At 35.6% G+C, this 144,179-nt stretch overlaps 3 protein-coding genes, 1 long non-coding RNA gene and 2 other non-coding genes across 9 annotated transcripts; 1 reads left to right on the top strand and 5 right to left on the bottom strand.

Moving 5' to 3' along the window:
* Positions 1-5,139: 5,139 nt before the first annotated feature.
* LOC141668951 (F-box protein SKIP19-like) lies at positions 5,140-7,312 on the bottom strand. Its single transcript, XM_074476019.1, has 2 exons — positions 6,883-7,312; positions 5,140-5,895 (listed from the first exon to the last, which is right to left on the bottom strand). The coding sequence occupies exons 1-2, from the start codon at positions 7,275-7,277 to the stop codon at positions 5,301-5,303; spliced, it is 990 nt and encodes a 329-aa protein (XP_074332120.1). The 5' UTR covers positions 7,278-7,312; the 3' UTR covers positions 5,140-5,300.
* Positions 7,313-29,357: 22,045 nt separating this feature from the next.
* Positions 29,358-33,770, bottom strand: LOC141667469 (BTB/POZ domain-containing protein At1g30440-like). Its single transcript, XM_074473976.1, has 4 exons — positions 33,108-33,770; positions 32,782-32,851; positions 30,940-32,166; positions 29,358-30,056 (listed from the first exon to the last, which is right to left on the bottom strand). The coding sequence occupies exons 1-4, from the start codon at positions 33,164-33,166 to the stop codon at positions 29,514-29,516; spliced, it is 1,899 nt and encodes a 632-aa protein (XP_074330077.1). The 5' UTR covers positions 33,167-33,770; the 3' UTR covers positions 29,358-29,513.
* A 7,117-nt stretch (positions 33,771-40,887) lies between these two features.
* Positions 40,888-46,084, bottom strand: LOC141667634 (uncharacterized). 2 transcript variants are annotated; one of them, XR_012552705.1, is made up of 7 exons: positions 45,925-46,084; positions 43,766-45,332; positions 43,401-43,667; positions 43,135-43,243; positions 42,218-43,028; positions 41,223-41,297; positions 40,888-41,104 (listed from the first exon to the last, which is right to left on the bottom strand). It is a non-coding gene; the product is annotated as an uncharacterized LOC141667634 (long non-coding RNA). The 2 variants fall into 2 exon arrangements; XR_012552704.1 differs by having other exon boundaries at positions 42,218-43,243.
* A 17,550-nt stretch (positions 46,085-63,634) lies between these two features.
* Positions 63,635-63,741, bottom strand: LOC141669686 (small nucleolar RNA R71). The gene has a single exon (XR_012553954.1). It is a non-coding gene; the product is annotated as a small nucleolar RNA R71 (small nucleolar RNA).
* A 15,069-nt stretch (positions 63,742-78,810) lies between these two features.
* On the bottom strand, positions 78,811-102,604 carry LOC141666587 (ABC transporter C family member 2-like). 3 transcript variants are annotated; one of them, XM_074472661.1, is made up of 28 exons: positions 102,403-102,604; positions 101,523-101,931; positions 98,246-98,424; positions 97,599-97,638; positions 95,937-96,093; positions 95,444-95,558; positions 95,286-95,366; positions 95,149-95,173; positions 94,540-94,596; positions 93,280-93,345; positions 92,551-92,625; positions 90,697-90,804; positions 89,585-89,719; positions 88,963-89,069; positions 88,770-88,863; positions 87,745-87,912; positions 86,976-87,116; positions 85,955-86,155; positions 85,589-85,687; positions 85,326-85,478; positions 84,692-85,077; positions 83,895-84,075; positions 83,397-83,720; positions 82,490-83,246; positions 82,245-82,366; positions 80,435-80,680; positions 79,766-80,195; positions 78,811-79,232 (listed from the first exon to the last, which is right to left on the bottom strand). In XM_074472661.1, the coding sequence occupies exons 2-28, from the start codon at positions 101,850-101,852 to the stop codon at positions 79,138-79,140; spliced, it is 4,872 nt and encodes a 1,623-aa protein (XP_074328762.1). In that variant the 5' UTR covers positions 101,853-101,931; positions 102,403-102,604; the 3' UTR covers positions 78,811-79,137. The 3 variants fall into 3 exon arrangements, with proteins under 3 accessions (XP_074328762.1, XP_074328761.1, XP_074328763.1); XM_074472660.1 differs by having other exon boundaries at positions 102,442-102,604; XM_074472662.1 differs by having other exon boundaries at positions 101,523-101,928; positions 102,442-102,604.
* A 7,949-nt stretch (positions 102,605-110,553) lies between these two features.
* LOC141670115 (small nucleolar RNA R71) lies at positions 110,554-110,660 on the top strand. The gene has a single exon (XR_012554361.1). It is a non-coding gene; the product is annotated as a small nucleolar RNA R71 (small nucleolar RNA).
* The last annotated feature ends 33,519 nt before the right edge of the window (positions 110,661-144,179 follow it).

Below are 144,179 nucleotides of genomic sequence, written 5' to 3'. Positions count from 1 at the left end.
GCTACTGGCAAAGTGTGGCCGTAGATCAAGACTGTGGTATTTATAAGAATTATCGTTTCGTTCTGTTTTATTCTGTTCAGATCTGTTATAAAATCTGTACTGTTATAAATTCTGCTCTGTTCTGTTTTAAATTCTGACTTATAAAATATAAAACTTTGGGTTGGATTTATTTTAGAAAATGTTTTACAAAATTATTATTGTTTTAAGAAAAATCGTTTTATCAAAACACCCATTGTTTTTCTGTTTAAAAGTTAGTCAATTTGTACTTGCTGAGCTGTGTAGCTCACCCCTTTTAACATTTCAGGTTCGGAATTTGGAGCATATTAAAATTAAGGAATGAGAACTATGAGGAGATCTGTGCTGCTTCGTTTTGTGCTATTTGAATTAGAATAAAGATTTTGTTTTTAGAGAATAAATTTAATTATCTGTTAGACAATTATTATCGGATTTGTGGAGCTGCGTCTCTATTTTTATGATTTTGATTATTGAGTTTGACCGCTGCTTTGAATTTCGTGATCTATTAGAATTATCGAGTAATAATATATTTTATTTTTAGTTTTCGATTTAGAACTAATAGTCCGGAAGTGCGGGCTGTTACATCGACTTTCTGCTTTAATTCAGGAACCAGTGGATCAGGAGCACTGTCTTCTTTAACGGTTTCTGGATCAACAGATATTGACTCTTTCTTCAAGACTTCAAGGCATACATCCTTCATCTCAATCTCATTTTTGAGATATTGATTTTCTTCAGTGAGTTTTGAAACCCTTTCAAGTAAGGATTTATTTTCAGCAACCAAGGCTTCTTCCTTCATGGAGTCATCCATTTCACTAAGAACTTCACTTAAAGCTTGCTTTAAATAAGCATTCTTTTCTTTCAACTTTTTAACCTGGACTCGCAAATTTAAAATAGATGAAGATATATTTGAATTATATTTAATATTCCGTACCTCATCATTATCACTGGAGTTGTCCTCTAGTCCTGCAAAACAAAGTTGAGCAACTTCATCGTCTGAATCGATCTCCACGTCAGATTCATCATCACTCCAAGTAATTAATGCCTTCTTTTTGTTCTTCAGCTTGTAGCAGTCCTTTTTGAAGTCCCCTTTCTTTCCACACTCAAAACAGGTATTCTTGCTTTGATTTGTTTTACTCTCCTTGCTCGGATTAGATTTAAAGTTCTTCTTTGGAAACTGTGACTTCATAGGTCGTTTGGAAGCATTCCGTTTGGCAAGAAATTTATGAAACTTCTTTGTTAGAAGAGCAATCTCTTCATCAGAATAATCAGGAGACTCGTCTGCATCTGCATTAAGTGCAAGAGTTTTCTTACGAGGAGCTTCATCTTCTTCATCATATCTGCGTAGCTGATTTTCAAATTCTTCCAATTCATTGAACAGTGTTAGAGTATCCATAGTCGAAAGCAGTGTTGAATCCTGCAGAATGGTAATCTTTGGAGCAAACTTCTTTGGCATTGCTCTGAGGATTTTCCTATTAATCTCAAATTGAGGAATGATCCTTTCCAGAAGTGAGATAGAGTTCATCAATGTCAGAAACCTCCCTTGAGCATCTCGCACGCTTTCATCCCTTTCCAACCTGAAACCTTCACAGTCACTCATTAGCATACTTAATTTTACTTCACGTACCTTAGACGTGCCTTCGTGGCTGACTTTGATCGTATCCCAGATCTGTTTGGCAGTAGTACATGCTGATACTTTTTTTAATTCTGTAGCTACCATGCCATTGAGAAGTGAGTTCATCGCTTTAGCATTGGAGTTCATTGCATTCACTTCTTCAGGAGAAAGATCCTTGAGAGATTTTGGCTTCCCTTCTTTCATAGGAATTGTGAAACCATTTTCTACAGCATCCCATTCGAATGCATCACGCTGGAGAAAGATCTTCATCCGAAACTTCCAATCATTGTAGTTTTCAGCACCATGAAGCAGTGGTGGATAATTGTTTGAATACCTATCTGGTTGAGCCATGGATCGCTAGCAAAATAAACACTAAAAAAAGGATTAAATGCACCTACTCTGATACCAAATGAAAATTTAAAGGCCCAAACGATATAAATAATTATCTAACTAATATGGCAAATGGGACAGTCTCTTATGTAAATGGGACAGACCCTTTACGAATGAGACAGGCAATGAGACAGTCTCAATTACACTGCAGAAAATAAATCACTGAAATAAAAATGCAATAATAAAGAAATTAATCAATGCAGAACACCAAGAGTTTTCACTTGGTTCGGCCCCTACACCTAGTCTATGGCCTACAACCAAATCCCCATGCCAACTAGCATAAAGAACGTATTATATCAACTTTAATAAAAGAACTTACAGTCTTTTCCTTGATTACAAATATAGCACCTGAAAGAAACCTTTTCCCAAGCTACCTTGCTACCTAGCCCACTGCTATTCCTTAGCCTTCTAGATACCTTGCTATACTTTGAAATCAAGCTTGCCACAACCCGGCACAAAGTTGGTATGAATACACGCAATAGATAACAATGAAATATTACAACTCAAACTAGGCTTCTTGTTTGACTGGATATTCAAGAGATATAAAACAAGAATGGTGTTTCAGATTATAAAGATAGAACATGGAATCATTAGGTGTAATCTGAAAATATGAGATGTGTCTTCTTCTTAAATAGGATATTCAAGAGAATGGAATAAGAAGAGTTTTTCAGAGAATAAAGATAGAACCTGGAATAAAACACTCTTTTTTTGAATCTGAAAAATAAGATGTGTATTTGTACACACAAATCTAACGGGTTTAATTTTCAAAACAAAGAAGAGATAAAATTGTATAATCTATTTGTTTGAAAATATTTGAATGAAAAACTAATCTGTTAGTGTTTGAAAAAGATAAACCAAGTAAAAGATAAGTTTTGAAAGATTCAAACTTGGTTTATAGGATAGGGTTGTTGAGATAAGATTTATCCAGTCAAATAGAATTACAAAAACTCTATCACTTACAAAAACTAAGTCCCATAATCTGCATTCTCTACGTACATCTTGAATTAGGTCATCATCAGAAATCTGCAAATCAACATATTTCTCCACATAGCAGGGTCTTTGCAGATTTTACGCCATGCGGTACACACTTTTTGTGCGTTCTCAAGTATATCAATCACGCTTAACCTCTTGAGGATGTTTGTTCTTACATCATCAGGTAGATTCAACCAGTTTGTTTGCTTGTTTCGTGTTTAAGGGTTTTGTTTCGGCGAACAGTTGGTGAGCCTTTAGTTTCTTTTATACACGAGTAGAAGATTATTCGGGGGTTTTAGGATAAATAGAGGTAGTTGAGTTAAGTGTGTTATGTACGTTTCTTTAATTGCGGGATTTGATCGTATCCTCGAATTTTTAAAATTTGGATTCCCCCCATATCCAATTTTAATTTTCAGTTTTCAATACTCAATAAAAGTATATAGAAGGGTAATATTTTTAATTGTTCTGTGTAAAGAAAATCGTTATGAATATTATTCTGATTTACTTTTTTTTTTAATTGAAAAACCACTTATATAGTTCTAATACGAATTTAGTTCTAATTAAAAATGAATAAGATGTAAATAAATTTTTTGATCAAAAAAAATGAAAAAAACGCTTATAAAGTTCTTATTGAAAATTATTAAGATCTAAAAAAATCCATGTTATTAGTAATTAGTTGAACTGAATAAGTAAGAGTTCTTTTTGCACGATTTTGTGGGATTCCGATTCAAATTAAATTTTCTAAACTTTTTTTTTTCTTTTTTTTGCCAGAAAGGAATATGATTTTATTACTCTTTCAAATCATCAAGCAAAACATGAAGCAAATCGGGATGGACATTTTCCCTATCCCAACTACGATCAGCTATTGAACTTGAGTATCTCGCTAAATAGTGAGCTACCATGTTCGCGGACCGTTTTACAAATTTTAAAGACACATTTCGTGACTCTAAATCATCAAGTAATTTTCTGCATTCATCAACTACTCGACCCAAGTACGAGAGATTTATTGATGAACACCTAATAGCCTGAATTGCTCCCAGACAATCAGACTCCACAACCGTCGATGACCAGTTTTTATTCTTTATCCAACTCAGAGATTCCCTTATACCAATGATTTCTGCAAGTTCTGGATGTAAGCTTCCTGGTCGACAACTTGAGGCAGCCTCCAGCATTGTTCCTTCATGATCCCTAGCTACCATTGCAAAACTGAAACAGTTGGAATGCTCAAACAAAGCCGCATCAGTGTTCACCTTAACAGTTCCAATCTGTGGTTGTTTCCAATGCACATCACCGTCCGATTGAGTTACAAACCCAATAGTATTGTCGAAGGACTTATCTTGTGCATTCTCCCAGTTGTTAAGGACTTGTAATGCTGATGTTACAATGTCGTCGTATTCCTTACTTTTCTGATTCCATACAATGTCGTTACGATTCTTCCATAAAGCCCATGCCACCATAAACACCTTATTTACCTCACTACGCCTTCTCTGTTGCAAGTTTTTTGCTGTCCAGTCCATCATACAACTGCTAATACCAGAGAAATGACCCAACTTTTGCCAACATAGTTGTGCTACAGGACAAACTACTAGCGTATGATAGGCTGTTTCTTCCTGTAAATTACAAACTGGGCATCTATTGTCCACATTTACCTTTCTGCAAATCAGTCGATCCTTAGTAGGTAAACAATCACGAACTGCTCGCCAGACAAAATGCTTCACTTTTAACGGAATTTTCAAGTTCCATATTTTGTTCCAAAAACCAGAGTTACTACTTGCCTGATTATGCGCTACACTGACTCTTACATTATCATAAGCGTCCAACTTGTCGAATCTCCAAAACCATGAATCATTGTCATTGCGATTTATTGGTATCGAAAGAATTAAACTGATATCTCTCTGAACAAAAATATCTTTCAATAACTCTTCATCCCATCTGTCTTGATCCATCTCCAAATAATTAAATTAAATTAATTATTCAAATTAAATTTTCTAAACTTGATAACCTGCAAATAATTATTTACTTTTTTAGTGAAGAACAACACAGGTTTAACATGTACACATTTTAGAATTTGAGATGGATCACAAAGATTTATGTCCAAATGCCAATAAGAAACACATGCTAGGAAAACAGATTGTGTTGGATAAGATCACTAAGAACAATAATAAAAGGTATTCACAACTTACACAAGAAAACAATGTCACAGTGTCACTCCATGAGTTTTAAAAGTGGTCTAAGCAAAATTACAGGGGTGGTTTATAAACAAAAGAACTGTCAGCACATAGAGCTGCAAATAACATAGATTAAGCATTATTTAGAGAGTATAATAATCTATGTAGAAATCAGTAAAACTGCCAAAACCACCATAATCATCATCATCAGAAAGTTTATCATAAAGCCCAACATAATCATCCCAAACATAGTCTGCATATGGATCTTCGATAGGTGCAACTTTATGGTCTTCCACAGAGTCACTGGGGAGCCTAATGTTCTTGATTCGTTCCTTACATAGCTTTCCACAACTCTCATTAAGATTAATTCTGAAGCATCCACGTAGATCAAGGGACTGAAGATTAGGACAACTATCCAGAATGGCCTGTAAACCCTTATTTGACATTTCATTGCCAGTGAGCTGCAGGTGGAGTAACTGAGACATGCCTTTTGCAACAGTTATAACAAAGTCATCTGCAGAATTCATTGCCATGCTATGCTCCCAACCATAATTGTTATATGTAAATGACTTAAGCATGGGACAATATCGACTAATTTCTGCCACAGTCTCTTCCGAAATAGCAGTGAAAGTAAGAGCAATTTCCTCCAACAAGGGAGTCTTTTTAAAGAAGTCACTCCAAGATTTATGCAATAAACTATTGCAATCTGAAATTTGAAGACGCCTGAGCTGACTTGATCTGTTACCAGCACAACATAAAACACAAGAAGACTAAGAAGGGCAATTATCAAGGTCTGGATGATGCTAGGATACAAAACACACACACAAGTTAAAAAAACTGATAACATCAGAGAAGCCTCAGCCTATATAGCGTAAAGGACTGAACTCAGGACTATAATTACAGTCAGAAACATTTTCATCAAAAACCTCTGGCTATCACTTGGACCACTGATCTTAAATTTGATCCTTCATTATCCCAAGTACAAAATGTCATCACTTTATAGTTCAACTCCCTGAGGATCAATGATATCCTAAGGAGAGTGTTAAATTAGGTAGTCCTCAAATTACTAATATAAACAATCCTTGGGTTATAGGATTAAATTTGGTATATCAAATAGTTTTTTGACTATAAAATTTTAAATATCCAAAGGTTAATGCCTCCAAATCCATCCGTCAACTTTGGACAAACCAGCAAACCAAAGTGCAAACCATAGTCAATAAAATGTCTTCACCACCTAAAGCAACCTGACCGTGTTGAATTCAACAGCAAACGACAAATGACCAATAGTCCAATACAATACGTACTAATGTACTATATCTCCTTGCTCTATTATATCATAAGAAAAATTCATAGCCTTCCGAATCAAAGATATCTCGTTTAAGACAACCCGCTGTGTTAAATTTAGCAGAAAACGAACTGATGTACATCCATATTTTATATCAAATGAAAAGTGTACAAATACATCCATGTACAATTATATCATATGAAAAGTTCCTGTCCTTAAAAATCAAAGATATCTGATTCAAGACAACCCAAAAAAGTAACCCAAAACATTCCACCACTCAATCACAGTACCATATCCGAAATCATCACTTTAATTACTAACAATGACTACTTGGAAAAAACAAACCCAAGCAATCAACAAAACCAAGATTCAATTAAATGTCTACGAAAAAACCTGAGATGCAAAAATACCGATAAAACACACGACACGAGAGCCCATACCTTTCACCTTGAGCAAGAAATTGAATCAAATCATCAGTAGGAAAATGTTCAATGTTAAGATGAACAAGCTGGCCTTGACTCCGATCAATAGCGTTCATACACATCTTCTTAAGTGCAGAATGCGTAGCAGAATCTTGAAGATTTTCCATGTTTATTACTCTCCACATAACAGGGTCTTTGCAGATTTTACGCCACGCAGTGCACACCTTCTGTGCGTTTTCAAGAATCTCAATTACGCCTAATCTGTTGAGTATGTTTGATGTAACATCATCAGGTAGATCCAACCAGTTTCTTTGGCTCACAACCATTGTTTTTGTGTTGGGTTTTGGGGAGGTTTTTCGGCGATGCATTGAGTCGAACACTTGGTGGGCGTTTTGTTTTCTTTCTCTAGGCATTGATGGCGAGGGTTAAAGTGAGAAGGGGTTAAAGATAATTGCTCTGGTATAATAACCTGAATAGTTATAATTTGGTTTAACAGTTAATTCCTAATTTTAATTATTAAAAAAAATAGTTTATATATCCGTTAAATTACTAAATTGTTACATCACTAAACAGAGTTTACTTATTTTACTAAAATTATTCTATTATTTTTATTATAATTTATAATTATTGTATATTTATAAAAATATTTTAAAAATTAAACACGACAAATAAAATTTTAAAATATAAACGGAACCGTGCAAAATTACTTAAGGTTGTACAGTTTATGTGTTACGTAAAATTAATTACGGGATCTCATCCGATTGCAATCCAAGGTTCGATATCTATAATACTAAACTATAATAACCGAATATGGATATAATTTGTAGTTTGGTTAACCTTGTTTTTGGTTATCCCTTTCGATCACGACCGTCAGATCTCTTAACCAAATGATCATAACCGTTAGATCCGAATACTAAAAAAATACACCAACCAAGCTTACAGGTTCGAATCCCGCCAACAACAAACATTTATATTATTATTTATAAAATTATAATAAATTTCTAACATTTATATTATTATTTATAAAATTACAATAAATTTCTAGGCTCGAATTCTGTCAACAAGAAACGTTTATATTAATATTTATAAAAAAATATACTAACCAAGTTCACAGGTTCGAACCCCCAACATCCCCGCCAACATCAAACATTTAATTATTATTTATAAATAAGGTTAATGGTTCAAATCTCATCAACCATATATTATTTTATACTATATAATTTAACTTAAAGTTATACACATTCAAACTATAACTATATTGTTATTAATTTACATATTTAATTATTTAAATTAGAATTTCAATAAAATCATATATAAATATAAATATTAACAGAACCCGTGCATCGCACGGGTTTTAAGCTAGTAAGTTTTAATGCTCCATCTGGGCTTAAAGAAGATTTGGGCTATGGGCCTACAACCATTACTGATGATGGTGAGGATTAGCAAAATATCCAAAAAGCCCATCTACCATTAATTTTCAAGCCTAAGTGCTGGGTTTACTATTAAGGTATTCGTAGGATAATAAAATCCACTAAAGAATTGTTTTCATAAGAAGGTATGTATTACCAAGGAAAATTATTTTCGAATAAAACATAATTATCATTTATGATGTTTTACGTGAGTTATCATACAGTCTTTTTCATACTGTACATTTTTATACTGGGCATTATAGCTCACACTTGTTTTCTTAAATTGACACAACACAACAGTAAATAAAGATGCCTACCATGAGAACCACGGCTAGGAAACAGGTAGGAAATGGCCAGTTGTTCCATAGGTTATTTGGTGATGTACCACAGGTAGTCCGAATAAGCTGGATTGGTTTTCAGTTGTTTTTAGTTCGGCTTATTTATAAGTATGACTTATGTAAGGTAATAAATAAGAAACGTATATTTGACCGATGGATTAGCCTTACTTAAAGGTTATTCCCCGGTAAGACTTAATTACTTTTGGGTTGTAATAATTATCACTTTGTGGTTGATCTACTCTAGTAATGAATAGTTCATTTCCAAGACAATAACATGTAAGTGTGTGTGTGTGTGTGATAAGTGTGGGGTCTTAAAGTGTGAGTATTTATATATTGTGATGCGAGGTATGTGGTTTATAGTGATTGAGATGGCATGGCCTCCGAGATCCCTGACCCCAGATTTTGGGGCGCCATACGTGGTATGGTTATTCACCAAGGGATTCTGATATTTTTCCAAGGGAGTACTACGGGGTCTATACCCTATGCGTCCATTGTGACGACGCTGTGTGGCAGTTGGTGTTCGTTGGGCCACACATGAGCAGCTTCATCTTCCTAGTTCTGCTATCGAAAGCTCGACTATATTGAATATGGTGGAGTGGTACGGTGGTAAGCTCGATCCTAAGGGGCTTGGTTATTCATACGATCTTCTTCCGGGCAAACGGCCAGCTGATCAGACGTTTGCCGGTGGGTCAAAGTATGCCCATGAGGCGGTTGAAAAGCTCAGTTAGGTGAGGAGGCTGGTACATCGCAGCAGGAGCAGGAGGAAGCAGGAGCAGATGTTGGAGTTGGTATGACCTCGGTGCAGTATAGGCATTTAGCGAGGAGGATGGATGCGATGCATGACATCCATAGTCGGTTGGTATATGATCTCACCCAGGCACTAGGGACTGCATTCAGAGCCACATGAGTTGACATCCAGTGGCCAGTATTTGGTGAGGACTCCATATATCCACCTTTAGACATGCCTGACACTCCACTCGTTGAGGGTGAGGATCCTGATTCCGAGTAGGTATGCCTGATTCCTTACTATTACCTTCACTGAGGACAGTGAAAATTTTAAGTTTGGGGTAGTAGTTGAAGAAATATGTTTTATGGGATATGTTTTGTGTGAATCACATATAGTTTGCATATTCATGATAGGTTAGTGTATATAGTTGCATATTTTGCCATGTAGAGTTTTTTTTTATATATTTTTGTAGTTTTTATGATAGTTTGTTCATATAGTTCATGCATTTTCATAATAACATGATCCCTCAGATGATTTTTCAGATTGATTTGTGATATTGATGCTAGTATAGTGATGTCGTATTTAGTGATGTTAAGTCCTGTCGAATTGATTTGCATGTTAGAGACAATTGTATTTCACTAAGTCTTATTGGTTGCTTGAGTGCTAGATCATGATCATGGTTTATTTATTGTCGAGGTTTAATCGCTTGTTTATATTTAAAATTTAGGATATTCTCTTAATGATAAAATAACATGGATTTTTAAAATTGGAGAAAATTGGATTTCATTGCTAGTTGTTGTGGCTAGGTGTCAAATGGCTAGTAGCCAGCTCATTTTATATGAGTAGTCTAAGGTTGAACGAGATGGAGCGAAACGCACTCGTTCAGAAATTTGTGAAAAAGAAAAGAAAAAAAAATAAAAATAAAACAAGAGAAAAGAGAAAAGAGAAAAAAAAGAAAAAAATAAGTGTTATGTATAATTGATCACGAGTGGGCTCTTTAGTAATCGAGTTATTAATTTCTTAGGGGACTTTGTGCCTAGTGACCTAAGGCTTTTACGGTCTGGGATCCGCTAACCCAACGCTCGCTATATGGGTATTATTGTATAAGTCTTTTGTGGACCTCACTCATTACACGGTCAAATAAGCATATTTGTGTTGTTTTTGTGTTGTGAATAAAAGCATGAGTCCATGTAAAGCTCCAATATAAGAATTGAAGTGTTATAAGTTATTTTGAGTCTAATTTTTATTTTATTTATAACCTTGCGATTGCTTTGATGATTAGTGAGTCATGATTATTGATCTAGTTGCGATAGTATATCTGTAAGCATTTGCACACATGCACGTCTCTGGTTTGTAAGTTGATTTGTTGGGTTTGATTGATCTTTATGCGAATAACTGCACTTGTTGAGATGTAGCTTGTTGATTGGTTAGTTATTCTATTGGGGATCGTTGCATTCATTTAGTTGCATTCATGCATTTTAATTTCTTGTTCTTTGAGTCTGTTTATGCTTGAGGACAAGCATCGATTCAAGTTTGGGGGTATGTTGAGTGGCATTTATGACACTTTATAACACTCCATTAAGCTTTGAATTGGTGTATTTATACTCAAGTTGTTGGTGTTTTAATGTGTTTTCTAGTATTTTTGCATTTTCAGGCATTAATCTAAGATTCAAGTGAATTAGCATTGATTTCATGTTAATATGGTGTTAGGATGGTATCCAAGGAATAAAGGCTCGTGAAGACCAACTCATTGCAGCAATAAAAGAAGGCAATTCCAGTTTTTCCAGAAGTTCGGCGCGCCCGCGCCAGAGAAATAGAATGTCAGTGCGCCCGCGCTGGTGAAGCGTGCGGCCGCGCTAGGTCGAGAATCCAGTTTCCTGTTTCAATTAGAAGACTGTTTTTCTAGGCTTTTGGCTTAATTGAGATGCTATTTAAAGACAATAAAAAGACGTTTTTATAACGGAGCTTAAGGAGAAGACGACAAGAAGACCTATAGCACAATTCAACGAAGGCGAAGAAGATCTAGTTTATTATTGTGAATCTTTGTTCTAAGTTGTAATCTTGGATGCTCGTTTCTTGTTTTATTGAATCTAATTACTTTGGATTACGTACTTTGTTTATTATTTGTTTATAAAGACTACGTTTATCATACCATGCTTTCATCGGAACCCACGTTGATGATGAGTCCGATTATGGGCTAATCGTTATCGTGGGGTTCTAGCGGATTTATTTATGGATTTCTTTAGTTGATTTGTTTCGATGCCTTAGTATGTGGTGATTGTATGACAACCTAGTATTGGTTGTGCTTATTCGTCTTATGTGCGTCGCGAACTTATAAGATAGCATGTTAATTCTTAATGAAGCGACAGTGAATTTAAGGATTTAGAACTTGCCATGCTAGCATAGGTTCATGTGTTATTGTTATGCATGATTCATAGGTAATTTTAACCATCTTACTTGCCCTATGTAATTAGGATAGATAACTTGTGCATTAAACCATTATGTTTTCAAATTTTATAGACATATAGGGTCTCAATATAATTGGTGTCTATTCAGCTTCTATCTCTTTTGTGGATGTCTGATAGTATGGTATTCATATAACGAAAGTTGGCATTTATCAGTTTCGTGTTATCCGATTAGTGTCATCACCATTATATGTTAAGGTTAAGAATGAAAAGGTTGTTGAATGAAGTACTTAGTGAAGTTAGAATCCCATGTTCGTGTCATATATTATTCAACTTTCTTTAATCTCTGTAGTTAATGTTCTCGAGTATAATTCTCAATAGTTAATCGTAGTATAATCAAAACTTAAATTGTTATTCGTCTTAGCATTGAATAATAGCCATATCATTGTTGTATAAGTGCATAAATCACATAGTTAATTTAACCAGTCTATGTGGGAACGAACTAGAAATAATTCTATATTACTTGCGATCGCGTATACTTGCGTGAATTATTACCGCGTGCTTAGCGACTAACACGCACCCGGAGCCTTGACACTCCCGGGTTGTGGCCTTCGATTCTCCTTTTTTAAATAGGGCGTGCCTGAAGCTTTCAATGTCGCTTGGGTCACCACCTCCGCAGAGTGCGGGGCGCTCCCGGGGCTTTGCAACTCTCGAGTTGCGGCCCTTCACGTATTGCGGGGGGCGCCCGAGGCTCCTTGGAACCTCTAGATTACGTCTTCCATCCTTTTTGTTGGGACGTGTCTTAGCTCCTCTAAAATATACTTTTATTTTTTTGGTGTTGTGACACGTCCTAACATTTTTCCTTGTTCTTATCGCAGCTAGACGACGATTCACCTACGTATATCTATCCGTTCACGGATTTTAACCGAAAGTTGGGGATTTTCACCACTTTACTTCGGTTACCGACTCCTTTATCAATGTCGTCCTTGTTTCATCTCTCCGAGACTTTGGTAGATGAGATTCGACGAGGAAAGATTTCCATGGTTGTTGAGCATGAGGCGTCTACTTCCGATGTTTTTATGGATCGCATGCTCCGAGTCGTCGCTCCATTTTAGAAGATTAGTCTGAGGATGACATTTCATATTTAGAGGTAAATTGTAGGAGGAAATGCAAGACCGTGGTTTCTGATGAGGAGAGTAAGTCTCATGTGCACGAGCTACTACTCAGGATGTATCTAGAGACGTGGCATAGTTCTTTTTTCCATCGACTACCGAGTACGTCATTACTCTTCCGGAGTCTCCTATACCTTATCTTCACTCGAAGGTTAAGGAGTGTGAGGTGGACTTGGATTGGATGAGTGATCAGGAGGAGATGCTTACTTCGAAGCAGATGAATAGTCTTCAGAAGATTCATGATAAATGGGTTTATGTTGGTATAGCATCGCGTGCGTCGGATGCCCAGATTGGATTTTCCCTAGAGTATTATATGATGGAAGGTATATAGGCTCGTCCGTTATCTTTCATGAGATGCCATCTTTTTAACTATGGGGAGAACTTTAGGATACCTCATATGGTCACTTTCTTGAGTTTGATTGAGCTTGGTATTGGGACATCTCTTCATCCTTTCTTCCGCTCTATCTTGGAATGATATGACATAGCTCCTCCTTAGTTATCTCCCACTAGTTGGAATTTGGTATTGGCTTTATTTGTGTTTTACGCTCTTCATGACTTTGGTGCTTCTACCGTGAGGGAGGTTGCTTACTTCTTTAGTCCCCGCCGAGGTGTTAAGGGTTTTTACTACTTGGTTGTCCGTTCATGCCATGACTTTCCCGGATTCTCTGTAAGAAGGAGGAAGAACAATGACAAAAGGGCTAAGGACACCTTCTTCTACTTGTATGATGTTGAAATAGCTTGCACGAATTTCAATGGAGACGCTTGTGAGTCTTTTTATCTTACATTTTACGCGTTTATTACATTCACGTTCTTGCACCTTTCCTTATTTTGTGACATCATTCCTTGCTCTTTCAACTAGGTGATACAAATGTGATGAGGTCTAAAGGTGCAGCTGCAGAGAGAGCTCGTGTAATACTTCGTCTCCCCAATGCAAATTTTGACGTTGAAGCTCTCGTTATAGAGGATAACTTGAGGATGATCGGAGTGCTCCACCCTGACGTAGGTTCCGAGTATAGGAAGAGAGGTGATGTGAAGACTACGATGAGTGTTCCTCTTCCTCCTGTTAAGTTTCGGGCACCCCCTACCCTAGGTAATATACCTTCAGGGCGCGCCATAATCTGTAGTGGTAGTAGTTCTCAATTTTTACCTTAGCATTTTTTCACATTTTAGATATCACTTCTTGCATACACTCCTTTACTTGCACATGTTTCTCTGTACTTGCTCCTTTTACATTTGTTATACATATGTCCTCATCTTTTTGCATTTTCCTATATGTCATGCTTCATCTATGTGCATTGTTCTGAGCGGTTTTATGTTTAAGTTTCAGGTATGGCTTCTAAGATACCGAGGTGTTTCGAACTTGACTTGACTTCCAAAAGAGCAGTTTTTACAGTTTCTGAGAGGAACGTTATTGAGCTTCCTTCTATGTGCGGGGTGCGCCCTAGTCCACCTCTCACGGAGATCGTTCATGCGCTTCCAGTCCCTTCACCTAAGCATGTGAGAGCTGGTTCGAAAGTTGGTACTTCGAAGAAGGTGAAGGCTTCTTCTTCTCTTTCCCAAGTGGAATCTCACTTGGGTCCTTTAGTCACTTCATTCCTTGAAGATGACGAGCTATCTTCTTGGAGGGACTTAGTACCAGCTGTCAAAAATAATGCCAGAGTTAGAGCCGCCGCACAGCTATTGTTTCTCTCTTTGAATGATGCTTCTGAGGATCCGAGGGGTAGGGCTCGTCTGGAGAGCCTTGAGAGAGAGCGTAGGAGTTTAATTGCTCGTGCCACCACTGCGGAGGACAAGCTGAAGATGGTTTGTGAGGAGAAAGATGTTATAATTTCTGGATAGGCGGAGGAGCTGAGACAGGAGAGAGAGATCATCACCGACTTGCGTAGTACTTTGGATTCGACACTCGCTGAGAAGTGTAGGTTTTAGACTTAGGTGGATAATCTCAGAGAGGATCAGCTTCACGGTTGGCCGGAGGAGAGGAGCAAGATTCGTGATCAGGGGATCGAACAGGGCTTTTTCATGCTTCTTACTAATTTCTTGGCCAATAATCCCGCTTATGACTTTAGCTCCTTTGATGCAGAGACATTGTCTTATGTTGACGACTTCAAGAGGGATAATGCTCAGGCCATTATTGATAGGAGGGTTGTCTTAGGATTCAATCACCTCCATGTTCAGGCTTTGGGTGTGCTCGTCACAGCAGTAGGCATGGTAGGATTCGTGGCTGATGCGACCGATGTTGGTGCTCCTCCAAATAGCGCTGCTCCTACAGATGATATTCTGTTTGCGGGTGATGTTTCTCGCCCTCGTGACTTGTCCTTACGATGACTATCTCCTGTCTACCCCCGAGAGTAGGGGCGTGTCTGTTAGGCCTTCCGTTTCCATGGAAGTGCGCCTTTTGGGCCCTTTACGTCTTGTATTATCTATCGTATGCCTTTTGCTACTTTGTAATTACTTCTATGACTTTATTCGAGGTGCAGGTAATGTACGATCTTTATGATCATACTTTCTCTATATTTTTAGTTTATTTTGTACAAAATTGGATTATTATTTAATTAATTTTTTATGTTTTATTACAGGAAAAAGAGATTTTCTTAGAAGAGAAGGATTGGATTTTAAAGTGCATAATGTAAAGTAAATTCTAGCAAAATTCGGATTTTCGGGACATCTTGTGCGGTGCTCACTGTTTTGGCTATAATCGGAGCTCCTGATGTCAAAATGAGGCAATTCAGGCATCGCTGGAAAGCTTACGAGAAGATCTTTAATTCAAGTATGGTATCAGATTTTATTGACATTCCAAACTTCCCGGAAAGTTGCCATAATCAGACAGCTCGATTTTTCAATGTGGGAATCCTACTCTATGAAGGATACTCTTTTGTTTTAGAACTAAATAAGCCAATTATACTATTTTAAAACATAAGTCAGTTATGTAATCATATATATTCATTAGACATAGAATATATATGTACTCTACTTGTGGGAGAGAACAGTTACACACAAAACAGAGAGGAAAAGCGCGGAGAAAGAACAGAGGGATTCATTCAAGTGAGGAATTTGTGGAGCAAGATCAAAATCTAGAATTTTATCTTCTCTCCCTTAATTTTCTTCATAGTAACCTTGATACTATGTATTCACTGTGTATATCTCTCTTTGTTGTGATGTTGAACTAATTCTTCTTCTAGGCCTATAATGGATTCTTGTGATTTTCCATAAATTACTCTTTCATTCTCTATTATGATGTTCATTACAATTGTTTATAGTGATTTGTATGTAATTATTTTCAAGGAATGATCAACCTTGGACTTGAATTGGTTTAGGTTGACTTGGAAGAGAAAATCTAAATTAAGACCTAATCACTATAACTAAGGATTAACATATGAGTTAATTTGTGTTTAAGATAGGAATATACTTGAACACCATTGGTAGTAAATATAAGGTTGTAGTTAATGTTGTTCAAAAACTTAAATTCTCCGTAGGAATATGGGAATTAGTCAATGAATTAGGATCATTTGAGATACGGAAGGTCTTTGTGATTAGTTAGATGTCTTAGACTAACAACTGGAGCACTAACATAGAGATATATGAGTCGTTTATTGTAGAACTCAAGATGAAGTTATGTGCCTAGATTATTTAATATTGAAACTTATTTGTGTTTGTTTATTAACTAGTGGTAAACATTTTATATTTTGTTTTGACTTGAATTAGAAAAAGAATGGTGTTTGGTAATTAACAGCTTAAAATTAGTCTCTGTGGGAACGAATTATTTATACTACTTGTTACGACATGTGCACTTGCATTTGAGTTATAAAATCATTAACAAGTTTTTAACGCCGCTGGTGGGGACTAATTTTAAGTATTTATTTGATATTATCAATACATTATTTAGTATTTTAAGATCAAGTCAGTTTATGTTCTTTTGTATTGTTTTGTAGGAGTTTAACGTTGTATGTGTAAATTTGGTTCATCTTCGCTTCTTTCACTTGATTTGGAGATTGAGAAAACTACAAGAAGGAATAGAAAGAAAGCTAAGGAATCTAGGAATCAGTCATCCACAATGGCTGAAAATGCGAATAATCCTTTGGATCCTAATGTTGGAAGGCGGCAGGTTAATGAGTACATCATGTCTTCATTCGATGGCATTCACTCTAGTATTGCAAGGCCAAGTATTGCAGCAAATAACTTTCATGTTGATTCAACAACAATGCAGGATATTAAGGATAATAAGTTTAATGGGGTTTTAGCGGAAGATCATAATGCTCACTTGAGGAATTTTTTGAGATTGTTGATAATTTCAAGGTAAATGGTGTTCCTGAAGAAGCCATCAGATTGAGGCTATTTAGTCATTCTTTGGATGGGAGAGCACGAGAGTGGCTTGATTCTTTGCCAAATAATTCTATTACTACAAAAAATCAACTTGTCGAGAAATTTATAAACAAGTACTTTTCTTCAGCAAAGACTGAAAGATTGATCAAGGAAATTCAGAATTTTCAACAGTTTGACATGGACTCTCTTTATGAAGCTTATAAGAAGTTTAAGGACCTTTTGCGAAAGTGACCACATCATGGATTATCTGATCAACAAAAAATTCGTTCATTCTATAATGGTTTGACCATTCAGTGCGCTACTCAAGTTGATGGAGCAGCTAGAGGTTCATTGATCAACCAATATCCTGAGGATGCTTTTGAGATTTTGGAGGACATTACTTCAAATAATTGTAGGGCTTATGATAGAAAAAGTTCAAAAAAAGTAGCAGGTGTGCATGTAGTTGATCCTTTGACTTCTTTCTCGGCTCAGATGGTTTCTCAATTTGAGGCTATGAATAAAAATCTTGAATCTTTATCAGTAGATAGGCACCAAACAGTTCATTCGGCTTACCAAGTTCAGAATAAATCTATTTCTTGTGATATGTGTGGGGAAGGACATCCAACTTAGCAATGTCCATTGATTTATCATAACGCAACACAGTCTAGTTCAGTGAATTTTATGGGAAACTCTAGCAATCAGCAAAATAATCCATATTCCAATACCTACAATCCTGGTTGGATAAATCTTCCAAATTTTACATGGAATAACAATTCTAGACCAAATATTTCATACAAGCCTAATGCACCACCGGGGTTCCAACAGAATCAAAGGTCACATGAGATGGAGAAGAAGCCCACAACTGAAGATCTTTTTCTTCAATACATGTAGAAAACCGATGTCAACCGTGCTTATGTATATGATGGGTTAAGTGATACACTACACCTATTCTTGAGCATAATTTTTTTGTGAGTGAAAGGTGAGGTATTACTTGAATTAGATATAAAGACCCCAAGTTTTCTTGATATTGCACTCTTGTATGCCTAGCATGATTACCAACTTCAATTTGCAATTAACATGGCCTTTTGAGTACATATGCACATTCTTTGGGTTGATCATGTGATTGCTTGCACTTTGGACAACAAGACATGGCATTTACACCTTGATACTTGAGTTGAGAAAGCATTTGTGATCTTGGTTGTGTGAAGTTAAATTGGCGTGCATTAAATACTTGGTAGAACAAACTCATTTATTTTATTATCATCATTGTTAATTTACAAGGCTAGATGGATTTTGTAGGTACATTCTCTATATGCACTCACGAGATAAAACTCGTCCTACTAGGGCTGTCTAGGGGTTTAAAGGCTTGTTGCATAGGCTCAATGCAATCGTGTAGCCTACGAAAGTGGAGATAATAAGTTAGGAATGTAGATTTTATTTTCTTTCTTTCCCGAGGATGTGCAAAAGCTTAAGTGTAGGGATTTAATGTATGATCCTTATGATCATACTTTCTCTATATTTTTAATTTATTTTATACGAAATTGGATTGTTATTTAATTAATTTTTATGTTTTATTTCAGCAAAAAGAGATTTTCTTTGAAGAGAAGGATTCGAGTTTAAAGTGCATAAATTAAAGTAAATTCTAGCAAAATTCAGATTTTCGGTACATCTTGGGCGGTGCTCACTGTTTTGGCTATAATCGGAGCTCCTGATGTCAAAATAAGGCGATTCAGGCGTCGTTTGAAAGCTTACGAGAAGACCTTTAATTCAAGTATGGTCTCAGATTTTATTGACATTCCAAACTTCCCAGAAAGTTACCATAATCAGACAACTCGAATTTTCAATGTGGGAATCCTACTCTATGAAGGATACTCTTTTGTTTTAGAATTAAATAAGCCAATTATACTATTTTAAAATATAAGTCAGTTATGTAATCATATATTCATTAGACAAAGAATAGATATGTACTTGACTTGTGGGATAGAACAATTACACACAAAACAGAGAGGAAAAGCACGAAGAAAGAACAGAGGGAAACATTCAAGTGAGGAATTTGTGGAGCAAGATCAAAATCTAGAGTTTTATCTTCTCTCCCTTACTTTTCTTCATTGTAACCATGATACTATATATTCATTGTGTATATCTCTCTTTGTTGTGATGTTGAACTAATTCTTCTTCTAGGCCTGTAATGGATTCTTGTGATTTTCTATAAATTACTCTTTCATTCTCTATTATAATGTTCATTACAATTATTTATAGTGATTTGTATGTAATGTTTTTCAAGGAATGATCAACCTGAAGGGTTTTTAGCACATAAATGCAACGAAAATGTAAATTTAATTCTTAAAAAATCGAAACCCTCCGCAGGATTCATGCAAAAAATAATATTTAATTCGTAGTTCAGTATGTTTACCTTAAAAAGCTTTACGTTAATGGAAAGATGGAGGTCTTGAATGATCACCACGTAGCCCGTCGCTGGAACGATCTACGCCTTGAAGGTATCCACACGAATGATCGCCTGGAGGATGGGTGTGTACTAGCACGTTCTTGAGGCTGCCTTCTTGCTCTCTCTATCTCTCTCCAAGCTGCTAGGGTTTATGTTTTATCAAATAAAACGTGTAACCCTAATTCTATTAGAAAAAGATATTATATAGGCAAGAGCTAATGAGCCTCCAACCCTAAACTTAATTTTAGAGTTATTATTATTATTAAATTTGAAATTCTAATTATTGTATTATTAAGTCTCGCTTAATCATCCAATAACATAATTTCGGATTTATTATTAAATTCGAATTTCCTATTTATTTAGTTAATTAAGTCACACTTAATTAATAACAAATAATTCGAATTACTTACATTTAATTTAAATCTGAATTTAAATTAAATAATCCTCCAATCATTCTTTGTACGACCCTTTAGGTTATTATTACGTTGGCAACAATTTTAAATCTAATTTAATATCATAAACAATGAGCGGCATCTAGTAATACATCATTGTTACCCAAATAATAATAATTAAATCGGTGATCGATTAAACCTTTTGTGTATAATGTACAATGTACTATAATCCTTTTAACCATGTATTATAGATTAAACTCGAGGTATGTTATGTGTCATCCTCTTCATAATTTAATCCAGGTTTCCTTGATCGATGAGTAGACTATAACATCAAATCAACATTTGAGCATGGCCATGCATTTCATAGTCTAACTCAAACAAGAGGCCAATAATATCACTCCTAAAATATGAGGGTTAAATCTTTTCTAGATCATTCATATTTCTCATATGATTCAGAATATACCCAATATATTAATTCAACCATATAGAAATATAATGATTTCAAGTCTAAGGACCAATACATCATTATCACTGTGAGAATTACTTATGACACAACAGACATGTAGAATCTCATATTGGGTCTTCCAGCACCATGTATATAATACATGTGCCTGTGTTTTGACTTTAGTATCACTATACCTATGATCAATGAGATGTGATCATCAGTCAACATTCACACTAGTCTTAGTGCATCATTATTGTCCCTTAATAATAATACTCGACTAGGGATCTTTAGGAATATCGATACTATTCTCATAATCTCATTTCTAAGTCATGTACTTAGAGATATAAAATTACATATCATATTGCAAGGACATTTATTAATCTAACATCTTATCGCAGAAAATAAAGATATAATAAATTACTAAAGAATAATCCATATAATCAGAATTAATAATCCAAATGTTTCATAATATAAACATAATAGTGTTGTCTCTAGGGCACAAACACTAGCACAACCTTGGACTTGAATTGGTTTAGGTTGACTTGGAAGAGAAAATCTAAATTGAGACCTAATCACTATAACTAAGGATTAGCATATGTGTTTATTTGTGTTTAAGATAGGAATATACTTGAACACCATTGGTAGTCAATATAAGGCTGTAGTTAATGTTGTTCAAAAACTTAAATTCTTCGTAGGAATATGGGAATTAGTCAATGAATTAGGATCATTTGAGATACGGAAGGTCCTTGTGATTAGTTAGATGCCTTAGACTAACAATTGGAGCACTAACATAGAGATATATGGGTAGTTTATTAAAGAACTCAAGATGAAGTTATGTGCCTAGATTATTTAATATTGAAACTTATTTGTGTTTGTTTATTAACTAGTGGTAAACATTTTATATTTTGTTTTGACTTGAATTAGAAAAAGAATGGTGTTTGGTAATTAACAGCTTAAAATTAGTCTCCGTGGGAACGAATTATTTATACTACTTGTTACAACATGTGCACTTGCATTTGAGTTGTATAATCGTTAACAAGTTTTTAACGCCGCTGACGGAGACTAATTTTAAGTATTTATTTGTTAATATCAATACATTATTTAGTATTTTAAGATCAAGTCAGTTTATGTTCTTTTGTGTTGTTTTGTAGGAGTTTAACATTGTATGTGTAAACTTGGTTCATCTTCACTTCTTTCACTTGATTTGGAGATTGAGAAAACTGCAAGAAGGAATAGAAAGAAAGTTAAGGAATCAGTCATCTACAATGGCTGAAAATGCGAATAATCCTCCGGATCCTAATGTTAGAACGCGGCAGGTTAAGGAGTGCATCAAGCCTTCATTCGACGACATTCACTCTAGTATTGCAAGGCCAAATATTGCAGCAAATAACTTTCATGTTGATTCAGCAACAATGCAGGCTATTAGGGATAATAAGTTCAATGGGCTTTCAGAGGAAGATCCTAATGCTCACTTGAGGAATTTTCTTGAGATTGTTGATAATTTCAAGGTTAATGGTGTTTCTGAAGAAGCCATCAGATTGAGGCTATTTAGTCGTTCTTTGGATCGGAGAGCACGAGAGTGTCTTGATTCTTTGTCAAATAATTCTATTACTACATGGAATCAACTAGTGGTAAACATTTTATATTTTGTTTTGACTTGAATTAGAAAAATAATGGTGTCTAGGAATTAACAGCTTAAAATTAGTTTTTGTGGGAATGAATTATTTATACTAATTGTTATGACATGTGCACTTGCATTTGAGTTGTAAAATTATTAACAAGCCTCTATAAAATTCATGCAGTTTGTATGTACTTATTCTTTTATCGCACTTTCATACTCGGACTTCATATTGTGTATCTTGTTACATGTTATCTCTTTGTTCTTGCCTTAGAATATTTCTATATTGCAAAAACAATAACCAAAGGATAAGTAATTATAATGGAGTAACTTTAAAATTCCTTCGCTTGAAGGAATCCTTCTCTGGGCACGCCCTAAGGGGAATACGACTCCTTCTGGGGGTCTTGCTTCTTCTGGCATCTCCGGGAGCTGTTCTTGATGCTCTTGAGAATCATAAAGAAATAATAAATTAACTTGTAGCCCTAACAACTTAATTCAAACAATCGTACCCTCGGAGGAAGTCCTCCTAGGGCGCGCCCTATGAAGCGTAGGACTTCATCGGGGAACTTTGTGTCTTCTTCGTATCTTATTGCTAGCTTGGAAACAATCCTTTTCTTCAACGATTAACATAACTCAAACTTATCGTAATAATAAGAGTTGTTCTCCATATCTTCAAGATAGAAACTTTGAAACAAAAAACTTCAAAATTTTATTAATAATGCGTTCTAGTGACGTGTTGTCGGTTCGTAAATAAGACAAACGATAGTAAACATCCTACGACTAACACTGAGTGAGATAGTAGATGCACTACCCCCGAGGCTAGGAGGAATTTTATTGCTGTTAGTCTACTATTCGGGCTAAGCCCTACTTAAATCAACTTCATATATATAATCAAGTAAGGAGGTTGAAGCCGTGCTTTACATAAGGAATCCCCATTTTTCATTCATAGCTCCAGCATTGTTCAATTCGAATGGCATACACAAGCTGGCATCAAACTCCTCTTCCATCTCCTCATCTTCAACCTTCCTTTGTTCATCTATTTTTGGAATATTTTCCGATGCTTCATCCTTTACGGCCAAAGTCACTTCTTCCTCTTCAGCTTCCATGTCTTCCACTTCCGTTTCCATATTGTCCTCATCTGACTTGTCAAGAGAGTATAACATATTGATCCTCTCACTCTGTTAAAACTCCTCTTGCAGAACTCCCTTATAGACTTTTTATAACATTCTCTCGAATCCGCTTGACATCCTCGGACGCATCCTATGTCGTTAGGTGTTGGAAAATTCATTGATAAGTGGCGAATGGAGGTGACAACTCGCATGTCCTTCAGAAATAGTCGTCTGAGAAGAGCATTGTGAGATAACTCATGATCCACCACCATGACTTGGACGATCTGTGAAAGGCATATGTCATAGCCTATTCGTTTATTCGAGGATTTAACTCAACTCAAATAAGAATGTAATAAGTAAATAGTGGATCTATCTTCAGAGAGATCTCACAAAGTAACATCTGTCAAAGGGTTAAGAAACATTATTCATCTACAGACTTGAAGACTTAATTCACTGGAAGAAGCTCAAGAAATTGATCAAACCTCAGTGATATAAATCAAGATTGTGGATTTAATCAAGTGACAGAGATCTCGTCGGGGTATCAATTAATTACAAGGATTTAATCTGAAGAAAATCAAGAGTATCAAGGTCAAGGCTTGAAGAAATGTCACGCAAGTTAGTCACTCATGAACCAGACAGTACATCGAGTGTCAACATTGAAGTGGTGGAATTGATTCATAATTGACAGTGATTTTCAGAAGATTTTCAGAAGAATGGTTGCTGTTCAAGAGTAGTATTAATTCTCTATTAATTAATTAAGTCATTTAATTTAATTAAGAGAATAAATTAAATCTGCAAAGATTAATTTATTGATTAATTGAATTAGTTGGTTAATTAATTCTGAATTAATATTATGCATTTTTCAGAAATGATTTTGGATTTATATTCAAAAAGAAAATCAGCAAATCAGATTTGAACTGGTATGACAATTGGATTGTCATACCGAAAGTCCTACCAAGTCTTTCTGGATAGTTCTACCAAGTCATTCTATTGTCCTACCGATAGTCTTTCCAAGTCAAGTAATTGTCCTACCGAAAGTTCTATCAGCTCAAATGATTGTCTTGCTAGTTCATTTTGGATTGTCTTGCCGAATGTCATGCTGATTCAATTCGAGTGATCTGTTTACTTAAACCAACAGAAGCAGATCATTTTCATCATAATCAACATACATAACACACAAGTCAAGAGAAAAAGCAGAAAACAAAGGCACAACATTTCATTTTTCATCTGCTTTATTCAAGATCAAAATTCTAGATTGTAAAGTTAAATCCAATCCACTAGAATTATTTATCTTGTTCTTGTGTAACAATCTAGCGGATTAAAATCCCTAGAACTTAATCTCAAATCGCATTTAGCATTTGATCTTTTAATTGCAAAAATAGAAAAAGTTCATGTTGAATTTATTCTAGATTTGTAATAATTGATTTGAGATTAATCCCTTGTAACCGATACCGTAGTTGTAACACCTTTCAAGTTTAATTAAAGTTTTATTTAACTTGAATTTTGTTTCACCTTTTTATTCCGCATTTTATTCGATTAAACGGTATTGTTTGCATTCAACCCCCCCTTCTACAAACAATTGGGACCTAACAATCTGTGTTATCGAGAGAGGACTTTTCTCAATAATGACAGGGAGTCTCACTGTTTCCTTTACTTTTACAACTTCTCCACCAAAGCCATAGATGTATAAGTTTTCGCATTCCATATCCTTGTCGATAAATCCCGTCTTTTTATAAGCATCATAGTAAAGGATATTGACTGATCTTCCGTTATCGATAAATACAAGATAAACGTTCATGGCTCCAATGCAAACCTTCTCCACTAAAGCGTTATTATAAGGATGGTTAACCCGCTTGGCGTCTTTCTCCGTGAAAGTAATGTCCCTTGTCTCTCCCCGGAACATTTTGGGAGGTCTTTCCTTGAGACGGTTAACGTCAGTGAATATAGGTCATCTTGCTTCCCTAGCATACTGGTTCATCGCTCCATTCGTGTCTCCTGCACAATGAGGTCCTCCAAAGATAGCGTGAATACTTCATGACTTGACGAACTTGACGTCGTCGGATTTTTCCTTCTCTTCCCTTTCCCGGGTGCGCCCTAAACCTTCTCGGTTGATCGGGTGGTCGCCTCGATATTTCCTTACTTTTTTGACAATCCACTCTCCAAGTTGTCCTTTCTTAATGAGTTCTTCTATCTCATCCTTCAAGTGTCGACACTCATGAGTGTTATTTCCGAAAGATTCATGGTATTCACAGTACCTCTTCGTGTCCTTAGTTTGCCATACGGTTAAGGGAGCCGATCTCTGAAAGATGTCTTTTCCCTTATTAACCTCATAGATGTGTTCTATGGATGCCACCAAAAGAGTATAAGCAGTAGAGTCTTTTTTATAATTACTCAAGGGACTTAACTCCCTTCCTTCGACTTGATGTACTTTTCACTCTCTTCAATAATTTGGGCTAGGAGATATATCTTTTATTTTCCCATTCTTAACTTTCGCGGCTCCTCGAGATTCCGCTTTCTTGTTGTCGATTAGTTATTCTTCAATGAACTTGAAAGACTCCGCTTGTTCATAGAATTCTTTGAGGGTGTTAGGACTCCTTCCTTGAATGTTTTTTTCAGAAATCCGTTCATATGCGTAGACCAGCAATCAAGAAATTTTTCAATATTTCGTCTGTGGCGCCTCTTACTCCTGATGTCTCAGTGTTGAATCGTTTGAAATAAGCTTACAAGGTCTCCCATTCCCTTTGTTTTACATTTTCTAGGACCGTCACCGGTGGTGTATACTTCACCACGGATTGAAACTGAGTGAGAAACATCACCTTCATTTGTTCCCATGATGAAATTACTTCCGGTCCCAACTTTTGGAACCAATGTTGAGCACTATCCCTGAATGTTGTCATCAAGAGCCTATATCTCGCCAAATCTTGTACTTGATACACATCCATCTCAATATTGAACCTTCCCAAAAACTCCACCGGATCAGAATTTTCGTAAAAGCGTAAGTTATGGGTAGTACTCTTATACCCTGTAGGTAAGGGTGCTTTCCTAAACACTGAAGTAAATAGATATGTATTTTACGTGGATGTCATGACTTTTCCGCCTTCCATGTGTGATATCAGCTTCCTTAAATCATCCATATTGACGTTTCTGACTCTGGGTATGTTCTGGATATTGGCCTGCGGTAAGATCACGGTTGTTGCCGCTTGAGCTTGGGCATGCACCACACCTTGCGGTTGTGGTGGCGCATAACTTGTGGTTGAAGTGTGATTCCTTGTGCTTGCATTGGCACAATAACTTGGGGAGGAGGCATGACTCCTTGTGGTTGCGTTGGCGCAACAGCTGGTGGAGGCACGACTCCTTGCGGTTGTGTTGGCACAACAACTTGCGATTACGGCTGTGCGTTATTATGAGTATGGATATTTTATCAATTTACCGACCATTGATATCCTCCTCGTTGCCTCCTTTCATCATCTGGGATGCGTAGATCTCTACTCTTCCATTGCTTTCGATATGAGAGTCCTTGAATATTATTTCCACTTCTCCAGTTGTTGCTCCTGCGATCATCATCTTCAGGTTATTTTCCCTTCCTCCTTATTCAAAGCTTCCTTTGGTTTTTCCCGAGGAAGGTTATCTGTTGCTCTGAGGCATTTCTTCCCTTGTAAGGGGTATATTGGTTCGTCCATTAGTCCTTATCTCATTCTGATCATTATTTTATGTTTTCGCAATCAACTCATTTAGATCCTCATCACTTAATTGGATGCCAAGACTTTTCTTCAAACGAGATAGTCTCATTCATTGCTTTTCAATCTCCAAGTCGCCGCGATGGATTTCGCTATGAGTACGTCCTGAGCGATGTACATGGGGGATTATCCTCCGTTCTTGATTTATCTTTGGATGGAGCCGTTGTTCACCATCTGGGATTTCCACAATCGGAACGTCCTCAGTGTATTGCAAGCGACAGGGAGTTACCCCTAAAAGCGTATGTCGTGGTATACACGACCTTCCTTGTTTTGCTCCTCATAATTCTCCTTGGAATTTTTCGAGCAGAGGCTATCTTGGAGCGATGCTTATGAGAATATCGTTCATCCTTCTTCTTCTCGCTTTTTTCAATGAAGCTTAGTTTTTCTCAAAATCGATTTAGCATATCGCCCATGCGATTTAGCATTTCGTGTCAGGACAAGGAGGAGATCAAATCGAAATGCTCAGAAGTTTACTCTCGGAAAGTGAATTTGTAATTGTTTATGTTAACGGAGGAATTTGGTTGATAAATATTTGAGGTTCGCTGCCGAAATCAAGATCTGCTGCGGTGGTAGGTGATCGGAGAAATCACCGGAGTGCGTTGATTTGCGCTTAAGAAACGGCTGAGATTGCTAGGGTTTATGTTTTCCTTCTCAGAGCTCTCAAACATGTGCCCTCATAATATGCCTACGTACCTCCTTTTATAAAGGATCAAGACAGACGTAGTTCTTGGGGAACAAGAAACCTAGATGGACTTGGCATCTCATTCTGTGGCCCAATAGGAGTTGTCGAACCAACTTCCTATTATAACTCGAACATTGATTGGCTTTAGGAGTGCCCAACGATGAGGCCTAGTCACAAAGGCTCAAGGTTCGTTTACGACTTCGGGACATCACGGACAAGGAAACTCCTCAGATGAAAGATATCCCCATCCGCTACCGCTACTTTTGTCGATCGTAAACGCAGGTATAGTCATGACTTACCGCAAATGCCAAAGCGCATCATTGATCCCCGATGAGGATAACCCACCAGACTGCAGGACAAGTGATCCCAAGCGTAAAAATGCAAAGTGCGAGATAACCCTTGAGTCTACCGTCGAGGACAACCCGCCAAATACGAAGACAGGGCTCTCAAAGCACACATTAGATGTTTACGACCGTTCCCCTACGAGGATAACCCACAAGACTACAGAACAACGTATTCGACATGTTTTCTGGGACGAAGGGCTCCCGGAGGGCCCTTTTGCTTCACGGGGTGCGCCCTGTGAAGGGTTGGAGCCTTCCGGAGTGCTCCTGAGAGGCCCTCTGAGGACTCTCTTCCTTCTTTGTACGATTCTAATGCTTTGTTCACTTCCCAGTTTAGTTGTGGGAGCAACCTCCTCGCTAAGTCTTTCTTGTCATCTCACTAATATTGCAGAGCGGCCACTCCATGCGGCTATATAGCACGGGGCGAGCTCTATAAGGGTCTGGGGACATTATCCCGAGGCCGAGTCGTCCTTCATTTATTGATTGTTGATCATCTTCCGTAAGTTCCTTATTTATACTTGTTCTTTGTCGTCGTCTTCTACTATAGCGATCGTTGTGGTACCGTCATCGTTGCGGTCGTCGCAAACTTGCTCCACCCTGGTCGTCGGAATCCTCCGTCGTAATGGTAATCGTAAACCTCCGCATATAACTTCACCAATCGTCATAGTAACTTCTCGTCGTCAATAGTCGTCGTAATCGACTCACATATAGGGAGCGCCTTAGTCGTCAGCGTCCTTCGTAAAGGGAGCGCCCTAGTCGTAAGTGTCCTCCGTAAAGAGAGCGCCCTAGTCATAAGCGTCCTCCTTATAGGGAGCGCACTAGTCGTAAGCGTCCTCCGTATAGGGAGCGCCCTACTCGTAAGCGTCCTCCGTAAAGGGAGCGCCCTATAGGGTGCGACCTAGGCTCGTCTCCGGAGCTCGTCCTCTTCCGCGAGCGATCTCCGGAGCTTGTCTGTCCTCTTCCGCGGAAGCGATCCGACCCATTTCCTTAAAAATCCGATAAAATACTCATAGCGATTTTGTGGTATAACCATTATTCTAAAAATCCCCGATTTTTTTAAAAAAAATCCCCGATTAATCCTTAAAAAATATTTGTCCGATCTATTTTTTGAAATCTGATTAATATTTATAAATTATTTTTGAATTATATATTTCATAATAAATAAGGTAAATATATTAAATATTATTAAAATATTTAAATATATCCGATTTTTGTTCCGATTAATCCCCGATTTTCCGATTAGGGTAATCGATAACTAAATCGATCGGTACCGATTACCGATTTTTACAACCATGGATGTAACAGTTTATATTAATTTTTTCTTTTTAATAACATATATTATAAGTTTTCAAACTTACAAAAACACAATAGAGTGCGAGGATAAATTTAAACAGTACGTGAATCATAAAAAGTTTTAAATTGCAAATATCAGGAACTATATGGCCATCATTTGTTGTCAAATATGATTGGCATGCAACTTTCATCATACAAGATTAAAAACAAAATGTGAATAATGAATATTTATCCATCTAATAATGATTGGTTTTGTTGTACTTCCCAAACTTGTCTTCGGTCTTGTCAAACTTCCCCCCTTCATGCTTCTGTTTGCTAATAGCACCCTCCTTAGCACTGCACATCTGAGACTTCATCGTGAAGCCCAACTTCTTTGATATGCTTCCCCAGGTGCTAGTTCCCTTACCCATGCCTAATTTCGCAATCTCGTGCCTCATATTCGAACACTCTTTCTCAAGCTCGGAAACATGCATCCTCATACTGTCCATTCCCAGTTTTAGCACTTGATTCTCTCTCACAGCTGTGTCCCAACCTCCGTCACTAGATGCAAGCAGATCACTTACTATCTGTGGGGACCCATCAATATTGTTTGAGACGAGAAAGCTACCGGCTACCGAAGTCCTAAGTTGGAGTTGCTCAAAGAAGAGGACTTGGACTATGATTCTTAGTGGCAACCTCTCATTCAGGGCAGCATGAGTGCAAGCTTCCAAGGAAAGTTTCTGGCAGTCAATAAGCATGCACAAGTTTTCTTTATCGGCATCTGCCAACCATGAGTGTGACTGCAGTTTGAAAACAATGACAAACTGGGTGAGTCGAGAACAAACAAGACAGTAGCCGCTGCATGCACAATATGCACCTCATTCGTGATTAAATTTCATTTGTTGGAGAATTTTATTAGTTATCTGTTAATCCACAGAGTAACTATTTGACACTACCATGTAGAGTTCCAGACTTGTCCAATGTAAGCAGATAGAACATATTATTACCTAATTACTTGTCAATTTTTAAAGCTATTAAACTTTAGTCCACTTCTTTGTTCTTAATGAGTAGTACTCAGAATGAAAAGGCCGACATTTGTTCCAAATGAGTGATTTTCCAAATGAAAAGGTAGACTGTAGTTACTTGGTGAAAATAAAAATGAGTGTCATGAAATTGGCCACTAAAAATATTTTGCAAGACATACCCCCATCAAACCAGATGATCTAAGTTGAAGCTACTATTGTCAATGAATGCCATGGTTCTGAAACATTGAAAAACACTTGATGAATTTGTGCACACATACTTGGGATTAAATGTCTCACACGACTCAGGCCCCGAGTATTGACATTGTCAGAAACAAACCCGAAAATAACAAAAAAAATGATTAATCTGAATATCACTCGTTATACTCATTCATTAAAAATAAATCCCCTAAGCTTTTGTATTCATTTCTTGTACCACATTTCAGTAAGTTTTGTAACAGCATGATATGAACAAGTTTAGAAACACAGAATGAAAACCGAAATTTCCACCCCTTCTATATCTGTCTACTATTTTGGTCAAGTAGCTGCTGGTTTCTAGTCTTCTGATATACGGTAGGTTCCAGGTCCAGGGTAGCATGAAAGCCCAAGACATATATATTTATGACCTAAAGCCTAAAAGTAGAGCCATTAGAAACTTTACCTTCAGATAAATGTCAATTGCCCGATAAAGACCATCATCCAAAGGTCTGGCATAATCAGGAACTGCAGCAGCAAGAGACTTAAATTTTGCAAGCTTCAAATTATTATCAGGGGCAACCTCAGCCAGGTATCCATCAATGAGCTTCGCTGCCGTTGTGATCGACATCAATGATGGACTACCGATCAAGTGAACATCATCAACTGAACCTGGGGACGCTCCACCAGTGACTTGATTCTCCGCTAAGAAGTGCTCAAGAATTCTGTGCACACATTCAACATTATACAACGTCTCCATGGTATAAGAAAAGTTGGGCATCAAAAGATCTTCCAGTGTCGCCTGATCAAGCTGCATCCCTATTCTTCGTTCCAAGTTTGATATGCAAGTGGGGCTGGCCCGAAGAATCATGGCTGTTCGAAGTAAGCCAAAGAGGATTTTGGTTGAGATCAATCCCTTCTGCGTGGGTAATAAATGATCAAGTTCCTCAAGTAAAAGCTTTTGATCTTCATCAGATAGTATAGATCCTGAACTTACTGATCCAATATGGCTGTTAGAATCATCAGTGCTCTGACGCCGATTAAGGCCAGGCAGGTACTTCTTTGCATAAGAAGTGAGTGAGCCCACTATTATCTCCTGCTTGATGCCACGAGACTCCATTGCAGAAATCAACCTCTTGTACAGAGGTAAACGTAAATTTGATATTTCTTCATACCACCAATCTGAACTTGCTGTTTTCAACCTTGCCCCTGTTTTTATCCCATTCCACAGGACACTTCCACCAGGACTTTGCAAAGGCCTACTATCTTCCGCAGCGGGCCAACCAAACAGATTCGGGTCAGTACTTGCTTTATTTGCCAACGATTCAATTAAACGTGTGGTAGTAGAAAACACTTCTTCAGCATGGGAGAGAACACCATCACACTCTTGGAGTGCTCTTAACGAGTCTTGCCAATTTTGCAAGACTACCTTGTCTAAAAAAATTTCAGTTTGCGAAACTAGATTTCCTTCCCCATAATCTTCAGTCATTTCGAGTTGCTCAGCAGCGATTTGAAGGTAGACTACACTTGCTGCATTAAGTTCAAATTTCACTCTGTAACAGAACTTAGCAACAAGTTCAAAAGTTTTTGCTCCACCAAGGATGTCAGGAAGGTTAATGACACATCCATCTTCTTCTCCAGACGCTTCAGCAATTAACTTTTCCATCACCCCACTTCTGGAAAGCAGTGGAAACTGCATTAAAAAAGAAAAGAAAACTTTTAAGGATCATATTTTATGCATTCATTCTATTTAAAACTCCTCATTCTCTAAACCTTCGATTACTCTTTCATTCATGAATATGGTTATGTTTAGTGCATCCTTGAAATATAAAACACATATCATTTTACATAGAAATTTTTCTATTGAATGCAGATCAGTGTTCTAAAAATCTTCGAAATGGTTATTAATCGTATTACTAAATACTAGAAGGGGTACTATATTAATTTAAATTTAACATAGACCAGTCTTTTCCTAAAAGCCTGTGATAAATTTAAATAGTATGTAAAAAATAAATTAAATCTGAAAAAGATAACAACTAAAGTAGTATTTCTTTTATGACATTAAATATAAAAGACTTAAAACTTATTGACCAACCAAATATAGGACTACATTAAAATGTATAATTAACATTAAACAAAATCCAATTATTCTAATTAATCTCTGAGAAGGAGCATCAGTTAAAAGGTCATTCCACCAATCGGACTCGCTTAGCGATTTTTTGAACATTTGCAAGGTAAAAACTACAAGCAATAAGGTAAGGATAAACCACTAATCTGAAACATTTTAAAATGAAATAATATATTTTACCTTGTGGAGATGAAATGACATGCCATCAACTTGTACAATGATATCACTTGGAAGGCCAGTTGTGCAGAACCTGTGGTTATTTTCACAAACCAAAAAATTAAAACAAGTTAATTAACCAGTGTTCAACATTTTCAGGTGGAAGTGAAGATGTCAAATATAAAATTGATATTAATTACTCAGTCTCCTGCTTCACCTCTAACATTGCACAGAGAAGCAGATATGAAATGAGGATCACAGAGTACATATAAAATTTTTAAGTGTAACAGGCAGCAAAAGTATGAATAGTGTAATCAATAAGAACAAGTTCAAAAGATGAGAAAACATACCAAGCCTGGCCTTTTCTTTGAAATGCATTTGCTTTAGACCCCAACTTGATAGAAGACATTGTATTATCACTCAATTCAACAAAAATGCCAAGAGAAAACCCAAAACTAATCCTAATTTTAGAGTAAACCACCAGTTAGTTGCTATCAAACTAGCCCAGTACAAAACTCAAACTAGTTCCTACACAAAAAATGTGAATCTACAGTTTGATACCCTGAAAAACCTTATCCTTTTCTTGCTTTAAAACTCTAAAAATCAACAAAACCCCACTTCATAAAACCTCAATTCTTGAGCAAAAAAGTAACATATCCACCAAGATTCAAGTAAAAACACATAAAGATGCAATCTTTAGTCCCTAAAACACACTCCAAGAACTTACCCATTTCAAATATTCCACATTTACTAAGAAAAAACAAGCACATTACAAAAACTAACTAGAATTTAGGTCTATAAACCACTCTCCAGGACCACCCAAAAAGTTTCAAAATTTAACACACTTTAAATGTAAAGCGAGATAAACACATTGTGTAATAATTCATCATCATAAGGATGCAATGTCAAGATAAGAAGCTAGGGGAAACAAAAGAGCATGTGTAATTAATGGACACACGCTTGTACAGTGGTGGGAGTTATTATCTATCTAGGGCTTCAGAGGATGTGCAATGTTAGTCCCATTTTAAACTATCCCACCTGCAATTTCTTGCCATGTCAGCACTCAAACGGGTCTGTGAAAAAAATGGCCAATCTGATGCAGTGGAAGCCCACTTCCCACTATGTTTTCTATTCTTATTATAATGTATAGCAAACATAAACATTCTAGAGTTTATTTATTTAAATTAAAAATCTAATATTAATCAATTATAATGAATAAAAATATTAAAAATTTATTAAAATAAAAACATGTCCCTTAATTAAAATGCATCATATTATTAGAAAAACATGAAATAGAAATTAGCACACGAGAAAATATTAAAATTTAAACATTACAATATTGAAAAACTTAACGGTTATTGTGAAACTGCGAGATATGCTCAACCAAGTCATTTTGTAGCTGACGATGTGCCCGTTTATCACGCATCTGTATGCTGTTTTGAATATACGTTTCATACGGAACAAAAGGTTCTTCTCCTAAGTTTGGTTGCGACAAGCCATTTGTTGCATCATCATAAATTGGTAAGGGACCAAATTGAGTAGCGTATGTGTCCCTCTCGTCTTCAACAATCATATTATGTATTATGATGCATGCTCTCATAATTCTTCCGAGATCTGCTTTGTCCCAAAATCGTGCTGGACCACGTACAATTGCGAAACGGGCTTGTAACACACCAAATGCTCGTTCGACGTCTTTTCTCTGACTTTCTTGATATTTTGAAAATAATTTTCTCTTTTCATTTTGTGGACGTGGTATCGTTTTAACGAATGTTGTCCATTCGGGATAGATTCCATCCGTTAAATAATATCCCGTATTATAATTATTTCCATTGATTGTATAGTTTACCTCAGGAGCACGACCTTGCAGCACCTCATCAAAGACTGGTGATCGATCTAAAACATTTATGTCATTATTTGATCCAGTAACTCCGAAAAATGCATGCCATATCCATAGATCAGATGAAGCAACCGCTTCCAGTACAATTGTTGCAACCCCTTTGTGACCATTCATGAACATGCCCTTCCATGCTTTAGGACAATTCTTCCATTGCCAGTGCATGCAATCAATACTACCCATCATACCAGGAAAGCCACGAGCCTCACCCATCTGTAATAGACGTTGTACGTCATTAGAGTTTGGTGTTCGTAGATACTCACCTTCAAATATCGTAATTACACCAGAAACAAATCTTTTCAAGCATTCGATTGCAGTAGTCTCTCCAATACGAACATAATCATCAACAGCGTCAGCAGATATTCCGTATGCCAACATACGAATTGCTGCAGTACATTTTTGTAAAGGTGATAGACCTTTTCTTCCCACTGCATCGATTCTTTGTTGAAAGTATGGATCAAAATTTGAAAGAGCATCCACAATACGAAGAAAGACATGTCTTCCCATACGAAATCGTCGTCGAAATATCTGTTCAGGATAAACAGGATTTGGTGAAAAATAATCTTTCTCTAGACGTTGATGGCCTGCTTCACGATCTCTGTATATATTTCTTCGAGGCATGGATGTTGAGCTCTGTCCATATAATTGATGAAAGAGTTCGAGACGACGATTGTCTTCAGTATCATCGAAGCAGAACTCTTCAATGAATTCATCAGTTAGACTTTTAAGAGTGGGTGTTTGATCCATATGAAAGTGAATTGGAAGAGCAAGTATTGCTAGTTTATATAGAAGATTAAAACGAATATATTCCAACGGCTAGTTCACAAATGAAACAAGACAAACACTAGCTTCCAACGGCTAGTTTACAAATGAAACAAGACAAACACTAGCTTCCAACGGCTAGTTTACAAATGAAAGAAGACAAACACTAGCTTCCAACGGCTAGTTTACAAATGAAAGAAGACAAACACTAGTTTCTTGCCATAATCTTCTCAAGCATTTTTGAGTGAATGGATCAATAAATACATTCAACCATGCACTTATTAAGAGTTTATCTTCAACCCACTTCCACTGACCAAGTGTTTCTCGTACATCTTCAGTTTCCTCGCAATCATCATTTAAATCAATAATATTTGTGTTACCAAAGGCTGGCACTTGCGAATGTGGTGAATTTTGGATATTGGTAGGTGCTTGTTGGGTTTCAAATTGTGGATTTAAAAATGGTGGAAATGGATATTGATATGGAGAATTTTGAGGATATGGAAACGGAAATTGAGAATTTTGAGAATTTGAAAATTGGTATTGAGAATTTGGAGGTTGAGAATTAAAATTAATATTTTGTGTGTTGGGAAAATAAGGATTTGGATATGTATATGGAAATTGAGGGTTTGAATTTTGAGAATTTGAAGATGGGGGATTATTTGGATTCATTTTTTTGGCTAAAAAAATTGAATATTTTTTGAAGCTAGAAGTAAAGATTATGAAAAATAGGGTGTGAGAATTATGTATTTATAGTAGAAAAATATTACCGTTAATCAGTTTACGTTACAAATATTAACGTTGATAGCAACGGCCATAAAATAAAATAAGTGAATCTTACATTTCAATCACTTTTGTCATAAAACTGCTGTTGAGTCAGATTAAAAAACAAAAAAGAAAGTAATCGGGACGAGCCCACCGCCGTGGGACTCTCCCATTTCATATGCAGCCATACAGTGGTACTGGAGTCCCACTTGAGGGAAGAGACCCACTTCGCGTGTCCCAATACATCAACCGGGACCGCGTTGTGGATGGTCTCAAAAATAGACACACTCATTACTTTTCAGAAAGACCCAGTTCGTGCAGATATTCGAGTACACTGTTTTTACTTTTTACTCGAGAAATCTGTACTATATATACTAGTACTAGTACAATGAATTTGGTATGTATTTTTTTGGTTGGTTTGGTTATCCCGTTTATAATTGTCGGATCTTTTTAATCAAGTGTTTACGACCGTTGGACTCAAATATTAAAAGAATATACAATACTCAAGCTCCAGGTTCGAATCCCGCCAAAAACAAATATTTATATTATTATTTATACACTACCAAAACTCCTAAATTCGAACCTCACCAACCACAATATTTATATTATTATTTATACAGTACTAAAACTCACATGTTCGAATCCCACCAATAGCAAATATTTATATTATTATTTATAAATAATCCAAGTTCGAATCCCACCAATAGCAAATATTTATATTATTATTTATAAACAACATTCATGTTCGAATTCTACCAACAACAAATATTTATATTATTATTTATTAATATACAAATAAGATAATGATCAAAAAAAATTATTATAATTTTAAATATTATAAAAATATTAATAAAGACCCGTGCGATTGTAAAACTAGTTACTATAAAACTAGTAATATAGCCCGTGCTTCGCACACGGTAATTTTTAGTAAAAATTCTGCATTCAAATTAATTAAGTATTTTCATTTTGAAAATTTTGTGTATAAAATAAATATAAAAATTAATATAGAAACAGTACTAACGCTGTAATAACTACATGTGCAACTGTATATTCTATAATTCTGAAAAATATTATGTAAAATCCAAAATACAACAAAAAACAAATCTTAAATATAAAATATTATATTATTTTATTACTATTTAAATGATTAGATATGATATAATGGTATAACAGTAGATAAAACCGGATTAGATATTCTACCTATATATATAGCTGTAATTCAATTTCACATCACTATATTTTTCAATATTTATATATTTGTTGCAACCATATTACATCTAACTATCCATCATAAAAGTTAATATTGCAAAAATCTCGGAAGTAACAATATATATGTATTAGTGGGTGAATATAATTAGGTTCAATCCAAACACTCCTTTATCAAACCATTACCATATTAGGTTTCTAATGATATAACTAAATCCGGAGGCAGAGAAAACGTCATTCACGAATTAATGAATTTGTACCTATCTATCAATGGAGGTTAGTTTTTGAACCACAAACTCTGTAAAAGATTATATATATATATATATATTGTGAATTAACTAAAATGTGTCTCTTTTAATTTTTTTATTGATGTGGCATGCAAATATGAATGTATAGTTGATTTACTGTGGTTCTTTAACATATAATGGTACATTTAGTTTATGTATGTAAGAAACTAATTGGGTTTACCGTACATAATGCACTTAGCAATATGTATTGAGCTAACCTTTTTTATGTTAGGACTTGATGCAGTTTTTTTTAAATTCTAAACTAAATATAAAATTATTTTAAGACTTAAAATATACTTGAATTTGAAGGACTTGTCAAGGAAAATGTAGTAATTATTGTGCAAAATTCTATCACCGTGTCATCATATATACGATTCGTGTCTAAATAATATGTGTTGAGTAACCAGCTCATCTAAAACCTTAAGCTATGAGAGGAAGGCCCCAATAGGATCATATATTTAACACTCCCCCTCACTCGAAAGCCCATTTATGGGTCGAAGAGTGGAACACCGGCGTCCATCTTTGGAGCATAATTGCCTTTAGTGTCCATAATAAATTGTGAGAATATTGGGGATGGCTAGAAATCGAACCTTAGTCCTCCCGCTAGCCTAAGCTCTGATACCATGTTGAGTAATCAGCTCATCTAAAACCTTAAGGTGTTAGAGGAAGGCCCCAATAGGATCATATATTTAACAATATGAAGCATGAAGTTCAAAATACATGACTTACAAAGATATTTCGTGTCTTCTTTCATTGTAGCAATGAGTGAAAGATGCAAGTTAGAGAACAGAGGTTAAAGATGAATATGAATTTTCTGTTTTTTCTATGGTTAGTAAAGCTACGGGTCAAGCATTGAAGCATTCGGATGGAGCCCACAAAACCTGTATGTTTATTAATTCTTTGTGTTTCTTCATATCATTTGTTATAATGAGGTGAATATGATATAATATAGTGATGGCCTTATTTGTAGTATAATTGATTTGCTTTTTATATTTCTAAAGATACTTGTCTACGAAAATGAATTCTTGAGTTTTGCTATAATATGAAAAGAAAGTTAAAATGCCACAGTGATCGTTTGTAGTTATAGATTGTGGCATGAAATATCAGTAGTTTGATAAAATGAGAAGGAAACTCATTTTATATTTGTATAAAGTTATAAGTTTTTATTTGATTTTTAAATATTATGGAGGATTAACAGAAAAAATGAAAGCTTAAATAAACATTTGGTTTTTAAATTGGTTCGGTCACTTTCTCGTAGTTTCATCAAGATATCTAGGTTACTCTTCTCGAGTTCTTAATCCATAAGGGAGACTACTGCTAACTCTTTAAACTAACTGATATATTAGGCATATACTGGGGACTTGTTAGGTCATTAAGTGCTCTTTTATTTTGAAGCTTCTTTCACGAATATCAGTTCTGCAATTATATTGGTAATTTTTATCTTTTCTTTTTTCTTTTTCGGGATACGGAAATGGGGGGTTTGGGTGTTGGGGGTGGTATAACAATAATGTGTTACCCGTTGACTGATTAAAAACTCTTATGATGATTAATAACTAATTTTAAACATAATCTTCAGTTTTGATATTCATTTATTTTTTATTATAATTTTTTCCATTGTTCCTCTTGTAATACATTGAGAATTGAAGTTTAAGATAGCTAATCTTGAAGTATAAGAGTCACTGTGAATGATATGTGATTGTAGTGTTAATGACCAGGAAATGTAATATCATTCGCTTATTCTTAATAAATTATCAAAAAATAAATAGTTCTTTGATAACTAACCAGAAACTATATTGTAGGCACGAAATATGTTCAACAGAAAATGGTAAGTTATCAAAAGAGGTCGTATGAGAAAAATGGGAAGCTTTCTGCTATTCAATGCATCTCATATGTTTGGACATTTGTAAGATTATTTATTTTTTACCTGCAATAAAAAAAATTGGTAGTTTGTGCACATCAATGTTTTAATTGACAACATTCTGTATACATGTTACAGATAGTTCCTCCCTCGTTCACTTGGGATTTTGAAAGCCAAATTCCATCAGAAATATTTATAATGTGTGACCGTGCGATTTGGAAGGCTAATATAATCCTAAAATGAGCCTAATTAATGCATTGGGTTTGTTCATGAGGTACTATTGCGTTAAAATGTACAGCACATTTCAAAATTTCTACTATAGGGATGACTGGTTTGAAGTAAGAATCTTTATAAGGGGTGTTTATTATGACTAAAGAAACTGAAGAATGGAAGTCAGAAGAGTTTATAGTTGGATGGTCAACTATGTATTTTGAGAATTCTAGAATGCCAATCTAAAAATTTATGCGAAAATAAGACATTTTATTTCATATTAATTAAGAAGCAGGATGATGTAATCTCTTTTGTTATGACTTATGACAGTTTGTACGCCACTTGACTAAAATTATGAAGACTATTCGTATTAATGACTTTTGAATTGTGTTTACGTATTGATGAAATCAGTTTTGAATTATATTTATACTGCTCCTTCCATAGTGTGATATTTGGAATGTACTGCTTTATCAATCATTCGATTTGGTCATCTTAGGAACACTGCACCGAGTATAAAGTATAATACAAAGGACATATTTAGAATCAGTACTATACCTGATTTAATGTTATGTATTCATCATCTATGTATTCATCATCAACAGTTGAAATTTTTTAAAAACAGCGCTCACATATACGGTGCAGATTGATTTGAGATCATTGTAATATATGAATTGTTCACCAAAAAAAACTTATCATCTAAGCAAATTATTTGCCATTTCTTAACAGTCATCAAAGATACCCTTACTACATATGGTGCTTGTATAGTAATTTTGTTTTTTTTACTTCACTATCCATCACTAACTATATTTTAATCTCTATCTATTTTGTACCATGGAATCTCATTTTTAAACCCCACTATATATATTTATATATGAACTTTTTAACGGTTAAAAGTAAAATTAATTGGCTATTATATATGTCATCACTTTACATATACAACTCAAGAAAAAAGGGATACAATTTAGTTTTTATTTTTGTGCTTGTATTCTACATACTCCAAATTTGATGTAAACATGATAATCAAATTACTTGTTTAAAAAAGTAAAAGAATAACATCAAGTATTTCTTCCAAAATCCATGAACGAACACACTTTAACAAAATTCTAAAGTATAGTATTACAAACAATCAGAAATTTAATAATGCAATGCCATTATACTTGATAAAATATAATTAAAGCATCTGAAAGTCAAAAGTATCAATGCAACAACGTAAATTGGGAAATTATGAATCTAAAAAAGCTGGAAACATAATATTTCAAATCATGTGATATGACTAAAAGAACGAAATAATGCATATGTCGTTCTTGGTCTCTGCTTCCCCAGCTATGCAAATCCCAAAACCAAGGGGACAGGTGCCATCTACTTTTCCTGCATGACAAAAACATATATGAAAATAGTTACAACAACATCAAAAGAGAGATGTATAACAACAATCTGGAAATTTATTATACACTCATAAACGTTTATAAGAAGGCCAAAAACTTACCACTTTTATCTTCTTACTGGTTGACTTAGCAGAGCTTTGAGTAAATCCAGAGTCGGGTATTTCGACCAAATCAGTCTGAGAAAATAAGAATATAGAAATACAATCATAAATGTTGAATACTAAAAAAGACTTTACAAAGTATATGGTACACAATAAATCACTAATTGCGATAAAAAAGGTAAGTCATACATCTCCAAATTAGAGATTTCATTAGTCCCGAGTTTGTAGATATAGAAGAAGTTGCAACATCAGAGTCATATGCATCAACAGCATAAAAACGATACTGTTAAGTAGGATGCAAAATTTATTGCTAAAATCTGCTCAAAAAATGCAGCATAATTCTGCAGAAAAATGCAACATAAATCTGCAGAAAAAATGCAGCGAAAACTGCAAAAACTGGTGCAATAAAATGCAAAATTTGATGCTGAAATATGGAGGTATAGGCTGCAGAAATCTGTTCTTAAAAGTGCTTCAAAATTTTGTATTAAATTAGCAAATTGTCCTTAGTTTCCATGTAAAATATCATAGATAATGCATAAATACAATTATATGTGTAGATACTTTTAGTGACACGTAAAAACTCTAATGGAGAAGGCGATTTACTCCATGAATATCATGGAAATGTGCATTTAGCCCATTATTAGACATAAAGGTGTATCTAATCCTAAGCCTAAATCAAAGAGGTGTAACGGCTGTGATGCTATCATATTTTGATAGAATTGACGTTGTATAATATATATTAAAAATAGAGAAAAAAAAATCTATCTTGTATTAACAAATTCGAATTTTTTAAGAGGGAATTAGTGAAACAACTATGCAAATAAAATATTGAAGATGTGGACATGTGTGAATAAGAATATTAGTATAGTGTAAGTAGTTATTGAGTTTTTTAGCAGTTTAATAAATGAAATCAAGGACATCTCAGACTGAAAAAGCAAACACATGTGTAAGTGTATAAAACTTGCCAACATATCACTATTAATAAGAACACTAACCTGCTAATGTTATGTTCTGGATATCTGACTCACTGAGTTGCAGATTCATATTACCAGTTGATTTACGCATAGAGTACATCACATCATCTGCCATTGATTGCCAATGTTGTTGCCATAGCTTTAGAGGATCAGCAACTTGATTGTTGGACAGTATGAAAACAAACAATTGCCTCAACTGAAGTGGCATAGCATTGATGGCATTTTCAGACATGACAATGTGCCATTGTCTATCGTCCTTGAGAAGACCAAGAGGATCACATGCCTCTTATATGTATTATACATAATACCATTTACAGTTTTCAGGTTTCTAAACGAAGTGGCTCCTTTTTTATGCATCAATATCATTCACAATAAAAAAGTTTCACCGGAAGATGCATGAACATCAGATAAACGACCAAATACAGTGCCACGCTCGCGAATCTTCCACCTACACTCATTTCCCTTTCATGTGAAATTTTGCGGAAACTGATGGTACGTGAACTCCCTTGCATGTGGTATATTTTTATTTGCTTCAAACCATCCTTCAAGTTTACTAAATCTCTTCATAGCTTTATCAGCTACTGCTTTCAAATTATCATGTTATTAAAATGACACATTTTTCTCACCTTCTAAATAAACTGGCATGCGCACTACAGCCGGAAAATGATTATGGATGTCAAACCCAAGTAGACGCCAAGCAGCCTCAGAAGCACAAATGTAACGTCCATCTAATTTTTTTTAATTTCATCAGTTTGCTTAGGTACGGAAGATGAAGAACTTGTTTCGCTGCCTTGCTATTTTTTCCTCAAAATCATAGTAGTTATGTCATGACCTTTCAAGCAATATTTGAAAAGGTACTTCAAAGATCTGGAGCTATTACAAACTTCTAAGTTTATATGACAGTGAAAACTGACTAATAAATCCTTGTTGTAAAGTACCACATATTGGTTATCCAGAAGCACACTTTTCTTCTTTACACACAATTCAAAACGCCGTATCCGATATACAGGAAACTCACAGTCGTCAAAATATGTGTGTGCGTTATACCTATAAAATAATTTAAAACACGTTATTTATAATCGAAATAAGATAAACACCATTAAATTACATTAAGTTACATTATAGAATACTGGAAAAGAATTAAATATATTCAGTTACATTAATTAAACGAATTAAAAATAATAAGATTTATAAAGGTTCTTACTTTTTAGGAAAATGGCGACCATATTTTCCTTTAATCATACATGGTGAGTATGAATAATCTTTGCCGCAAGGACCATGGATCATAGGAGTATGAACCAGATTGTAAGCAACAGATTGTAATCAACAGGATCAAAGTTAAAATCAGGAATTTCTGCGGAAATTAACTTATCAATGTGTTCTACATTTTGTAGACGCTCTCTCGGGTGCAACCATATGAGCATGTGACAATGGGGAAGATCGCGTTTCTGAATTTCAATCACATGCATAACTGCATAAAAATAAAGTAAAATGGTTTAAACTTGCATTTCAATATCCATCAAAATATTTAAAGTAAATAAACACTACAATTAAAAATTCATAGGATACCTCCAATGCATTTGCCAAAGTAATTCTTTTTCTTTATTAGCTCCAATAGTTGGTCAAGTTTTAACTTGAACATTCTTGCGATAACATCGGGTTTGTCTGACACATCCACACCAGGAAAGTACTCCATCTCAGGCCACTGAGTATTGCATGTCATTGTTAAAAAAAGAAAGGCTAAAGGCCAAAAATAACAAAAATAACAACTCTGCTGACAGGATTAACGAAATCTTAAAGAGGCGGTCAAAAATACCGACTGACTACGCTTTCCAAGAATGGGTAATAGAAAATAACGACCAACTACGCTTTCTGAGAAGGGGTAGTAGGAAATACGCTCATTCAGTATGGGTATTTGGGCTGAATTTTTTTTATTTAATTTATGTAAAGAAAAAATACGCTAGTTGTGTCTGGGTAATCAGGAGTACGCTATCTCAGTTAGGGTATCTACTTTGATTTTTTAATTTGTAGTTTCTAAATGCTAGATACGCTCATTCAGTATGGGTATTTGGGCTAACAATTTTTTATTTAATTTCCGTAAAGGTAAAATACGCTATCTGAATATGGGTAATATGGAGTACGCTTTCTCAGTCAGGGTATCTAGTTCACTATTTTTTATTTTAATTTTCTAAAGAATAGTTACGCTTTCTTGGTTGGGGTAATCTAAAATATGCTTACTCAGTCAGGGTATCTACTTGTTTGCTGAAGGATAGATACACTTTTTAAAAAAGAGTAACTTGACTGATTAAATTTTTAATGTATTTTAAAAAAGAGTAACTTGACCACTCGGAATAGGGGCAAAAGTAGGAAGCCGCGTCCATGCCCACAATTGAAGTAACAACAGGCATCCAGTAATTTCCTCTTTGCCTATCTTGCTAGACTTGCATAACTCCCTGTATAAGAATGCAAGGACACCCGCACCCCATGCTAATTTTTGGCACGAGCTAAGATCCTCAAGTAGTGGAAGAAACATACAATGAACTTGACATCCCTGATGGTCAGTGAAGAGTATACCACCAAGCAACTGCAATATATATGCTCTAGTGTATCTAAGGAGTTCATTCTCATCAGCATCATTCGTAAGAACTTTAGTCAGAGAATGAAGCCATGTCAACTTTAACCTAGCACCTTTTAAATTCTGTTCTCCAGGTGTTGCTCCAAACATATTTTTGACAAGGTCACTCCAACCACCTTCAGAATGTGTGTGACCAGTAACTGCGTTTCCATCAATCCGCAAGCCAAGAAGAATGCTAACATCTTGTAGGGTAATCGTGCACTCTCCAGTAGGTAGATGAAATGTATGTGTTTCAGGCCTCCAACGTTCAACCAAAGCAGTAATTAGACCCCGATCAATGATAATACCCGCAAGTCTTGCAACCCCATCAAACCTTAAATCTCTAAGAATCGGAACCATTCTCGGATGTAAAGCAGCCAATTTGGTACGAACTCGAGATCTCTGGGTATCCCCACCAGCATTCCAAACATGAGTGGATCTATGTTCAGCTTATAAATACAATACGGATTGATCTCTTGGTCCTGGTTTTAACTCGAAGTCAGAGTTTGTGTCATCCGAAACCTATTAAAAATACCCAATCCATCAAATGGCACAAAAAAAGAACTATTTAAAAGTCTTCATATATTTATAACAAATAGGTGAAATGTTCAATGTATTAGGGTGTATCTGAAATAATAAGCATTTTCTAAGTTGACCATATAACAATAGTGTTCTAAGAAAGGCCTAAATATTCACTATATGTTGTCAATAACTTTGTAACTAAATGAAAACCTTAACAACAACCTTTTATAGAAATCTGACTAAATTATCTAGGCCAGAGCTAAACGGTCCTCTATGCCATAACTAAGCACAATTCTGTTATATCATGTGAAGAGAGTATACATGATAACCAAATTGTCAAAACACAATATAAATGTGCAGAAATGATTAACTAATCAAAAAACATTGAGTGAATTAAAGAGTTAAAGCAATTTAACCAAAGAAGCTGAGAAAACACACAAGTTTTTAAGCATAAATTAAATATCAAAAGTAACGAACATCACTCCAAATTAGTCAATTAAACATAAATTAACATATAAAGAGTTTTATAGGCATGTATATATAACTATTCTAGAAAATTACTCTAAAACCCTAAAAAAGTAAGAATACATACATCATAATCAACTCGGATATGCATGATGTTGGAGAATATCAATCGTGGATAGATTCACTTGTCAAAATTAGCTAGTTGCAGGTTGAAATTGTAATATTTTCACTATAATATGGAAGAAGGAGGAGGATTATAATTAGGGAAAGTGACAGAGAAAGAGAAATCAAAGAGTGTTGTTGTCATCAATTTATATTTTAGAATTGGGTTATAAGGGGTTCGGGTCAAATAACAACTACGTGTTTCAAGTCAGCGTGGTTAGTTGGTATAAATGGCCAAGAGTACTGAAATTGTTATTTTAGTAAAATATGTGAAAAATGTTGTTATAATTGTCATTATTTCAAAAAGAAATGGATGCCCAATGGTGCGACAAATAGCTAGTGAATCTTTAAAATATTGATTCATGTATCTTTGCGAACCAGTGTGAGTTGCTGGAAGAATTACATTCTTGCCTTTTGTGGCAAGATTTGTATCACCTTTTGTAATGGAGTCACGAATAGATCTATACAAATCGGATCGTATAATATTCTGATGGCCTCAAATCCAGTCCAACCTATATTGTTCAACTACAGCAAAAGCATCCACTACAAACTGCTGCCATAGTTGTCCGCCAAGATGAAGATTCATTCATGTGATAATCAATACCGGTTAGTTAATAAATTGCTGATATATGTGATTATCACATGAATTAATAAAAGTACGTTATAATTGTTGGTAAATATGGTTAATATTGAAATAGATTGGTAACAGCTAACTAAAATATTTAGTTTTATTTTGGCAGTGGTTCCCAGAATAGTGTAGATTAAATATTAAAATAATAAGGAGTTTTTACGATATCCTTGGAAGAAATGCAGGAATTAATATGATTACCTTCGCCTGAAGTATCATTAACTTATATGCGTAGAACTCGCGCATCGTCACAATAGTTCTACGATGAGTCTCGTCTGGATGCTGATCATTAGTTGGCTCTTCATGCACTTTGTGCTTCTGATTTTGCAAAGATATATTAAGATGGAAACCATCATCTCCATATGGAAAAAGCAAAGGATACTGAAGTTGCATAAAATGTTTACATATTTCAAAAACTCTTTTCAGAAATCTTTGTTTGGTCTCTACTACGATGTCTCGAAAAGGACATGTATCATCACTATCTCCAACAATCAATGCAGCTATCTCATTTGAAGGTCCAACCTGGTTTTTTCTACCCGATGTTGATTTAGATGATACCAACAACAAACTAAATTCATCTATTACGAGAAGATTCAAGCGATCACATACATACCGAAAACCTTCATCTAGCTTATTATTTTCATCCAACATTGTCAAAAGTCCCTCCACTATTTCCTGGTCAAGAACATCAGAACCTGGAACTGCATTCATTCGATTCAGAATCTCGTTTTCTGTGTCATACACATAAAGTTGACAGAATTTGGCAGGCTGACCATCCTTAGGCCTTAGACTGCCTATTAAATGATAATTTTGACCATTAAGTTTAAAACAATAAGGTCCTCCCCCATAATTTATTCTACGATCTATTTTACCACCAATAGATGTAAACTGAAACAGAGAATTATATGTTCGAATGTGCTGCATAAAGTGCGAAGACTTTAACAAAGAAGCAAGATAAGGAGGATGAATTTTTTTAGGCGAAAGCTTGACCTGTCCATTTTTGCAGCATAAAGAGAAAGTTGTTGTGCTGTTTGGAAATGATTTATTGTTTCTTTCTTCATTCCACATTAATGCTTTACACTTCTGACCAATCTTGGATGGCAGACCAAGATCCATATAACCGGCCCAGAAATCTAAAAGATGGAAACAACTTGTTAGTAGAAATGTATAATTGTTAAACAAATATTTTATATACATAATGAGATAATTAAGTTAGTTTGTGACCAGTAGAATCATCTTCTTGATCACCATCACTGTCTATTAAGTACTCGCCTCGATGATGAGCATCGGTTACATCACAATCATCATCTAGAAGTAGAATAAAAATATTTGTTAGCTAGTGTGTATATTCATTGAAATATATAATTTTAAGGGAATAATTGATGACACTCATACCGAAAACGTATTGCTCATACTCTGGCATGTGTTCAGTTGGTTCATCCTCTGCATCGTTGAACGCTTGTAGCAGATTGTTAACAGCCGAGGAGGATGATCCTTCTGTATTTTTTTTAGGCCATCGTCATTTATTCCTGCTTACATTTAAATGATATTTTTTTAGGTATTCCAATATTTGACACAAATTAGAAACTAAATGACAATGATATATACATATCCTAATAACTTACTTGTAGAAGCTGGAAACCAAACTGAACAAATGATAAGAGAAAATTATCAGTATCCAAGCATATCTAGTACTTATGTACATCATAGAAATAATTTGTATAGAATGGGACTGGCCAATAGTACTAGGCCTTTTGACACCACATTTATCAGGTTCTGGGAAAGTAACTGATAAGGTTGACTGAATTTCCTTCTTTTTGGCCACATTAGAACTTTCCAAGATGCGGGAATCAATTTGTGTTTGATTATTACTAAAGTTTTACTTTGGCATATATTGCAATCCTCTGTCTAAGCATAAAAAATCCATAAAAGACATTATATTTGGGATACTCTAAAAACACGGATACTAATTACCTCTGTTAAAAGTATCATATTTTATTTGTTGTTCTTTGTCTTTGTTACGCTTTTGTGAAGTTATAGTGGATGCAGGAAGTTGATACAGATTACTTCTGGTTTTCAAATTTGAACTATTTTGTATGATTCGGGAAAATGGACTTTGAACACCTACACCTAAAAAATATGTGTGTTAATTAGCTAAAACATACAAACACATATATGGCTACAAATATTGCCAGATGAAGACCATAGTTAAAAAAAACCTGTTAAGTATGTCCTTCTTGTCTGCATTAAGTCAACTTCTTTCAGTCTTCTTGTTAGATATATTTGATAATGTCATGGCTAATATAATTTATGTTTAGATTTCAGATCTTACTTAACAGGACAAATCAGTACTTAACCGTTGATCAGTACTTATACTGGAAGTCAGGACTTAAGGATATCAGTACTTATATTATCAGGAGATAATCATCAGAAGTTAGATATCAGAACTTAAGTGCTGAAGGACGATCAGATAAGGACAGTAGCTGATTAAAGGAAAGAAGATCAAGATAAACATAAGAAGAGATATGCATGAAGAAGGAGTTCCGTGAAAAATGGAATACTTGGAAGAAAAGATATCTGATTGATATATTTTAGGAAGCAAAATTATATTCCATATCAATTAGTGATTATCTTGTAATTGTGTAGTATATAAACACAGACATAGGGTTTACACTATAAGTGTTATCATATTCGAGAAGATTATTTATTGTAACCCTAGCAGCTCTCGTGATATTTGTTCATCACTGAGAGGTAACAGTTTCATATTGTAACAGAGTTTATTATTTCAATAAAGTTTGTTTTCTGTTACTTAAGATATTAAAGTTCGATTTGATTGTATTATACACTGTATTCACCCCCTCTACAGTGTGTGTGTGACCTAACAAGTGGTATCATAGCCTATCTGTTAACACACATACATTTAAAGATCCAAACACAATCATGTCTGACACAGAAACTCTAACTAAGCCTACCAAAACTGAGGAACCACCAAAGACACAAATTCAGAGTCGGTATGAGACCATCAGAGTTCCCATACTGAGACCATCTGAATATCCCATATGGAAGGTAAGGATGACCATGTTCCTGGAAGCAACAGATCCAGAATACCTTGATAGAATCAAGGAAGGGCCTCACAAACCAACCAAGCTTGCTGTTGCAGTTGCAGGTGAAGCAGCAAAGACTGTACCAAAGGAAAAGAGTGATTATGCTGCTGAAGATATAGCATCAATTGCTAAGGATGCTAAGGTACGACACTTACTGCATAGTGCCATTGATAATGTAATGTCAAACAGGGTAATCAACTGCAAGACTGCTAAGGAGATATGGGATGCTCTGGAAACAAGATGTCAGGGAACTGACACAATTAAGAAGAACAGGAAGACAATACTCACTCAAGAGTATGAACACTTTGACTCAAAGACTAATGAGTCATTGAAAGATCTATATGATAGATTTGTCAAACTTTTGAATGATTTGTCATTGGTTGATAAAGAGTATGATCTTGAAGATTCAAACCTTAAATTCCTGTTAGCTTTTCCTGAATGTTGGGATTTGAAGGCAACAACAATAAGAGACAACTACAATCTTGATGAAATAACTCTTGATGAAATCTATGGAATGCTCAAGACTCATGAACTTGAGATGGAACAAAGAAGCAAGAGGAAAGGAGGAAAGTCAAGGACAGTTGCTCTTAAGGCTGAAGAAGAATCCCCCAAAGCAGCTTTCTCAAGGAAAGACAAGGGTAAAGCTCTTTTCATAAAGTCTGATACTGAGTCATCAAGTTCTGAAAGTGATGATGACTCAAATTCTGAAAGCTTGCCTGAGACTGATGCTGATGAGGAGATGATGAAGCTGTGTGCTCTTATGGTGAAAGGAATCACAAAGATTGCATACAGGAAGTTCAGGAAGGGAAAGAAGTTTTCCAGGAAAGGCATAAGTTCTGATAAGAAGAATTTCAGAAGATCTGAAGGCAGAGGAGGAAAGTCTGACAGAGGAGATTATACCAATGTTAAATGCTATAACTGTGGTGAGAAAGGCCACATATCTCCTGATTGCAAGAAGGTAAAGGGTGACAAAGGCAAGGCTCTTGTCACAAAGCAGAAAAGCTGTACAGACACCTCAGACTCTGAAAGTGAGGAGAACTATGCATTGATGGCAAATGCTGATAAAGAAAGTGCTGAGAGCAGTTCTAAAGCTGCTGAAATAAAGGTACCTCGGACTACTTATGCTTTTCATACTGATGATATTAATGAGTTGAGAAGATATCTTAAAACCATGTTTGTTAGTTATAGAGATCAAACTTTAACATGTGAAAGATTAACTTCTGAAAATCTTGCTTTTAAGAAAAGAAACGATTTCTTAGAAAAAGAGTTAGTCATGTTTCATCAAACTCAGAAGGATAGAGATGATGCTTTCTATGTTAGGGATGAAGTGCTAAAAATGAATGAATCTCTAAAAACTGAGTTAGAAAAGGAAAGAGAGATTATCAGGACTTGGACTAATTCTGGTAAAACAACTCAAAATTTGCTAAGTAGTGGAAACTGGAAAGAGGGCTTAGGTTATGGAGAGATTAAGAATGATAAAGGAACTGAAGAAATTAAGCCTGTTGTTAAGCAAAAGCCAAAGTTAAAACCTGTTAAGTTTGTAACTGTAAAGTCTGAAAATGAGAAATCAGAAGTTAAAGAGGAATTAACTTCTGACAAACTAAAACAGGAAAAGACAGCTGAAGTAAACATAGGCTTAATGACAAAGAAGCAGCTTAAGCATAAGCTGAAAGATGTTAAGAATGCAAATAAGGTAAAATCACCTAGGAAAAATAGGAATGGAAAGGAAGGTGTGAATAAAAGCAATGATTATAAACTTGTTCCTGATGCTCCTAGGAAAACATGTCATAACTGTGGAAGTTCTAATCATCTGGCTTCTTTTTGCAGGTTGAATAAGAATATTAACTCCTTACCTTCAAAATCAGGAGTTAAGAGTCAATCTGTTAGATACAAACCACAAAATCCTTGTTTTCATTGTGGTAGTTTATGGTATTCCATTTATACTTGTAAGGAATATCATAGTTTGTATTATGATTATTATCAAATAAAACCTTCTTTGAAGAAAGTTTCCATTGTTCCTTCTAGTGTAAATTCTGATTCAAAGTCGGATAATGTAAGTTATGACAAGAAAAATGTTAACATAAACTCTGATGCTAAATCCGCTGTAAATGTTAACAAACTTAATAAGACCAAAGGATCCAAGCAAGTCCGGGTCCTTAAAACTAATAATTAGTGGTCTTTGTGATTGCAGGGCAACAGGAAAAATATTCTAGTCCTGGACAGTGGATGTTCAGGACATATGACTGGAAATAAGGCCCTGCTATCAGACTTTGTGGAGAAAGCTGGTCCAAGTGTTTCCTATGGAGATGGCAATATTGGAAAAACATTGGGATATGGCAATATCAATCTTGGGAATGTCATAATTAAACATGTAGCTCTGGTCTCAGGACTTAAACGCAATCTGCTGAGTATAAGTCAAATCTATGACAGAGGTTATCATGTTGATTTCATTGAAGAACACTGTGAAATTGTGAGTAAATCTAAAGGCAAAGTTGTTCTGAAAGGATACAGGCGTGGTAACATTTATGAAGCTAAGCTTTCAACAAGTACTGATGGTTCTGTAATATGTCTGATGAGTAGAGCATCAATTGAAGAAAGCTGGAATTGGCACAAGAAACTCTCTCATTTAAATTTCAACAATATAAATGAACTGGTCAAGAAAGATCTTGTGAGAGGATTGCCAAAGTCAGTATTTGCTCCTGATGGTCTTTGTGATTTATGTCAGAAGGCCAAACAAAGAAAATCTTCATTCAAGAGCAAGACTGAATCATCAATTTTTGAGCCTTATCATCTACTACATGTTGATCTATTTGGTCCAGTGAATGTCATGTCTATTGCAAAGAAGAAGTATGTGTTGGTCATAGTGGATGAGTTCACCAGATACACATGGGTGTATTTCTTGCACACAAAGAGTGAAACTGCATCTATCTTGATTGATCATGTCAAACATCTGGATAAATTGCTCAAAGATTCTGTGAAAATCCTAAGGAGTGATAATGGCACTGAGTTCAAGAATTTGATGATGGAAGAGTTCTGCAAAAACCATGGAATAAAGCAGGAATTTTCTGCTCCTGGAACTCCACAGCAAAATGGAGTTGTTGAAAGAAAGAATAGAACTCTCATTGAAGCTGCACGAACTATGCTTGAAGAAGCAAAGCTTCCAACTTATTTCTGGGCTGAAGCTGTGCAGACTGCTTGTTTTACTCAAAATGCAACACTTATTAACAAGCATGGAAAAACACCATATGAGATGGTGAAGAAAAAGAAGCCAAATCTGAAGTACTTATTTGGATGCAAGTGTTTTGTTCTCAAGACTCATCCTAAACAGCTATCCAAGTTTGATCTAAAAGCTGATGAGGGAATCTTTGTTGGATATCCACTTTCCATAAAAGCCTTCAGAGTCTATAATTTGAGAACAAAAGTGGTCATGGAATCTATCAATGTCTCTTTTGATGACAAGAAGATTACTGGTCTTGAAGATTTCATTGATCATGATCAGCTGAGATTTGAAAATGAAGACTCAAATTCTGATACTGAAAATCCTGAGAGTCTAAGTCCTGATACTGTAAACTCTGATGGATTAAACTCTGATGTTATTGAAACTGTGGTGACTACGTCAAAGGAAGATGCACCAATGCAGGGGGAGCATACTCAAGATCCTACCACATCTCAAGAAACATCAGAACATACATCTGGCTCTTCAAGTTCTGATTCGTCAAGTTCTGATTCGTCAAGTTCTGATAAGCCAAGTTCTGATAGTGCTGCAAATCTAAATTCTGAAGAATCCAACTCAGAGAGCATAGTTTCAGGGGGAGCATCAGAAAATGAAAATGAAGACAGCATGGATCATGGGGGAGCATCCAGTTCTAGAGAAAACCTTCCATCTGCAAGGAAGTGGACAAAGTCACATACACCTGATTTGATAATTGGAAATCCTGATGCAGGTGTCAGAACTAGAACAGGTACTTCAAATGAATGTCTTTACAATTCTTTTCTCTCTCAGACTGAGCCAAAGAAAATGGAAGAAGCTCTTCAAGATGTTGATTGGGTGCAAGCAATGCAGGAAGAGTTAAATGAATTTGAAAGAACAAAGTCTGGACCCTAGTGCCAAGACCAAAGAATAGATCTGTTGTTGGTACAAAGTGGGTATTCAGAAACAAAACTGACAGTGATGGCATAATTACAAGGAATAAGGCAAGGCTGGTTGTAAAAGGATATTCTCAACAGGAGGGAATTGACTATGATGAAACATTTGCACCAGTTGCTAGATTAGAAGCCATAAGGATATTTTTGGCTTATGCTGCTCACAAAAAGTTTACTGTCTTTCAAATGGATGTGAAAAGTGCTTTTCTCAATGGAGAATTGGAGGAGGAAGTATATGTTGAACAACCTCCAGGCTTTGTAGATTCCAAACATCCAGATTATGTCTACAGGCTTGATAAAGCACTTTATGGACTTAAGCAAGCTCCTAGAGCATGGTATGAGACTTTAGCTCAGTTTCTTCTGGAAAGTGGATTCAACAGAGGAACAATAGACAAAACACTGTTCTACCTCAACCATGGAAAGGACTTACTTCTCGTCCAGATTTATGTTGATGATATCATTTTTGGGTCTACAAATAACAGACTTTGCAAGAAGTTTGCCAAACTGATGCAGTCAAGATATCAGATGAGTATGATGGGGGAACTTAGCTATTTTCTGGGCCTTCAAGTCAAGCAGAATGAAGAAGGCACTTTTATTTGTCAAACTAAGTACACCAGAAACTTGCTAAAGAAATTCGGAATGCAAGATTGTTCAAGTGCATCCACTCCCATGGCCACTGTAACAAAACTGGATAAGGATACTGGTAAATCAGTAGATATTACTGATTACAGAGGTATGATTGGCTCTCTACTCTATCTAACTGCTAGTAGACCTGATATCATGTATGCTACCTGTCTTTGTGCAAGATTTCAAGCAGATCCAAGAGAACCTCACTTAGGAGCTGTGAAAAGAATTTTTAAGTATCTTAAAGGAACAGCTGATCTGGGATTGTGGTATCCTAGAGAATCGTATTTTAAACTAATAGGTTACTCAGATGCAGATTTTGCAGGTTGCAAAATTGACAGGAAAAGCACAAGTGGAAGCTGCCAATTTCTTGGAGGCAGATTGGTTTCTTGGTTCAGCAAGAAACAAAAGTCAATTTCCACATCAACTGCAGAAGCAGAGTATATTGCTGCAGGAAGCTGTTGTGCACAGATTCTTTGGATGAAGAATCAGTTACTAGATTATGGGTTAACATATTTCAAAATCCCTATTTACTGTGATAATCAATGTGCTATTGCTATGATAGGTAATCCAGTTCAACACTCTATGACAAAGCACATCAGCATCAGGTACCACTTCATAAGGGAACATGTGGATGAAGGTACAGTGGAATTGCACTTTGTTCCAACAGATCAACAACTAGCAGATATCTTCACAAAACCACTATATGAAGCCACTTTTACAAGATTGGTAAATGAACTTGGAATGGTTTAAGGTTCTTTTTCTAAATCTGTCTAGTTTTGTTCTGTTTTATTAGACTTTATGATCAGTATTTACAGAATGTAATCTCTTTGTGTATTCTGTGATTAATTGAAATATGCGTTCAAGTACTGATTGTTGTCTGATATATGTTTCTAAACTCTGATAAGTGATATGTCTGTTTAAGTAACTATTCAATCCTATGAGGATAAATGTGCTAGATACTGACCTAGTAGTCTTCAATAAACAAATGATCCCATGTAAGAAGTAATTATTTCTGTGGAAATCTTATGAAACAAGCAAATTCTGATAATTGAGCTTAGTTGAGTTTACTTTGTTTATCTTATTACTAAGTCACAAATTAAAATAATGCTACTCATCTGTTAAGTTCTGATACTAGTAAATCTGCTGAATGTACTAAGTGCTGATAAACCTCAATTATCAAAAGAAAAAGCAAAAAGATCAAAGAATAAAATCAGGTACTCCTTTGAGATCTAGAGTAAACATGTGGAAGGGACGACCCAAGTGCATTGCTGGTATTAAGTAAATATGCATTAGAAAAGCAAAATATTTTCTTGGTGACTTTTCACACTCTATGAATACTGGAGAAATACTCTGATAATAGCATAAATTCTGATAAGCAGTCGTGACTCACTTACACTGAGAAGCCACTGTAAAATAGAATTTAAAAAGATGCATAAAATTAGCACAAAACAGTTGAGGTGGACTCAAGCATGAACTCATTCATCAGTAGGTTTCAGGATAATGACAGCTCTTTAGCAAAATTTTAGTTATGCCTTATTTCTTAGATGTACTGAAGTGAATCAGACTTTACTCCTTGTCTGCAATTTAGCTTAATGCACACACTAATCACTCCATCTGAATGATGAAAATTACTGTGGTGGTCTATGTTGTTTTAGATAAACAGTCATTGTGTCATTTTGCACTAACTCTGAGGACAAGTTCTGGTTGCATATTCTGACGATTAAGTTCTGAAGAGTATAACTCAGAACTTGTATGTGGATTTACTCAGATAGGCATTCCTTTTTCGAGTTAAGAAATTATGTTCTGATGATTGTTAAGTTCTGATATAAGTCTAAGTTCTGATATTACAGTCTAATTCTTTACTTGACTTATCTGTGGATAAAATTTGATAACAGTCTCGGTTCAAACTAGAATATGTTGAAGTGAAAGATTAATAGTCACTATGGTTAGGGTTAATGGTATTCGTACTTGAACAGTCCACTTTTACTTGTTTCTTGTGCGCATTCAACCATGTTTTCTCCTTCCAATGAATGTTATTCTTTTTCCAAGTCTGGGGAGACGAGGTAGAATTAATTCTACCTGTCAGCATTAAATACTTTTACGTCTCCTGGCATTCTCTTGCCTATATAAGCAGCCACTTCACATCAGCCTTCCCATCAAATTCTTTCTCACAAACTTACCTTCATACTTTTTCTTTCAAAAACACAATGGTCAGATACAATATATTTTTGAACTACCAAAACTTCAATATGGAGCTAAGCTGTGCCGACTGGCAGCAGGAATGGCACGTCACGGCCATTCCTGAGGAGATATGGGACTCTGTCCCACAGGAGGTACTGACCCACCTCCTTTTCTTCTATATGGACTACCATCGCCATCTGGAGCGATTGGAGGAGGAAAGGCTGGAAGCTCTCCGCCAGCAAGAGCGAATCATCTGACTCGCCATTCTGTTTGTCGAGAGTAGGAAGAAGATATGATTTAATCTCGTCTTCTTCCTGTTTTTCTTCATCATCAGCTTTGTCAGGCTTCTTAGCTAGGACTAAAGCTGTTGATGTTAGGTTTAGCAGTTTAGGGAAATCTTGTATAAATTCTGATGTAATCTCAATTTCATGAATGTATTCACTTGATATATTAATGAAATTTGTTTTTGTTTCAAGATTTTGTCTCTAAGATATTTTGTAATGTATTGATAAATCCTGATTGATATTTTGATGACCATATAAATTCTGTTTTAATTTAAGTTCTGACTTTCCTTTATCAGTACTTACTCATATGATTTATCTTGGTCATTTTCACTTGGTTTATTTTCAGAATATTAATGTTGCAGTGAAAAATAATTCAATAAGTGGGAACGGCTTCACTTTTGAATTAAAACTATTTCACCTTAATTAATGGAATATATGGGTAAGTGGAACGGTTTTTTTCCTTGAAAACAGGCGAGTGGGTAAGCAATAATTACTGTTTTCTCGAGCCCAGTAACTATCCGTTATTACTGCATGTCTGACAGATGTCCAACGGTAACATTTTTTTTCAGAGTATAAGTACGACAGAGAGAGGATTTCTTTAATATTTTTTTCCTTCATATTTTTTTTCTCTCTACTTGCTTTTACTCTCACTTTCTCTCTTCTTCTCACGTTAGTTTTTTTTTCATACAAATATTTTATCAAACACCTAACATGCACTTTTTCATCTCAATTTTTCACATGGCACCTAAGGATTTAATCATTGATGGAGCTAAGTTTGTTCCAAACAACTATGCTGCAATTCTTGATCATGCTGAAGCTCCATCTGAATTGCATTTTGTGCAAGATCTTCTTGCACACAGTGAGATTGGGTATGCATTAACCCAGCCTTCAGTCTTTTCGAGCCAACAAGTTCTGACATTTTGGCGGACTGGGCACTTTGATGATGGTGGTAAATATGGCACTCCCAGTATTGTTTTCGAAGTGGGTTATTCATCTTATGCAGTTACTCCTGGTACAATACGCAGGGCTCTACATATCCCAGAAGAGTGTACTTTTTCAATTCCAGAGGAATCAGCTCTTCAGAAGTTAATGGCTAATTTGGGATATGAAAAGAGTTTGGCAAAACTTGGGCAGTTGAAATGGGCTCATATCAGAAGAGAATGGAGCTTCTTCTTCGACTGCATCACCAAAGCTTTTGGGAACAAATGTTCGAATTTTGATGTTATCCCAATTCCGAGTCAGCACATCGGGTATGCTATTATCAATCAAACTCATTTTGATTTTGCAACTGGTATAATTGGTTTTATTGGGGATAGGATGACAGAGGATAGGAATGTTGTCTATTTTGCTAGATTCTGTCAACTTATTTATACTTTTTGTACTAATGAACCTCAATTAGTCAGTTCCTCAACCCCACCTTTTAAAGTTGCAAAACGCTACTTTAATGACCTGGTAAATGCTGACACTAAGAAAACAGTGGTTAGACCATTACAGATTCCTCAGTCTGTAAAACAGATCCTAGTAAATGCTGATCCTGATACTTATAGATCTGTTTACTCTGATGTCCAACCAACAACAAACACCCAAAAACCATCATCCTCAGCACCTACCACTCATTCTACTCAACCTACCCTCAGAACATATCTCAAATCCTATCTCTCTACTTCACAGACTGTTCAACCCTCATCCTCAGCACCTACTGTGAAGCCTTCATCCTCCAAGCCAAAGAGGACAAAGACTGTTCCTCAAACACCTCAAAAGAGAAGGAGGATTGCCTTGAGAGATGAATCTGATACTGAGGACCAGGTTCCTTCTTCAGAACCTGTTGTAGGTGAAGCTGAGAAAGAGACTTCTCAGAAGGATTCTGGAATTGGGGGAGCTAGGCTTCTCAAGAGGCTTAGAAGAATGACAGTTCCTGAAACTCCCAAGGAATCCAAATCAACAAAGAGGTACAAGAAATAGAGGGCACACAGGCCAGTTTCAGATGATGAAGAGGAAGCAGCTAAGGAAGGGTATCAGGAATCTCTGATCTCACAAGATAAGGAATTTTCTCCAGTCACTTATTCTCCATCAACTCCATCTAAGGAAGCTGTTTCTGAAAAGGCTACCACCCCATCTGTGTCTCCTGTTGATCCAGGCACAAGTGCTGATATTGATGTTCAAAACTTGGTTGTGCCTGAAGTAATTTTCTTAGAAGCTCCAACAGCCACTAATCCTTCAACAACACCTGTTACTGATGTTGTTCACACTCCAGAGTTATCAACAACACCTTCTCTGCATCATGATGCTGATGATCAGACTTTAGGTGAGCATCAAGATTTGGCTGTTGATCAGAACTTAGAACCAGATTAGCAATTAGAGGATGCTGAAGCCTCCATTGCTACTCACACTATTGTCTTATCAGAAGATACTGATTCTTTAAGTTCTGATGCTGCAAATGCTGGAGATACTGGTGATGCTGCTCCAACTGCAGATGCTGATGCAGCAGGTCCTTCAGGACATGCTCCTCAACAGACTATTCTAAAGTCTGAACTGGTTAAGAAGTTTGTTACTAGAGAAGCACCAGTACCTTGGAGTGAAACTCCTGCAGGACAGGAGTGGACTAAGGAATGGAACTCAGTTTCATGTATTCCAAATGAAAAGCATCTTGCTGAGCACTTGACTAAAGCTGATGAAATGTTAAATTCTGATGATTTCAAAACCCAGCTTAGAGTCACTGCATTGAGTACTAAACATCTACAAGGTCTTCACTCAACTACTCATGCAGAGCTACACAAGATTCAGGAAGAATTTATCAAACAGGAACAAGTTTAGAAAATTGATAAGAAAAAGTTCTTCCAACCTACCTTTGACAGGATTGCTTATATTGAGAAGACTCAAGGTCATCAACAAGCTCAGATTGATGATATTCTGAAAAATCAAGCTTCTCAGCAATCACAACTGACTGAAATCCAATCCTCAGTGGAATTGCTTATCTCTCTTCTACTACCTGCTGATGCCAAAAAGGGGGAGAAAGTAATTAAGTCCAAATGCAAGACTGACAAGACACTAACAGGAAAGGATGATGAAAAAGATGATCAAGGAAACCCTGGAATGGGTAGAGGTCATAGTCAAGGTAGAAGATTCATATCAAGAAAAGCTGAAATCACAAGTCACAGGACAAGTTCTGATACTGGGAAAAGAATAAGTTCTGCTACTGGTAAAAGGATAAGTTCTGATAAACTTTTAGATCTTGATGAGGAAATGTCAAGACAGTTATTTCTTCAGGAAAATCCAGGAATGGACTTGGAAAGTTTAATGGAAGAAGAAGCCAGGCTTAAATCAGAGAAAGTCACATCTAAATCTGAAGCTTCTGGTAAAAAGCCACTTCCAAAACTCAAAGGCATTGTGATCAAAGAAAGGACACATACTGAAGCAACATTGGCTAGATCACAACCGCAGATAGATCCAAGATCCAAGGGTAAAGAAAAGGTTGGTGAACCTATCAAGGTTTATGTGCCTCCTGAGGATGAAGAAATTACTGATGAAAAGGATAATCTTGCTCTGACTTCAAGAAAAGTTCTTAAAACAACCTCTGACATGGCTCAAGTTGTTCAGAGTCAAGAAATTATAAGTTCTGATATTCAGAAGAAGCAAGTAACCTCTGACATAGCTCAAGTTAACTTGATATCAGAAGATAGACCAAAGACACTCCTACCAGGATTCACTAAAGCAAAACAGACTCAACCTTTGAAGACTACTGCAAGTGGTTTTGAAGCAAGAGTAGTTACTGGAAAGGAAGCAAGAGATAAAACTGGATTGGGAAGTGCTGATGAAAGAAGAATACATAACACTACCAATGATCCAACTTCCTTGAGTGAACCAGGTATTGGAGCAACTCCTGAGAGATTGAATCAACTGGAATCTGTACAGATGGTTTACCATACCTACTTGAAGGAATACATCTTGTTGTATTTCATGACAGATGGTAGGGTTTATCATATAAGATAAAATGTCATTCCATTGAAGTATTTTGAAGAATTGGAGCATGTACTATTTTTACTTCAAGTAAATGACAGAATAACAGGAACTGCTGCAAACTATTTGAAAGAACAGATTCAGAGACAGAAAAGGCTTTATTCTGTTAAGTCTGACAGCACATACGTTCCAAAGTACAGAGATCGCAATGGTGATATAGTTGAAATGAAGCCCAACACTGCTAAGATTATAACTACCTTTCTGGGGTACAGGGCTGTTGAATTCAATCTTGAGTCTGATAAAGCTTATTTGATCAGACTGGATCAGGATATAAGAAAAGCAAAGATCAATGATCTCAGAGCTGTAATCTTTCAAATTGGTGAAGATACTGCAGAGCTTAAAGATGCCAAAAGGAGAATAATTGATGAACTCAGATATGCTGAGAAATGTTTGTTGAAGAACTATCTCAGAACAACTCCTGACATCAGAGAGATCAGATAATGAAGCCAAGTCAAAGATCTACAACTGCTTAAATTCTGATATTTGTACAGACTGAAGTTGTTATCAGAAGTTGAATATTGGTAAAGCTTTAAGGACTGTAAGTTGTAGTTATCTAGTCTAATTGATAAGTGGCATTTTATACCACTTAGAACGTCTTAAAATGGCTTAAATTGGTGTCTTGAAATCAAGTATTTTGTGTATTTGATGCGTTTTTCTAGTGTTTATGCATTTCAGGGTATTAGTTGCATTTCGGAGGAGGAATCATCAAGAATAAGCCTTGGCATGTGTTCACTATTGCGAGAGGAAAAGAACGGGCAGATTACGGCGAAGAAACGGAGCAAATATGGAATTTTTCCAGAAGGGTCCTGCGCGCCCGCGCAGCAATGCTGAGCGGCCGCGCAGCAGCCTTGCGCGCCCGCGCAGAAATGCTGAGCGGCCACGCAGGGTCGGGGAAAAAGCTGAATTATTTTAGACTTCTACTTCTGTTTGGCTTCCAACTTCTATGTAATCTGAGTTTTATGGGACTATTATATAAGTAGATTTGAGACGTTTTTCACAGAGTATTAAGAGGAGATTATGTTTTAGATTGTGTTTTGTAAGAAGTGAAGGAGATAAGGAAGAAGACCGATTTAGCACACCGCAACGAAGAGGAAGCATATATTCTTGTGATTCTTGTTTCGTTGTAACGTTGGATGCTAGTTTTCTTGCTTTGACTTATTTACTCTTGTGACGTACTCTGTTTTAATATAATCAGTTTAGTTATTAGTTTCTTGTGTTTGTTATCATGATTTCATATGAACCCATGATGGCGATAAGTTCTATTATGGGCTAATCGTGATCATGGGGTTGCAACGGATTTATTATGAAATTCTTTAGTTAATTGTTTAATACTTTAGTGTGTGATGATTGCATGATATCTAGTATTGGTTGTGCGTATTCGTCTTATGTGCGTCGCGAACATATAAGATAGGGTGTTAATCTCTTGTGAAGCGACGGTGGATCTTGAGATTTAGAACTTGCCATGCTAGCATAGGTTCATGTACGTTGTGCATGATTAGTGGGTAACTCTAACAGTTTTATTTGCCCTATGTAATCAAAAGGAATAACTTGTGCTTAAATCGTTGTGTTGTCAATTTCTGTAGACATATAGGAACTCAACATAATTGATGACTATTCAACTTCTATCTTAATTGTGGATGCTTGGTAGAATGGTATTAGTACAATGAAAGTTGGCTTTTATCAGTTTCGTGTTATTCGATTAATATCATCACTGTCACATGCTAAAGGTAATAACAATGGCTATAGAAGGAAGTAATAATGAAGTTGTGATCTCATGAGTGTTTTATTATTGATAAATTGAAGTGTTAGTTAAGTGGTTAATTAAGTAGTTAATTATAGTTAATATTTAATCAACAATTGTAAGTGTTATTATCTTAACATTGAGAAGTAATCATACATTGGTGAGTGAGTTAAATTAGACAATAAATTAGTCTGAGTCTCTGAGGGAACGAACTAGAAAGTATTCTATATTACTTGCGAACGCGTATACTTGCGTGAATATTAGTGCATGATTTCGCCCTAACAAGTTTTTGGCGCCGCTGCCGGGGACTCGGCGTATTTGTTTAGTTTATGTACTTACCATCATTGGTCATTAGGACTCAGTGATTAGGACGTAGTAGTTAATTACTCTTTTCGGTTGTGTTTCAGGTACTTTAGCAAGCGTTTATGCAAACTCGTTCTCGTGCTCGCAAGAGGACCTTAGATACAGCTGAGGAGAAAGACGAAGTTCTTGATACTCCGGAGAAGTTAGATTTTGAGGATTCGGATTCAGGAACTGAGCAGAAAGAACCAGTAAACATGGGAGATCGTATTGTTCAAGCTGATCCAGCTCTTATGGATTTTTCTCGGCCTAAAATTGATGACATTCAGTCAAGCATCCTTCATCCGGCTATTCAAGCTAACACCTTTGAAATCAAGCCGGGCACTATTCAGATGGTGCAGAATTCTATTTCTTTTGGAGGAGCGGCAACTGAAGACCCCAACATGCACATAAGGAATTTTGTCGAGATCTGCAGCACTTTTAAGTATAATGGCGTGACTGATGAGGCTATCAAGTTGAGGCTTTTCCCATTCTCACTGAGGGATAAAGCTAAAGACTGGTTACATTCTGAACCAGCTGGGTCCATCACTACGTGGCAAGATCTTGCGCAAAAGTTTCTGGTGAAGTTTTATCCAATGGCAAAGACTGCTGCTATGAGGAGTGCTCTTACTCAGTTTGCGCAGCAACCTACAGAATCTATGTGCGAGGCTTGGGAACGCTACAAGGAAATGTTGAGAAAATATCCACATCATGGAATGCCGGATTGGATGGTAATCACTGGTTTTTATAATGGTTTGGGGGGCCAATCTCGGCCCATGCTCGATGCAGCAGCTGGAGGCGCCTTATGGGCTAAAAGCTATACTGAGGCGTACAATCTTATTGAGACGATGGCTGCAAATGAGCATCAAAACCCAACTCAGAGGATGACATCAGGCAAGGTAGCAGGTATTCTGGAAGTTGATGCAGCCACCGCTATTGCAGCCCAGCTCCAAGCGCTATCAATGAAGGTTGATTCTTTGGCTACGTATGGAGTTAATCAAATAGCTATGGTTTGTGAGCTTTGTGCAGGTTCTCATGCTACGGATCAGTGTTCTCTTGTCAACGAATCTGTTCAGTATGTGAATAATTATCAGCGACAACAGCAGCCTGTGCCAGTGACTTATCATCCTAATAACAGAAATCATCCAAATTTCAGCTGGGGAAATAATCAGAATGCTATTCAGCCACCATATCAGCAAGGAGTGAGTAAACAGTTTAACCCACCTGGATTCCAGCAACCACAGCAGTATGCTACAAGACAATCATATCCTCAACAGGGAAGTGCAGCTGCACCTACTAGTGCTGATTTTGAGGAACTTAAGCTGTTGTGCAAGAGTCAGGCGGTTTCTATCAAGACCTTGGAAAATCAAATCGGTCAATTAGCCAATGCAGTGCTCAATCGTCAACCTGGCACTCTTCCCAGTGACACGGAAGTACCAGGCAGGAAGGAAGCTAAAGAGCAAGTCAAGGCTATTACCTTAAGGTCTGGAAAAGTAGCTGATGCTGAAAAGGCAAAAGAAGTCGAAGCTGAAGTTAGAGATGAAGAATCTAAGCAAAGGGAGAAAGCGGCGGAACCAAGGAAGACTACTGTTGAACACACTCTGCCTGAGGCTAATACAGGGGAGAAACAGCTCTATCCTCCACCACATTTTCCTAAGAGATTGCAGCAACAAAAGCTGGATAGACAGTTCGGGAAGTTTCTGGAGGTGTTCAAGAAACTTCACATCAATATACCTTTCGCTGAGGCTCTGGAACAAATGCCTAGTTATGCGAAGTTTATGAAGACTATTCTTTCAAGGAAGGTGAAACTGGATGACCTTGAAACCGTTGCTCTCACGGAAGAATGCAGCGCGGTTCTGCAACAAAAGTTACCACCAAAACTGAAAAATCCAGGAAGCTTCACCATTCCTTGCACCATTGGCAATCTAACTTTTGACAAGTGCCTTTGTGATTTGGGAGCAAGCATTAATCTGATGCCCTTGTCGATCTTTAAAAAGCTGGATCTGCCTGATCCAAAACCCACATACATGTCGCTACAATTGGCGGACCGTTCCATTACTTACCCAAGGGGCATAGTTGAGGATGTGCTCGTCAAGGTGGATAAGCTCTTCTTTCCTGCAGATTTTGTTATTCTGGATTTTGAGGAAGATAAGAAGATTCCCATAATCTTGGGGAGGCCTTTCTTGGCTACTGGTCGTACCTTGATAGATGTGCAAAAAGGGGAACTTACTATGCGGGTCCAAGATCAGGATGTGACCTTCAACGTATTCAAGGCAATGAAATTCCCTACAGAAGATGAGGAGTGTTTAAAAGTGGATGTGATTGATTCTGCAGTTACTTCGGAACTCGATCACATGCTAATGTCTGATGCATTGGAAAAGGCCTTAGTGGGGGATTTTGACAGCGATGATGAAGATAGCAACGAGCAATTACAATATCTGAACGCTTCTCCATGGAAGCGAAAGCTCGACATACCATTTGAATCTCTTGGTACTTCTGACCTTAAGAATGCTGAAGGGAAGCTCAAACCATCAATAGAGGAAGCACCTACCTTGGAGCTCAAACCATTACCTGAACACTTGAGGTATGCTTTTTTAGGTGATTCATCTATGTTACCTGTTATTATTTCAGCTGACCTTTCAGGTAGTGAGGAAGACAAGCTCTTAAGGATTTTGAGAGAATTCAAATCGGCTATAGGATGGACCATAGCAGACATCAAGGGGATATGTCCTTCATATTGTATGCATAAAATTCTGTTAGAGGAAGGTAGTAAGCCAACTGTGGAACAGCAGCGAAGACTGAACCCAAACATGAAGGAGGTGGTGAAGAAAGAAATTCTGAAATGGCTAGATGCAGGCATCATTTATCCTATTTCTGACAGCTCGTGGGTGAGCCCCGTGCAATGTGTACCTAAGAAAGGAGGTATCACTGTTGTCGCAAATGAAAAGAATGAGCTCATCCCTACTCGAACAGTTACAGGATGGAGAGTATGCATGGATTATAGAAAATTGAACAAAGCCACAAGGAAGGATCACTTCCCTCTCCCATTCATTGATCAAATGCTTGACAGATTGGCGGGATATGAGTATTTTTATCTTCTGGATGGTTATTCCGGGTATAATCAGATTTGTATTGCACCAGAGGATCAGGAAAAGACTACCTTCACTTGTCCATTTGGCACATTTGCTTTTCGTAGAGTTTCGTTTGGGTTATGTGGCGCCCCGGCCACCTTTCAGAGATGTATGATGGCTATATTCTCTGACATGATTGGAAATAACGTCGAAGTGTTCATGGATGACTTCTCCGTCTTTGGACACTCATATGATGAATGTTTGAATAATCTGCGCGCCGTACTCAAAAGATGCGTGGAAACTAATTTGGTGCTTAATTGGGAGAAATGTCATTTTATGGTGCGTGAAGGCATTATCCTTGGGCATAAGGTCTCTAGCAAAGGTCTGGAGGTGGACAAGGCCAAGGTGGGAGTCATTGAAAATCTTCCCCCACCTAATTCGGTGAAAGGAATCCGTAGTTTTCTCGGTCATGCGGGTTTTTATCGGCGATTCATCAAGGACTTTTCAAAGATATCTAAGCCGTTGTGCAATTTACTTGAGAAAGATGTGCCTTTCAAATTTGATAATGAATGTTTGGCAGCATTCGAGACTCTCAAGGAGAGTTTGATCACGGCACCAGTTATTACAGCACCAGATTGGACAGAACCGTTTGAGATGATGTGTGATGCGAGTGACTATGTGGTAGGTGCAGTTCTGGGACAGCGTAAGAAAAATCTCTTCCATGTGGTCTACTATGCGAGTAAGACTTTAAATGGGGCCCAATTGAACTACACCACTACTGAGAAGGAGCTTTTGGCTATAGTCTTTGCCTTTGAGAAATTTCGATCTTATCTGCTTGGTACGAAAGTGACAGTATTCACTGATCATGCAGTTATTCGCTATCTGGTTTCTAAGAAGGATTCGAAGCCGAGACTCATTCGTTGGGTGCTTTTACTTCAGGAATTTGAGTTAGAGATCAAAGATAGAAAAGGTACCGAGAATGAAGTAGCTGACCATCTCTCTAGGTTGGAGAATCCCGATTCTACTTCACAAGATAGGACGTTAATCAATGAATCTTTTCCGGATGAGCAGTTGTTTGCAATTCAGGAGGAAGAACCATGGTTTGCAGATATTGTAAACTATCTTATCAGCAATATAATGCCTCCTAATTTGACATCCGCGCAAAAAAAGAAGTTTCTGCATGAGGTGAAGTGGTATATGTGGGATGAACCATATTTGTTTAGACAGGGAGCTGACCAGATCATCAGGAGATGTATCCCGTTCTGTGAGACGGAGGGGATATTACGAGACTGCCATTCCACGGTTTATGGTGGACACTATGGAGGTGAGAAGACGGCAGCTCGTATTCTGCAAGCAGGTTTTTTCTGGCCCACCTTGTTCAAGGATGCTCATCAGTTTGTTTTAAGGTGTGATCATTGCCAAAGAGTGGGAAATTTGTCAAGGAAGGATGAGATGCCATTAAATATGATGCTTGAAGTCGAGGTCTTTGATGTATGGGGAATCGATTTCATGGGGCCTTTTATCTCGTCTTGCAATAATCAGTACATCTTGCTGGCAGTCGATTATGTCTCAAAATGGGTCGAAGTTAAAGCTTTACCGACAAATGATGCAAAGGCAGTGCTAAATTTTCTTCATAAGCAAATTTTCACAAGGTTTGGAACACCTCGGGTAATCATAAGTGATGAAGGATCGCATTTTTGCAACCGTAAGTTCACTTCTATGATGCAGCGTTATAATGTGAATCATCGAGTAGCTACTGCCTATCACCCGCAAACAAATGGTCAAGCGGAAGTGTCTAACAGAGAGATAAAGCGCATTCTAGAGAAGGTTGTTTGTCCGTCAAGGAAGGATTGGTCTTTAAAGCTCGATGAAGCTGTTTGGGCTTACAGAACAGCATACAAAACTCCACTTGGGATGTCACCGTTTCAGTTGGTGTACGGTAAGGGATGTCATCTACCGGCGGAGCTTGAGCATAAGGCCTACTGGGCATTGAAGAAATTGAACCTGGATTTAGATGCAGCTGGTAAGAAAAGAATGCTTCAGCTTAATGAACTTGATGAATTTCGACTTCAAGCGTACGAGAATAACAAAATGTATAAGGAAAAGGTGAAGAGGTGGCACGATAGGAAGCTACATCCTAAGTTATTTGTGCCAGGGCAACAAGTTCTGTTATTCAACTCTCGGCTCCGACTTTTTCCTGGGAAGTTGAAATCAAGGTGGTCTGGACCTTTTATTGTCAAAACTGTGTTTCCACACGGAGCGGTGGAAATTTTTGAGAATGATTCGGACCAAGCATTCAAGGTTAACGGTCAGCGGTTGAAGCACTACTATGGGGACATGGCAAACCGAGAGGTGATTAGTGCCATTTTGTTGACTACGTGAGAAAGGTACGGAACGTCAAGCTAATGACGAAAAAGAAGCGCTGCGTGGGAGGCAACCCATGAATTGTTGTTACAGGAACCCTTAGAAGTTAATAACCTATCCAAAAACACAAAAAAATCAGAAGACAGGGGCTGAAAAAAAAAATTCCAGAGACCCTCTGCGCGCCCGCGCAGCTATGCTGAGCGGCCGCGCAGCTTTCTGCGCGCCCGCGCAGAAATGCTGAGCGGCCGCGCAGGGGTCGAGTTCCAGAAATTTTTTTACAGTTCAGAAAAAAAAAAAAAAAAACACAAAAACCCATCACAGCCCATAAACCCACGAATTCTTTTCCCATTACCCCATGATTTTATCCCTCAACCCCACTCCTAATCTAATTTAACCTACTCCACACACTATATATACATACACCTATCCTACATATCTCCCACAAACTTCCTACACTTAAACCCTCTCATAAACATCAAAAATCAGTTCTTACACACTTTTATTCACAAATCAATGGCACCCAAGAGAGCACGCACTATTGACAGCAGCAGCACAGTTCCTACTGCTGATTCATCAAGGGGTACTGCTGCAAGGCCTCGGTTAACTGACAGAGCTGCGGAGGAGGAGTACACTAGGCTATTGGGGAAGCCGATTCTGAAGGAGAGGGGGTTTTTACCATCAGGGAGGGATGGTGAGTTGTTGCCCATGATTGCAGAGAAGGGGTGGATAGCTTTTTGTGAGTCACCCGAAGCAGTACCGATGAGTGTTGTTCGCGAGTTCTACGCGAACGCGAAGGCTGAAAAGAATGGGTTTTCTGTAGTTCGTGGGCTGACGGTTGATTATCATCCTGCGGCGATTCACCGTGTGATTGGACAGCGAGAGAGGAAGCCCGAGGAGGAGAACTGGAATGAAAAGACTGCTGAGGATTTTGACTTGGATTTGATTTGTGCGACTCTCTGTCGACCGGGCACAGTTTGGAACCGCAGTCCAGCCAATAATGAGTATCGTCACTTTCCGGCGATCGCCATGAACAGGTATGTCCGTGCATGGAATGCATTTATATGTGCTAATATTTTGCCTTCTTCACATGCACACGAGGTCACAGTTGAGAGAGCACAGTTGTTGTGGGGAATTCTGAATGAGGAATACTATGTGGACCTTGGTGAGTTTATCTACCAAGGAATTCTGAAGTTTTTGAGGGGAGCAAAGCATATGAACATCCCTTATGCATCCACGGTTACGAAGCTATGCCGAGCAGTAGGAGTGAACTGGCCGGCTCATGAGCAGTTGCAGTTGCCAGCAGCTCCGATAGATTCTGGCACTCTGAATGGGATGCAGGAGTGGACCGGTGGTGAGCCTGAGGAGCATGGGCTGGGTTATCGTCTTCCAGGAGGGCGTCCAGCACGAGGTGCTACTATGGCTAGGCCAGGGCGTGGTGAGGCTGGTTCTTCGAGAGCTCAGGAGGGTGCTGGGATGGGTGATGCTCAGTATAGGAGGCTTTCACGGCGGATGGATGCCATGTATGAGACGCAGAGCAGGTTTGCTCAGGAGCTCACCCTTGCGTTAGGGACTGCTTTTCGAGGCCTTGGAGCTGATATCCAGTGGCCAGTTTTTGGTGAGGACTCTGCATACCCGCCGCCTGATACTCCACCCACTGAGGGTGATGATGATGACTCCGAGTAGGTATACCCTGTGTTCCTTTCTACTACCTTCACTGGGGACAGTGAAGATTTTAAGTTTGGGGGTGGTAGTTAAGGAATATTTTGTGTGTGTCATATAGCTGCATATTCATGATAGTTAGTTCATATAGTTGCATAATTTTTGCCATATAGTTTTTTTTATATAGCTTTAGTTGTTGGTCAAATCATATAGCTCATGCATATACCATGATCCCTTTTGCAATGATTTATCGACTGAATTGTGATATTGATGCGAGTGTAGTGATAGCATTAAAGTGATATTAAGTTGTGTAGGTTGATATGCATGCTAGAAGCACTTGTATTGTCACTAAGTCTTAGAGAATGCTTAAGGACTAGATTGTTGTTATGATCTGATTATTTTCGAGGATAATCTATTTATTATGCTTAGAATTTGATAATAGGTTCTTAGTGGTAAAGGCATGAAAAAGAAAAAAAAATGGAGTAAAAATGGAATTTGTTGCTAGTTGTGGCTAGGCGTCAAAGGGCTAGTAGCCGGCTCGCATGTTATGCGAGTAGTCTAGGGTTGAGCAAGATGGAGCGAAACGCACTTGCTCAGAGAAAAAAAAAAAAAAATTTGCGTAATTGATCAAGAGTGGGCTCTTTGGTATTCGAGTTATTAAGTTCTTAGGGGACTTTGTGCCTAGTGACTTAAGGCTTTTAGAGTCTGGGATCCGCTAACCTAACGCTCGTTACATGGATACCATTGTATAAGTCTTTTGTGGACCTCACTCATTGCACGGTCAAATAAGCATTTGAGTTGTAAATAAAAAGCACGATTCCGTAGTAAGCTCCAGAGTTCTTGTAGTGTTGTATATCACTTTGTGCCTAGAATTTTTATTCTTTGTATAATCGTAGGATTGCCTTGAGGATAGTCTAGTCATAGTAATTGGTCTAGTTCCAAAGCATATCTGTTAAGCATTTGCACACACCACGTTTCTGGCGGTATGTCCGTTTGCATGAGTTTCTTGATCTTTAGTGTCTAACTGCATTCGTTGAGACGTGATAATTTGGTTGGTTAATTGTAGTAAGGGGGATCGTTGCATTTTCATATAGATTGCATTCATGCATATTTTTATTTGTTTTTGAGTCTGTGACGCTTGAGGACAAGCATCGATTTAAGTTTGGGGGTGTGATAAGTGGCATTTTATACCACTTAGAACGTCTTAAAATGGCTTAAATTGGTGTCTTGAAATCAAGTATTTTGTGTATTTGATGCGTTTTTCTAGTGTTTATGCATTTCAGGGTATTAGTTGCATTTCGGAGGAGGAATCATCAAGAATAAGCCTTGGCATGTGTTCACTATTGCGAGAGGAAAAGAACGGGCAGATTACGGCGAAGAAACGGAGCAAACATGGAATTTTTCCAGAAGGGTCTTGCGCGCCCGCGCAGCAATGCTGAGCGGCCGCGCAGCAGCCTTGCGCGCCCGCGCAGAAATGCTGAGCGGCCGCGCAGGGTCGGGGAAAAAGCTGAATTATTTTAGACTTCTACTTCTGTTTGGCTTCCAACTTCTATGTAATCTGAGTTTTATGGGACTATTATATAAGTAGATTTGAGACGTTTTTCACAGAGTATTAAGAGGAGATTATGTTTTAGATTGTGTTTTGCAAGAAGCGAAGGAGATAAGGAAGAAGACCGATTTAGCACACCGCAACGAAGAGGAAGCATATATTCTTGTGATTCTTGTTTCGTTATAATGTTGGATGCTAGTTTTCTTGCTTTGACTTATTTACTCTTGTGACGTACTCTGTTTTAATATAATCAGTTTAGTTATTAGTTTCTTGTGTTTGTTATCATGATTTCATATGAACCCATGATGGCGATAAGTTCTATTATGGGCTAATCGTGATCATGGGGTTGCAACGGATTTATTATGAAATTCTTTAGTTAATTGTTTAATACTTTAGTGTGTGATGATTGCATGATATCTAGTATTGGTTGTGCGTATTCGTCTTATGTGCGTCGCGAACATATAAGATAGGGTGTTAATCTCTTGTGAAGCGACGGTGGATCTTGAGATTTAGAACTTGCCATGCTAGCATAGGTTCATGTACGTTGTGCATGATTAGTGGGTAACTCTAACAGTTTTATTTGCCCTATGTAATCAAAAGGAATAACTTGTGCTTAAATCGTTGTGTTGTCAATTTCTATAGACATATAGGAACTCAACATAATTGATGACTATTCAACTTCTATCTTAATTATGGATGCTTAGTAGAATGGTATTAGTACAATGAAAGTTGGCTTTATCAGTTTCGTGTTATTCGATTAATATCATCACTGTCACATGCTAAAGGTAATAACAATGGCTATAGAAGGAAGTAATAATGAAGTTGTGATCTCATGAGTGTTTTATTATTGATAAATTGAAGTGTTAGTTAAGTGGTTAATTAAGTAGTTAATTATAGTTAATATTTAATCAACAATTGTAAGTGTTATTATCTTAACATTGAGAAGTAATCATACATTGGTGAGTGAGTTAAATTAGACAATAAATTAGTCTGAGTCTCTGAGGGAACGAACTAGAAAGTATTCTATATTACTTGCGAACGCGTATACTTGCGTGAATATTAGTGCGTGATTTCGCCCTAACACTAATTCTCATGCATTTGTACTTAATGTTTTTGACATCATCAAATATCTATTAAACTTGTATATTATGCTAATTTACAAGTTGGGGGAGATTGTTAGATATATTTGATAATGTCATGGCTAATATAATTTATGTTTAGATTTCAGATCTTACTTAACAGGACAAATCAGTACTTAACCGTTGATCAGTACTTATACTGGAAGTCAGGACTTAAGGATATCAGTACTTATATTATCAGGAGATAATTATCAGAAGTTAGATATTAGAACTTAAGTGCTGAAGGACGATCAGATAAGGACAGTAGCTGATTAAAGGAAAGAAGATCAAGATAAACATAAGAAGAGATATGCATGAAGAAGGAGTTCCGTGAAGAATGGAATACTTGGAAGAAAAGATATTTGATTGATATATTTTAGGAAGCAGAATTATATTCCATATCAATTAGTGATTATCTTGTAACTGTGTAATATATAAACACAGACATAGGGTTTACACTATAAGTGTTATCATATTCGAGAAGATTATTCATTATAACCCTAGCAGCTCTCGTGATATTTGTTCATCACTGAGAGGTAACAGTTTCATATTGTAATAGAGTTTATTATTTCAATAAAGTTTGTTTTCTGTTACTTAAGATGTTAAAGTTCGATTTGATTGTATTATACACTGTATTCACCCCCTCTACAGTGTGTGTGTGACCTAACACTTCTCTCAGATGGAGAAAGAAAATTTTCATTTGGCAAAGGAGGATGACTAAATCCTATGGTAACAAATATAAAAATAAGAATCTCATGAACTGCGTATAATAAATTATCTATTAAAATTTTTGGATTCATAAAATGCTAAATGGTTCTTAAGCCACCGAACCACATAAGTTAACAGGAAAATAAAACCAGTATAAGGCCTGTGGATTTATGAACATGTGTTGTCAATCTTGAGCGAGAAAGTTAGCATCTTGCCCGAACCTATTTGAGTTAGTGTTGTACTTTGCATCAGCAGTAACTGGATAAAATTAAAACAAAATTTAATAATGAGATAAATCTTTTTTTATATGGGAGAATAAAAACACACATAGTCACCCTTAATAAATATATTTTAGAAAATCACAGTGACCTGCAGACAAATCTAAAATTAAATTTAGAATCATTAAAGGAACAGATAAAATACTGACATAAAATTGGAATATTAAGATTGTATCATACACATACTTCAATATAACATATATTTAGAAAAATGGAGATCATGGTCATTTATAATCGAAGCTGACAGCATAGAAAGAGTTTGATTCTTAGAATGGTTAATGTGATATAATCTTTACTCCGACCATGCCAAAATTATAGATATATTGATTTAGGGTGTATACACGATTTCAATGTAGCTGTAATAATTAAAAAACATCTAGTACAATTTCAATGTAGCTGTAATTTTAGGGACTACAAACCAAGCTAAAATGTTCTTAATCCACTATTCCAGAAGCAACGATATTAGTCATTCTATGTTGCTGCTTTGTTACTTACAAGCTCATAACTCAGCGGCACACTTAATGGGTAGTAATACTATGAGTATATACACATACTAACCGCATATGCATGTTTGTATGTGCTAGGTGAGTTTTAAAATTTCCCCACTCCAATTCTGGATGCTCACCCTAAAAGTCGCCACCCTGGTAAAACTTGGCAATAAATCTATGTTCTATATAAGAAGCTAACCACTGTGCATTTTATGTGTTATCATGCACGGACAGGGGATATGGTAGTACCGGTATTATGATAATCCTGATCTGAAAGAGCTCCAATAATAAATTAAATTTAATTAGTCTTGATACACACACATATATGGCTACAAATTCTGTCATTTTAGAAGCATAGTTAAAAGATAACATGTTGAGTCTGTCCTTGTTGTCTGCAATAAGTCCACTCGTTTCACTCTTCTATCAGACGGAGTAAGAATATTTTCATTTGGAAAAGGAGGCTGACAACATCCTATGATAAGAAAATAATAAAAATAAGAAACGCGTGAATTGTGTATAATAAATCATCCTTTAAAATCTCTGGATTCATAAAATGCTAAGTTAACAAAAATATAAGACCAGTGATTTCATGAACATGTGTTGTCACGCTTGGTTGAGAAAATTTAGTATCTCCCCCAAACCTGTTTGAGGTAGTGTTGTAGTTTGCATCATCAGTATCTGTATAAAAATAAAACAAAATTTAATAATAAGATGAATTTATTTGTATATGGGAATATAAAAACACACACATCCATGCACAATTAATAAAAATATATTAGAAAATTAAAGTGACATGCAGACAAATCAAAGTTTAAATTTAGAATAATAAGAGAACATATTAAATACCAACATAAAATTGGAATCTTAAGATTGTATAATATATATACTTCAATGTAATATGTATTTAAAAAATAGAGATCAGGTTCATTTACAGTCTGCTTTTTTCCTTTTTGAATCTTATTTGTACCACTTTTATATAAAATGAATTTTGAAATTTATAATATTCTTCCGTACCTATGTGATTCTGAAGTTGGGTTAATACACTTAGTTGAGAAAACTCTAAGGAACCTTTAGTCCTCGGTAATGGGCTATTTATAATGCCAACATTACGGCCTGAAAATCAAATCGCACATAATTTATAGTGTTAACTATTAGCTCACATTTAACAGAGTACATAAAAAAATGAAATACCAAGATTATAAGTTCGAAGAATATTGGAGTCATTGCGTTCTCGCAAACTTGATGAGGCTCTCGGTTTTCTTCCGTAGTCCTAGAATGATGTTGAATACTGGTCTTTTTTTTGGAACCTAAAGTGTGCCAATTGTGAGTATAAAGGATATAATTTATATTAATATATTTTTTATTAACAAATATTTTTTTTGGGACCTAACACATTTGAATATTAATATCAGTGAATATTAATACGAGTGAGTATATATTATGGATTACATACGGAAAAATGATTGATAAACAAACCTTTCTGGGCTGACGAAGGAGATAACGATCGAAGAGGTTGCCGCTTACGACCTTCAAACACAAAAAACAAATATCAGTTGGATGCAGGTTATCACGAAGAGAATAAACTTATAAACTTACTTCGGTTAACAATGGCCAGCCTGGTCTATCCATCTTCAACGATCACCTAGTAGACTGAATGAATAATAACCTATGTACTCTTTGTTTCATGAAAAGGTTGAAGAAACAATAAATTTAAATTTGAAAATTACGTGGGGAGGGGGTGTGATGTTGGTGGTTATCTCTGAACTAAACGGGTATATACCCATTTGATTGATATAGTCCAGTAAAGATATAAGGCAAGAGTGTGAGAAGTGGATTATGGGTTTTACCCAATTTTAAATATGGATGATCCACTATATTTTTGGTGGACAAAAAAGTCCCTATTTTAAAGTTAGTAAAGAACATAAATGAGGGTAAAAATTGTAATTTTTCAATGATAGTGCTAGTACAAATTAGGAGTAATGGTCTTTTTTTTGTTTGTCATTTTTTAATTATCAAATTTGACTTGTGTGCGGTGAAATTGATCAAAATTTCATCATAATTTATTAATATTTTATAGCTGAATAAAATAAAAAAAATTATATTATTGAATAGTATTCATTTCATCTCATTTTAATAGTCCATTTTGTAAAAAAATATTTTCCAAAATATTTATCTTAGTTCTCTATCTCATGTAAATTTTAAAGTTTCAATATTAACCAAATTAAGTTATAAGACCCTCCTCGTAAATATCATTGCATAAAAATCTTAATTTTTTTTTGGTTCTATATATATGTATACACTTACTTTTTAATTAATATAATGTTTAAAAACCAAGTTACCATTGTTGTGTGGAAATGAGAAAAAATATATTGTATTATATATTTCTTAATATGTGTGAAATTTGCAAAGTGAATTATTAAAATGGGATGGAGGGAGTGCATTTAAGAAAAAATGACCAAAATAACTCTTTTTAGATGTCCTTTTGCCCAAAATACAAATTCTGGAAAAAGTGTCTAAAATACCCACCAGATACTCCATTGATACTGGAGTATTAGGATAATACGCCACTTTCAATGAAGCATCAGGATGATAGTCCTTTGTTAGTAGAGTATTATGGCAGATACTCATCTTTTAGTGGAGTATCAGTCTTGATACTCCTTTCCCTCGAGTATCATTTTTACTTTTTTAAAAAAATAAAAGTAAAATTTTAAAATGTTAGATAATACTTCACTGAGAAAGGAATATCATGGGTCGATGCTCCACTGACATGGCATAGGAGTATCAAAAAAATAAAAGTAAAATTTTAAAATTTTAGATGATACTTCACTTTGATAAAGGAATATCTCACATATTACTCACTGATAAATGAGTATATGGGTCGATACTCCATTGACAAAGGAGTATCATCCTGATACTCGTATATCAGTGGAGCATCAACCGGATACTCCACTGAAAATGAAGTATCTGGTGGTTATTTTGAACAGTTTAAAATTTTGGTGGGTATTTTAGGTGATTGTTATTTAAAAATGGTAATTTTGGTTTTTCACCCTACATTTAATCTACTTTAATATATAATTTTCGGTTTTTTAAAATAATATAAGAGTAATGTTTATTTTTTGTCAAAAAATGATAAATTTAACCGATTAGAAAAGAAATGTGAGAACTAAAAAGGGACAAAAAAGTCGATAAAAAAATATAACTAAAAAGGGAGAGGAGGATGTATTTATCATTTTGTAATGCAACTTGTGTATTTATTAAAAACATATCAAGCATTTGGTATCATGTTATTTATTATATTCTTTATATATAATATGCATAAAGTACTTTTTATCCAAAATTTTGATACTATCTGATATAATTAAAAATAAACGGTTAAGATTACACCTTACTCGAATAAGTATATTATTAATACAATCATAAATAAAAAATAATTATGTTGCTCTAATACTATTCAAACACCAATTGCGAGACAATGTTCTAATACAATCCTAAACAAGATATGATTAAAAAAATTACCATTCATAAATATAAAACAATCACATTATTCTACGACTATTCAAATACAAAAATAAGATACAATGATATAATAGTAGATTAAAATATGATTAGATACTGTACAACATATAGTTGTAATTCAATTCCTCATCTGTATATTTCTCGTGCATATTTGTTGCAACAAACTATCTTAATAAAAATAATATTACAACACTGTCAAAAATAACGATATACATTTACATCAAAAACTTTAAAAATAATTTTTAGAAAATAAAAAAGGTAAATTAAAAAAAATCTTATAAGCTACTCCCTCCGTCCCAGCCATTTGTATTTGTTTGGGCACGGAGGACAAGAAATATAATAAAATAATGTTAGTTTTTTTAAGATAGTGGGATGAGAGATAAAGAAAAAGTGTAATTTAATGGAAAAAAAAGTATAAAGTTGGTTAAAGTGGTGAGACCATTCAATATTTAATGAATAAAGTGAGTGTAGTGGGAGAAAGTAGTGGATGTGGTTGATTTTTATATTATTAAATTTTTACTATTTTTGGTAAGTTTGAAATGTATAAAATTGAATGGGACGTCCAAAAAAGGAAAGTGTATAGAAATGAATGAGACAGAGGGAGTAATAAGTAAATAAATGCACAAATGCCTGTATTTGAGATGTGTTGTGGATGTACCAAAAGGACCCATTGCGTTCGTTATATAGCTTTAAACTCGCCAGTACATTCGAAACTTCAATTCATCTATCAATGATATTAATATATCGTCTCTACTGTTTGGAGTTCCATCGTTTTGCCTTCAAATATGTCAACTACAGTCAACAACCAAAAGCCTGGTGTTCTAAATTAAACAATTTCAGAAATGCATCGACACGTTAATCTGATTCGGAAGCGATTTCGAAAAACTTCGGCTTCCTTATTACATCGGTAGCATTTGAAGATTGAGTGTAACTATCAAGATAAAAAATACCAGTTCACAACTTATACCTATATATTACATTTAGCAAAACTCAGAACTCAAAATTCAAGACTCAAATCATAAAATCTAGCTGTGTGTACTTAACATGATATTTAAAAGAAAAACCGAAACTCAACAAAGAAAAGGCTTCCAAGTCAAAATTGCCACGCGAATTTAGTATCGGCGGAACCTCTTTACAAAATTGTGTGTCAATATTCAGTTCTCAAGTTAAAAGTTCCTAGATGCAGTGCGTTCATGGCTGTCTTCAGCACAATAGTTTCCCGGTTGGGCAGTACTAGCCAAAGTGACAGCACACGGATATTAATGTAATATTAGAGGAGTGGGTTTTACAGCCGCAAAAGTACTGTCATTATCTAGTTTAACGTATAGTTGTGTAGTTTGCAGACCAAATTAGAATTGCTCTCCTACATTTCAATTCCATCCCAATCAATTGCTTTGTCTTCAAAACCGCTATCCAAATTAAGCCTGCTCCGACCCAACCTACTCATCATCGCAAGGCCTACAAAAGAATAAAATCCAAAACAGAGATAAATGATCATGAAAAAGTCACAAACCATCATATTACTACAAACAAACAGAAGAATACAGTTTACGTCTATAATTCTACCACTATAGTTTTCGCAGATTCTTTTTTCCTTTCCCACACCTGTGATGTTTTATTCGATCAAGTTAAACCTCATAATTTGAGAATTTACATGCACCTTATAATTACTTTTGTAAGGCACGTTATTCCTAGATCTGCGGAAAGTTATGTGCGCTATTCATGCCACAAGTGCAACAAATAAACATTTCACTCTTTTCATGTAAGAACATATTCATTTAGATGCTTGACTTGAACAGTTTGATTGATCATAAGAAATCTCATCACATGAACTGGCTAGGCTTTCTATCCCACTTATAAGTCAGGGAATGGCTAACAATTTTCTCTGACTTAAAAGCTTTTAGGCTTTAACGTATTGCTGAAATTTCAATTTGGAAAGTACACTATGGTCCAGGTAGATCAATGTATTGTAACTACAGATCAGTACGCACCTTCAATCATTTTGTAGAGAGAAGACCACCATCTATCTCTGGGAACGTTGTACTGTTCAAGTGTCTCTTCGATAATTTTGTCATGCTTCCCTTCCAAAACCCCCTGAAGAGTTATGACCGCATCCTTCGTTCTGTTGAGGATATTGTTGTCATCATCTTTAAGTTCCAACTGCACTAGGTCATTTGTTGACGAAGTCAAGCTAACACCAAGAGCAAACTGGGCAGCAGCAGCCCACCGTGATGAGGCAAGCCATCTCCTTTGTCCATCCATTTGCTTTGTCTCTTGTCTCTGTGACCTGTTTTCCCCGTCTCCCCCAAGTACTAAACTGCGCAGGTACTCGGCATTTGCAGCCCCAGTACTTTGAACCATCTTAGAGAAAGCACTTCTCTCATTTTGAAGCAGCTCCTCAGGAGTGTCATACTCCAAAACCTGATACCACACAAGAATAACAGAGTAATACAAAAATCTGTTAAACCAATAATATATTTTACGATTGCTTCAGAGAATTTAGGTAAATTCATGAACAGATTCCTTATATTTTTTTGGGGCATACTTTACTTCCTCTTGTTCCATAGTTTAGAAATACTAAAGAAATTATAGGGACATACTTTACTTCCTCTTGTTCCATAGTTTAAAAATACTAAAGAAAATACTAAGATGTTCCCTACCTGACCAGCATCAAGCAAGAGGATACGGTCACAGTCAATAATGGTATTCAGCCGGTGAGCAATAATGAGCATTGTACAGGATTTGAATTCTTCTCTGATTGTCTTCTGAATGAGAGCATCAGTTCTAACATCAACAGCAGCAGTTGCTTCATCGAGAACAAGAATCTTTGATCTACGAAGCAATGCTCGGGCAAGACTTAATAATTGTCTCTGCCCAACACTGAAATTCTCCCCTGCCTCTGAAACCTTGATAATTGAAAAAAGAAATTTTAATAAATTGCATACATATACTTCTGCAATAAACAGCAAGAAAGCACCGCGAAACATATGTTGGTTGGACAAAGGAAATCTATATCGACCTCTTATTCTGAGCTTGTCCTAGAACTTAACAGACTTGGACTAAAGTTAATGGACCCCTGACCTCAGATTTGATTCACTCCTAGTGCTACTATGTCAAGAATATAGATTACCATTATGCCCTGTTCTTGAGTTGACATTCAGAAAGAAGAGAAAAGGAAAGCAGATCAGATAAACTTCCCAGGTAGTGTTTCCCATATTATTTGAAGGAGATAAGTAGAGACAAGAAAAGGAAGACTTGGTCCAACTTCTCACCAAACTTTTCCACCCAAAAAAACAAGTCCATTGAAGTTAATTTATTTTTATTGGAGAAAAAAATCTCATTTATTAGTCCACGACATAAGAATCTCACCCCTCCCCCATTCACTCGCCTTCTCTTCTTATATTTTTATACTTTCTTTTTTATTGTTCTCTAGAAAAATCAGTGGACAGGCTTATAACAGTTTAACTTTTACAGATTCATAATTGATTCCGTCACTCTAAATTCAGCTTTTATAAACAAGGACCAGATAATGCCCGCCCCCCCCCCCCCCCTAAAAAAAACCAAACCATTTCAGTACAAGAGGGAGAAAACAATTTTACATCTTTTGAACAAGTGAAACATCTCATTTAAGTGTTTAACATGGACAGCCTAGCTAATTTGTATTCTCATATACTATTATTCCACATTGAGTTGACTGCAATATTATTATAGTTAGTTACATGTATGTGATGGTTAATTTAATGAGGGTACCCATAATACATTAAAGTAGGGTTGTCAAACGGATAATTCGGATACGGATCTGACTGTATCCGTATCCCGATCCGAATCCGAAAATATGTATCTGTATCCGAATCCGGAAATATTTAAAGAATAGTATCCGAATCCGGATCCGACGGATACTATCCGGATACGGATAATATCCAGATCTGAATCTGATTTTTAATCAGATTTTTTATTTTATATTAAAAATTGAAAAAATATAGTAAAAATTAAAAATTCAATTTTAAAAATTAAAATAAGAGATAAAGTGATATTATAATATTTTAATTTTTTAAAATTCATTTATTTTTCTTTTCAATATAATCGTTATCTTTAAATTGTTGTACTCAAATGATTTTTTTCTTATATGTCTATAAAATTTGTATAAACATAATACTTACTATATATATGCATGTATATACACATAAACACAATATAAATTTAATATAATATATTTTTAAATTATTTAAATATTTAAATATAAAATATATTTATTCGGATTCGGATATTATCGGATACGAATATGCCCATATCCGTATCCGTATCCGCAATTCTCGGATTCGAATACGGATAATATCCGCTTTGTTTCGGATATGGATAATATCCGTTTTATTTCGGATACGAATGCGGATTTTTCAGACGAATATAGGATTTTTCGAAAAATTTTGACAGCCCTACATTAAAGTTAAAAATCTGAATATGTTTACATACCTCAGCATCCAATCCCAAGGAATTCCTCCGGATGACATCTTTTAGATGAGCCCTCTCTAAAGACTCCCACAAGTCAGCATCATTGTGCTCGCTAAAGGGATCAAGATTAAATCTCACACTCCCTTGACAATATAAAAGAATAAGCATCAGAAAGCATATAACAGATCTGAAGGTTTTATAAGAAAAATAAGAAAAGCTAGTCGGAAATCAGAAAAAGCATATCCAAATATTTAGATATTATATACCTGAGAAAAGAACAGGTGCTTGCGGTATAATACCAAGAACCTTGCGAAGATCTGTCAGCCCAAATTTTGAGACATCATAATCATCGATTATGATTCTTCCACTTTCCAGTTCAACAATCCGGAATAAAGCATTAAGCATGCTAGATTTTCCGGCTCCAGTCCTTCCAACTATTCCAACCTTGTCACTTGGTGGAATCTTAAATGATAAACCATGCAGCACTGGAGGTAGTTCAGGTCGATAACGGAGAACAACATCTTCAAATTTTATGGCTCCAGAAGAAGGCCATCCAGGAGGAGGACGGTTACTTTCAATAATAGATGGACCCTCTAAAGGCAATTCTATATACGTGCCAACACGCTCCACAGCATTCAAACTATTCTCAGCTAGACTTGCAAGTCTCAGAACAGCAGTCAGTAAGCTTGTAATATTTAACGCATAACTGAGAAGTAGACCCATTGAAGAGGCAAAGGCTTCCTGATTTACAGCCCTTCCATTTTGCATAACAGCAAAAGTTGCAGTAAGCCAAATCATGACGCCCCCTAGTGTTTCCAATCGGATCGCAAGCCAACGATTTCCACTCATGTTCACAAGAGTAAATCTAACATTGTTGTCCATTGAATTTCCGTTAATCTTGGCCATTCGATCATAAGCTTTATATGCACGAATAGTCGACAGGCCATTCAACGCTTCTCCAAATTGGGCATAAACAGGGGATCTACTAATGGAATCTAAGCGCTTCACTTCACGTGCTGTACTCTGTCAGGGGTAAGATAATTTATCAGTAGCTAGTAACATTTTAAAGAATCATGCTGCATGCTTCAAATGCTACTGGATCTCTTTTAGTCTCTTAAACTAATCTTTCTAAAAGATTGGAACGAATGAGAAACACTTTAAGTATTCACATACCTGGTAATATAGATAAGCTGCATAGAACACAAGCAGAAGTGGCAATATAGCCCATAGTGACATGGTGCTTAGTATTCCAATCAACACAAAAGTTGAAAGCAGCTGCGACACTTGGCCTAAAAACATATTTACAAAAGGAGCAACATTCCGATCTATGTCCCCTAAATCCTTTGCAAACCTATTTATAATACGACCAAGTGGATTGGTATGAAAGAAGACCATTGGAGCCCTTAGAATAGAGTTAAGCATTGCTTGATGCAACCTTCTGGCTGCATACAGGCTCGATAGGATCAACCAAAACGAATTTGCCAAAGTCACCAGAACCTGAAAGATAGTTAACAAGATATGAGATTTATGTTTTGTCCAAGGGATGAAAATGTCAACTGCAATACATAGTGCTTAATAGCAAATGAGTAATATTAAGTATTAACACAGAAATAAGTAGCAACTAATTTCACTTGAGCGAAGGTAAAATATTATTAAACTATTTGTACATACCTGACAAAATGATAGAAGCGAATATATAAGATTGTAGAAACCTGGCCCGTGGTTCTTCGGTGTACTTTCATCTGTCCAAATACTCAACCATGTGCTACTGAGAACTCGTAATACTTCTGTGGAGACATAACACATGAAGAGTATCATAACTACCCACAACCCTCCCAGTGCATTTTTATACCTGTGAAACAAACAGAGCATTATTGCCAATCAAACTGAATAGATACACTTTAAGATGTAGACCTATATGAACAAGTAGCGTTAAGGGTCTCGAATTCCTCTTAATATGTGACTCACAGCATCCTTGCACTTGTATCAAATGGTTGCATCAATCACAAGTTGGACATTGGATTTAAATATTCCTATTATATAGATCTATATTCATTAGATGGGGACAGTTGAATTAATTATTATTTTGACAAAATTTTTAAATATATAAAAAAAATTCAAATAATTATAGGTAGTCAAGCATCTCAATATAAAATCTGTCAACATAGTGTTACTGTGCCTGAAAATATATCATACATGATCGACAAGAATTGCTACAAGTCTGATAAAAGTAGTGCATCAGTTATTAAATGCATAAATTTCATGACATATAACAGCAGAAAATTGCATTATATATGTATGAACAAGAGAAAGTTACTGTAATGTACTTCACCATATGAACAAAAATAGCTTTGAAATGTTGCATGTCATTTTTAATTTTTACGTATATCAACTATGTTCTTTCAATTATCATCTTCACTATCTAACTGATTGTACAAGTAAATCTGATTAGAAAATTGGTTTCTTACCTTTCCAAGACTTTCAAACTTACAACTCCTGTTTCCCTTTCCTCCTGCTTGATAAGTATCGATTTTCCTTCTTTACTTTTCTTTGTCTGGCTTCCATCTTTAGGAACATCATTTGTCACACCATTAGCAACAGGTTTTAAAGTTTTGCTATCCTTGTCTATACCTTCTTCCTCTTCGTCCACGTATTCTTCCATTTTTCCCGCATTTTCCATCAGTTTTTGGAATAATATGCCATTATTTGACAATTCTTCATAGGTTCCTTCCTCTTTTACCATGCCATCATGAACAAGAATTATTCTATCTACTTGAGAAAGAAAATGTAACTGATTTGTTACTAAAACTCTGGTCCTCCCCCTCAATTCTTCCTTAATGCATTTTTCAAAAACCTGAACATAAAATTCTTTTAGATAAAGCTTGTTATAAAATTATTGTCAATTATAAAGTCAAATACACTATATTATGGGAAAGATACAAGAGTTCAGCAAGAATTATGGGTGGAGATGGGAATCACGACATACGAAGTAATGTACATAGCTAAGTAGGTTGGAAAGAACTTTGTTGATTGAGTGGCAGCATCGAAGAGAAAAGATAAAATCAATTATGTAATAACTAAGGGCAAAGCCCGAGTACTTACCTGTCGAGCCACATGAGCATCAAGAGCACTTAAGGGGTCATCAAATACATACACATCCGAATCTGAGTAAACAGCCCTAGCCATGGATACTCTTTGCTTTTGCCCTCCACTAATATTAACTCCTCTTTCCCCAATTTCAGTGAGATCACCGCCCTATTGTGCAATCAATAGTTTAAGATAACTTATGAAAACTGACCAAAAATACGATAATTATACAATTTATAAAAACTAGGAAAACAAGGACATATTTCTTAATAACTCACAGGAAGCAAATCAAGATCATGCCCCAATGCAGTTACATCTATTGCCTTGGAATACCTCGAAGGTTCAAAGACAGATCCAAACAGTATATTCTGACGTACCTGTAAAAAGTACGTAATGCATAATGATTTGTCACCCAAGAGAGTTATACATAGTATATATATACATTTGCGCCACCTATAGATTTTCTGGATACAAAAGAAGAAATGCATTTTCTGACTATATCAGGTTCAGTGATATTTGCACATAGTTACATAGCATAGAAAGTCCGCATGTTCGATAAAATTTTTTTATTTTAAATCTCAAGTTTAACCTGGTACATCACATGGTAAGACATGAAGTTGATACTAAATCTTTTTGTTACTTACTGTTGCATTGAAGATCCATGACACTTGTGGAACATACGCAACTGTACCCCTGATAACAACACTAGTATCTGCAACAGCAGGAAGCTCACCAAGCATAGCAGATATAAGCGAAGTCTTTCCTTCTCCAGTACTACCAACTATTGCTACTAAGCTACCACAGGGTATATCCAGGTTTACATTAGACAATGTTGGCTTCTCTGACTGAAAAGAGAAGAGCCAAAAGCATACATATAGTTAAGAAGTTTCCAAAGAATTAGCAATTATTACTTTTCAGTTGTATTAACTGCATAAGAAAAATTCAGTACGGCATTTAAGCATTATATAAATGGCACGGAAGTGGCTACTTTTAAAGGTAAATCATACAAGACTTTAACACGTTTCGGGAGAAACTATTTTAAAACACAAAATGTGATACTGCAGGTCTACCTGTCTATATGCTCTGGCTCAATATTCTAGTTTACCAAATAGTAATTACTATATAGTCTCCTCAACTAGTAATCTAATATATAAACATACACAACTAAACTGGGAGAGAATCATAATTTACAAAAAAACAGCTTCCCGAAATGTAATCAGCCAATACTTAGCTTTCCTATAAGACTTGTACCGCACTTTCTTATATAGAGGGTGATCACACCACTTGACTGTACTGTATCACTAGCACATTAAACTTTTGCATCCACCTTGTTCATTTCAATATCTTCTTTCCTCTCTCATTGACCCTAATGACATCGATTTGACTTGATATGAACTGTAAGAGCTTGACCTTGTTATTTTCTCAGTCATGAATGCAGCTAGCGGTCCACATTTCAGTATTTCAACTTAGGCATGGTGAACAAAAGAATTTACATATTTCTGTAAATAAAGTGTATTACATAGCTTGGGGAAGTTGCCAGATATGGGTACAGGGTTTAGATAACTTTTTGAAACAGCTCAGTCATCATGTTACCAATACTAGCCAGTGCAGTAGTTATGTTATCCAACAAATGCTACGTGATTTGCAGAAAATTGAAATAAGAACCTTGGAATCCCAAGAAAAGAAACCATTCTTGATTGAGACGGCAGGAAGTCCTGGTTCAATGGGCGGGTTGGGCAAAAGAATTCTTTCCTCTGATATGAGAAGTTCCTCCAAACGCTTCAAAGATACATTAGCATTTACAACCTGCATAACAAAGACATTTGATTCTGAACAAATTCATTGTTTTTTTTTAATCTTCGCATTAATAGATAATTTCATGTCTATATACAGAGTAAAGGAGCAATGTAGGCCAATATGTATTATATTCCAAAACCCTAAAACTTATACACATAACAGAAGTGAATACAAAATGAGTGCTGTAGATGTGTATAGACCGCAACTGATGCAAACACATTTTTCTGACCCTCTACCAAGTAAAAACATCACAAACATAACAATAAAAAAACGCTAATCAATTTATTTACTTAAAATTCACTATGACATGGTTTTGAACAACTAATACTTATAAAGACATGTTCAACATCAAAGTGGAACTAAAAATAAATGGATTGACAAGAGACTTGTTACAAGCTGATTGATTAAAGCAGCAATAATCATCATGAATAATAAATGCGAAACCCAAATTCAAAAACTGGAATCCATAAATAATATCCTACTATGAGGAAACAAAGTTCACATATGACAAGATCTTCGCAAACAAGAATAAAAAACACCTTGACCATTCTTTATAGAACACCACAAACAGTACCTAAACGACGTTTAAGACTTCAGATTATAATCAAAATTATAATAGAGGCAAGCAAAATCAGACCTGAGTTATTATATTTGGAAGCATGAAAAGTGGAAAACGCAGAACCGCAAACAAAGAAAGTGATGTAAATGCCTTTGCAGGTGTTAGCACCCCTCCAAGTAAAGAGAATAATCCAAATGAAACCACAATCACCAATACTGGTATACTGTTCAAAATAAAACTATTGCACTGCAAAAGAAGAAATAACACGAGTTTTACAAGTTAAATGACAGCACATATAAGAGGCAGATGAGGAAATATACAAAGTGGAATATAATAGAAAGGGCCGCGCTCAAGTGAGAACCAATCCTTAAAATAGAACCTTAGAACCATTACAATACAAGGCGAATTTGCTGCGGAACCCTAAATTTTAAATAGACTATTAGGATCTAAACCTAGATACATGCTTTTTGCATTGTTGTGTAAGCTTAATAATGGTTTCAAAATATAATACATAAACACGACATTTTGCATGTGCAATGTTAACCAAATTCGAACCCTATTAATACTAAAAATAAGGCAAAGTTCTACACCTGAACTCTACGTAGATAGCACATTAATACTACAGAATAAACTACAAAGTGAATTCTGCTGCAGAATGTTATGATCTACACCTAAAATCTTCGTAAATAACACATTAATACTACAGAATAAAGCGAATTCTGCTGCAGAACCCTAATTAATACTACAAATAAGGCAATATTTGCTACAGACCCTAAATTTTAAATAGACTCTCATGAGAATTCTGCTGCAGAAGCAGAACCCTAAATTTTGAATAGACTATCCAAATTTAATTGTTAAAATATCTCATAATTTCAATACAAAATACAAAGTTCAGCTGAAGAATACAAAACTACAAAATTAGGCAAATTCTGTTGCACAATCTAAGATATTTTACCTAAGATGTATCAGTTCTTAGAGTTCTTAGGCTAAGGGTTCTACAAGGAACCTGACTCGAAAATGAAATTAGTTAAAGAGGGAATTTTGAGTTCCAGTGTTGTAACTATTACAGCAATTTATTCTGATATTATGTAACAGCAACATACCGCCCCAAGTAGTTGTGCTTTTCGAAACCATGCCAGCTCCTCACCTCGAACACCCTGAACTTTTGACTGGAAACTGCTTTCCCATGCATAACATCTGAGGTTGTTTTAATACAAAAGTATTAGAGCTCCTTTTCAATTTCAGCTACAATGTATAAAGCAACTCTAGGTGAAAAAATCTGGATATAAATTATACTTTACGGTGTCCATCGCAGCCAATATTTCATTCATGAGTCCAATTCTTCTATCAGTACGTTGTAGCCCTTCCTTCGTCAATTTTTGCATTTTGCTAATAACATATGTCTATTCCAGAAAGTGAGTTCCGAAATATTAGATATACAAGTTCAATAATACTCAAAGAGTTTTGCACTACATCTTCCTAACAAAACAAGGAGACCAATTAAACTTGTTAGTAAATAGTATTAGTTTAGCTCTTGTTACTCGGCCAAAACAGAAGAGTAAAGGGCTCAGATTTACTACAAGAAACTACCAAGAAGGAAAAACAACAGATAATTTCTTTAATACAGTGTGCCGGTATAAGGAGATATCTTAACATCCATGTTCAATCTAGGCTTATATGAGTATCTCAGTAACATATGTAGTCTGTATCTTATTTATATCTTTTGTTAAATGGAAACAATCACCAAACGTAACAGGTAGCAGTGAAGAAAAATGAATTTAAAAAGATTATAAGTGGGCTTTCGAAACAGAACAAGCATTAGGCAATTAAAAGTCAAAATTACAGGCCACTATGATACTGATATTCTAATAATGCTTTCCAATGTACATCAGTAATTAAATGAATATATATACTCTACCTGTATTGGGAACATAAGAACAAGCAATAGCGCACCAAGAAGTGAGGCAACTCCTAATTGCTGGTAGAGAAGAACCATTGCTATGATGATTCGGAAAGGAGCAGACCACAAAGTATGAAGTGACTGGCAAATTTGCTGTTACATAAAATGAAACTTTCAGATATTTCGAAACAAGATAACATGAGCAAACAAGTGAAGAGTTAAAATGTTGCAGACAAGGGACAAATTTGTACTCCTTCAGATACATGTAAAACTCACTGGGATTTATTTGCTTTTAAGACTTAAATAGTATTCTAGACAAAGCAGGCAACTACACCTATTTCAAGAAGAAAAATTACTAACTATTCTTGATGTAGATAGGTATTATTAAACTGAAAATAAGTAGGCGTACAAGTTAGTATGCAGAGTAAATACTAGTGCACACTTCAAAATTAAAAAATACTTATTATCAACCTATAAATTTAAAGTATCGATAAATTCACTGCAAGGGCAGTATTTTGGATTGGTAAGACCTAACAGAGGAAAAGGGTTGAGAGAGAATGAGACGTCACAGAACCCAAAATTAAAACTGATAGATTATACTGACAGCTGCAAATCATTACCGACTTCTATTCATTCCCCAAAACAATAAACAAATACATGTGCTGAATTTCATTAAAACATCATAATCTTGTGTAGATAAGCTTCAGTTTCATGTTACAATGTATCATAATGATCTGGATTTCTTAATTCGCGGATCATTTAGTTACCATCAAGCAAGTGGTAAAAAGGTGAATGAGCTTGCATCCTCATATTATATATAATATAAATATTGTTTCAATATATGCTAAATTAAAATTATACCAAAATTGCCTTGAATTTACACCTGAAATCTTTAATAATAGTAAGGAAAACTTTGGTAAATCTGGTTGTATAATTTTTAAATGTTCCCTCAAATTTACAAGTTGAATAAAGGACGGCGGGGCACTGCAACAAATTAATATTATACTTCAAGAAGCATAAATACACATGTAGTAAAATACAGATCAATTTTTTGAGTTCTAGCAGGTTATCTATTGCATTCTCCATTGAATATATGTACAAATATACATGCCAAAAGGTATTATACATGCCTGGAGTGATTCAGAATCTGTAGTCATCAGGTTGGTAATTTTTCCAGTTGCAAATTTCCTGCGACTTTCATGGGTCAACTTTAAAGATTTGCGGAATACGGCAGCAATCTACAACAGGAACAAAGACAGCTTCAGTCAGACAAAAGATATTTATCATACTTGACTATATTGTTCCTTTCTACTAAAAAAACCTAATTTGACTTCCAGCACTGCATGGAAAACTTATATCAATATTTCAGAATTAGTCGGTTTAATTCTTATATTAAGGAAAATACCAGGGACCCCAAATATTTTCCCAAAAAAATTACCAAATGAACATGCGTCGCAAGTTGAATGGTCATATTCTTTACAAAAATATGGGACCCCGCATGTATACAAATGTGCCCACAAATCAAAACCTGCCAACTCGTATTTGGAATTTTTTTAGGTACCTAGCACTACACTTGTATTGAAACAACTACAAACAATAATGTTTAGGCCCCGTTTGGTGCTGTTACAGACAGCAGTAGCTTTTGGCCATACATGTTCCTCTAGAACTAGACTATGGTACAATATTATAATGAAGGGTCTGAACTCTTAGGCTAGCCCAAGGAAACCACATAATTGCCCCATTAATATATAGTAACTATGCCGAACAAGAGCAACCTAAATTAATTGTTAACAATGGAATTTATATAAATATTTAAGTGTCCGCATGTAACTATCCATGTTATATATTAGAATAGTCTAGACACACACACATAACGTAGTATTTAATAATTAAAAATGTAGATAATCATCAGGGTTATCAAATTTAGTTTGAGGCTTTGAGCTCCTGTATAAGGAGATGTTATTCTCTAATTTTAATCAAACTTGAATTATTTATATTGAGTTATGTAGATTCTCTTGATGAAATTTTTTTATTCATAAGATAGTTATCATGCAATAATTCCCGAATTTCTAATCATAGACCTCATAGCATCAAATTGGTATCAAAGACCCTTTCCTCTGAATTCTATCCTTAGATAGGAAACTGCAGTACATAACAATTTTTACACCCTAAACAAATCCTCTTGTATTGATTAGATTAAAGTTCCTTATTATTAAATTACATGTGTATGTGAGAATTTTTCTCTTGTACTCCTACCTCAAGTAGCACACCCTCTGTACCGGTTCAATTTATAGGTAACAGAGGTTTTTAGATTGTAAAAATTCTACAGGTAGAACTTCAAAGATCTTATTCTAGAAATGGTCTGCTAAAGGCATCAAGTGAATTAGATTATATACTGCATTCCAAATCCACAAATTTTCTAAAGTAACAGTCTTTTTCGCATATCCAGTTTACAACTACATTAGTTTACAAAAACAAATTCTCAAAGCTGGTCACTGCCCACACATTAGTAGAGCAAGGAGTTGGTTGGGCACTGATTGTAAAAATTCTACAGGTAGAACTTCAAAGATCTTATTCTAGAAATGGTCTGCTAAAGGCATCAAGTGAATTAGATTATATACTGCATTCCAAATCCACAAATTTTCTAAAGTAACAGTCTTTTTCGCACATCCAGTTTACAACTACATTAGTTTACAAAAACAAATTCTCAAAGCTGGTCACTGCCCACACATTAGTAGAGCAAGGAGTTAATTGGGCACTGATTAAAAGCCCTGTTAAACACGACTGCTTACTTAAGAGGTACCACCTCCGTAATCGTTTTTTGTTGTTGTAAAATATTAGCAGGGCATGTTTGACTTTGTCTAGATTAAAAAAGCAGTCCAGCATAGAAAAGGAGGTCAAATAAACACATATTAATAATAAGCTCCGAAAGAGAACCAGTAAAAGTACTCAGTAACTGCACTAATGGCTATTAAAATAATTACCAAAGTTGCTCGAAGGCGGTAACCGACACGCATAACATTCTGAAAATATTGAGCTTCAACCAGCACACCACACACCTAACAAATTTATTCGATCAAAGTTAGCAACATATAAATAAATGAACTTCTTTTACAAGAACATAATGACGTATTCATGGACCGGAAAACAGTATAACGAATACGCAATCTGGAAATAACCTACATGAACATTCTAACTTCCTAGTAAAAGAAATCTGCTGTGTATATACGTAAGACAGTGAGTCGTTACAGCAGTAAGATAAAAAACCTCCCTGAAATATGAGTTCGAGTGATGCCATATGTAGTTTGTTAAATATATATATCTTTTTAAAAACATATATTTTATTTAACAAGATTTTAAGTAAGAATACTCAATCTCCACATACAACTCAAACGCAAAAACAAAAGTTCAAGTTAATCCCCATATAGTTCCCAAAGTAAGCAAATTAATAAATTTTATTGTTTAAAAGTATTTAATTACTAATAAGTAAAAATTATATAACACATCATGTATTTCTTTTATTCGGTACAATATGGAGTTACGAAGAGATGCACAAAATCATTTACAATGTGAAGCCTCGTTCCATTTGTAGCTGGTAAAACAAAAATGCCATGTTTTCAAAGAAAATTGGTTCCACACACCCATGAATAATAGTTAACTACTCTTAAAAAGTTGAGAATATTTCCATGAAATAAATTTCTGGCATTACATACCACTCCAACAAAAATTAAGAAAGCATAGACATAACCGATCCAAGCTGGCTCCCTGTTTTGCATAGACTGCAAAATAGCATAGTCTAACATAAGCATGGTGACCAATGAATTGAATTAACAGAAAAACGTTCAGATGCTCCTTCAGAAATACAATATATTAGGCATTAAAGAACATCGCTAAGCATCAAAATCAAGAATTTTGAAAAAATAAATCATATGCATAATTGTGAGTGCAATTGTTCAGCTATTGTCTATAGTAAATCGAGCAACTCCCTATTCTTCATATCCATTGCTCTATTTTATTGAAATTTATCCAAATACAAGTGCCACTCAAGGAGCCAAAAAAATCTGTTGGCATTCTTATTAACAGGTATAGTTTTTCTATCTAAGCAAATTATTCCCTGCAGGCCTATTCTGGTGCTTATACTTGGCAGCTTGCGTAATCATATGGTTAATTTTAGCTCTGTTAAATTTTGTACCAATTACGTAAGTTGTTCTACTATATTTTTAGGCAAACCTTGCATCTTCTGCCTCTTGCTTTAGAGACTTTAAGAGCTAACAGGAAATTGTCATCTCAAGGAGCAAAGCTTGCAATCAAAAGGATGCAAAAAAAGACACAGTTGTGCATGAGGGAAATATTAATCAGAAGATTTGCATGTGCTGATATTCAAAATCTTGTAAAGCACTAGCACAACTGTGTATTGCGATCTATCTTCATGGACCTTATTTTAGAAAGGTCTGCCTCTTTAAGAAAACTGATCAGCAATACTTTTGCATTACAATATACATTTTAATTATGATTATCGTTCATTCATTACATTTGAAGAAAGTCGGCTGCATTATCAAGTAAGTGATAGCAGTTGGATCGTGATAATAAAGCAAGATAGCACAATGGGCTTACTATGTTCATAAAGAATATGCATTTCATTCAATCTTAATATAGATGACCACAACTGACTTTTGAAAAGCTAATATTAAAGTTCTTAAAAATAACAGATGTAAACTAATTGGAGTTACTAAAGGAACTGCAAATTAGTTGAACAATAATAATACTAAATAAATCGAAACTCAATCACAACATTTGACATAATAGCTGGAAAAACATGTGGCTCATCCTAATAAAAGAGAATGATTCTAAAATGCCAACTTGCTACCACATAATTATATATTTGTCCAGTTTCCTCCCATGAACAGTTACTAACTGGATAAATAAGAACATACTATAGATTACTTCAGAAACATTCATGCAATGAAACTGACCTCCAAGAGTCTGTTTAATAGCATCGGTCCAACGAACTGGGAAAGATCATTACCAATCTACAATATGGCAAATAAAAATTAATAACTGACAGAAATTCAAACATAAATCTTAAGTTTATACATACTCTAATCTGGGAATACAAATTATGCAACTAAAGAAACGAAGGTCAATCATAAAAAATGGTAACTGGAAACTATAAAATAAAAAAGGCTCGGCAGAACAGAACTACAAAATTTACAGTCAAGAATATACAATAGTATTCCTGGCAATTTGGCTTGGTGGAACCCTCGCACCGAGAAAAGGCCCAACGTTGCACAGGTTTAATAAAAAATGCCCAAAATGGTCCAGCCCAGTATTATGGCCCAAAATAGACGAAGTCGCGTCTTCGTTTCTTTTTATTTATAAAAATTAACAAAATACAAATCAAAACATATCATACAGCCAAACCCAAAAGCACCTTGGTAACAAGATATTAAGGGTCTGAGTCTTAGTGGTGACAAACGTGCAGGCGAATATTTAAATTTCTTGTAATTGGCCTTGCTTGAAAAGATTACATATATATAATATTTGAAGATAAGAATTATAATAAACATGGCCGAGAAAACTACCTTCCAGAAGCCTCCCCACCAGAATCTGCATATATAGACAAATGTAATCAGCAAGAAGGAATTATACTCCAGTCATTCTTATAGGAACTTCCATGACTAAATTATTATGAAACTACAAAACATCTGATTATTCATACCTTCCCCCCAAACTTCTATTCAATGCTCTCAATAGCCATGGTTTAGGCTTGCGAGTCTCCTCAGCCCAACATTTTTGGAACCTAAAGAATCAAACTTTATCATGATACAAGATAGTTAATGATGCTAACTAATATTTTGTAAGGGAACATAAACACACTTGTCATTCAGTGTTTCCGTCTGATCCCAGGTATCCAGCTTCCATATATCCCTTTCTGTTAAAGGTCTTTTATAGCCGAGTTGCATAAGGGGATTCATCCAGGAGAAGATGATGTCTGTAGTATTAAGGCAGTATGCATATTAGCCAAGGTGAAGTAATTATGTGGCAACTTAACCACACACAAAAACAAATAAAAAATTGCAGTTAAGTGGCTAGATGATCAAGGTAATATATATCCATGTCATGTATAGCTAACTTAGTACATTATGTTAATGTAAAAAAGTGTGACATGACATCTTGAATAAGTTTGTAAGAATTCAAGAACCATTTATCTGAGATGATATAGGCTTGTAGAAAACTAGATATCATATCTCTCACGCAATCGGAAATTTCATACAAGTGATATATATCTTGTGAGGGCATAAGCAACAGTCTGGTCAAAAGAATGAGCAATTAAAATAAAGCTTTGGTAATGGACTCAATAAGCACGTACTTGAAAATATGTTAACATGCCTCTCAGGACAGACATACTCTCCAGCAGGAAGTTCTTCATATTCATCTTTATCTGCAGACTCGGTTTGGACGGGTGAATAACCCAGGTAAGGATCTAATCTGGGGATATACACAAGCAACAGAAGTCCAAATAAACCCTACAACAAATCAACATCATAATTTAAACTGATATTCATACTTCCAGAAACAAACCATCTGTTAAAGCACAGCTATAAATTGCAATTCATCCCAAGTAAAAACTGATTTGCTCATGCTCATCGATAAATATCTCTTGTGCATATCAGACTATTCCCGGACCTAACATCCTAAGAATCATTTCGTGGTCTTAATTAAGACTGGGTCTTACACCAGATCAGTTATCTACAGCGCCATAGTTATGTACCTCAACAATACAAGATAAGGACTTCTAGTGCATTATAAGAATATGATAATTCAGCAAGTCATTTATACTATATTATTAAATCCTAAACATTAAAAATTTGGTACTTCATCGGTCGCCCCGTTACCTTTTTTTTGGTACCTGGGCTTCATACTTAATTTAACTACTTGGGCCTAAAATACAATATGAACACATCTTAAAGACCTTATTTATACTAAAACAGGCCTAACTCATTCACAAACCTATTCTGGAAAAAATAACAAAAATAACCGATTTTTTAAAAAAATTAACAAAAATAACCATTCTGAAAAAATGGTCAATTTTAGCCGAATGAATACTTCATTGTCAATTGGGTATCCCAATTTGTATAAGATATTCCACTGGTAGTTGGGTATTTCATATATGGGATATTCCCCTAGCAGTTGAGTTGGGTATCTCATATAAAGTGTATACTTGAGTATCCCATTTTGGCCAATTTTTGTTAATTTTATATGAATATATGCTAAATTTGTCCTTCACCACCTATTCTAATTATCACACTAAAAACACATATAACTATTTGATTAAAACATATCTCATGGCCCTATTTATTTTTAAACATATCTTAACGGACTTAACTATTTCAAAAGTCCATTATAAATTAAAAAAATTGCAACAAAAAGAAATATTAAAGATTTAAAATATAGAAGAAAAATTAAAAGTTACCGGCGCGATACTTGGGTTAATTATTTAAAATTCCATTGTAATTAAAATATTTAAAACAAAAATTAGTATTAAAAATTCACAAGATTCAATTGGTAACTACAGGAGAACTGCAATCAAGTCTTCTATTATGTTGTAGAATAAATTGTTTATAATTTAATGTTTTATATTTTCCTCCAAAACTTGGCCTAAGACATCTACTTCAAACTATTAACATCATAGTCAACAGATTTTTCCTACTCTGCTCTGCTGGTAATTTAAAATAATTTCGGATTTCAAGAGTTTTAATACTACCTATGTCCCAAAATAGTAGCCACTTACTTTTTGCACGTAGTTTGGGGTTAATAGAAAACATTATTCAGAAAAAGAAAGTTCAAAAAAGAATATGTGAAGCTATCTTTTTCATGCATTTTAAAGTACATGCAAAAAGTCAAAGTGAGTAATAATTTGAGACAGAGGGAGTAATAATTTAATGATTTCTGCACTTCCCAATAATCTTCATCATCCCTCGCTCAAGATATAAATAATACAAATAACATGAGGATTTCAGAAGCATCTTACCTGGATGAGAACCTCGCTGAGATAAAGATATACTGTAAACCTGCAAGCATAAAGTAAAGGGAAACAATATAAAACTGAGAATGACATAAGACGTTTATTACCGGAAAACAAAACCGACTTACCTTCTCCAACTATGCTAACACCATACAATCATTTTACCAAAACTATATACATGTTTAAAAAAATCAAAACTTGCCGCTCACTGTATATAAATGTTAGTTCCCACTAAAATTTAATATTTAGACCTCTCTATATAAATTGGTTGCTGATACCATTTATTTTTATTTTTCTACTGTTACGTAAAAATAACATGACAATTATATGTAGTTAATACAACATATGAAAGCACGAGACTCGTCCTTGCTTATGATCAGTACTAAATGGGTCTTACTAATAATCTGACTTGCAGCATTGTCATTTACATATATAATAACCTAGACACCCAAAGTTTGGCAGATAACTTAAACAATACTCTTGACAGATGTCAAAGATTGCAAAAGCAAAACATGTAGGCGTGTCAAGTATTTTTCTATTCCTTATTAGCTCAAGTATTTATAGAAAAAACATAATAAGAAATATTTTCGGAGACAAACAAAATGGAACAGAAGCAGATAAGGTTCGCAAGAAATATAAAAGATGGTACCAACCCGGTGTAAAAATCCCTCATAGATAAAACAAGATTTAGCATCACAACATCCCCCACCAAAACATAGATGACTCCGAACCTAACAAACCAGCGGAATTCATGAATGTAAACTTTCGTTTCCACACATATCATGACCAGCATTGAACACCATGCAAGAGCCTTAATAATCAGGGAGACAATCTGCAGGTATAAATATATTAAAATATATTTAGAACTGATGTTTCAATATTTAACAAGATAGCCGCGCACTTGGTTAATAAAACAACAAGAAAGGCATAAGGAGCTTCCGCAAAACAGATGTTGCGAAATTCAGTAAAGACAACTTTGGCTTTGTTACAAGAATGGAAAAAAGAGAATGAAAAGCTCCCAAGAATATACGATTTCGGTACATGTAAATTCCCACATATTCCCTTTGAATATAAATATACAATCCTCAACAGTAGAACAAACATAAGTCTCTTGCACAGAAGCAAAATAAGCGAGATACAAAATTAACCAAATTTAATGTATTATGTTAATCATCTCAACATCTTTAACTCTGTGTTCCCGAGTTATAGAAAAAAAAAGAAAACAATTGAAAATGGATTATATTACTTTCTTTCCAATTCTTTCATAACGTGAGAAGAAATGTTTTGGAACGAATGCACAAAGAATTTCTTCCCAAATTTTAAGATTTCTTTTCATTTCCTTATAAAAATGTCATTCAGGTTCAAGTTAGAGAAATTAATATTTGATTCCTTCCTTTCTTTTCTTTCCAAGAAAAATTCTGGAACAGTGTATGAATGCTGAATAACCAGTACACGGTGGTAAGATAAGAGCAAGTTTATAATCCTCAAGAAACCTAGTGTAATACTATGTAAAGTATTTCTACAAAGAAATACTCTTATTAAAGCCAATACAGCACTTCCGAGGTAAAATCCACAGAAATACAAATTTTCCTAGGACCAGCTGTCGCAGAATTACCCAAACAAATCTGCTTGTATGGTCTTCAAATTTGATCTGAATAATGCTACTTAAGGATGCTTTAACTTAGACTACGTCTACACTTCTGCCATCATTATACCTCCCAAAGAGTTAGAGAAATCACAGTACAGGTCCTTAGAGCATCTCTAAGAGCCTCTTTACTTTGGCTCTTCACTCAAAATATAAGGAAAAAGTGTGAAAATGCAACTCCAACAGGATCTTAGTGGCTCCTCACATCACTAAAATCTCCATTTCTTCTTTTATTTTAAGAGGTACATCTCACTCTTAACTTATATTTATAAAATAACAATCTCTTCACTTTCTTTCTCTCTCCCATTCTTTTATTCTTTTGCAACTTCCGAACAGGCATGTCTTTAATTGTTTGTTATATTCTCTCCAACAGAAAAAATAGTCTTTTATATTTCGTTTATATTTCGCAATCTCATCGTACCTCTCTGAGTATTCCCATTCTTAAAATAACCTCTAACAATCTAGACTATAGGGAAGAGACCATGATAGCTAATCAAACATAACCTGACATTGCTTTTAGCGCGAGATGTTTCAGAATCAACTACAGCTCGTATTCTTACTGCAAAAATTTATTTTGCGGATTTGAGACTAGGCAACGACGTGCATTCGTCTCGGTTGTGTTCAGTTCAATTCTCTACGGAACTTGGACGGATGATTAATTCTACCAAATTGGGTACAAAGGTAGTACCGGAAATTTAAGTTCATTGTACCACTAGATGGTCAGCTTTATCAAATATTCACAGAGAATTTGTAAAAAACCACAATAAAAAAATCCTATATTTATCAAATATTTACCAGTTCATAATTATTCAACTCTAATTAATAGTATATATTATATGAGCTTATACATAAATCTTGTTACATCTAAGCCGAGTACATTGTAAATATAAGAAATCTAGTCCCCTACAAATATATTTGCTTTCCAAAACAAATTTAATTTTTGGAAAGTAGATATAAATTAGAAATTAATATGGTAGACATTAAATTGAGGGTACAACTATTTTTATACATCTATAGCGACAAAAAATTAAAATTTTCATAAAGATTGACTTACCTGATATAACTAAAACACCTAATAGTCTAATACAATAATCACAATTAGTTATATCCTTGAACAATACATATCCAAAAATATAATACCAGATAAAAAATATTATTATACTTGTAATATATTTAACCTTCAAATGTCTTCCACAATCCACACATGACTTTTTTAAAATGAATATGGTAGCAGTCAATTTAATGTACAAAATCAAGTGTAAAAGAACTGTAAAAATATCTTCTTAATTTACCTTTTCTTTTAATGTTCAACAAATTAATTCCTCTAGTTAATTATACATGCACTAATATATTCATAAACAAGTATAATGGCAAAAGTAACCATAATGCTCACATTAAAGATTATTTTGTAAAATACTATAGAACTACATAATACATATGTTTCTTAACCTAAAACATTAATTTCCATCATTGATAGTCATGTTTTCATTTGTACCCTATGTTACCTGGACTCATCTGTGTTGACTGGTACTAAAACTTTTAAGTTCAGAATGATAAAAGGCCTTGCAACAACTTAGTTGTAAAGACTAATGCCCATGAATGACTCTCTCTCTCTCTCTCTCTCTCTATCTATCTATCTATCTATCTATCTATCTATCTATCTATCTCTCTGTGTGTGTGTGTTATCCTTTAATTCTATGCTATGAATATGACATATATAATCACATGTTAAGTTTTATTGGTAGAAGACGCTGTTTTTTAAAGATGTAAAATGAGCTGAGAATATATAAAATTTATACTCATGTTGAGCTTATATACCAAGTCCCCGCACATAACCAGTGTTCAGTTTGGATCCACAACAATGAATCCGAATCTTTATTAAACTAAGGATTCGGCATTTGGATCTACACCCCCGTACCCAAGTTCGTTTATTAAACTAAGGATTTGGCATTTGGATCTACACCCCCGTACCCAAGTCCGTAACTAGTTTACATCTTTTTTTCTATTTTCACCTACTTGCATATTCATTTCATCCTAAGGATTTGTCACAATTTATTTTACATGCCCAAAATGCTTACGGCAACTGAAACCATATAGCCAGAGTAACATAACTAAAGACGAACTATTAGGAATTTGTAAAAAGCTCTGCATAACGTATAAAAATGACACATGATACATAACCAATTTACATACATATGTATCTTACACTTACCTTGAGAGAGTTTAGCATGTATAAGCATGATAGAACTATACATGACATATATTAATATAAACAGAAAACCCACCTCATACGGAGCCAAAGTAGTCTCTGCATCTAGATTGACTACAGATATACCCATGACCAATCGAAATAAAGGCTCGGCGGTGCAATAGGCGGCGATAAGTCCTAACATATAATTGTAGTATTTTGAATTCAACTGAAACCTCTGAACAGTCAAATCTTTCATGATTCGCCATATCCGATACAAGCACAGACCCAAAAGAGCCAGATAAGAGATAAAGACCACCATAGAGTCGGCACAAGGTGTATAAGCTCCAAATGCATTTTGCACAGCTTCAGACCACACTCCATTTGACACCGGACGGCAATACCAAACTAATGGCCTAAAAGCCATCTTTACTCGTACAACACTTCTATCCACTACAAGCACATCACTCCCTTATGTACCTTCAAATTATTGATGCAGTTCACTACTGCAAAATTAAAAAACATCTTTAAACAAATTTCTAAAAAATACACCTATGCACTTCAATCCAATTTCACAACATGGGTGACAAAAAAACAATAACAAAGATTTCATACTGTAATAAACTCCTACAAGCTACAACCACACAAGTTGTAACTACAATTTTTATCAAGAAAAAACAGATATATGTGTCTGTGTTAAAACCCGAAAACAAGTAAGCTGAAACATATCATCAATCATATGTTTGGTCTCCAAGAAAATTAAAACAAAAAGAAATATAGCTGTAAAAATTTGACAAAACCACACAGAAAGTACATACAACTACCAAATAAAAAAAAACAAATAAAGATTCAATTTTTATTTATACCCACCAAGATAAACAGCATAAAACAATAAAAAAATCAGACAAAACACAAAATATAGTACAAAATACATAACACGCGCACACACACATCTAATAGCTGAATCGAAAATATACCAAGAACTGCAAAAGAAGAAATAATAAAAAATGGGTCACCTAATATGTGGGGGAAATGAGAGAATGAGAAGGAGATAAAATGAAGAGTTTTGAAGGGTGAGAAAAAGAGACAAGAAAGTATTAGAATCTCCGTCCCTCGCAACTTTACACTACCCTCCCTTTTTATTTTCTTGATGAGGGGGTCCAAATTCCAATATAGTGGCTGTTCTCTCTTTTTAGTGATGCCAGAATCAAAGCATCAATCCATCATGAGAGAAAAAAGGCCCCAAATGTCACTATTTTGGGTTAAATCACCCTCAATGTCACTTTTTGAACTTTTGGCCCCAAATATCACTTAAAAACTGTTTTTCGGGTGAAATTTTTAAAAATAGACAAAAAAACGCAGTCTCGTGTTCAGTTTTTCTATCACATTTTTTTTTATTTTTTTATATAAAGGGAAAACGCAGTTTCGTTTCGTGTTTTTCTTGAAAAACGTGGTTTCAAATCGAGTTTTTGCTGAAAACGCAATTTCATAATCTTTTTCGGTAAAAAACGCAGTCTCGTCTTGAGTTTATGGATATAAAAACGGCATTTCAAAATGAGTATTTCGTAAAAACGCAGTTTTTCTCAGGATGCAAAAAAAAAAATTCAAAACGCAGATCCAAAATGAGTTAATATGAGAAACTCATCATCAGATTACGTTTTGCCTCCATAAACACGAATTGAAGTTGCGTTTTTAAATTTTTTTGGGAAAAAAATCAAAACGAAACACGAAATCGCGTTTTTCATTAATAACAAAAACTTCACCCGAAACTACGTTTTGAAGTGACATTTTGAGCCAATTATTCAGAAAGTGATATTGAGGGTCATTTGAATAAAAAATGTGACATTTGGGGCCAACACCCCTAATTATATGCGTATAATGCACGAGATTTTTTATAAATATTAATAATTGAAAAAGTGATTACGACGAACAATTAAACTTCAATAAATAAATATTATTTCGAAATACTTTATTATTAATCGAGAATAAAAATACCTTATTTCTGTTATGTTGATGTCGGGAAAAAATATTTATTTGTCGAAATTATTTGTTTATTAAATATTCATTTATTGAGATTCTACTGTACTCCCTTTATTTGTATATTTTTTTATCGTAATTTTTTTATCGTAATTAACCCGCAATTGCTACCTTTCAAGTGCATACTGGGTAAACCCACGGGCTCACACAATAGCCTGCAAATCACCGCATTTAAGCAACAGAATCTGGCTCAGGAGACGTGATCATAAATTTTCCTCCCGTGATATTCGAACCTGATCAAGAGAATAGTTATCCCCTTTTTAACCTGTAGTTCAAGTTATTTTTTCATTTCTTATTTCAACATAAATTTAAAGGTGATTCTCAAAACTACGCCTATATTTATTATTTCCAAATTTTGAATTTTTAAAACTTAACTCTATTTTTATTTTTTAATATATTAAATAAGAATATTCGGTAGAAAAATTTATCTAGCTAACATTTTTTTATATGCACAATTTTTTAAAAATGAACATTTAATATGAAGTTTAGAAAACCGGGAAGGGTAGTAATTGTTGCTGGGACAAAATGAACATTAGATTTAGAGCATCTAGCTGTATAATTTAGGCTAAAATTAAGAAATCAGTTTATCCTTGGCTAAAATTAAGAAAACCTTGTATATAAGGAGATTAGAACCCATAACCTATGGTTGTCAAGTTACATGTCACTATCATTATAGTACCATTATACTACATATATCATTGATTACTTTTTAAACATCTTATTAGATAAATCACACTGTCCTTTTCAATCATAATTTTTTTTCATTACTTTAACTTCAGAGTAAATAAAATATTGCTTTACATTATTTATTTAACGCCATTTTTTTAATTTTCATAGTTTAACTTATATTATATCTCCTTCTATATATTAAAAGAGGATTAGGGATAAATTGAGACATTTTAATGGCGTTAAAATTACAATGTTGCCCTTTTATATTGGAAAATTATAAAAATGTCATTCCTCACACAATTTTTGTTGAAAATAGGTATATTGTTGTATCTACTAAATCTCAAATCTTTTACTCAAAAAATTCATGTTACTACCATTGTGCTACATATATTCTTGAGTTTATATTAAAAAATTTATTAGATGAGCTACATCTTTTTTTTAACAATTTTTTTATTACTTTAATTTTCGAATAAATAAAATATTAGTTTATATTATTTACATGTCTCCTTTTTATTTAGTTTTTGTAGTTTTATTATAAAATTTTAAAAATGTCACCACTTCATATTTTTTTCACTCGCTTCACATTTAAAAATTCTCTTAGTCAACCCCGATAACTTTTTATATATTTATATATATATTTTTTTATTAAATAATTTTTTATAAAAACAGTATTTAAAAAATTATAATAATTTTAAAATAATCTCTAATTATGTAGCCACAATCAAATCAAGATCGAAGTCCTCCCCAGTCTTAGCAATCCAATCCTCCCGAGTAGGCTGTCTCTCGGGTTAGTTGATAAACCTGTGAATAGCCTCCGGGTGGTAATCCACTGTCAACCCACGAACCACCGTGAACTCATTCTTATCAGCCTTGGCGTTCGCATAGAACTCGCGAACGATATTCATAGGCACCGCCTCGGGTGCCTCACAAAACAAAACCCATCCCCTCTCTGTGATCATCTCAAAGAGCTTTCCGTCTTTAGGAGTAGGCAAGAAACCTCTCTCCTTCGCAATCGGCTTCGATAATAGCCTTTTGTACTCCGCTTCAGCCACCGGAGTAACAAATCGAGGCCTCGCAACCCCAACAATCGAAATATCGATAGAGGCGGGGTTAGTGCTACTGCTCCCTTGAGTTCTCTTTGGTGCCATTGGAATATGTTAATTGAGATAAAAGATGTGTGTAGAGAAATTTAGGGTTTGAGTATATGTAAAGTGATGGAGATGATTGTATGGAGGTGTATGTATATATAATGAGAACTAGGGTTAGATTAGGGTTATGGGGGTAGTGATTGTAGGTTAGTGGGAGTAGTGGGAGTATGGGAAAAATAGGGTTGAAAATCGGGGTTAAGAAATGGGTATAAACTTCTTTTTGTTTTTTTTTCTGATTTTTGAATTTTCTATTTTTTTCTCTTTTTTTGGGGCTCAGTGCGGCCGCCCCGCTTCGGAGCGCAGGCACGCCTTGTTTCTATAGAACTAGCGCGCGGCCGCCCCACTTCTCAGCGTGGGCGCGCGCACCTTCTGGAGTTTCAGCGCGGGCGCGTCGTGTTTCTGGAAAATGTCCCCTGTTTTTTTTTGTTTTTTTGTATTTTCTTCTTATTTTCTTCCTTCTTTTTTATTTTCTCAACTACTAATGTACAACAAACATGGGTTGCCTCCCAAGAAGCACTTGGTTTATGTCGCTAGCTTGACGTAGAATTCTAAGATCAAGTTGACAATAAAACGACACTAGCCACCTCACGGATTGCCGTATCTCCATAGTAATGCTTCAAACGCTGTCCATTCACCTTGAATGCCTGGCCTGGATCATTCTCAAAAATTTCCACCGCTCCATGTGGAAATACAATTTTAACAACAAACGGTCCTGACCATCTCGACTTCAATTTTCCAGGAAAAAAACGAAGACGAGAGTTGAACAAAAAAACTTGTTGCCCCGGCACAAATGATTTGAGCACTAGACCCATATCGCGCCATCTCTTGACTTTCTCCTTGTACATTTTGTTGTTCTCATATGCTTGAAGTCGGAACTCGTCGAGTCCATTCAATTGAAGCATCCTTTTCTTATCAGCTGCAGTCAGATCAAGGTTCAGTTTCTTCAAATCCCAATATTCCTTGTGTTCTAGCTCCGCAGGCAAATGCCATTCTTTATCATAAACCAATTGAAACAATGACATGCCTAAAGGAGTCTTGAATGTTGTTTGATATGCCCAAACAGCTTCATCCAGCTTCAAAGACCAATCCTTTCTTGATGAACATACAACTGTTTCCAGAATTCGCTTGATCTCTCTGTTAGACACCTCAGCTTGACCATTAGTCTGAGGATGGTAGGATGTAGCAATGCGATGATTCATATTATATCTCTGCATCATAGCAGTGAACTTGCGATTGCAGAAATGCGATCCCTCATCACTTATTAAAACTCTTGGAGTTCCGAAACTTGTGAATATCTGTTTTTGAAGAAAATTGAGCACTACCTTCGCATCATTTGTCGGCAAAGATTTAGCTTCCACCCATTTTGAGACATAATCTATTGCCAACAAGACATACTGATTGTTGCACGATGAGACAAATTGCCCCATAAAGTCAATTCCCCAAACATCGAAGACCTCAACCTCGAGAAGCACATTGGGAGGCATCTTGTCCCTCTTGGACATGTTCCCAATTCTTTGGAAGCGACCACACTTCAAAACAAACTGATGTGCATCCTTAAACAATATAGGCTAGAAGAATCTTGCTTGAAGGATACGAGCTGCTGTCTTCTCTACACCATAATGGCCTCCATAAACAGTCGAATGACAGTCTCGTAAGATACCCTCCGTCTCAATATACGAAATACATCTCCCGATGATTTGATCTATTCCTTGTCGAAATAAGCATGCCTCGTCCCACAAGTACCACTTCACTTCATGAAAAAACTTCTTCTTTTGAGCATAAGTCAAGTCTAGAGGCATAACATTGCTCATAAGGCAGTTCACGATATCTGCGAACCACGGTTCTTCTACTTGCACCCCAAACAACTGCTCATCGGGAAAAGACTCATTTATCAATGTCTTGTCATGTGATATTGTACCTAGATCTTCAAAACAAGAGAGATGATCAGCAACTTGATTCTCAGTACCTTTTCTATCATTGATCTCCAGTTCAAACTCTTGTAGTAAAAGAACCCATCTAATAAATCTAGGCTTCGAGTCTTTCTTTGAGACGAGATAGCGAATATCAGCGTAATTAGTGAAGACCGTCACCTTTGTCCCAAGAAAATAAGAGCTAAACTTCTCAAAACCATAGAAAATAGTTAATAGCTCTTTCTCAGTTATGGTGTAGTTCAGTTGAGCACCATTGAGGGTCTTACTAGCATAATAGACCACATGAAATACATTGTTCTTCCTTTGCCCAAGAACCACTCCAACTGCATAGTCACTCGCATCGCACATCATTTCAAAAGGCTCATTCCAATCAGGTGCAATTATGACAAGTGTCATGATCAAGCTCTTCTTTAAGCTCTCAAAAGCAGCTAGACACTCATCATCAAACTTGAAAGGGACATCTTTCTCTAATAAATTGCACAATGGTTTAGAGATTTTAGAGAATTACTTGATGAACCGTCGATAGAAACATGCATGACCAAGAAAACTGGGGATTCCCTTAACAGAAATTGGTGGAGGAAGGTTTTCAATGACCCTCACCTTGGCTTTTTCCACCTCAAGACCTTTACTAGAGACCTTGTGCCCAAGAATGATGCCATGTTGCACCATAAAGTGATATTTCTCCCAGTTGAGAACCAGATTGGTCTCAACACACCTTTTAAGAATTGCGCCAAGATTTTGCAAGAACTCGTCGAAAGAATCCCCGAACACTAAAAAATCGTCCATAAACACCTTCACATTCTGACCAATCATGTCAGAGAAGATGAACATTATGCATCTTTGAAATATGGCAGGTGCACCACATAACCCAAAAGAAACTCTTCCGAAGGTAAAAGTATCAAACGAACAAGTGAAGGTAGTCTTTTCTTGATCTTTTGGAGCAATGCAGATCTGATTATAGCCCGAATAGCCATTCAGAAGATAATAGTATTCATGCTCAGCCAACCTGTCAAACATCTGATCAATGAAAGGAAGTGGAAAATGATCCTTCCTTGTGGCTTTATTCAGCTTTCGATAATCCATGCAAACTCTACATCCCGTGACTGTCCGAGTAGGGATTATCTCCATCTTTTCACTAGCAACCACTGTGATGCCTCCTTTCTTCGGCACACACTGAACTGGGCTCACCCAAGAACTGTCAGAAATAGGATAAATAATGCATGCATCTAGCCACTTAAGAATTTCCTTCTTCACGACCTCCTTCATGATAGGATTTAACCTCATCTATTGCTCAACAGTCGGCTTACTTTCTTCCTCTAGCAAAATTTTATGCATGCAATAAGAAGGGTTGATTCCCTTAATATTTGCTATAGTCCATCCAATTGCCGACTTGAACTCTCTCAGAATTCTCAAGAGCTTTTCCTCATCACTGCCTGAAAGGTCAGATGCAATAATAACAGGCAAAGTAGATGCATCACCTAAAAATGCATACCTCAAGTGTTCAGGTAAAGGTTTAAGCTCGAGTGTAGGAGCTTCCTCAATAGATGGCTTGAGACGCCCCTCATCATTTTTGAGTTCTGACAATCCAAGAGATTCAAAAGGCATATCCAGCCTTCGTTTCCAAGGAGAAGCATTCAAATACTGCAACTGCTCATCACCTTCATCATCTTCACTATCTGAATCCCCCATCAAGGCTTTCTCTAGGGCATCAGACCTTAGCATTTGATCAAATTCTGAAGTAACCATATAATCGACCAATTCCACTTTTAGGCAATCCTCTTCATCAGTAGGTAATTTCATGGCATTGAAAACATTTAAGGTCACATCCTGATCCTGTACTCGCATAGTGAGCTCACCCTTCTACACATCAATCAAGGTTCGGCCAGTAGCCAAGAATGGTCTTCCCAAGATTATGGGAATCTTTTTATCCTCCTTGAAATCAAGAATTACAAAGTCAGCAGGAAAGATGAGTTTGTCCACCTTGACCAAGACATCCTCCACAATACCTCGTGGATATGTAATAGAATGATCTGCCAACTGCAAAGACATATATGTAGGTTTTGGATCAGGTAAACCCAACTTCTTGAAGATAGACAAATTATATAAACACTTGTCGAATGACAAGTTTCCGATGGTGCAAGGAATAGTGAAGCTTCCAGGATTTTTAAGCTTAGGAGGTAACTTTTGTTGCAGCACATCACTGCATTCCTCTGTAAGAGCAACAGTCTCTAAATCATTGAGCTTCACTTTCTGAGAAAGAATACCTTTCATAAACTTTGCATAGCTAGGCATTTGTTCAAGAGCTTCAGCGAAAGGTATGTTGATGTGAAGTTTCTTGAAAACTTCCAAGAACTTAGCAAATTGCTTATCCAACTTCTGCTTCTGCAACCTTTTAGAAAAAGGAGGTGGAGGATAGACTTGTTTTTCCCCTGTATTACCCTCAGGAGGAGTGTTGATAACAACTTTCTTCCTTGGTTCCACCTCGGCATCCTTCAACACCTCTTCTTCAGCCACAACTTCATTTTCTGAAACTTGAGATTTTTCAGGGCTTGCAACCTTCCTAAACCTCAATGTAATTGCCTTAGCCTGCTCTTTTGCTTCCCTCTTGCCTGGAACTTCTGTGTCACTAGGGAGTGTACCAGGTTGTCGATTCAATAAAGCATTGGCAATCTGCCCAATTTGAATCTCTAGAGTCTTGATGGAAACCGCTTGGCTCTTGTACATGAGCCTCAACTCCTCCAATTCAGATTTTTTATTAGATTGAATTGTACTTCCATGCGGTAGTTGTTGAAGTTGGAGTTGTTGTCTTGGTGCATATTGCGGTTGTTAAAAACCAGGAGGGTTGAATTGTTTTACTACATACTGCTGATAAGGCTGTTGCACCGCATTCTGATTGTTGCTCGAGCTGAAGTTAGGATGATTGCGGTTGTCGGGATGATAAGTGGCTGCAAATAGTTGTTGCGACCTCTAAAAGTTGCTTACAAACTGAGCTGATTCACTAGAAATAGCACACTGCTCAGTTTCATGCGCACCTGCACAAAGCTCACAAACACTTATGATCTGATTAACTCCATAATTAGCCAAAATATCCACCTTCATCGTTAAAGCCTTAAGCTGAGCAGCTATAGCAGTAGTTGTATCCACCTCCAGAATTCCCGATACCTTGCCTTGAGGTAGTCTTTGAGTTGGGTTATGGTATTCATTAGCAGCCATCAGTTCAATCAACTCATAAGCTTCATCGTAGCTCTTAGCCTATAAGGCTCCACCTGGTGCTGCATCGAACATGGGTCTAGACTGTGCTCCCAAACCATTATAAAAGCAGTTGATAATCATTCAGTCAGGCATCCCATGATGAGGACACTTCCTAAGCATCTCCTTATAATGCTCCCAAGCTTCACATAAAGAATCTCCCGATTACTGCACAAATTGAGTAAGAGCATTTCTGATTGCAGCTGTCTTTGCCATAGGGAAGAATTTAGTAAGAAACTTATGAGCAAGATCTTCCCAAGTAGTGATAGAACCTGCTGGTAGAATATGCAACCAACACTTAGCTTTATCCCTCAAAGAGAATGGGAAAAGCCTCAGCTTAACAGTATCTTCGAAAACATTGTTGAATTTGAAAGTGTCGCAGATCTCGATTAAATCTCTAATGTGCATGTTAGGATCTTCCGTTGGAGAACCCCCAAACTGGACTAAATTCTGCACCATCTGAATCGTGCTAGATTTGATTTTAAAAGTATTAGCCGCGATGGCTGGTCTGACAATGCTAGATTAAATGTCATTAATCTTCGGTTGAGAAAAATCCATCAAAGCCTTCAGATTCACTGTTGGTTCTCCCATTGCAACAAAAACTTCTTCTTCAACTTTTTTCTCAACAAAGACTTCTTCTTCAAGAAATTCTTTTTCCTCACGAGATTGAGAACGCGTTCGTATACACGCTCTCTAGAGTACCTGAAACACAACAAGTACCCTTGTAAGTAAGATATCCGAGTCAGTGAACTTTAACGACCAATGATGTCAAGCACATAAACTAAATTAAACACCGAGTCCCCGGCAGCGGCGCCAAAAATTTGTTAGGGCGAAAACACGAGCTAAAATTACACGCAAGTATACGAGTTAACAAGTAGTATAGAATATAAATCAGATTCGTACCCATAGAGACTCTTTTTAGTTAACTTAAGATTATGCACCGATGCAACAATGGTATGGCTATCGCTCAATGCTAAGACAATAACAAGTTGAGATGTTTATAACTAAGATTAAACTAACATGCAATTAACTAAGAATAAAAGTGATTGAATTAACTATATGAGACAAACATGAGATTCTAACTTCATTAAATACTTCATTCAAAGTCACTGTTCTTAACCTTATCATGCAATGGTGATGATAACTAATCAGATAACACAGAACTATTAAACGCCAACTTTCGTTGCATAAATACCCTACTACTAGACATCCACAAAAGGGATAGAAGCTAAGCAAACACCAATTATGCTTAGACCCTATATGTCTATAGAATTTGAAAACATAACGGTTTAATGCGCAAGTTATTTATCATGATTATATCGGGAAAGTAAGATGGTTAAAATTACCTACGAATCATGTATAACAATTATACATGAACCTATGCTAGAATGGCAAGTTCTAAACCTCTATATTGACTTTCGCTTAAATAGAGATTAACACGCTATCTTATATGTTAGCTACGCACATAAGACGAATAAACACAACCAATACTAGGATATCAATCAATCACCACACACCAAGATATTGAAACAAATTAACTATTTAAATCCGTAAATAAATCCGTTAGAATCCCATGACAACGATTAGTTTAAAATCGAACTCATCGTCACCATGGGTTCCAATGAAAGCATGGTATAAAAACTAGATCTTTATAAACTGAATAATAATCAAAAGTACATTAACAAGAGTGTAAGGTTCAAATGAATAGGAAAACAAGCATCCAACGTTACAACTTAAGCAAAGAATCACAAGTAAAAACAAGATCTTCTTCTCCTTCATTGTATTGTGCTATTAGGTCTTCTTATTGCTCTCTCCTTCTTCTCGTTGTTATAAAAAACATCTTCAAAAGGCTTTATATATAAGCCCAATATGATCTGGAGTCTGAAAATTCATTATTATATTGCAATCAGGATTCTGCAATCCCGACCCAGCGCGGCCTCCCCGAATACCAGCGCGGGCGCGCTCGCTTTCTGACAAATGGGCGCGGCCGCTCCCGAGACTAGCACGACCGCCCTGATCTTCTTGAAATTCTGATTTTTCTTGTTTCCTTGACTTCAATTGCTGGTTTCTTTCGTGCTAACTCCCGAGACTCCATCCTAACACCCTTTTAGCATAGAAACAATGTAAAATCTATTCCTTCTTCCAAATATACCCTGAAATGCAAAACACTACAAAACACATCAAAAATATAAATAACTAGAGTACAAATCACCAATTCAAGCCATTACGAAGCGTTCTAAGTGGATATAAATTCCACTTATCAACCCTGTTGAGAGGATACATCAAGAGTCTGTTTAAGTCCCTATTTTACAACTGCATCCTGTTGGGAGGGTGCAGAGGTAGCTTGAGTGGTCAACTCAGTTTGTTTTACCTTCTTTTTTTTTCTGTCTAAGGGTGAATCTTTTTCTGTTTGGTTCTCACCCCTCTCAGTAACTACTTTTAATGGTGCCTGCTTTCTCTTCTTTTTACTCACGTCACCCTTTTGAGAGGATGAAGTGGTTGGCTTCCTAGCTCCTATTGGTATAGAAGGAATAGTCTCAGCTTGGGAAGGCCCCTGTTGGTTTACCTGTGTTTGCACTTCCATAAAGACAGGAGCCATAACTGTTAGGTCCCAATATGTTTGTAGAAGGGGGGTGAATACAAACTATACCGTTTAATCGAATTTAATGCAGAATAAAAAAAACTGAAACAAAATTCAAGTTAAATAAAACTATTATTAAACTTGAAAGGTGTTACAACAACGGTATCGTTTACAAGGAATTAATCTCAAATAAATTATTACAAATTAAGAATAAATTCGACATGAACTTTTTCTATTTTTGCAATAAAAAGATCAAATTCTAAAAGCAATTTGAGATTAAATTCTAGGGATTTTGATCCGCTAGATAGTTACACAAGAACAAGAGAATGATTTCTAGTGGTTTAGATTTAACTTAAATGACTAGAAATAAATGAACTGAAATATAGTTGAGAGTTAAAATTTTTGCGGCTGCTGCTTCTGTCTGTTCTTGAGTTAATTGGTCTATGTATTAAATGTTGTGTGTTGAAAAAGAAAGTCTGTTGCAGTTGTCTTTTAATCAATCAACATAAATCAAATGAACTGGCGAGACAATCGGTGAGACAATCTGTTGAGCTAGCAAGACAATAGGCTGAACCACCATGACTTTCGGTGAGACAATAGATTGAACTAGCAAGACTATCTCCTCCCTGCTAGAACTTTCGGTGAGACAATTGAAAAAGGCCTGGCATGACAATCGGTATGACAATCCAGATTGTCATGCCAATTCAATCTTAATTGTCTTATTGAATTAAAACTGATTTAAATTCAATTATAACTCAGAAAATTCTTAATATTAATTCAGGATTAATTAATCAATTAATTCAATTAATTATTAAATTAATCTTTGCAGATATAATTTATTTTCTTAATTAAATTATATGATTTAATTAATTAATAAAGAATTAATACTACTCTTGAACAACAACCATTCTTCTGAAAATCTTCTGAAAATTATGAATCAATTCCACCACTTCAATGTTGACACTCGATGTACTGTCTGGTTCATGAGTGACTAACTTCTGTGACGTTTCTTCATGTCTTGACTTTAATAACTTGATTTTCTTCAGATTAAATCCCTGTAATTAATTGATACACTGACAAGATCTCTGTCACTTGATTAAATCCACAATCTTGATTTATGTCATTGAGGCTTGATCAATTTCTTGAACTTCTTCCGGTGAAGTAATTCCTCAAGTCTGTAGATCAACAATATTACTTAATCCTTTGACATATGTTACTTTGAGAGATCTCTTTGACGATAGAACCACTATTTACTTGTTACATTCTTATTTGAGTTGAGTTAAATTCTCGAATAAACAAATAGGCTATGACGTATGCCTTTCAATCTCCCCCTATTTGTTTGTTAGACAATAACAACAAATACCTAGAGGATAACTCAACTAACAAATAAGAAAAAGATATAAACAGTAATGCAAAGTAAATAGCAGAAAAGTTATGGATTATATTTAACATTTTCCAGATTCCAAAAGAAATTTACAAGTGAATACAAGATAAATGTTCCTCTAGTCTGAACATATGAATATATTTGTCTATCTTGATTCATTAAGCTCTAAGCATATTACAATTAGTGTTGAGCTATTTGAATTCAGTTGTCTTCTCTTCTGAATTCATATTCTTCCAAATCTTGCAGCAACGCCTTGTCATGGACACGATCCCTTTCTAAAGTGAAACTGTCTGGTCTAACTGGTTGAATTCCAACTGACTTTAGCTTATTCTTCAACTGATTGTACCTTTTAATGTTCTTTTCACAGTAAGCTTGAATCAGATCAGCAGCTTTAAATTTTAACTCAGATGAGTATCCAACAGTTCTTAAGTGATGTTCCATCCAGACAAGATGCTTAGCAGAGTAGTCTTTAAGAGATTGTGAATCGAGATGACAGATTTGAAGACAGTCAGACTTAAAGAATCTTACTTGAAAGGGTAAGTTGACCACTTGAGGACTAGCCCTATTAGCAAACTCTTTTAGCCTTTCACGAAGGACTTCATTCAATTCTGAGCTTCTTTTGACTTTGTTGAGAAGAACCCAAATCTCTGATAAAGAACAATTCTCAAACAGATGAAGTGATATCTTGAAAGATCCTTCACTCTGACAATATACAAATATGCTCATTTCATTTAATGATCTGTCAAAAGTAGTTGATATCCGTGAGATTTCAGTCTTGATAGCATTCATGTACACGCCATTGTTTGGATTAGAAATTTCTAGCCTGTCGAGAAGATGAAGAAACTCCCTATTATTGTTTGTACTCAGTTGAGGTATATCAATAACTCTTCTTGCTTCATCCCATTTTATACCAATCTTCAGATTTACATCTCTTCTTCTTGCTTCAGCTTTAATGTCATGAAAACGTTGCTTTTCAAGAGTTTCTGTTCTTTGGATTTTTTTCCTCATATCAATGATCTGAGATATCTTTTTAAGTTCAGCTTATTTTCTCTTCAACTCTTACTGCTGCTGCTGGAACTCTTTCTCAAAAATAGGATCCACTTGAGCTTCCTCTTCCCATTCTTCAAAATTACTTTTCTCCTCAGCTTCAAAGAAACCAGCTTTATCTTCCAAGACTGGTTCAGTGGGACCATCAAGAATATCGAAGTCATCTTGTTCTCCACTATAGTAGACATCATCAGCCTTCCTTGTCTCTCCTGCAGAAGAATCTTTTTCTTTTCCTTTTGCACTTCTCCCCTGCTTCTCCCCCTTAGTTGAGTAATCATCTACAGATTTCCTTTTAGACCCTTCCTGACCTCCATTACCTCCAGAGCCAGAGCCTCCACCAGACGACCCTTCAAAGAAAGTTATTTGCTCTTCATTAAGAGAGTGAGAATTTTTAATCATAAAATACAAGTGCTTCATCCCTTCATTGATATGTTCCATGCCCTTTTCTATCTTTAGGAATCTGTAGGAGTCCATTGAATGGTTCATTTCAATCAGATCTTCAAGAGAGTTCATTCTTGTATGGATATAGTAGAGGTTTGAAATATCTTCGGCTGATAAAGTTGGAGATTCCTAAATGGAGTTAAGCTTTGGTATCACAGTGGTCTTCAAATCTGAGATATCATTCCTGATGAATGCCAGCTGATTGTTGACAGAGGTGGAAGAAGAAGACCGTTCAACCACTTGTGCTTTGAATGTTTGAGCCTCAGCCTGACTTTTAGCAAGTTGTTCTTTCAGAGTAGCAATCTGAGCTAACAGGTTTTCAGTGTTTGTGTATGTGTGTGCGCTCACCTGAATATCTCTCGCTTTTGGTTCACTCATCTCATGTGCTTGTGTTTCTCTCAATATATTTGCTCGTGAGGAGCCATCCTGTTGCTGGTCGTCTGTACCTGCAATTGAAATCACCCTAGCCTCTTCAAGAGAGGTCAGTGGTGGTGTAATGGGAATTTGCGAGTCCAGATCCTCAGCCAAGTCTATCTTTTCATGGGAAATAGATGTCTGAATTGCTTCAGGGATAGACTGACTGAGTTGCCCTCCACTTTCTCCAGATAAATCTGCGAGTGGAGAATCCCGTGAGGGAGCCAGAGGTATTGGATCTGGGAGGGGAGAAAATGACTCTATTAGAGGTGGCTGAGAGTCAGATTTTCCCTCTGAAGCATGTGAATGCTCTTCTGCCGTAACTTTGGTAGGCACTGTAACCGACTCAATGTGCACTCCTCTCTATGTGTCATGAGTGTCATCTATTGGTATGTATGCTTCCATTGTGAGTAATGGAAGTGTGCTTGACTCAGTACAAGATGCCATGGCCCTATGGCGAATTTCAATAGATTCATCCTGTTGAAAGAATGTCTCTAGTAACTGTTCAGTGGCCATTTCAAAGTCCATGTCCTGTTGAGAGGACAAGGATGGGCTTTCAGATGCCTCAATAAATGTTCTTCTATTCTTGGGAGGAGGCAGAGCTGAGGGTTCATTCACATCTAAAAACACACCACTTCCTACTAACCTTCTCGGTAACATTTTTGATAGTGGGGGAGAGTTTGAGATAGGTTGTGACTCTGTGTTTGGCTCTATGACCTGGGATTGAAGCTGTGGATCTACAACTTCATGGTCAGCCCTATCAACCAGTGGGGGTCTTACATTAGAAGTAGAAATAGGTTGAGAGTGAGGAATTATTACCTGCAGTGGAAGAGCATCTGATGTTTATGCCTGGGTGGCTTGAACCACTGGAGGTTGAGTTTGCTGTTCATGACCGGGAAGATTAAAAATTGGTAAAGGAATGAAGGTGGCCATGAAAGCAGATACAAGTACTGGAACTTGCATGAATTTAAAGGTTGTGTCTTAATCTTTTTGCTTACCGGAGGGGGTTCAGCTACTGATGAGTTAGCAAAAAGAGCCTTATGCTCAGGTGTGAGAAGATGTTCTGCTATAAGCATAAGAAAACGAGCGTAGTAGCAAGAAACCCTACGATTAGTAGAATGATCACGCAAAGCCGTAGTGAGACGTCTCAGAAGAATGGGTAAAAGTAATTTGCCAAAATTGATCCTTTGATTGAAAATAACCGCAAGACCAATATACTGCAGAGTGGAAGTGATGTTGTGAAAATTGGATTTAGTACAGTTGGCAAACACTTTGGAAAGTGTATCGAAGAAAATATCTCATTCAGAAACCAAATTGGATTTAGACAGCTTGGTCAAATTAATCACCCCCTGATAGTGAATGGCATGGAAAAAGTTTGAAATCTCATTGTCAGAGGGTAAATTACAGAAATTATCCATTAAAAAATTTAAAGCTCTATTGATGACTGTTTCATCAACTACATACTGTGTATTTGCCACGGTGAATGAAAAAGATTTAGAATCAGCGGCCACAGTAGAAGTTGTGCAAATCAGTCTAAGTAAGTCGACATTTAATAGAACATTTGATTTAATAACAGAGCTAACAATCGAATGATCATTTAAAAATCTAATCCACGGCTTAAATTTTTCAACATTACAATTTTCTGGATTAAAATAACCAACATGATTATGCGAGACAATATGGGAAGGGAGAGCCATTTAAAAAAAATACAAGAAGACACACACTGTCAGAATTTTAAGAATTAAATTAAGAAAATTCGAATTAAAAATTAATTAATAATTCGAATTAATTCAATTATATCCAAAAAAGTTAGAAACAAAATGTGTCTTGTCGATTTTTTCAACCACAAAATCAGATATGCAAACAGAATTTTGTAAAACACAACCAGACACACAATCAGATTAAAGTTCAAAAACACTCGACACAAAAATAAAATCAGAACACAGATTGAAAGAAAGAACTGAAATAAAAATAAAAAATTGGGCAGCACTCCTGTATGTATACAAGTGTATGTATATAACAGGAAGTGAGGAATAAGATTGCTGAGTAAGAACTCGAGCAAGAAAGGACAATGGTAATTTGATTTTTAAAAATGAAGCAGATGACTGATGGGAGGAAGATGGAAATAAAACAAACACAAGAGAAAAAAAATGTAACAGCTGCCTAAGTAGTACAACTGGTATGACAAATCGGGATTGTCTCACCGATTGTCATACCAGGCAAAAAGGGAAAATAAAAGAAATAATAAAAAATGAAAAAGAAAAAGAACTAGAATGACAATCCCATAGTCATACCGATTGTCACTCTAGTACAAAATAAAAATAGAAAAAAAATATATAATATAAGTTTTATAACTGGCAAGACAATTGATTGTCATACTGATTGTCTTGCCAGTATAAAACTATACTGAAAATAAAATAAAATAAAAATAAACGCAGTTAACTGGAATGACTTTCAGCAAGACAATTGCAATAGTCTTGCCGATTGTCATTACAGTTAAATATATAAAAAAACATAAAAAGGATTTTTAAAAACAAAAATAACTTAACCAATATATACAATTACAGAATAGACAAATACAAACTAATATAAATATGGCAAAAGTGCAGAAAATATTTACAAAATTAAAATATTCAGAAATAATTATAATTTAGTCCAAAAATAGATTTCTTTTGAATTTTAGCAAATAAAATTCATAGAAAAATATTTTTAGAGAAAAATAAAATATTCTGAGATATTAAAATTAACAAGTTGAATAAATAAAGAAGATAAGATAATAAAAATTACATAGAAATAAGCAAGAAATATGGTAAACATGATAAAATAAATTTGCAAATGAATTTTTCATTCATGAAAAATTCATTTGTAAATTCATTCAAGAACATATCTCAGATATTAACTAGTTTAATCACTAAAACTATTCAACATACCCAATTTACCAACTAATCTGGTAAATGTGGATTCATCAAGTGGTTTAGTGAAAATATCTGCTATTTGTTCTTCTGTTGGAACAAGAAATAGTTCAACAGTACCATTCATGACGTGCTCTCTAATAAAATGATACATGATGTCAATGTGCTTGGTCCTTGTGTGCTGCACAGGGTTGCTGGTGATGGCTATTGCACTTGTATTGTCACATAGAATAGGGATTTTATTCAATACAGAGTCATAGTCCCGTAGCTGGTTCCTAATCCACAAGATCTGAGCACAGCAGCTTCCAGCAACAATATATTCAGCCTCAGCCGTTGAGTTGGAAACTGTTTGATGTTTCTTGCTGTACCTTGAGACTAGCCTGCTACCTAGGAATTGACAACTCCTTGAGGTGCTTTTCCTATCAACAACACTTCCTGCATAATCTGAATATGTATATCCAACAAGGTTAAAACCAGATTCTTTAGGGTACCAAATACCTAGATTTGGTGTTCCCTTAAGATATCTCAAGATTCGTTTAACAGCAACGAGATGAATATCTCTAGGATCCGCTTGGAACCTTGCACATAAGCATGTAGCATACATAATATCTGGTCTACTTATGGTAAGATAGAGTAATGAGCCAATCATACCTCTGTAGCTTGTGACATCTACCTTAATGGAGTTTTCACATGGTCCAAGCTTGACAGCTGTAGATGACGGAGTCCTTGCTGATGCAGAATCCTCTAGATTGTACTTATTGAGGAGTTCCTTGAGATACTTGGATTGACAAATAAATATTCCATCTAACCTTTGATTTACTTGTAATCCGAGAAAGAACTTCAGCTCTCCCATCATGCTCATTTCAAATTTTCTGTGCATTAACTTAGCAAATCTCTTACAGAGACTATCATTAGTAGACCCAAATATTATATCATCCACATAGACTTGGACTAATAAAGTATCATTCTTATGCTTTTTAGAAAAGATAGTTTTGTCTATGACACCTCTAGTAAAGCCATTTTCAATTAGAAATTCAGAAAGAGTGTCATACCATTTTCTCAGAGACTGTTTGAGACCATAGATAGCCTTGAAAAGAAAGTAGACAAAATCCAAATGATCTGGATCTTCAAAACCAGGAGGTTGCTCTACATATACCTCTTTATCCAACCTTCCACTCAGAAAGGCACTCTTGACATCCATTTGATAAACTTTAAAGTTCGAGAATGCTGCGGATGCCAGAAATATCCTGATGGCCTCAAGTCTAGCCACTGGAGCATAGGTTTCATCATAATCAATGCCTTCAGCTTGAGAGTACCCTTTAGCTACCAGTCTTGCTTTGTTTCTTATAACCACACCATCTTCATCTAGTTTATTCCTGAATACCCACCGAGTACCAACAGCTTTCTTGTGTGTAGGTCTAGGTACCAGTTTCCAGACTTGTTGATGTTCAAACTGATTGAGTTCATCTTGCATAGCAATCACCCAATCTGGATCAGTCAGTGCTTCCTCAATCTTCTTAGGTTCCATCTCAGAAAGAAATCCTGAGAACAGACATTCATTTTGAGTAGCACGTCTAGTTCTGACTCCAACATCTGGATCACCAATAATCAACTCAAAAGGATGAGCTTTATTCCAGACAGTCTATCTTGGAAGATTTGATCTTGATGATTCACCTTGAAATATATTGGGATGTTGTGTCCTACTAGTTGATCCTTCAGCATCTCCCCTTGAGTTGTTGCCAGGTTGACTTGATGATTCTTCGTCAGTAGCAGTGGTATCTCCATTGTTGCCAATGTTTCCATCACCATTACCTTGAGTATCATCATGATTAACAGGTTCTTCACCAGCAGCAACCTTAGGTTCTTGATCATTTTTTAATTCTGAATCTGACATATCATCAAGCTTCAGTTTCTCAGAAGGATCTTCAGTTTGGATACTAGGGAGTTTAGTGCCATCAAATATAACATTGACACTTTCAGTTACTTTATGTTGATCAATGATATACACCCTGTATGATCTTCTTCCATAACCAACAAAAATACCCTCATATGCCTTTGCCTCGAATTTACCATGACGATCATCTCCATCCTTCAGCACGAAGAATCTGGCACCAAATACATGAAAGTATTTGATAGAAGGTTTATGTTCATTCATAATCTTATAAGGAGTCTTCATGAGGTCCTTGTTGATTAGAGTTCGATTCTGAGTATAACATGCAGTATTGACAGCTTCCGCCCAAAAATACATTAGAAGACCTGATTCACTTAACATAGTTCTTGCAGCTTCAATCAATGTATGATTCTTCCTTTCTACCACTCCATTCTACTGAGGGGTTCTAGGAGCTGAATATTGTCTGGTAATCCCTTTGTCTGTACAAAATCCATTGAGAAGTGAATTTTTGAATTCTGTTCCATTATCTGACCTTATTGCTCTAACAGGGCCATTAGAATCTAACTCGATCAACTTGATATGATCAATCACTACTTGTGGTGTTTCATCCTTAGAGTGAAGGAATAAAACCCACGTATACTTGGAATAGTCATCAATTATCACAAGACAGTAACACTTCTTTGACATCGAAAGAACATTAACTGGTCCAAACAAATCCATGTGCAATAATTGAAGAATACCAGTTATGGAGGATGTGTCAGTGCCTTTGTGACTTGATTTCTTTGACTTTCCTTCCTAGCATGCCTCACACAGTCCTTCTGGGGAGAATTCCAGTTGAGGCAGACCTCTGACCAACTCTCTCTTGAGAAGAGAGTTCATTGCTTTGAAATTGAGATGGGAAAGTCTCTTGTGCCATAGCCAACTCTCATTTGATGATGCCTTTGCATAGAAATAGTTGACTTCAGGACTGCTTCCAGAGTTCATGTCAGCTACGAACATATTACCTTTCCGGATTCCCATCAAGGAGGGTTTTTCACTTTTCTTGTGCAGGATCTGACACTTTAGCTTGTCAAATAAAACATAGTAGCCATTGTTACAGAACTGACTGATACTAAGCAGGTTGTGTTCAAGTCCTTGCATAATATACACATTTTTAATGATAACATTTCCAGCTTGCAAACAACCATATCCCTCAGTTAAACCTTTGTTATTATCTCAAAACGTAACCACTGGGCCAGCTTTCTCAACCACATTTGATAGCAGGGCTCTATCTCCGGTCATATGTCTTGACGATCCGCTGTCAAGAATCCACACTACCGGTTCCACCTATTTAATGCCCTGCAATATAAATGGATTAGACCTTCTTCGGAACCCAAACTTGGTTGGGTCCGACATACTTGTAGAATTGGCCTTTATCAGGCAAAACAACATTCTTAACTTTTATGTTCTCAACTTTCTCAACGACTTGACATTTGACCTTGTAAACAGCCTTGACAAATTTCTGTTTAGGCTTAGGCACAAATGTCTCCTTTCTAGCTTTAGGAGGACTAGCAGTCTTATACCTACTATGCTTCATATTATTCACATACTAACGAGGAGTAGTCTTATCACTAGAAACATGCATACCATTAAAATAAGCATACATCAAATTAAAAGCACAAGACATGCAATTAGGAACACCACATACTTTATGAGAGGAATTAACAACATGCAAATTATGCATGGTAGGCATGACATTTTTGTTATCCAACTCAGGTGTGTCTGAGTTAGTCTTAGTTGCTTTCACAACTTTGACTAGAACTTTCGACACACTTGGCTTAGAAACAACCTTCTCATTAGCAAGATCTTCAGCACATATTTCTTCTTGAATAATAAAGGAGGTCTCATCAAATGGTTCAACAATTGATTCTTTATAGAGGGGTTTATCAACACCCTTAAGCACATGTGGTACTTCCCTACCTTTAGCACAAACATGAGGAGGGGAGTTTATGCCTAATTCTCCAATAGCAACATTGTAATCATAACCTACTCCAGATGTTTGATTAATAGTTTGCTTATTATAAAACTCTTTAGTCTTCGAGCAAGAATTAAAGTAAGCTTTAACCTTAGTCTCAAGACCGGTGATCTTATCTTTGAGAATAGTTTCGAGTTGTCTATAACAGTCAACTCTATTCTCTAGAAAAGATACTTGTTCTTTTAATTTGTCTTGATTAATGTGCACAAGTTTTAATTTATTGACCTCTTTCTCAAGGTCTTTGATTTGTTGAATTAACATTTCATTATCACGACGAGCACAATCTAAGGAGCCTCCCGGATGATAAACTAATTCAACATCAGTAAATTTTACCTTTTTTCTTGACGATGAAGTGTTTCCATCAATAGCCATAAGAGCAAGATTCCCAACTTCTTCATCTTCACTGTCAGTATCATCCCAGCTTCTTCCCTTTGCCAGGTAAGCCCTTTCAGATTCACTCTTCTGATTAGAATCATAAGAGTTCTTCCTTACTTGCTTTGGCTTCCTGCATTCTGTGGTAAAGTGTCCCAACTCATTACAGTTAAAGCATCGAATGGTGCTCTGATCAACCATCCCTGTTTTGTATCCACCACTGCTGGTGTTAGAGGATGATGATCCACCTTTCTGGAATCTGTTGTAGTTGGACTTGTACTTGAACTTGGGATTCCTCTTGAATCTGACATTGGAGAATCTCTTGACAATCAGGGCCATTGACTCATCTTCCAATTGCCCCAGTTCTTCCAAGGAGTAAAACTCATCTCCTGATTGATTTGTAGTAGGAGGATCATATTCTGCTACTATCACATTTTCCTCAGCCTTGGAAGACTGTACCATTCTCTCTGACTGTTGAGATTGTTGTTGTTGTTGTGGTTGTTGTTGTTGTTCTTCAGCTACTAGAGCAGTAGACGTGTTGACCACTCTACCTTTCCCGTAGACTTCCTTCTGCTGAATCTGCTCCAACTCATAGGTTTTTAACACACCATAGAGCCTTTCCAAAGAAATCTCACTCAGATCTCTTGCTTCTCTTATGACAGTGATTCTATGTTCAAGATGAGTTGGCAGTGTTAAAAGGAACTTTTTGTTGACCTCCCTGATTGAATAGTATTTTCCATTTATGTTCAGGTTGTTGATCAAAGCATTGTACCTCTCGAACACTTCAGTAATTCCTTTTCCTGGATTGGATTTGAAATGTTCATATTCAGAGATTAGGATATCTAACTTGTTCTCCCTAACTTCCTCTGTGCCTTCATTGATCACCTCAATAGTTTCCCACATGTGTTTGGAATTTTTACAGTTCATCTTATGTCCGTTCATCAAGGAATCAAGGGAATCAACTAAAATTAATTGAAGGCTGGCATCCAAGGAGGCTTCTTCCATTTCAGCAGGAGTAAAATCTTCAGGCTCTTTTGTATAGGTTCTAGCTTTGGTAATTACAACATCATTTTCTATAACCTCTGGTTCAATAACCATTGGAATTTTTGGACCCTTCTTTAACACATCCAGATATTTGGGATTTGCAACTTGTAAGAACAAGAGCATCTTCTTCTTCCACATAATATAATTTTCTTTATCGAACAGTGGAATTTTAACGATTCCAACTTTTTGTGAAGTCATTATGAATTTTTTGAATAAATAAAAATTCAAGGAGTGGAAGAATCACAAAAGTCTAGGATCTTGATTTGTTCGTTAATCAGAAGGCTCTGATACCAATTGTTAGGTCCCAATATGTTTGTAGAAGGGGGGGTTAAATACAAACTATACCGTTTAATCGAATTTAATGCAGAATAAAAAAAAGTGAAACAAAATTCAAGTTAAATAAACTATTATTAAACTTGAAAGGTGTTACAATAACGGTATCGTTTACAAGGAATTAATCTCAAATAAATTATTAGAAATCTAAAATAAATTTAACATGAACTTTTTTCTATTTTTGCAATAAAAAGATCAAATGCTAAAAGCAATTTGAGATTAAGTTCTAGGGATTTTGATCCGCTAGATAGTTACACAAGAACAAGAGAATGATTTCTAGTGGTTTACATTTAACTTAAATGACTAGAAATAAATGAACTGAAATGCAGCTGAGAGTTAAACTTTTTGCGGCTGCTGCTTCTGTCTGTTCTTAAGTTAATTGGTCTCTGTATTGAATGTTGTGTGTTGAAAAAGAAAGTCTGCTATAGTTGTCTTTTAATCAATCAACATAAATCAAATGAACTGGCGAGACAATCGGTGAGACAATCTGTTGAGCTAGCAAGATAATAGGCTGAACCACCATGACTTTCGGTGAGACAATAGATTGAACTAACAAGACTATCAAACTGAACTGGCAAGACTATCTCCTCCCTGCTAGAACTTTCGGTTAGACAATTGAAAAAGGCCCGGCATGACAATCGGTATGACAATCCAGATTGTCATGCCAGTTCAATCTTAATTTTCTTATTGAATTAAAACTTATTTAAATTCAATTATAACTCAGAAAATTCTTAATATTAATTCAGGATTAATTAATCAATTAATTCAATTAATCAATTAATTCAATTAATCAATAAATTAATCTTTGCTGATATAATTTATTTTCTTAATTAGATTATATGATTTAATTAATTAATAAAGAATTAATACTACTCTTGAACAACAACCATTCTTCTGAAAATCTTCTGAAAATTATGAATCAATTCCACCACTTCAATGTTGACACTCGATGTACTGTCTGGTTCATGAGTGACTAACTTCTGTGACGTTTCTTCATGTCTTGACTTTAATAACTTGATTTTCTTCAGATTAAATCCCTATAATTAATTGTTACCCTGACAAGATCTTTGTCACTTGATTAAATCCACAATCTTGATTTATGTCACTGAGGCTTGATCAATTTCTTGAACTTCTTCCAGTGAAGTAATTCCTCAAGTCTGTAGATGAACAATGTTACTTAATCCTTTGACATATGTTACTTTGAGAGATCTCTTTGACGATAGAACCACTATTTACTTGTTACATTCTTATTTGAGTTGAGTTAAATCCTCGAATAAATAAATAGGCTATGACATATGCCTTTCAATAGCTGTACTAGGTTCACTATTAGATCCCATGTCAGGCATAGGGTAATGGTAAGTCTTAAATCTCTCAATCATAAATGGAGTGAATTTAAGTCTTACAGGTACCTTGTTTTTAGTAATAAGTGAACCAAATAGAACTTTGGACACTTGCTTACAATTTCCCATTTTAGTCCTATCTATACCATTAAGCATATGAATGTCATGAACTTTATGATTTAAAATAGACATTATAAATCTAGGAGAGAAAATTTCTTTACCTCTTGTTGTCAAAGGCATTATGAGCCTGAGGTTTAGCTCCTCCATAATAAGATGACCTACATTTAGGTGTCTGTTGTGGGCCATTGAGAACACTAGCATCTGGATAACACTAGAGATGTTGTCACATCTCGTCTTTCTGCATGTGAAGGCCCTCACAATTGAGTCAAACAAGAAAGATAATTTTCTCCTGAGAAACTTCTTGTTCAGGCTAGCCAGGTTGATTCTTTTATTATAATTGATGAAGTCCGTAAACTCGGCTAGCTCATCCGATGTTGGAACCTCCGCCAGATTTTCAGTTGGGATGCCCAAAGCTACATTGACATCATATTCAGAAAATTCCACTTGCTGGTGTAATAACCCCAATTTTTGGAAATTTTTGAAACCCTTATGAATAGTGATTTTGCAGATTATGCTGAATAAAAAAACTTTTCATGCCACACTATGTAGGGGTTCTGTTATTGATATTCTGAGATTTTATTAGTACTCTATATGGTATATAAGTTTATGTAAAGATCGTCAGAATCCAAATCCGAACACTTTGATTTTTTCCGAAAATCCACCAGATATCGAAAGAATTGAGTATGAGGTAATAGGATAAAAGGATTTAAATTCAAGGATTTTAATAGAGGATCATAAAAAGGAATATAATGTATTGAGAAAGGTTAAGGGAACCTAAGTAATAGATTCCGGGTATGATCCCTCAAACGATAAACGAAAACAAAAGCTAAGCGAACCGTATAACAGATCAGCGGTCATTAGCCAAGTAATTAGAAGCTAATCAAAGAGATTAGAGGGGATGATGTCATCCAACCAATGAGAAGAGGACAAAGGAGGGAGGGTGACATCACATGATGACATAAGTACGACATAAGGGAAGGAATTGTTGGATGATTGTGAACCACACAATAATTACCATGGTAAAAAGGTAAGAAGCAAAACAAAATAAATCAAAATCAACCAAGCCAAAAAGAATTCATTTCACCAAAAATAGAAATTGACTTCTCTTCTTCAAGAACAAGCTCTCGACTTTTCTTCTTAAACCAAGGAGGAAAATTTCAAAACCCTAGCTACACACCTTCAAAAATCAAGAGGTTTGTTTCTTTAGCTTCCATAATTCATAACTTAGATGAGCCATAAGTTTAAGCTCAAGATTCCATGATTTTCATAGCTAATTAATTCACCAAAGATTAGGGTGAATAGTGTTTTCAAATTTTAACTTTGTGTTTCTTGATTTCATTTGCAAGATCAATGTTATATAAGGATAGATCAAGGTTCTTTGAGGCTCCCTAGTAACTTTCCACCCTCCAAGAAAGGTATAAATCTTCTCACCCTTTAGTAATAAGTTTGAATGTTGAAGTTTGGAGATGGTTTGGATGGATGAGTAGTAAATTGAATGATAAGCATGATTCGAGCTTAATTGTTAAGTAGTATTAGTTGAATTTGGAGATGTTATAATATATGATTGGATTGAGATCCTTGAGCTTATTATGACTAAAATCAGTAGCTTTGATGTGTATCTTGAGTTGTTATTGATTGGTAGTTGGATTGATGTGAATTGGAGTGTTTTAAATTTGGGAAATCGCGTAAACATAGTCGTCGTAATGTCCGATTTACTTTAGACTGCTTTTGTTCATAACATTAGGACCCGAGAACTCCCTGCTAGGTTTTGACCATTGCCATGATTAGATATTTCATGTTACGAGCTTCGTTTTGATATGTGGTTCGTTTGATTCCGATGTACGGTTTAGGAGAAACGGCCGTTTTAAGTAACGACGTTTCGCGAACGAACCATACCCTTCGCCTTAATTTGAAACATAGGTTAAAGACCTTAAAGGACTAATTGGAGTATGAAACATTTATGTAAAGTGTAATAGGCAGTTGGTAAGACACTCGCGAAAGAATCTCCTTAAAACTCGTAATGGTTAATTTATTAAAAATGGTGGAGCCGAGGATACTCGAGCGACTTAAGAGAATCAGTAAGCGCGAAGCGAGCGTTATAGTCTAATTTGGTTAAAGTATAGACTTACAAGTGACTTTGGTTTAATTCCAACTTATATGTTGTTTATAGGTTACCAGACTCGTCCCGAGCCATTTGTAACCCCCAGTCGCTCAGGCAAGTTTTCTACCCGTATAACTGTTGTTGTGATGTATATGTGTAGATGCATGATCTTGTGATAAATGCATATTTGTTATTAGCAAATTCTTGCGATATATTGGAGCATGTGATATGGTATATATGCATGCCTGTTTCATATTCTTGATTTATATATCTGTTGGTTCAAATGCTTATTAGTTGCATAATACCTATGCTAGAGATAAGCGGTATTTGCGTATACCCTTAGTATAGGGGAGCAAAAGGTGAACTTTTTTCTAAAACCGGGAGGCGAGGCTCCCGAGTATAATATATATATATATATATATATATATATATGAATAGTTTTTAAAACTATTAATCGAATAAGGTTTATTCGATAACTTTATATTATTTAATGAATATTACTTGAATATTCATTCGAGGACTTATGACTCCTTTTATTTTATTTATGAATATTATTTCGAATATTCATTCGAGGGCTTATGACTCAGTTTATTTTATTAATTGAATATTATTTGAATATTCATTCGAGGGCTTATGACTCAGTTTATATTATTTAATGAATATTATTTGGATATTCATTTGAGGACCTATGACTCCGATTATTTGCTGAGATATATTCTTTATTTTATTAAAGAATAAGGTGTCGATAATCAAACTTATTTTTGATTATTCAAATAAAGATAGTACTTTGGTATAAGTATATCTTCGGTTATTTAATACCCATTTCAAGTATAAGTTTTACAACTTCTACCTCAATTATTTGTATAAAGATTATTCTTTATGGGAATATTATTTAAATAATAATATTCAGATATTTTCTAATATATTGGGACTGATTTGCTTTATTAAATCAGCATTTCTCTAAACACTCTTTAAAGTATTTTCGAGTCTTTAAAATGATTTTTTTTAAAAGTTAGAGCGGATCCCAAAACTCATTTTTATATATTTAAGATCTTCCTTTTTAAAGGGGATTTAAATACTCGCTCAAAACCAGAGGGATCCGGCTCTGTGGTGTATTTTAGATTCGCAACAAGGTTGCGGTTTTGGTAAATGAATTGATTACTTACCCAACGTTCGGGAAGTAAGTCCATCTATCAAGTCAGCATAAGCAACATGGGCTCAGTGGGCGTCCATGATAGTGTAAGTGGCTCAGTGGGAGTCCATCAAATGCGTAAGTGGCTGAGTGGCAGTCCAGCATAAGGTCCTATTGCGACCAGGGTGATGACCAGTGGAGAATTCGTCCATCTACTAGTAGAAAAGATTACTTATTGGTATCTTTGCTTGATCAGCAAGATATCGGGTTTATGCCACAATTCTTTTCCTTCCAAAAATTTATTGGATGTTACAAACTCTGTTCATACCTTACATGACAGAGGTTTTCAGGAAATGTATAAGAAGATGTATATGTGTATATATATATCGGGACTTAATGAAGTATCTCGTAACTTCATTATTTATAATGATATTCAAAGATTGAATCTATTCAAGTCTTATCTTGTAGTCTCGTCAGTGTGATGAACTTTTGAAACTAATTATAACTTGAACGGTGGTAGTTCAAGTAGTATTCGGAAAGATATAAGTATATTGGAGTATCTCGTAACTTCATCTTTTAAACTTATATCTAGTTAATGATTGTCTTATGAATGACAAAGGTTTCAGGAAAACGTTGAGACAAGGTCAGATATATTAGATCACCTTGCAACGATATTTTTATACAGTTATAAACTAGAACTCTGTGTATATTATACATGTCAGAGGATTTCAAAGATTGTGAAAAGTATATATGTATATATATACTGAATATTTTGCGACTTAGTCGCGTTAAGATATCAGCTTGGTTCATTTCTTCTTGACCAAGACTTTCATGAGTACTATGAGAATGCTCATATATTGTAAATCATTATACATATTATTTTGGTGGGCTTGTTACTCACCCTTGCTTTCTTCTTTCATCACATAATATCAGATAGACAAGATGAACAGGACCAAGCTTCCAATTCGCAAGCGGTTAGAAAATGTTCCGCAGTTTTCTGGAAGCGTTGATGCCGCCGTAGCTGAGGTAGGAGCTACCAATAGGCTAGGTTTTCAACTATTGATGAACCAGATTTATGTATATTTATGAATTGTAATAATGGCAAAGAAATGTAAATTTATTCAGAAACCCTTTTAAGGTGTATTGGCATATAATTGTGGAATAAAACGACTTGTGATTATTTTTGGATATACATCTCTGAGACTATAACTTGTGGTGTGTGTGTTTATGGTGGGGTCACAGTACAGAATAGTTGATTAATTATTAAGATTGGGTGTTATTAAGGGAAATGGAACTCGTGACAACCCGGATCCCCGACCCCGGATTTGGGGGTGTTACAGAAATGGTATCAGAGCGGAGCGTTATAAACCTCAGAGATGATGTGACGTTAAGATAATAAGTTCACTAAGATAATAAGAACTCTTGCCAAGTTCATAGTCGGACTACCTAACGTAGTACTGACAGTTAAAACCCTTATGGGAACCCTTATAAATATCGTGATAGTAACATAGTTCGTTCTCGTATAGGGCAGCGGGGCACCGAACCCTGAGGTTCAGGAACATCAGCATGAGGATGTTTTATTACATGTTGGAGATCAAATTGTGAATCTGATAGAGTACCCTAACGAGGGACCGGATGAGATTCATATTGAGAATGTTGCGGTTGAGGATGTTATCCCAGAAGGGATTGTTGCCATGGAGGATCTCGTGGAGGATCCTGACGAGAATGAAGAGAGGACCGCTGAGGAATTGATGACCATAGTCAGGGCGACTACCAGAGCAAGAGTGGCCGCGAGGGTGGCACTAGAGAATGAAGAGTTACCAAGGGCACAAAGGTTAATGAGGGCAGAAGGAGTGGGTCCTTCCACGACACCAATTATACCAGTATCAGACCCTCTTCCCGAGGCTCCTGAAGACATCCATGAGGTTCCACCAATTCTTGTTCCCTCCCCTGTACAGAGCCCAACACCTACTGAGGAAATGCCACCTTTATCTCCTACACCATTGTCACCTGATACCGTGCTTGGTTATCCATTTGAATCCCCTGGGCCTGCACCACCTGCACCCCATGGATTGCTAGATGCAACCACTCAGGCTTCTCTTATCGCCGATTATTACATGACTTTGGGTGGCCTGTCCGAGGCCCGTAATGTTAGGAGTGATTTGTTGGATCGACTTACTGCACCAAGGATTGAGGGCGGGGTACTTCTGGCAGGATTAGCTCATAGCATGGAAAGGATTGAGGCTATCACCCATGTTACAGCTAGAGGCCATCTTGAGGGTCAGATTGATCCAGCTCTACTTGTCACTATCTTAGACCTCATCACCTCTATGATGGAGCAGGTTAGGGATGTCGTGTGTGCCCGCATTTCTTGATCCATGGTAGTGTGCAGAGCCAGAGCGATCAGACAAGGGTTTCATGTAGCACCACTTTTGGAGGATTATCCTAAGTTATGAATGATTAGTTTTAATGACGAGATGATTATCTATGATAGTACTTTTGGGATATAAGCGATCAGATCAAATGATGTAATTCTCTTTAATGTGTTCAGTAGTTGTACCCTCGAACAAATGGTTATGTATATATTCGTTAATTTCAGTTCAGATCAGTTGTTTGTGATAAGTTCATATTGTTAATTGCACTATTAATACTTAAGAGAGTGTCATGAAGTTTATAGAACTTGAGAATTCATAATTTGCAATCATGCAAGGACAGAACGAGGGAAAGACTTAAGCAAAGTAAGTAAAATAAATATCCAGAGATTCTTAAAATTTTTCCAAGTATTATGCCCCCATGAGGAATAAGATTAGGGGCAAACCTTGAATGTAATAATTAGGGAGGTCGTAATTAAGATATAAGGAACCCAGAATATAGTGAAGTGGAAAATGAAGATTTTAAATTAAAAGATGACCCCAATTATGGGGAGTAGGAAGAAATATTTAGACTAAGAAAACAGAAGTCGAGCAAGATAGGAAGAACCAGGATGGTACTCCTATTGGGCAATCCATGGACCTGCCTAAAACCAAACTTATACTTTTACCCTAACCACCACCTTGAGGAAACAATTTGGTGTGAAATTCTTTCAGGAATAGCTGACCCAGCCGAGGCAAAAGCCTGGCTAAAGGAAATACAGGAATCATTTGAGATTCTAAATGATTGACGAATCAGAAAATAATGTTTTTGTCACTTACCCTCCTAAGAGAGAGACCACCCACTGGTGAAAGACCAAGAAAGGCACGGAGCAAGAGGTTATGATAAACTGATTAGAGTTCAGTCAATTATTTTCAGGAAAGTACTTCCCAAGGTTATGGAGATAGTGTAAAAGCTTTGGAACCAGAACAAGGTGGACGAGTATGATGAATTATGAATCTAAGTTGTAAAAGTTGTCAAGATTCGTTCTGAGGACACGAATCCAGAATGACGGGATATTTGAAATCAATGCTTATGTTGTGTTAGTTCAGGAAATAATGATAAGAGAAAGGAAAATAAAAAGAAACTGAAGTGGAAAGGAATATAAAGGCAATAGAGTTTGAGGAATAATAAGGAATTTGAGTATGAGGAAACCCTAAAGACTCGTAGCAATAGAAATAGAAAAGTAAGTAATCGTCAGGATGAGGGTGATTCACCATGAGTTAAATTGATGGTTGAAGGCATAAGAGATACATATATGTTGTACCCCCTTCAAGTTGGAAGGATTCAGGAAACCTTGAGATAGTTCGAATGATAAATAATGAGACGCAGATAGACCGAGGAGACAAGAAAGTAAGAAATTAGGAAAATTGGATGAAGGAAGTGACCTTCAAGAAGGTGGAGTGTGAGACTAGTGGCTTGATACCCAGGAAGGAAGACGCCAGGAATGAGAGATATCCCAACATTGAGATGACTATTGAGATAAACAACAAAAGTAAATACGGAATTATTAAGAAGAAGTTCACGTTGAACACGACCAATATCTTCCAGAACATCCTTGTTATCATTACCGAATCAGGCAAGAAAAGTGGATAACCGTTATTGTCTTTTGGAGGCCATATGGATTAACCTCATTTTGGATAAGGATATTATTACGAAATTAGGCATATACTATCGAGGTGGGAATGATTGAATAAAGACACCCTCATCAGGGATATATGACTTGATTTATCCATGGAAGGATGCATGTACCTTTTTAAAGGTGGAATTAAGGATATAACATCGGTAACTTAAAACGAATCCTAGGGGAATGCATAAAGGTTGGCATTTCACCCTTAATAGGGACAGCATGAGTTTTGACAAGTATGAATTGTAAAGGATCAAGGTAACAACAACCTTTAAAGATCAGTAAAGAAATTTTTCAGAAGTACATAGACTATGGTTCTAGTATTAGTAAATGGTATTTTGATATGCCCTGTATCTAGGGAATACAGGAGGAACGATTCAAGGATAAACTTAGAGGTTTTACAAGGAAAAAGGTAATATTCAAAATTCTCAAGAATAGAAATATTGATAAAGGAAATATGACATAATTATAATGATGCCAAGTGGGGCACGTGTTAAACCACGAGAAAGTATGGATCAAACCAGTAAAGGTCAAAATTGTTCAGGGAAATTAGGACTTAAGATAAAAGATGTTCTAAGTATGATTGAGAGTCAGTCGTGACAGTGATTAACCTCTAAAGACTGAGGCAATAACTTATGGAAAAATGGTGATATTTTTTTTTACTCATCAGATTTTAAGGAAAACATCTTCACATAAGCAGTGATTGAAATGAGGTAGAAAATTTATTTGGAGGTGGTTAAAATGACATTGACTGTAAGGAAATTTTACTATCAAGAAAGGCCAAAGAGGTGGCTGACACTTTAAGTGTAAAAGGATAATTATAGGCGCTCGTTCCAGAGGAATACAGTGATGATGGTTGAAGCCGTGAAGGTTGTATTATGGTTTGGAAGATTGACATTCCTTCTGATGACTGTGCAATACCGAACCATAATAGTAGTTTGGTAAAGATTTAATTCATGTAATCGCCGTGAGTGGGCTATCTATCTTAGAAGATCATATCTTAAGAATAATCCAGGACCATGTTTCAAAAAGGACTAAACGAACCTTTGAGTTAAGTCTTCTATTGAAGGCATATGATTAAGAATGGTATTAACCTGCTATCGTTGCTATGATTGAAACTCTTCTGCAATTTTATCTGCTTCATGTCATGAAAGTACGTCAGGATCTGGAGTGTTCTTCATGAATTATGAATGGTAATTATGTTAACTCCTTAGAAGAATTTGATATGACAGGTATGGACTCCGTATGGTTAGCTATTAAGATTCCAAGGAAAATGAATGACGACAGTAGGTCAGTGGTGGACCATAGTAATGCAGCAACGATTCTTTGAATAATGAGCCGATTACAACCGTGAGAGTTGTAGTGTAATGGATGTTGAGATTGGGTACCCCTAATTGGGTTGTGGTGATGTATAAGTTATCGTTGAATAGATTGATTAAGTAGATTATCTACCTATTGAATATTTAATCCTTCTTATCAATAAAGACTCGTATTACTATACGAGGAAGGTTGCGATGCAAGCATAGAATTCTAGTAACGATGATGTCTAGAGTAAGATCCCATATTCGATTTTCGATGTCTAGGGAGTTTCAAAGGTGATTATGTATAAGCTCGAGGAAGAGCATGGGTCCATAGAATGATGGATGGAATAGCAAAAATATTTAGGCATGTGAAATACGATGCTATAATACTTGATGTTGATATAAATACATATATGTTTTGTTCTCCTATGACAAACCTCTATAGTTCAGAGGTAGATTCCAAGCCAGATATTTTATGGCAATATTTTTACATATATACAATTCTCTTCAGTTCGTTCTTTTCTCTTCGTTTCATTTCATGTAAGCTGAGAAGAACAACCCTTCCAGAAGGGGAGTTATTGCCGAATGACTATCTATCTGTGTGATAGAAGCCTAGTAGGATACCACATGTTGTTTAATTGCTTGTCAAGTACTAAAGGCTGGCCACCTTCTGTACTAACTATGCAACGTAACAAGTGTTCATGATCATAGTGATCTCTCAATAAATTCTTTTACTTCTATATGAAGGACCAAGCTTTCGAAGACGGAGGCAGCTAGAGAGGAAGTGGTACCAAGTATGGTGGTATTCCGATTCTAACGCGTTCGTGATACTAAGGTTGACGCGATTATTAAAAGGTTATAGAATGCTAACGATCAAAAGTATAACCAGTATAGTATTATGTACGGAAGATAGTAGCGATTACGAACTGGAAAAGAGTGGGTATTGAGAAGCAAAAGCTGTAGATCTAGATGAGATAATGAGAGTCTGTACAATAGACTTGAAAGAAATTTGGAGTGATCACTTAACGCTGATTAAGTTTTCTTAAGATAATCGATCGTATGTCAGTATCGAGGTATCGCCTTATGAGATCCTTGAGGGAAGACAATGTCGATCTCCCTTATGTTAGGATGAAGTTGTAGAGCGCAAGATGCTCGGACCCGCAGTAGTCCAAAGGACCAGGGATATAATAGATCTAATCAGAGGACGGCTGGTATTAGCCCAAGATGGACACACGAAGTATGTTGATTTGACACGAAATGACAAGGAGCAGGAAGTAGGGGACCTAGTGTTGTTATAGGTATTCCTTTGGAAAGGATGGATGTGGTTCGGAAAGAAAGGAAAGCTAAGCCCACGAATTGTTGGACCCTTGGAGGTATTAAGACGTATTGGGAAGTTAGCATATGAGCTATCCCTACCTCCGAACATGTAGCAAGTTCATAACGTGTTCCACGTATCAATGTTAAGGAAGTGTAATTCGGATGCCAGACAAATAGGGGCATATGAGCGCATAGGCATGTAACCAGACGTAACCTACATGGAGCAACCAAGAAGGGTTGTAGATCCAAAAATGGACAAGTGCTTAGGAGAAGGGTTATCAAACTAGGCAGAGTTTAGTGGTAGGACCACAATGTGGGAAAATTTACTCGAGAGTTAGAAAGTACAATGCTAAGAGAGTATCCCTATTCATTTTCTATCTGATTCCGGGACGGAATCCTTTTAAGGAGGGGAGACTGTAATAACCCCAATTTTTGGAAATTTTTGAAACCCTTATGAATAGTGATTTTGCAGATTATGCTGAATAAGAAAACTTTTCATGCCACACTATGTAGGGGTTCTGTTATTGATATTCTGAGATTTTATTAGTACTCTATATGGTATATAAGTGTATGTAAAGATTGTCAGAATCCAAATTCGAACACTTTGATTTTTCCCGAAAATCCACCAGATATCGAAAGAATTGAGTATGAGGTAACAGGATAAAAGGATTTAAATTCAAGGATTTTAATAGAGGATCATAAAAAGGAATATAATGTATTGAGAAAGGTTAAGGGAACCTAAGTAATAGATTCCGGGTATGATCCCTCAAACGATAAACGAAAATGAAAGTTAAGCAAACCGTATAACAGATCAGCGGTCATTAGCCAAGTAATTAGAAGCTAATCAAAGAGATTAGAGGGGATGATGTCATCCAACCAATGAGAAGAGGACAAAGGAGGGAGGGTGACATCACATGATGACATAAGCATGACATAAGGGAAGGAATTGTTGGATGATTGTGAACCACACAATAATTACTATGGTAAAAAGGTAAGAAGCAAAACAAAACAAATCAAAATCAACCAAGCCAAAAAGAATTCATTTCACCAAAAATAGAAATTGACTTCTCTTCTTCAAGAACAAGCTCTCGACTTTTCTTCTTAAACCAAGGAGGAAAATTTCAAAACCCTAGCTACACATTCAAAAATCAAGAGGTTTGTTTCTTTAGCTTCCATAATTCATAACTTAGATGAGCCATAAGTTTAAGCTCAAGATTCCATGATTTTCATAGCTAATTAATTCACCAAAGATTAGGGTGAATAGTGTTTTCAAATTTTAACTTTGTGTTTCTTGATTTCATTTGCAAGATCAAGGTTATATAAGGATAGATCAAGGTTCTTTGAGGCTCTCTAGTAACTTTCCACCCTCCAAGAAAAGTATAAATCTTCTCACCCTTTAGTAATAAGTTTGAATGTTGAAGTTTGGAGATGGTTTGGATGGATGAGTAGTAAATTGAATGATAAACATGATTCGAGCTTAATTGTTAAGTAGTATTAGTTGAATTTGGAGATGTTATAATATATGATTGGATTGAGATCCTTGAGCTTATTATGACTAAAATCAGTAGCTTTGATGTGTATCTTGAGTTGTTATTGATTGGTAGTTGGATTGATGTGAATTGGAGTGTTTTAAATTTGGGAAATCGCGTAAACATAGCCGTCGTAATGTCCGATTTACTTTAGACTGCTTTTGTTCATAACATTAGGACCTGATAACTCCCTGCTAGGTTTTGAGCATTGCCAAGATTAGATAGTTCATGTTACGAGCTTCTTTTTGATATGTGGTTCGTTTGATTCCGATATACGTTTTAGGAGAAACGGCCGTTTTAAGTAACGACGTTTCGCGAACGAACCATAACCCCTCGCCTTACTTTGAAACATAGGTTAAAGACCTTAAATGACTAATTGGAGTATGAAACATTTATGTAAAGTGTAATAGGCAGTTGGTAAGACACTCGCGAAAGAATCGCCTTAAAACTCGTAATGGTTAATTTATTAAAAATGGTGGAGCCGAGGGTACTCGAGCGACTTAAAAGAATCAGTAAGCGCGAAGCGAGCGTTAGAGTCTAATTTGGTTAAAGTATAGATTTACAAGTGACTTTGGTTTAATTCCAACTTATATGTTGTTTATAGATTACCAGACTCGTCCCGAGCCATTTGTAACCCCCAGTCGCTCAGGCAAGTTTTCTACCCGTATAACTGTTGTTGTGATGTATATGTGTATATGCATGATCTTGTGATAAATGCATAGTTGTTATTAGCAAATTCTTGCGATATATTGGAGCATGTGATATGGTATATATGCATGCCTGTTTCATATTCTTGATTTATATATCTGTTGGTTCAAATGATTATTAGTTGTATAATACCTATGCTAGAGATAAGTGGTATTTGCGTATACCCTTAGTATAGGGGAGCAAAAGGTGAACTTTTTTCTAAAACCGGGAGGCGAGGTTCCCGAGTATAATATATATATATATATATATATGAATAGTTTTTAAAACTATTAATCGAATAAGGTTTATTCGATAACTTTATATTATTTAATGAATATTACTTGAATATTCATTCGAGGACTTATGACTCCTTTTATTTTATTTATGAATATTATTTCGAATATTCATTCGAGGACTTATGACTCAGTTTATTTTATTAATTGAATATTATTTGAATATTCATTCGAGGGCTTATGACTCAGTTTATATTATTTAATGAATATTATTTGGATATTCATTTGAGGACCTATGACTCCGATTATTTGCTGAGATATATTCTTTATTTTATTAAAGAATAAGGTGTCGATAATCAAACTTATTTTTGATTATTCAAATAAAGATAGTACTTTCGTATAAGTATATCTTTGGTTATTTAATACCCATTTCAAGTATAAGTTTTACAACTTCTATCTCAATTATTTGTATAAAGATTATTCTTTATGGGAATATTATTTAAATAATAATATTCAGATATTTTCTAATATATTGGGACTGATTTGCTTTATTAAATCAGCATTTCTCCAAACACTCTTTAAAGTGTTTTCGAGTCTTTAAAATGATTTTTTTTAAAAGTTAGAGCGGATCCCAAAACTCATTTTTATATATTTAAGATCTTCCTTTTTAAAGGGGATTTAAATACTCGCTCAAAACCAGAGGGATCCGGCTCTGTGGTGTATTTTAGATTCGCAACAAGGTTGCGGTTTTGGTAAATGAATTGATTACTTACCCAACGTTCGGGAAGTAAGTCCATCTATCGAGTCAGCATAAGCAACATGGGCTCAGTGGGCGTCCATGATAGTGTAAGTGGCTCGGTGGGAGTCCATCAAATGCGTAAGTGGCTGAGTGGCAGTCCAGCATGAGGTCCTATTGCGACCAGGGTGATGACCAGTGGAGAATTCGTCCATCTACTAGTAGAAAAGGTTACTTATTGGTATCTTTGCCTGATCAGCAAGATATCGGGTTTATGCCACAATTCTTTTCCTTCCAAAAATTTATTGGATGTTACAAACTCTGTTCATACCTTACATGACAGAGGTTTTCAGGAAATGTATAAGAAGATGTATATGTGTATATATATATCGGGACTTAATGAAGTATCTCGTAACTTCATTATTTATAATGATATTCAAAGATTGAATCTATTCAAGTCTTATCTTGTAGTCTCATCAGTGTGATGAACTTTTGAAACTAATTATAACTTGAACGGTGGTAGTTCAAGTAGTATTCCGAAATATATAAGTATATTGGAGTATCTCGTAACTTCATCTTTTAAACTTATATCTAGTTAATGATTGTCTTATGAATGACAAAGGTTTCAGGAAAACGTTGAGACAAGGTCAGATATATTAGATCACCTTGCAACGATATTTTTATACAGTTATAAACTGGAACTCTGTGTATATTATACATGTCAGAGGATTTTAAAGATTGTGAAAAGTATATATGTATATATATACTGAATATTTTGTGACTTAGTCGCGTTAAGATATCAGCTTGGTCCATTTCTTCTTGACCAAGACTTTCATGAGTACTATGAGAATGCTCATATATTGTAAATCATTATACATATTATTTTGGCGGGCTTGTTGCTCACCCTTGCTTTCTTCTTTCATCACACAACATCAGATAGACAAGATGAACATGATCAAGCTTCCAATTCGCAAGCGGTTAGAAAATGTTCCGCAGTTTTCTGGAACCGTTGATGCCGCCGTAGCTGAGGTAGGAGCTACCAATAGGCTAGGTTTTCCACTATTGATGAACCAGATTTATGTATATTTATGAATTGTAATAATGGCAAAGAAATGTAAATTTATTCAGAAACCCTTTTAAGGTGTATTGGCATATAATTGTGGAATAAAACGACTTGTGATTATTTTTGGATATTCATCTCTGAGACTATAACTTGTGGTGTGTGTGTTTATGGTGGGGTCACAGTACAGAATAGTTGATTAATTATTAAGATTGGGTGTTATTAAGGGAAATGGAACTCGTGACAACCCGGATCCCCGACCCCGGATTTGGGGGTGTTACAGCTGGCCTCTAATGGAGCAATTAACCACTATAGATACAATATGGTTCTCATGCACCGCAGTCCTTACCACAGCCGTGTTCCAAAAATCCCCCAGAACATCCAAGTACAGAACTGGATTTGCTGTCAAAGCACCTGCAAAAAGTTTCAGAAAGAAACTTCACAAAACTTATAAAAGAATCAGGAGCCCGATTTGCATCAGTAAAAGCGAGGTAATTGGTGCCCTCCTTTGGGATGAAAGGTGTAACTGTGTTTGATGCCATTTAATACTTTGAATTTGAGTGAGTAAGAAAATGTAGAGAGAAAGAGTTTGAAACAAGAGAGAGCGGTTGAGAATTGGAAAAATTAGGTTACTTAGAGATCTCAAAAGCGTAAAAAGGTGTATATTGAGATATTTGGGTATTTATAGTAAAAGGTAAATGACTTATCAAGAACTAAAAATGGACGTTTGGAATTTGCTTATTGAGAAGTCATATTGAGAGAATAGATACATATCGATATGTCATTTTCCCGACTCTTATCGAGAACTAGAAAATGACTTGTCGAGATGTCAACTAAATACCCAATTTGTCCTAAATGGACTGAATTATTTCCAATTTTTATTTGAATAAATCAAAATAAAATCAGAATGATTTTGTCAAAAGTCTTTTACCAAATTAATTTATTAAATTAAATTATCTCAGTTCTGAATTATTGATAAGTCTAAAGTTTATACTTGTAGAGAACTCTGTGAGTTAACACCTATAGAGAACTCTACAATGACTTATCGATAAGTCATAGTAAAGCTTATCGATAAGTCCTTCGAGAAGGCAGAAAAATGACTTATCGAGAACTCACTCGAGAAGTCTCAAAATGACTTATCGAGAAGTCAATTAGACTTATCAAGAACTCAATTTTCTAAATACTTTTGTTCTTTTTGACTTTGTCTTGTGCCAATTTCACATATTGAAAATATAAATCAACATTTAGACAGTTTTCTTAGAATTGAAAAATTCCAAGCTAAATTTTGAATAATAAATATACAGAGATTTCTGAAATATTTATAACTCATATTCCAATTAATTTCCAATTAAATCAAATTAATTTTGATTTACTAGAAATTAATCTACTGTAAAATATTAGTTGAGTTCTTGCCTTTAGGATGAAGAATTTAGCATTCCAATTTCACCTACAAGTCTGGTGAAAGTTGCTTTATCCAAAGGTTTAGTAAAAATGTTGGCTAACTGTTTTTCTGTTGGAACAAAAATGAACTCAATGGTACAATTTGCATCATGTTCTCTAATAAAATGGTACCTTAATCAATGTGCTTTGTTCTAGAATGATTAACTGGAATAGCCACAATAGATATAGCACTAGTATTGTCACACATAATTGGAATTTTATGTAACAGTAGGCCATAATCTATTAGTTGATTTCTAATCCAAAGCACTTGAGCACATCAACTTCCAGCAGCTACGTATTCAGCCTCAGTTGTGGAAGTTGACATGGATTGTTGTTTCTTTCTATAGCAGGATACAAGTCTTTATCCAAGAAACTGAAAGCTTTTGCTAGTACTCTTTCTGTCAACCCTGCATCCAGCAAAATCTGCATCCGTGTATCCAACAGCTTCAAAACCTGTTCCCTTAGGATACCATAATCCCAAGTTTGGAGTCCCCTTTAAGTATCTGAAAATTCTCTTTACAGCCATCAAATGTCATTCCTTTTGATTGGCTTGAAATTTTGCACACAGACATGTTACAAACATAATGTCTGGTCTACTAGCAGTTAAATACAACAAAGATCCAATCATTCCTCTATAACCTGAGATGTCTACACTTTTCCTTTCTTATCTTCATCCAACTTAGTAGTTGTAGACATAAGTGTAGATGCAGGTGAACAATCAACCGTGCCAAACTTCTTCAATAAATCCTTAACATATTTAGTTTGGCTGATGAAGATCCCATCACTTCTTTGACTGACTTGAAGTCCAAGAAAGTAACTTAGTTCTCCCATCATACTCATTTCATATTCACTCTGTATAAGCTTTGAGAATCTTTGACATAGCTTTTCAGTAGTAGAACCAAAGATAATATCATCCACATATATCTGAACTAGGATCATATCATTACCATGTTGCTTGTAGAAAAGAATCTTGTCAATTGTACCTCTAGTGAATCCATGTTTAGGAAAAAATTATGACAGTGTGTCATACCAAGCTCTAGGTGCTTGCTTTAGTCCTTAGAGGGCCTTGAGTAGCTTGTACATAAAATCTGGAAATTCTGAATCTTCAAAGCCAGGTGGTTGTTGCACATAAACTTCTTCTTCCAACTCACCATTAAGGAATGCACTCTTCACATCTATTTGAGATACTTTGAAATTAGAATGTGCAGCAAATGTAAGAAAAATTCTTATTGCTTCAAGTTTTGTAACTGGAACGAAGGTTTCATCATTTTCAATTCCTTCCTCATGTGAGTAGCCTTTTTCAACCAACCTTGCTTTATTTATGGTGACAATTCCATTTTCATCCATTTTGTTCATGTACACCCAATTTGTAAAAATTACACTTCTGTTCTTTGGTGCGGGAACCAATTCCCAAACTTTGTTTCTTTCAAACTGATTTAGCTCCTCTTGCATAAGATATATCCAATCAGGATCAAATAGAGTTTCCTCAGTCTTTTTGGGCTCAACTTTTGAAAGTAAACATGTATGAAGACATTCATTTGCAGTTACACTTCTAGTTCTCACTCCAACAGTTGGATCACCAATAATTTCTTCTCTTGTGTGACTCCTATCCCACTTTCTGGTGTGAGTTTGTTTACTTAAATTTTCTGCATTTTCTTCACAGCTGGCATGACTTGCAGAACTTTCTTCTCTTTCTCCCCCTGAATTTGTGCTGTCAAATTTAGGTGTTTGAGATGAGCTTTCATTCTCATGATTCACTTGTTCAGTTGACTCTTCATCCATTCTGTGATTTGTTTGACTTTAGCTTCATCCTCATAATAACTATCAATATTAATATTTTCAAATTTCAGGGTCTCAACTTCATTTTCATCAAGGCATTCCAAGCCTGGACACTTGTCATCATCAAAAGTTGCATCTGTGCTTTCCATAATTTTGTTTTATTCAAGTACATAGAATTTGTAGGTAGTTCTCTCCAATGAATATCCCAAAAAAATTGCTTCAAAAACTTTAGAGTCAAATTTTCCCACATATTCAGAGTTGTCTTTCAAAACATAACACTTACTTCCAAACACATGAAGATGCTTCACTGTAGACTTTATTTTAGATAAGATTGAGTAGGGTGATTTTCCAAGATTCTTGTTGAGGAGATATCTGTTTTGAGTATAACATGCAGTATTCACAGCTTTTTCCCAAAAACTTATTGGCAATTTAGAATACTGTAATATTATTCTAGCAGCCCCCACTAATGTTCTATT

This window comes from Apium graveolens, chromosome 6 (genome assembly GCF_009905375.1).
Source record: "Apium graveolens cultivar Ventura chromosome 6, ASM990537v1, whole genome shotgun sequence".
In the NCBI taxonomy this organism is placed as follows: domain Eukaryota; kingdom Viridiplantae; phylum Streptophyta; class Magnoliopsida; order Apiales; family Apiaceae; genus Apium; species Apium graveolens.
The sequence above is the reverse complement of the archived record's forward strand: the minus strand, read 5'-3'. Positions and strand labels throughout refer to the sequence as shown.

Coding starts and splice junctions, on each gene's coding strand:
- LOC141667469 (XM_074473976.1), bottom strand. CDS start 33,166: ATGTCTTCTATCAAGTTGGGGTCTAAAGCAAATGCATTTCAAAGAAAA. Junction 32,167..32,781: donor TGTCATTTCATCTCCACAAG/GTAAAATATATT, acceptor TTTTTAATGCAG/TTTCCACTGCTTTCCAGAAG. Junction 30,057..30,939: donor CAATTGACATTTATCTGAAG/GTAAAGTTTCTA, acceptor TTCAAACTGCAG/TCACACTCATGGTTGGCAGA.
- LOC141668951 (XM_074476019.1), bottom strand. CDS start 7,277: ATGCCTAGAGAAAGAAAACAAAACGCCCACCAAGTGTTCGACTCAATG. Junction 5,896..6,882: donor TTTCTTGCTCAAGGTGAAAG/GTATGGGCTCTC, acceptor TGCTGGTAACAG/ATCAAGTCAGCTCAGGCGTC.
- LOC141666587 (XM_074472661.1), bottom strand. CDS start 101,852: ATGGCTTTTAGGCCATTAGTTTGGTATTGCCGTCCGGTGTCAAATGGA. Junction 87,913..88,769: donor AAGCACAACTACTTGGGGCG/GTATGTTGCTGT, acceptor CTTCTTTTGCAG/TGCAATAGTTTTATTTTGAA. Junction 85,078..85,325: donor ATGCTCATGTGGCTCGACAG/GTAAGTACTCGG, acceptor TTTTATGTTCAG/GTTTTTGAAAAATGCATTAA.